At 39.2% G+C, this 144179-nt stretch overlaps 1 protein-coding gene across 3 annotated transcripts; it reads left to right on the top strand.

Annotated features, from left to right (window-relative positions):
* Positions 1-49365: 49365 nt before the first annotated feature.
* CEMIP2 (cell migration inducing hyaluronidase 2) lies at positions 49366-128220 on the top strand. Of its 3 annotated transcripts, XM_075210978.1 has the most exons (25): positions 49366-49803; positions 64712-64816; positions 76849-77202; positions 81879-82019; positions 83846-84407; positions 86005-86174; positions 86857-87045; positions 87553-87722; positions 90234-90443; positions 92169-92374; positions 93445-93514; positions 95242-95370; positions 97641-97729; positions 103764-103895; positions 104779-104814; positions 105992-106147; positions 112867-113044; positions 115966-116181; positions 117541-117749; positions 118047-118220; positions 120124-120343; positions 121691-121792; positions 124927-125075; positions 126329-126435; positions 127639-128220. In XM_075210978.1, the coding sequence occupies exons 3-25, from the start codon at positions 76872-76874 to the stop codon at positions 127833-127835; spliced, it is 4143 nt and encodes a 1380-aa protein (XP_075067079.1). In that variant the 5' UTR covers positions 49366-49803; positions 64712-64816; positions 76849-76871; the 3' UTR covers positions 127836-128220. The 3 variants fall into 3 exon arrangements, with proteins under 3 accessions (XP_075067079.1, XP_075067078.1, XP_075067080.1); XM_075210977.1 differs by lacking the exon at positions 64712-64816; XM_075210979.1 differs by lacking the exons at positions 49366-49803; positions 64712-64816 and adding an exon at positions 73539-73556.
* Positions 128221-144179: the final 15959 nt, after the last annotated feature.

Raw genomic sequence — 144179 nt, 5'->3', positions numbered from 1 at the left:
AAACTCCTACTACCTTAGAAAGTTAAGAGGTCTAAGAGCAGAAAGAAAGTCATTTATGTTATTTATATGCATCCCAGGTTATGCAGTTTATTATAAAACTGTCTAATCTCTTCCGTGATAAATTGGAGATTGAGCATTAGTTTTCCAGTGACAAGTCTAACCCTTTAACCTTAGTTTTCAAATTTTAATCCATTAAAGTATGCAAATTAACACCAAAGAAAATATATTTCTGCCCTAGCCATTGCATAGTTATCCCAACCTTTTTAAAGAGCAAAATATCCAACAGTACTCTCAATCTATGGAAAGCACTGAAATTGTCATATTTCTGAGTTCTTCTGCAACAGACCAGAACATTATTTTTGTGCTATAAGGTCTATACTGTACATCGCCCTTAGCCTCACTGGGCAATGTACAGTATAGATACAAACTTACACAGAAGTGTCCCCACAAGTATTAAATGAAAAACACTCCGATAACTGGGCTTCCAGTAAATCCTTTCTTAAAGTCATGAATCCCTTTCCACAAGTTCACTAATTTCAACTCAGAAAAAAGAATGTTACTCCCTTGTGTCCCTTGTGACTGGCTTGTGTGGTAACTCCTGCAATTATATCTAAATAACATTCAATGCCATGTTTAATTGATTGTCAAACTATCAAATTTCACTTAATTCATTTTTCCATAATGCCACTTCTAAATTTCCACTTTGGCCACTGATCTTGACCATATTATATAATCAACAAAAGAAGTAAGATTAAGCAAAACTTCACATTATTGTCTTTTTATGAGGATTACAATGTACAGTTTAGAAAATGGCTAAAGACCCTCTGGGGTAACAAGAGAACTATAAAAACACATAAACAAATATAATAAATACAGAACATAAATAGAGACTTGTAATGGGCCCCTAATGCACACAGCAGTAGGGTATATGTTATTCAGGAACCTCAATACTCTCATTATAATTGAAACAGCAAATAGTTCCTTAGAACAACTGTAAACAAATATATCCTTATGTTATATAAATAGTGAAACCTCCGCAATGCAATAAAGTAAATGTTAATAGTTAGCTGAATATATGTCCTAGTGTCCAGTTATGGTCAATACATAATATATGGAGCAATCTTATTTAGTTTTGGCTGTAGGTGTAATTTGGTTGTAAAAAGAGTCCCTAAATATGTACCCCAAAACCTTTATTTTTTTCCCTCTTCACCTCCAGCCATTCCCATTGAGGTCTCTTGATGTTCAAAGTGATAAACATAAGCTTCATGTCTTCATGGGGATCTTTACTGGCATAATTCTTGTTTTGTAATCTAAAGATGTAGGCAAAAAAAAACCTCTTAGATATCTAATACCTTCTTGTTATAAGCCACTTGTGACAGGCGTATTTGCGATCATAACATTTGAAAGATCTGAAGGATCAGCAAACATAGAGATGGTATTGTCGAAGTCAGCAAATTGGATAAAGTCATCTCAATTAAAGTCTAGCAAACTTGGTTCTCTTTGTCTGAAAAGATGCGTACGGTACGCATCGACGTACAAGGGCACGCTACGGCGTGAAAGGGCGTACGCATCCACTACACGTGGCAGCAACTGTAATTGGTCTTTTACCATACATTCGCACAAACACGCATACTTATAAAATACTACACATTAATGGTAGTTGCAACACATAGTCAGTTATGTCGAAATATAGTAGTATTTATATGTTATATCAGAGTTACATGCATATTAGTGAAATACACGGAACGGGTTGAAGGAATCACATCGTGAGTGGTATCATAATGAACCTTGTTACATATCCTACTGTTTGGTTCACTCTGCGAGGGAATCGTAGAGTGCATACACAAGTTATGAATGATAGGGAATTATGAACTATTTAAGACTAAGGGATCTTGGCGGGAAAAGCAGAGCATACCCCCTGCAGAGATGACCCCCTCCTTTGGATTCCTTAGCATGAACCAGCCAATGATTGACGACCCCTTGGACATTCCTGAGACCCGGACCAATAGATGCAAGCTATACCATCTTCATTGTATTACTGTATTTGATTGTGTATATAAGCAGCAGCTTGTGATCCAGAGTGCAGACATCTTGTCCCCAGACTTCATAATTGAATGACTGCACTGGATCCAGAGCGCCTGCGATAAGTAATGGCTGTATTTACTATTACTTCGCTTGAGCATATTATACTACTTATTGCGAATAAATCTTTGTGCGTTGGAAACACAAATCGAAGTTCGACAATCGTTATTGGTTAGCGACAATACGCACATAACAGTATGTTCCCTGGTTCCATCACGGACTGCATTCCTGGCCCCTGCAAGGGTCCAGTCCCTCACTGTAGGATAATGCATTTTCAGACTGTTTCTGGGGACATCCATATTTCTGGGGTTTCCCATAATTCTACATATGTTATCAAATTGTAAGTCCATTGGGATACAAGAAGAAGCCGAGGCTTGAAAAACTCCATAATGAAATTGCATACGTTTGACCTCAGAAACATATGGGTCCTCGGGTTCACTCAGCAGGCCCTGTTCTCTGATTTGTAATTTCTCCAGGGCATCTAACCATTGCTTGTGCTCCACCATCCTTAATTGCTTCCACCAAGTTGTTCATTTGGTTTTCCAACCCATTAGTGTGCTGGACGATATTTCTGGGCAGACAACTGGTTCACAGTAGTTTTAATTTCCTATATGATGAGCAAATTAATATTAGAAAGCATATTGTTCATCTCTGCTGCTGAATATGAAGTTTCTCTTTAAAGTCTAGGCCTGACATAAAGAGAAATGAAAACCACAATACAATATTTCTAAACTTTTGAAGTATAGTTTGATATTATATCATATTAAGTTCCCAAGGAAAAAGTCTTTTATCTAGAGTTTAATGAGTATAAATAAGCATTCATCTTCTCTGACATCTATTACGTGATGTGGGGCAGACGGCATCCTGTACATATACACAATTCTTGGTAGTCATAAACAACCATGTGCCATTACAATTCCTGTTGTTGTACTTTGGAAATTATAGGCCAAAAGCCATCCTGGTCACAATCTCAGATTGATAAAGCATTTCCGGACAGAAAATTGTATAAAATCTGCTTTCATACTTCACGATCTGAGACTCTCTGTGTACTGGTAAGGTAAGCACCGATGCTATGCATAATTATTTCATTTTTTTCTATTGACTATGCCTACTTGTTCACATTTTTCACTGGATTATTGCTTCCAGTCCACCAGTACCTGATTAGATGTACAATTTCAATGCACACATGTAAATGTTTCCCTTTAAAAGTACCTTTATTCCTTCAAACTAAACATTGAGCTGTCATCAGTTTTAATTCCTTTTATTTTCCAAACACACACATATTATTATTCAGGATGTACGTGGCTTGAGGTTTTCCATAGTTTGGAGCATACTGCTCTACTAAACACATTAAAGATAACCCATGGCATTCCCTCATTCCACATACTTTTCTTCCTAGTATAGGACTTTGGTGATCATTTCTATGTGTTTTGCATTATGTTGCTATTATATAGCTGCATACTATTTACAATAAATTGGTAATCATACATGCTGCCTGTCAGTGTTCTGTGTACTACTAAACACTATTGAAATATGCTGATGTTCATGTGATATTATAAGAATCATATGTATGCATTGTTAAGTTGACTTTTGTATTGCATTTCAGTAAAGATGTATTATTTTATTATGCTTTATTACCATGTCTACAAAGGAGGTTCAAATCTATTTAATCTGTCTAGCATTCAGTAATACTGTTTTGTGCTTAGTTTAAAAATACGAGTCAGTGAGTCACCTTTTTTGATAGTATCTGGAATGTTTTATTTTAAATAACTGAATACGCAAACACAGCTCCCGGGAAGTGGATACAAAAATCAATTTAATAATCACAACAAAAATATCATATTGTCTTGTTCATGTTCAAACTCGTCAATAGAGCATATATTGTTTAAACATTAGGAAGCAAATAGAAACAAAAATATTTACAAAACAGCATTGTATTTATTATATTCTCTACAGCACTAAGTTAAATATAAATCACATGTACAGTATAGGCTCATTCTGTAACTCATGTTTGGGCAGGTTTGATTAAAGGAAAGCAGGGATATACAACTGCTTTTCCCTCTGACATCACAACATCTATAACAAAATATTAACAAATTATAGATTATAGTATATTTAAGGTAAATTTGGTAGAAACACTTTAACTGTCCTTGTAAAACTAGGTTACATGGGAGCACTAGGAATGAGGTCTCACAACCATTGCATTATATTTGCATTGCCAGTGATGTAACTGGAACAGTTAAACAGTTTTTTTTCAGGATGTTTTGAAATGTAGCAAACTGCTTTTTTATTAAATCTGACCATACTCCCTTATATATTTGCATTTACCACTGTAGTCTTTCCAAATAATGATGATTGTTGTCTATTATCACAGTGTGTTAAAATTCAATTCCCTGCGTTGCTATGAAGGCACTCTGTGGCGATGAATCTTCACTGATTTTTCTTTGCAACCCATATTGTTGCTCAGGAAGATCAGATACCGTAGTATCAAGAAATTAGCGCCGCCAGGCATCGCTTTGATGTCCAGCAGCTCATCATGGGGAATTCCCATTTTGCCAAAATAGTGTTATTGGTGTCAAAATATAAATAACAAAGGTAGTGATTTAGAGTTGGACTGAAGAGCATTTATATATCATAATTTTGCATGCCATGTAAAAATGTTGAAAAGCGCATGTATACAGCTAGCACCAGTATTTTGACCTGGACGTTTCTAACACTTGCAGCTCCTTGCACTTTCAGAGGCAGACCAGGGGCATGTGTGTGTAAGTGTAGTACATTAAGGCAGAGCTGTAACTAGACATTATAGTGCCCTGGCAAAAAAGAACACTGGTGCCCCATAATCCCCCCCCCCCCCCCCCTCAATGCACCATGGTAGATGCTGCCTCTCAGCGGCTAGAGGGGATGTGCCTAGACCTTTACAAGAGCAATGCCTTTCTCCAAACCTGTTCTGCACTCTAATACCTGTTCTTGCAGCTTTGACTACTTGGCGTTGTTGCTGGTGTCTTATGCTCAATTGCTGCATGACTGGTTCCTGGAATGTTGGGTCTCTTTTTGTAAAAGTGATTGTTACAATTTCCTTCTGGAAAGTTGAGCAGTGAATGAACAATCTAGACCTTCCTAGATATTAAATTAGTAGCTTGTCCTGTTTAATAAAAAGGCCTCCTTTCACCCAATCAGCTCCAGAATTTAAGTAATAGCATTTATATTTTTTTATCATAATTATTCGTATTATCTTTTATTTATAAGGTGCCACAAAAGGTCCGCAGCACTGTACATGATTGTCAGGATGAGAGCATAAATCTGATATGATGAAATAGAATATTAAATGTCAGGGCCCAAATAAACTATTGCATTGATACATAGAAGTGAACCTGATTTTCAACTCAGATAAATGTTTGACCAAATGTTTTTAAAAAAGAAACAATTAGCCCAGTAAGAGGTAATTAGGTTGAGGAGACCTGCTTAAGATATGCAGATCATGTTTTGATCATGTATCCCACTTCCTAATTGACTTCCTATCAATAGGTAGTGTAAACACAAAGAACCACTAAATGGAAATGAGAGAGTCATTTGCCTAGCTGAGAATCTTGAAAACAAAAGCCACATTTGAAAGCCTATACAGGTATATATAAAAGTAAAATATCTTCATAGTTCATATGTTAGAAAATCTGGGTGACACTCCATACCAAGGAGCAGAAATCACACCAGGATTGTGAATGACAGGTACTGGCGGTATCCGGGAACAGCTATAATCACATATCTTTGGAAAAGGTATGTCACATTGTCATAATTTCATCTTGTTTGGTATTTAAATGAACGGGAAATTATGACCGGTTTATTGAAGGGGAAGTTATGTCTCTGGGATATATCTGTGAAGAATTTCCCAAATTCCCAAAGGTCAAAACTTTGGGAATATTTGTGAGAAAACTATAGTGACACCCAGGGGACATGATTGCCCCCCCCCTCACCCCCGATTAACACACCCCTGTGAAGAACGTCCCATTTCATTTTGCTTAAAACCCTGTGTTGGGAAGGGGCAAGTTACCAGTTTCTTGGGGATCAATCTAATTAAAGGACTGTCCTTCTTTTTCTGCCTACCTCCCGGCATACAGATTATGATAAGTAAGTTATGCTCTGTACTTTTATCCCATTTGTTTTTATAACTGTTTGCAATTTTTTTTTTTTACATATCCCTCTCCATCAGCCCTCAGAATTAAATTAGTAGCATTCACATTTAATAAACAGACATATTCTACCCCACCAGCCCCAATATTAAATTAATTACATTCCCATTTAATGAAAATACCTATTTCACCCCTCACCAGCACCCAACTTTAAATTAATAGCATTCCCATTTAATAAACAGACATGTTCCTCCTCGCCAAAATCCAAAATTAAGTGAATAACCTCCATTTTAATACAAAGGCCTATTTCCCCCACCAGCCCCATAAAGAAAATTATCGCTTACAACTTTTCCCACATTTAATAAAGATTATTAATAGAGACACTATAGAATTTTTTACTGATTTATTTTTATAATACTTATGTTTTATAGTATCATGCATTTATGTTTTCCTAAGAAAATCTCCCTTTCTTCTAGACCCCAGTTTCTATTCTCTCCAGACCTCCCATTCTCTCCGCAATAATTTAATGACCTAAGTGCTCCTGAGCTTCTCTTCTTCTCTCTGCTTCTTCTTGCTGTGTCTTCTTTCTTTGTCTTCTTTCTGTGTCTTCATGCTCCCTTCTTCTTGTTGCTTTTGTGATGGTTCCTCTTGTCTTCTCTTATTCTGACAGTGTCCTGAAGTCATTTTTGGACTCAGGACGCTGCAATGAGCAGGGAGCCGGCGCCGGATTTATGTGAATGGGCCCCATACATACCTCCCTTCCTCTCCAAACATTGCAGCATGCACCTGTTCTTCATTCTCTGCTAAAGTCAGGACTATCCAGCAGAAATCTGGACAAATGGGAGGTATGTAGTTTTGAGTTTGTAATTACCTTAAGATGTCTAGAACTCAAAATACAGATGTGGAAATGTAAGTGTACAGTTGAATATTTGCAGATGCAAAAGGGCAACTTTTACATTCAACTCTAAATCACCCCCAACATGTATATCCATGAGCTGCTTTTTATGCATTCTATGTAAGGTTTTCCTAGATATACTGAGATTTACCTGCACCTGGACATACTTACAGACATTATGGGTGATTACTTACTTTCAAAGTGATCTCCACTCTGAGATTTAAATAAGGTATTGTTATCAAAGTGAGTTGTTGCTATTTTCATGATTATTACGTCCTGGCCCTAATTACTTGACAGAAGGACCACTAAACCATTTTCACATATGAACTGTGAAAGTAAAGTACGTTATTTGGTGTTACCCCAACCTTTCTCTGCACGTTTATTAAAAAGTAAAGTATTACCCAGTCCATTAGTCAGCTAATGCTTATTTCACTTGATTAGGACACTAGTCTAATGGGAATTGATAACATCAATTAAAAAAAATCAGTCTGTTAGGTTGTTGTGCTTCAGTGAAGGAATCCACCAGTCCACACAGTGCATTTGTGCCTAGAAAATCTGCAAGCCTGTCACTCACATTCTGCTGGCTCAGATAAAGAAACACCTATCTCTGAACATAACCTGCGGCAAAGGGATTAAAGAACAGGATGGAATTATTTATTTAGCATAATCATTAAAGTTATTTCAAGTGTCTTATTCTTCTCAATACTCAATCTTTGATGTGCGTTAATTTAAAATAGAGGCTTTACTTCCTTAAATGTGGTTTATAAGTTGCAGGCTCAGCCTCTATTTGGGAGAAGTTTTGCTTTCTGAATAAGCTGGAATGTCCTGTCCACTGTTTTCAGTTTTACTGAACCTGATAAAAACACAGGAAAAACACCTAAGGCCTGAGTCATTAAAGAGAGCAAAGCATAAAAAAGGAATAACTCTGCACCTGGGCAAAACAATGTTGCATTGGAGGGGGAGGTAAATTTAAAATGTCAGATTTATAATTGGGGTAGGTCCTAGATTAACTTTATATTTCAGTGCAAAAACAAAGCTATCAAATATTTGTGTGCTAGATGAAAAAACAGCCAGTATTTAACTTATGTGCAAAATATTAAACTAATTTGCACCCCTTGCATTGTAACATGGTTTGTCCAGGAGAACTTTTACTACGTTTTTTTGTCTTACTTTCCTTAATGACTCAGGCCCCTAACTGTTTATTGATAGTACAGTGTCTCCCTGCAGAAAACACATATCTGTATACCTTTTACGTATTGAATTATAGATTAAATAGGCTATTAATTTTCGGGAACACCCCACATACCCCCTTTTACCTATACAGCACTTTGATGGCGGTCTCACATTTTATCAGTACTGACCTGATGGTCCATTCATGCTGATTGTCCAGAGAGCACAATGAGGTGCTGCACACACTGTTTGAATAGCTAGGACTACAAGGGCTGACTGCTTTCTCCTCCCTTTGCTGCCAACACAGCTGGACTTCCAGTTCACTATAGGCAATGGTAAGGTTTGTGAATAGAGAGGGACAGGGCTTAGACTGGTAATTGGGCAATTCTGTAATTTTCCAGAAGCACTCATGTGTCTAAGACTATTACTTGGCTGGCCTGGGTCTCTAAACTTGTGTTTAGTTGAGCTCATCAGTCTTAATCACCCTCCCAGGCAGATTTCAATAACAATCACGGACCACAACCACTGCACGCAGCTCCCACCTATGGGATATATGATTCTTGGACCACTAAGAGATATCAAGTAAAAATAACTTTTTTTTTTTAAGCTTTGAGTGAATATATGATTGTGGGTTGATGTGTTTGATATATCAGGACTGCTTTTTAGCTTTACCCCATTCATTCCCAAGTTAGTTAGCCCAAATCACTATCTGCACAGGAAGTTCATGTCTGGGAACATTTGTTATCTATATGACTTAGTTGGTTATTTTAGATTATGAACATTACTACAATTAGCATTTACTTATATAGGTCCAGTATACCCCTCAGAGCTTTACGATTGTGAAAAATACAGCATTAAAACCCAACTGGCTATTAAACAGACAAATATGGCCCTGCTTGTAAGCGTACAGTCTATGACTCAACACCTTCATAGACATATTCCTATTTAGTAATGGAAAAACAGAAAGCTCTTTGGCCCCTGGTGTGGAAAGAACCGAGACAGTTTTTCTTTGTATTGCTTGCCATTGTTGAGCAGTCAGGTAGCATCTGTTCATAGTACTATTAAAAACAGTAAGAACATCAACAACTGCAATTGTTTTCATTGCTGAAATTTATAGGATGCAGTTTTTTTGAGACACAGTTATATATACAAGGCAGAGCAGATATACACTACTTATTTACCAACCACCGAAACACACTCAACAATAGGTTTATGTCAACTTATAAAGGTGAAAATAGGGAATACGATTTGGCACTTTAAACCAGAAGCAAACTATTGATTGTAAATGGTCCATTACTTTCAAAGAGATCATTACTTATTATGGGGCCATGACTGTATAGTGTAAAATAATGATAGCTGAAACCACTCTTTTTGTTAAGTCATTTTTGAACTGACTTTACTAATTGACGATTCTATTGCCGTACCAAGCTTGTTTTTCAAGCCACATAGGTTTAATAAATGTTGTGCAGAAATAAGGAACAAAGGCACTGTTTAAGACAGGGGCTCTTTAATAAAGAGAGGACATTGTCAATTATGTTGGCCCACCAGGAAAGTAAACTCACCTTTATATGTCCTAGCAATTGAGTGTGGATTAGAGAGACCCTAAATACTTCTATCTCAGCCTTGATGTCCTAGGAAGACAAGAGACCTTTGTTTTAAAGAGAAGTCACCTATTTCAAGTGAAATGTAAAAGAATTCAAGTACAAAAAACATAATACTAGCATTTATCTTGTAATCTAAATACTATCCCTCACAATACATTAAGTAAGACGAGGGGCTGGCTGGCAAATTTTATTCCCGGGGGGCAAGACTCGGCTCAGCAGCCTATTTAGGAACATTTTAAAATAAATGCCTCCCTACCCCCCAGCCCAGCCAGCCTAAGCGTAAGACCAAATCCTTGATCTGAACAAATATCTAATCCCTAAACCTTGCCCAAACCATAATCTAAATCCAACAATAAAAGTAGTTCAAGATCTAATATTATCCTTAGACTTAAATATGTACCTCATAAGTAATAACTCCTAAGACAAATTAAGTTGTACTAGAGGAAATGTATGCTTGCAAGAAACCTTTATATATTCTACTATTAGGACAAGTCACAGTTTTTCTTGTGATTTACCCTAGGAATTAGGTACACACTAATGTTTGATCTAGGCACTTTAATGTATTAAAACAACGCTTCCTTAGCCGATTAAAGCTACATCTTTTGCAAGAATTCATGCTATTGTTTTGTGTAATAGCAACTGTTCACAGTTTCCTAGTACCAGAATAACTGGTTTCTGGTTTCTTCAGCACAGCAGGGGTTAATATATTTTGTCAAAACGTGAATTATTGTGTGAATCAATAACTTTCTGGCAATCCTGCCAGTTGGAATATCAATTGTAGCAGACTTCTTGCTTAAAACAGACAACTAAGGAGAGCTGTATATTAGCTGAGGCTATGAGTGCTGCATTGATATTGATCACTCGCTGAAATCCACAGCCAGAACAAAGTAATATAGGATTTCTATATAGGAATACTATTTGGATTCCTGTAGTAAAGGGACTTCACTGTATATAAATATTCTGCAAATTATTATTATTATTATTATTATTATTATTATTATTAGTGAAAGTGTTTCTCTGCTATTGAGGAATTTTCAGCATCTGGTAAACCCATATCAGTTGACATATGAGCTGTACAGGCAACAATATGCATCTCAGCCTCTGCAACTGCAAGGAACAGCCCTGCAGTGCCTAATGCTAAATTCAGCTTTGAGTGTATTGTTGATACTTTCAGTTGATACTTATATTTCTGTATACCACTTTAGCTAGTCTTAAGAGGTAATTACAGGAGTTGGGGAAATAGCTTACCTCAAGGGTCCCATGTAACATAATATGAGTATTAAAAATAATGTTTCTGGTTATGACTTTTTGCATTCTCTGTATGCTGGTAATAAATCCATAACATAATAACCACTCCATTCATTTGGAGCAGTGTGCAGAGCAGGGGTTCCCAAACTTTTGCAGTGCGCGGCCCCCTTAGAGTCTCCAAAAATGTTTCAAGGCACCCCTCCAAAATGATTACTGAGCAGTCCTGTTTTAGAAGTAGTCAAAAAGACATAATAAATATTTAGGTGAGAACAGAAATACTTATTTAGTTGTATACAAAAATAATACATATAAATCCAAGGGAAAATAATTTATTTATGTATATTTTTTTCAATTATATTTCTGTCAAAGAATAATTTACAGCTAACACACTCTCTGCCCCCTGCATCCACACACTCTCTGCCCTCTGCATCCACACACTCTGTGCCCCCTGCATCCACACACTCAGTGCCCCCTGCATCCACACACTCAGTGCCCCCTGCATCCACACACACCGTGCCCCCCTGCATCCACACACACCGTGCCCCCTGCATCCACACACACCGTGCCCCCTGCATCCACACACACCGTGCCCCCCTGCATCCACACACACCGTGCCCCCTGCATCCACACATACCGTGCCCCCTGCATCCACACACACACCGTGCCCCCTGCATCCACACACTCAGTGCCCCTCTGCATCCACACACACCGTGCCCCCTGCATCCACACACTCAGTGTCCCCTGCATCCACACACTCAGTGCCCCCTGCATCCACACACTCAGTGTCCCCTGCATCCACACATACCGTGCCCCCCTGCATCCACACACACCGTGCCCCCTGCATCCACACACACCGTGCCCCCTGCATCCACACACACCGTGCCCCCTGCATCCATACACACCATGCCCCCTGCATCCACACACTCAGTGAGCCCGGCACCCACACACTCATTCACACACTCAGTGCCCCCTACATCCACACACATTGTGCCCCCTCAGCCTCTGCCCGCTCTGCCTCTGCCTGCTCTGCCCCCTCAGCCTCTGCCCACTCTGTCCCCTCAGCCTCTGCCCCTCGCTGTGCCCTCAGCCTCTGCCCCTCACTGTGCCCTCAGCCTCTGCCCGCTCTGTCCCCTCAGCCTCTGCCCCTCGCTGTGCCCTCAGCCTCTGCCCCTCGCTGTGCCCTCAGCTTCTGCCCGCTCTGTCCCCTCAGCCTCTGCCCCTTGCTGTGCCCTCAGCCTCTGCCCGCTCTGTCCCCTCAGCCTCTGCCCGCTCTGTCCCATCAGCCTCTGCCCACTCTGCCTCTGCCCTCTCTGTCCCCTCAGCATCTGCCCCTCGCTGTGCCCCCGCCGTGGACAGGAAGAAAAAAACAACTACTTACCAATCCGGCGTGTTGCCGGGCGTGTTGACGTCACGCCCGGCATTCAGTGAGAAACGAGGAAGGAGGAGGATGCTGGGTCCCGGGCACCGCCGGATTGGTAAGTAGTTGTTTTTCTTTTTTCTTCCTCTTCTTCCTGTCCACGGCACCCCTGTGACAGCGCCGCAGCACCCCTGGGAGCCGCGGCGCACAGTTTGGGAACCTAGGGTGTAGAGCCTTCATTTTATACAAGGGGAACCCATATAGTAAGGAAAGCCATTGTAATTACAGATCAAATGCATCCATGGGGAAATTATACAATAAATTATAGTTTAGGAATATCTAACATAGTAACATACATAGTTGTTGAGTTGAAAAAAGACACCAGTCCATCAAGTTCAACCTATTTTTCATCTCCTGTGATCCCTCTCTTATATTTGAAATTGATCCAGATAAAACAATCTGCTTCAATCGGGAAAAATTCCTCCTGACCCAATATTTCAGTCCTATTTCTCCCTGGATCCACTACTGTCCTTTATTTTAATTAACGGTCGTAACCCTGAATACCCTTTTCCGCTAAAAATTTGTCTAACCCTTTCTTTAACATATCAATTGAATCTGCCTTCACAACCTTCCCTGGCAGTGAATTCCATATCTTGACTGCCCTTACTGTAAAGAACCCCTTCCTTTGCTGGTTGTGAAACTTCCTCTCCTCTAACCTTTGGGGGTGACTGCGTGTCCTATGGGGTAAAAAGTTTTCATGAAAGTTCTCTGTATTGACCCTTAATGTATTTGTACATAGTGATCCTATCCTGTCTTAGAACCTCTTTTCTAAAAGTAAATATGCCTAAACTGGCTAACCTTTTCTCATAACTTAATGACTCCATACCCTCTATCAATTTTGTCGCCCTTCTCTGAGCACTTTCTTGTTCCAAAATGTCTTTTTTATAGAGTGGTGCCCAGAACTGTACTCTGTATGCAAGATGAGGTCATACCATTGATTTATTTAGTGGGCAAATTACACTGTCTTCCCTTGTATCTATGCCCCTTTTTAGGCATGCCAATACTTTAACCTTGAAGCTGTTGCTTGACATTGAGCACTCTTGCTACGTCTACTGTCTACGATCACTCTCAAATCTTTTAACATTTTAGATTACCCTAAATTTAGACTGCTTGCTTCTTTTTGATCCCTAAGTGCACATCCTTACATTTATCTATGTTAAACTTCATCTTCCATGGGGCCGCTCAGTCCTTCAGTTTATTCAAATCCCTCTGTAAAGAAAGTACATCTTGCTCTGATTTTATTATCTTACAAAGTTTGGTGTCATCTTCAAAAATGGAAACTTTGCTCAATTAACGATCACCAAGGTCATGAATAAATATACTAAACAGTAGTGGCCCCAGCACAGAACCTTGAGGTATACCACTTAAAACTTTTGACCAATTAGAAAATGTTCCATTTATCACAACTCTCTGTTCCCTATACTCCAACCAGTTTTTGAGCCAAGTACGAATGTTGTTTCCTAGACCTAGTTCCCTAATTTTGTAAGCTAACCTCATGTGGCACTGTATCAAAGGTCTTTGCAAAACTCAAGTAGACCACATCTACTGCACTACCATGGTCTAAGTTCACACTAAATTCCTTGTAGAAACTAATTAGATTAGTTTGACATGACCTATCCCTCACAAGCTGATCTCCACTAATAATCTTATTCGCACCAAGTAATCCTGAATACTATCACTTAATATGCCTTCCAGTAGTTTCCCCACTATTGATGTCAGGCTTAAAGGTCTATAATTCCCTGGTTGTGATCTCATTCCCTTTTTAAACAACAACACCACTTCTGCTATTCGCTTATCCCTCGGTACTGAGCCAGATGAAATTGAATCTATGAATTTTAAGAATAGCAGTCTAGCTATTTCTGAGTTTAGCTCCATAAGAACCCTTGGGTGTATGCCATCTGGACCTGGAGCTTTGTTTATCTTAATTTTATTCAGTTACCTTTGGACTTCTTCCTTTGTCAGTCAAGTATCAAGTAATGGAACGGTTGCACTTCCATTTTATGTATTATTTCTACCATTTGTTCTTCTCTAGTAAATACTGAAGAAATGAAAGTGTTTAGTACCTCTGTTTTTTCCTTATTATTATTAATCAATCCACTCATCTCACTTCTAAGGGATCCTATATTGTATTATTTATTATTTACTTATATTATTATATTATCCTATAATCCTTTTGCCATTTATATACTTAAAAAAGGGTTTGTTTTACTTTTATTTTGCAACTTGTTTTTCATTTTCTAATTTAGCCAATCTAATTTCCTTTTTGCATGATTACATTCCTTGTAGATATGGAAGGTCTCCTCAGTCCCTTCCAACTTAAACCATTTAAATGCAGGCTTCCTCCATTATCTTTTTAGTTAGCCACATTGGTTTAGACTTAATTCTTTTACATTTGTTTCCCACAGGAATAAACTTATTTGTGTATTTTCCCAACAAGATTTTAAAGACAGCCCACTTTTCTTCTGTATTTTTTCCTTCAAAAATTGCGTCCCAGTCTATGCACTTTATAGACTCCTTTAGGATATTAAAATTTGCCTTTCTAAAGTTTAAAGTCCTAGTTGATCCCTTATACTGTTGCTTCTGGAAACTAATTTCTTATGAGACGATATTATGATCACTGTTTCCCAAGTGCTCCCTGTTACTGTTCTTTAAAAGCCATAGAATAACAGCAGTTCCTACACTTATAATGTGTGGTGGTCGAGTACTGATGGGAATCCTTCCCTTACCTTGTCCTCCAGACACGAGTCAGGTTCTTTTCTGTTCGGATATCCGGTGGTCTGGAGATAAATACTTCAATGAAAGGGACAAGGATTGGTCAAACAACTTGGGTTTATTGAGAATGCGGTAAGAATAGTTTCGGTAAGACACCGCGCCACTGACCCCTTCAGCTCAATAGTAATGACAAAATAATGCGTCTGATCTGCATAGAGCACAATAACATTTAACATATGACATACACCTGGTGAGTATAAGGCAGAATAACGATAACATCTTCAATGCACATTGTCTAATAAGGCACACTGGTAATCACAGTTACTACTTTCACGTTAACAATATCTGACTGGTGATGATGCAAGAACCATCAATAATAACCTATCAAGACTCTTACGGTCACTACCGCGCCCACTAGTGGGCTACTTCTTATTCAGGTGTTTGGGGTACCGTGATATTCCCTATGGGTCAGTCGCCCCACTTTTAGCATCTACTGCTGAGTTAACTTGAATTGCAGCGGTACCACTAACACTGAATATCACACCTTCAATATTAATAAATCAATTCTTAGGTAAATCACATAACATTACTAAAACATTTGGTGCACCAATATTATCCCCGGTAACGTTACCATATTTTCCACTCAGTCCTGGGCTGACCTGTGCACAGGAATTTGGTAGTGTTCCAATGTCCTGAAGAGGTTTCCATCAAGGGTTAAGTATTATAGTAGAAAGCAGGGCTGTTGCTCATTTCAGCCACAAGATGGCGCTGTTCTCTCAACAGTCAATAAATCTCTATCAGCACACACACACAGGATATAGCTGAAACGACCGTCTTAATTGTTCCCTGCAGCCTGTGTAAGGTATGATCTGGGGGAAAAGCTCTCACAATCCTTCATTGTACAAGAATGCAATGTCAGTTTTGGATAGATTCTCTCATCACTCTTCCCTCTGACACTGGGGTGTGTGCAGTACACTGCAAGCTAGGGTTTTACCTTGAGATGTTTCTGGAGTTAGTGGAGACTGTCTTTGGCACCCCGCTGCGTGTCCCCAGCTGTTCTCCGTCCGCTTTGCTGGCAATGTCACAGTTCTGGCAGCAGCTTATCTTCTCTCTGCTCGGCTGCACATCCCCCACCTTGTTCCTTCTACCATGCTGCTCTCTCTCTCCTCCTTCCTGCACATCCTCTTCCTGTTACTCCCCCAGCCAATCAGGGCCTTCATCCTCCTCCTGTCAATCACTCCTGGGCACAAGTTTTCAGGAGCACAATTAACCCCTTGTAGCCCTGCGTTTTAAAAGCATTTATGCACTCCTCTGTGCTGTTCAACAGGGCTTTGGGGTACCACAAATGTGTTAAGTACATTTGTCAGATTTGCCTCTTCCTTCCTATGAACAATAAATAGAAACGTCAGGAAAGATTATTTGTTACAAAAAGTAAAATATTCAAGATAATTGGTGTAATTTAAGTATATGTTATGTATGCAAAATATTTGTTTAAACATACTCTAATAATAGAGGCTGCATAACAGTCATGGTAATGGTACCAGTAGCCTTATAAAGAGCAAAGTTCCATAGCAGTTATGTACAGAAATATTTTAATGCAGGTATAACTTGGGAATGCTTTTAGCCTCAGGTGCGGATAGCAGATCGTTGTTTCATACTCACTTTCTGTTTTTCCTTCTGCAGTTCATTTTATGTTGGCACATGGCCTTTGTATGAGCTTATTGAAAATCTCAGCAGACGTCACTAGCATACAACATTGCCTAGTCAGTCCTGTTCAGTCAGTTTATGGGTGTTCTGACTGGCACGCACAATTACCCTTCTTGGAATAGAATCACCAGCCGCATTCAATAACAATTTAAATAGTAAATGTTTAACTAGTAAGTAGATTAGTAAATGTGTATACATAGCATACATGTATACATTGCAATACATGCTGTTGAGTCAGAGTGAGGCTTTCTTGCTTCCAGTAAGAGCCGTCACCTGTATTTTAGCTTCATTCCTATGGACACTATCACACTAGGGGCTGTGATAATTAATTTCTAATTCAATGGGGTGATTTCATCTAGATCCATTTATAATACAGCACATATTAAAATTCGAAGAAACTAATTACCATGAAATAGTATGGTGATTTGTCATTCTATTTTTTCTGTGATCTATACTGGCTAATTGTTGTATAAGCCTAATAATATTAAAGTGTAAAAAGAGAAAGAAAACTAGATAATGGAACTATCAAAGCCAATGAATGTAAATCATCATCATCACCATTTATTTATATAGCGCCACTAATTCCGCAGCGCTGTACAGAGAACTCATTCACACCAGTCCCTGCCCCATTGGACCTTACAGTCTACATTCCCTACAAGGGAATGAGAAACGGGGAAGGGAAAAGACAGTGGGATTTGAGGCACTCCTATGGTACACTAAAACATAACTTTTATTGGATTGATTAAAATGGAAAGAAATAGAGCGAAATATTACATAAAATAAGTGATAAAGTGGTCCCACCATATCCTCATAAAAATTCTTTGTTCGTATATATAGAATTATATAGATATAATGATGTTTATCAACAAATGCATAACAGCTATAATCAAGAATCTAGTCCTATTTTGTAATTCACCTCGGTAAATACAGAGTATATGCCTGTAATAGAGATTGCAGTAGGAAATGATTAACAATAATATTGAAGTATGTGATCTGTATCTAGTCTGTTATAACAATGTGATAAGGTTGTAACTTATACATAAGGTTGTTTTTGGAGAGTATTATAGTTACCCAAGATAGCAAGAACAGTAATATGGGTGCAGATACAATAGGCAAATATATGCTAATCCCACATAAATGTCCTTATTAAACAGCCGTGAATTTATATAATATTGGATGGTGCTAGTAAATGCAGAAACAGATTAACTGTATACGGCTGTAGCAGTGACACCAAAGGATCATATAGCGATAATGACCCTGAATGGGAGAAGTACTGAACCGTTAGTGAGCACCTGATAAGTTCGCGACCATGAATTCTAGTATAAGAGTCCGTGGTAGTAAAAAAGTGCTAAATAGGTCAAGCTATATATGGCTGCAGCAATTAGACAGGCATAGAAAGAGATTGGAGGAATCGCGGGGTTATGTGATAGTTCCCTTCCTAATAATGACTGGGGAGCGATTCATGTAAAAGGCTGATAGCAAGAGGATTGGTGAGACAGGACGCCGACGCACGTTTCGCTCACTGGCTTTTTCAAGGCAGAATGATTTCAAGAATTGACAGCTTGTCACTCACCGGACTGTGAGTGCCTTTGCGCTGGTGCGTGGTTCCCTAGCCTTCCTGCCGACGCATGTCCTGAGCCGCGGCCGTCCGCCATCTTGATGGACTGCGCATGCGCAGCCTCCAAGAACTTATGACCTTTGCTTTTATTCTAATTGGTGGATCAGGCACCTCTCCCTATTTAAGGCACCTGTGCTCATTACATCGTTGCCTGATCTTGAGTCTCATTCCCTGTGAGTCTCTGAAGGTGTCTCCTGTGTTCTGCTAGTGTCTTCAACTTCCTGCTGATTACCTGTGCTACTCATCGGTGGTTTCCATACCCGCTACTGATTCCTGTATCCTGCTCCTGTCCTCAGCTGGCTTCTGGATTACCTGCCCTGCTCATCAGTGGTTCTCATACCCGCTACAGACTCCTGTATCCTGCTCGTGTCCTCAGCTGGCTTCTGATTACCTGCTCTGCTCACCTGCGGTTCCCATACCCGCTACAGCCGTTCAGTGTCCCTGCTGTGCCTGCATATCCTTGTGGACAAACTCCTCTACTCGTCAGCGGTATGCTTAATTGTTATTGACTATCAACTGTTACTTGGCATATCCGCCTAGGACAAGCTTCTCTACCCTGCAGCGGTATCCATACCCGCTATAGACTATTTGTTGTTACGCTGCATATCTGTTTGGAACAAGCTTCTCTACTCAGTAGTGATATGCATACTTGTGATTGACTATCAGTTATTATCCCGCATATCCACTCTGTGTAAGCCTCTCTACTCAGCAGCGGTATACATACCGTTATAGACTATTAGCTGTAATCGCTGCATATCTGTTTGGAACAAGTTCCTCTGTGCTCTCAGTGTCTTCATACCGTTATTGACTCTTGCATGCCTCCACTCATCCGCACCTGTACGACTTCTCACCATAGCAGTGGTACAACTTGCTGTACGCAGACCACTGACTTCCCCGCTACCTACCTGCACCTGGACAAGTCTTCCTTTCACAGCAGTGGTACAACTTGCTATCCGCAGACCACTGACTCTCCTGTTACCTTCCTTCACCCGCTCACGACCAGCCTGGTCTCCGTGGTTCAAACCTGCCTTTCCACTATAGATGCAAGTCGCTGACTCATCTACCAATATAGCTGCAAGTCGCTGACTCATTTACCAGTATAGCTGCAAGTCACTGACTATCATCAATTCCATTGGCATCCTCTCTCCATCTGCTGTTATATACGTTCCACTATTCACCCTGCTGCCAGAGGACCGCTGTGCAAACTCTGCCTCTCTGGTAAGCATAGTCAATTGGTGAAATCCTGGGCAAGACCCCTAGTGCCCGTGACAGTAAGATCAGGCCATGACAGACCCAGGATCGGAACCAACAGCTAAAAGATGCTGCAGTACCTGGTTACTCGGATTGAACAACAAGAGGTTCGACAGCAACAGTTGTTTCAATGTTGTCAGGCTTTAGCCGCCTGAGGAATCCCTGAGCAAAATGTAGCAGCTACTGTTGATCCTCCAGTACCTCCATCTTCTTCCCCAGTGCCATCCCAGGTGTCTACCACTTCCACGCTACACCTGCCTACTCCTTCTAAGTATGATGGAGACCCCAAAACCTGTAGGGGTTTACTTAACCAATGTTCCATTCATTTCGAACTCCAACCTCATAACTTTTCTACTCATCGTTCCAAAGTGGCCTATCTCATCTCTTTGTTTTCCGGACAGGCTCTCGCATGGGCCTCCCCTCTGTGGGAAAGAAATGACCCCTTATTGGAGGATAGTGCCATGTTTATTTCTACGTTTCGAAGAATTTTTGACGGATCTGGTCGTGTTATCTCTGCAGCTTCCAGTATTCTCCGACTACGCCAAGGATCTTGGTCTGTAGCTCAGTACGTCATACAATTTCGGATTCTTGCCTCTGAGCTTCAGTGGAACACTGAGGCGCTGATAGCCGCCTTCTGGCAGGGGCTTGCCGATAAGATCAAAGACGCACTGACCTCACAAGAGTTACCCTCCTCCTTGGACGATTTGATTTCTCTATGCCATCGTGTAGACATGAGGTTTCGTGAGAGAGATTCCGAAAGAGTAACTTCCTCCAAAGCGCCTGTTCGCTCAGTATCCCAAGTTCGTCATCTTCCACCTCTAGTAAAACCCATGGAGGTAGGTCGCTCCAAATTAACATCTGAAGAGAGAGAGCGACGAGTGAAGAATAGACTCTGTATCTATTGTGCTGACTCTACTCACATGCTGAACTCATGCCCTAGAAGGTCGGGAAATGCCAGGCCCTAACCAGTTCTGGAGAGGTACGGTTAGGGTCCCTGGAGTCCTCTCCATGTTCTACGGATGCTAAAGTCTGTGCTTTTGATGTTACCGTTTCCTTTGCTACCAAATCATTTATGTCTCAAGCACTTCTAGATTCTGGAGCTGCTGGAAATTTTATCTCTAGTTCCCTAGTGAATCAATGGTCCCTACCAGTGATTCCTTTTAAAGCACCTATAGCTGTTACTGCTATCGATGGATCACGTATAATTAATGGACTCATTACTCAAAGTACGTCTCCATTGACTCTTCAAATTGGAGCCTTACACCAAGAGAAAATTTCTTTACTGGTCCTTCCTGTTACCACCAGTCCCATCGTTCTTGGCCTTCCATGGCTTCAACTTCATTCCCCTCAGATTGACTGGAACACTCCTCAAGTCACTTCCTGGGGTCCCGATTGTCGTCATAGATGTCTCTCTCAAGTTGTTCCACTCAAAATACATCAGTCTTCCATTTCACCTTGCCCATCGGGTCTCCCTCCACAGTATGCTTCCTTCGCGGATGTATTCGATAAGGTTCAGTCTGAACGCCTTCCTCCCCATAGGGCGTGGGATTGTCCGATTGACTTACAACCTGGCAAGAACCCTCCTAGGGGTCGTGTGTATCCACTCTCGCTACCAGAAAATCAAGCAACATCTGAGTATATCAAGGAGAACCTCCAGCGAGGATTTATTCGACCTTCCACCTCTCCCGCTGGAGCGGGGTTCTTTTTTGTGAAGAAGAAGGATGGATCATTACGACCCTGTATAGATTATCGTGGACTCAATGCCATTACCATCAAAAATCGGTATCCTATTCCACTAATTACCAAGCTCTTTGATCGCTTTAAGGGAGCCCGGATCTTCACAAAGCTTGATCTTCGAGGCGCTTATAACTTAATCCGGATCAAGTCTGGAGCGAATGGAAGACAGCTTTTAACACCAGGGATGGCCATTATGAATATCTAGTTATGCCATTCGGGTTGTGTAACGCCCCCACTGTCTTCCAGGGTTTCGTGAATGAGATCTTCCGGGACTTGTTGTATGTCTGTGTCGTCTACCTGGATGACATATTAATCTTTTCCCAGGATCTGCCAACTCACCATCAACATGTGGCAGAGGTCCTTTCCAGACTCTGAAGAAACTCTTTATTCTGCAAGTTAGAAAAATGTTCCTTTGAGTTATCCCAGAATCCATCTAATCCATCTTATCTGTGAATTTAATCTGATAAGAACATTCCAGTCATTGACACAAGGGCTCAATCTTACACCTGGATTTATGACCCACTACTTGGACACACTTCACACCACACAGTAAAGTGACTCCAGATCTCTGAATTCATAGGACTTTATGCTTCTATCCGTAAGGAAAACCTCAGTTTTATTACTTTAGCTTAATGATATATTCCCCCCCCTGTAAAAAAAATTCTTGATGTAAAAGGTCTTAAATGCTGTGCCTGTTTCTTAGTCATTCATTTGTAAAGTTGCCTGATGAATGGGCCTCTGTGCTCTGAAAGCTAGCAAATATAATAATATTTTTTATATATATGTGGTGGTCAAGTACTGATGGGAAATCCTTCCCTTACCTTGTCCTCCAGACACGAGTCAGGTTCTTTTCTGTTCGGATATCCGGTGGTCTGGAGATAAATACTTCAATGAAAGGGACAAGGATTGGTCAAACAACTTGGGTTTATTGAGAATGCGGTAAGGATAGTTTTGGTAAGCCACCGCGCCACTGACCCCTTCAGCTCAATGGCAATGACAAAATAATGCATTTGATCAGCATAGAGCACAATAGCATTTAACATATAACATACACCTGGTGAGTATAAGGCACAATAGAGATAACATCTTCAATGCACATTGTCTAATAAGGCACACTGGTAATCACAGTTACTACTTTCAAGTTAACAATATCTGACTAGTGATGATGCAAGAACCATCAATAATAACCCATCAAGACTCTTACGGTCACTACCGCGCCCACTAGAGGGCTCCTTCTTATTCAGGTGTTTGGGGTACCGCGCTATTCCCTCTGGGTTAGCTTGAATCGCAGCGGTATCGCTAACGCTGAATGTCACACCTTCAATATCAATAAATCAACTCTTAGGTAAATCGCATAACAATAACATCATCTAAAACATTTGGTGCACCAATATTATCCCCGGTAACGTTACCATATTTTCCACTCAGTCCTGTGTTGACCTGTGCACAGGAATTTGGTAGTGTTCCAATGTCCTGCAGAGGTTTCCATCAAGGGTTAAGTATTATAGTAGAAAGCAGGGCTGTTGCTCAGTTAAGCCACAAGATAGCGCTGTTCTCTCAACAGTCAATGAATCTCTATCAGCACACACAGGATATAGCTGAAACGACAGTCTTAATTGTTCCCTGCAGCCTGTGTAAGGTATGATCTGGGGGAAAAGCTCCCAAGAAGGGAACAGTAGCCTTCCTTGTACAAGAATGCAATGTCAGTTTTGGATAGATTCTATCATCACTCTTCCCTCTGACACTGGGGTGTGTGCAATACACTGCAGGCTAGGGTTTTACCTTGAGAGGGTTCTGTATTTAGTGGAGACTGTCTTTGGCGACCCGCTGCGTGTCCCCAGCTGTTCTGCGTCCGCTTTGCTGACAATGTCACCAGTTCTGGCAGCAGCTTATCTTCTCTCTGTTCGACTGCACCAAGCCCCCCTTGTTCCTTCTACCATGCTGCTCTCTTTTTCTCCTCCTTCCTGCACATCCTCTTCCTGTTACTCCCCCAGCCAATCAGGGCCTTCATCCTCCTCCTGTCAATCACTCCTGGTTACACGTCTCCAGGAGCACAATTAACCCCTTGTAGCCCTGCATTTTAACAGCGCTTATGCACTCCTCTGTGCTGTTCAACTGGGCTTTGGGGCACCACATATATATTATGCGGTTTCTTTTGAGATTGTATATTCCACATAGCTATTGTATATATTCTGCAGTCTGGTCTTGGTGAGTAAAGAAAATAAACATTACTGTCTATTGAAGTCAGAAATCTCTTCTGTATTTCTGCATTTCTGTGGGCAGCATGGTGGCTTAGTGGCTAGCAAGTGTGCCTCACAGGAATGGGGTCATGAGTTTGATTCCTGACCATGGCCTTATCTGTGTGCAGTTTGTATGTTCTCCACGTGTTTGCGTGGGTTTTCTTTGGGTGCCCTGGTTTCCTCCCACACTCCAAAAATACCTACTAGGAGTTTAATTGGCTGCTATTAAATTGACCTTAGTCTCTCTCAGTCTGTGTGTGTGTATATTAGGGTATTTAGACTGTAGGTTCCCATGGGGTAGGTACTGATGTTAGTGAGCTCTCTGTACAAAATAACCGCTCAATCCAAAGCAAACTTTTTAATACAAAGGCAAAACATTTTCTAGCTGCATCTAGCATGGAGATGCCCAACAGTGTTTGCATGTCACAATACTGTGTGTCACAAGTTGTAATGTATTCTGACTGTAACAGTTTGTACAACATAGGATTATAGATGTATGGGAGACTAATTCTTATTACAATGTATTTATTATGGATGACAGTTGAACATTAACAAAATGCCAATACACAAACTTTAGGTAGTTCACAGGTCTCAGCATTACCCTGCTGAATTTATAGCTGCTGACTTACTATTGGAAATGCTATAAATGTGTTGGACTTCTTTGTCTCTTACTTCCCCCTGCACATCCAGAGATGCAGTTTCTCCTAGAAAACAAAGTCATATATACATTGTTGTGTGGAGTTTTGGGTTGGATAAGAAGGGGCACTTAATGGGTTTCATGGTAGAAATCTAAGGCACTGTAGGAAGCTCTTTTAGGTTTGTTTTGAAATATGCATCTTCAGTCTTTGCTATTGGTGTTAGTTCAAGCGAACAAACATGTCTGTAGCCCACAAGCCACATACTATAAGACATATTGCATGCCTATAAAGTCCATTATAAGTCCAAATTTTGCCTTTGTTTTCCGATCCACACTACACGATTGGAACATTTTTATACTTTTCAATTATGTGTTTGCCACAGAAATCCATTTTAAGACAAAGATGGAATGAAACACATCTTTGTTATTTATTGCACATTTATGAAACGGTTTTCCTTGCAGTTGGAAGTGCTCTGGTGAACTCTCTGTGGAATAACAAAGTACAGAGTGTATGACTTTAGTTCCTAATCAGTAGACCTAGATTTCACCATGACTTAATAAACATGCACAGCTCAATTTCTCTCTAGATTTGTACAGATCTAATTTGTTATGGCATGCAAGTAAATTGGTTATCAAAATACATCATCCCAGAAATGTGAGCAATGTTGCTTATTCAACCATTTTAAACCCCCTTCTGTGCCAGAGGCAATCTGTGCCTTAATATTATCCAAGTAAACAAATGCTCTGTGCTCTTCCATATAGTGTATCACTGATTTACACTGATATAACTATTTCTAAGCATATGGTGATAATTAGTATTGATAGCTTCATTGCAAATTATGTTAACATTATTGATTATATAGATGGCATGTGAGGAAATTAAACATGGTTTTAGACATAAATCACTTTGTTTAGTTACAACCAGTGGTCGGAGGTGGGGGTATATACAGTGGTATGCTATACTGCCACTTCTCCTACTATCTTCATTATAAAAATATTACATTCCATTCACTTCATCATCATCAATTTATAAAGCGCCACTGATACTGCAGCGCCGTACAGAGAGTACATGCACATCAGTCCCTGCCCCATTGGAGCTTACAGTCTAAATTCTCTAACATACACACACACACACACAGACAGAGAGAGACTAGGGTAGGTTTTGATAGCAGCCAATTAACCTACCAATATGTTTTTGGAGTGTGGGAGGAACATGGGAGAACATACAAACTCCACACAGATAAGGCCATGGTTGGGAATTAAACTCATGACCTCAGTGCTGTGAGGCAGAGGTGCTAACCACTTAGCCACTGTGCTGCCCCACTTAAATTCCCATTACAATTTTCTTACAGCCACATCTAAATGATGATGATTTCACAATGTCTTGCTCAAGATGATGGCAAATCAGGGTGTTTTATAAAGAATGTGGGATATCTGTAATAATGCAAAAACTATACAGTAATTGAAATTTTTTCTGTAAGACTAAGTAGTGCATTAATGTGCAGATAACCCCCATGATAAAACACTTAAATTGTAAAATGCTGAAATAAAGGCAGCCCTGGTGTTCCAGTACTATAACTAATATAAGAAAAAAAAGTAAATACTCTAATTAAATTCATTGTATGGTCCAAACATGAAAGCGGACAGTCGTTTTGGGTGAGAATGTTTACTTTGCAGGCATTCAGTTATAGAATGAAAGTCTGCAAAATGTTGCACAAATTGTCTGCTCATATTGACCATGAATATCTGCATATCAATTTGTACACCACTTTATTTGATACAGTTCCTTAGAGATTTTGGTCCATGTTGACATGATAGCATCACACACTTGCTGAAGATTTGTCAGCTGCAAATTCATGCTGCAAATCTCTTGTTCCACCACATCCCAAAGGTGCTCTATTTTAACGAGATCTGTTGACTGTGGAGGCCACTGGAGTACAGTGAACTCATTGCCTCCTTTTTTTCTATCTCTGCCCTGATCCTGTAAGTGGTGCCCACTCTACTGGGCACAGAGCATAGGCTTTATAGGACACAGGAATTCACATTTACCTCTTTGCCCTATGCACCTTTCTCTGCTAAGCTGGTACTTGCTTATACCTATTGCACTTTGTTTATACTTATTGCACTTTGTTTTTACTGCATTGTGCTTTTGTACTACCCTGTACCCTGCACTGTTATCCCATGATCTATGTACGGCACTGCAGACCCTTTGTGGCGCCTCCTAAAAAAAGATAATAATAATAACAATAATAATAAAAATAATAATAATTGTCATGTTCCTGACACCAGATTGAGATAACGTGGGCTTTGTGACATGGCACGTTATCCTTCTGGAAGTATCCATTAGAAGATGGGTAGACAGTGGCCATAAAGGGATGCACATGCTCAGCAACAATACTCAAGTATGCCATGGCATTTAAACAATACTCAATTGGTATTAAGGGGCCTAATGTGTGTCAATAAAACATTCCCCACACCACCACCTGCCTTGACACAAGGCGGGATGGATCCATGGATTCATGATGCTTACACCAAATTCTAACCCTACCAACTGCATGTTGCAGCAGAAATCGAGACTTGTCAGACTGGGGAATGTTTTTACAATCTTCAACAACTAGTGAGCCTGTGCCCAATGTAGCCTCGGTTCCTGTTGTCAGCAAGAGTGGAACCTGGTATGAATTTCTGCTGCTGTAGCCACCTCAAGGTTAGGTGTTCAAATGTGCTGTACTTCATAAAACTGTTGCCCTATTGTTATTTGCGTTACTTTTGCCTTCCTGTCAACTTGAAGGTGTCTGGCCATGCTCTTCTGACCTCTCTCATAAACAAGGCATTTTTGCCCATAGAACTGCTGCTCACTGGATGTTTTCTGTTTTGTGCACTATTCTCTGTAACCTCTAGAGACTAGTGTGCATTTAAAACCCAGGATATAAGCAGTTTCTGACATACTCAAAACACCTGTTTAGCACAAACAATCTTTTCACAGCCAAAGTCACTCAAATCACATTTATTCCCCATTGTGGTGTTTGGTCTGAACAACAACTAAACATTTTGGGCCTGATTGATTAAGGAAAGTTAAGCAAAAAATTGAGTAAGTTTTCTTACTCAAGTTTTCTGGACAAAATCATGTTACAATGCAAGGGGTGCAAATTAGTTTATTATTTTTCACATAAGAAAAATACTGGCTGTTTTTTCATGTAGCACACAAATACTCCATAGCTTATTTGTGCACTGAAATTTAAAGTTGATCTAGGACATGCCCTACCCCAACTATAAATCTGTAATCACATTTTAAATTTACAACCCCTTCCAATGCAACATGGTTTTGCCCTACTTACTTTTGCTTAACTTTCCTTAATGAATCAGGCCCCTTGATCATATCTGCATGTTGTTATGCATTCAGTTGCTGCCACATGATTGGTTGTTAGATATCTGCATTAACAAGCATGTAGATGGAAAAATAGGTAAGTTGTCGTACTGAATTCACCAGCCTTAGTGAAATGTACCTTGCAAGTATACCTTTTTAGCTTAACCATATGAATTCATTCACTAATTGATATTGGGAAAACATAGACTGTGTTTGTCTAAACAAGTTAAATATATTCCCATCTTTTTTCTTATCTATTTGTTATCTCTATTTGAGAGCAAAAAGATTGGTCTAGACATAACTGTATAATACAGTCTGTATATTGTATTTGAAGTCTAGATCTGTATGATCGTATATCACCGGTGATCCGTACTTTAAAAGTAATATATCAGTGAACTGATTATGAGATTAAATAAACATTTAGAGTCTATTATTGTTTTATAACACTCATTGTATCTTGTTTTGTGTATTTAATGTTTTACCATATTATCTCCATTTCACAGATTTAATATTTTGAGTGAATGCGCTGAGTTTTTCTTTTTATTGTTTCCATTAATCAGGATCTGACAAATCCTTCACAGCTGCGATTGTTGCATTTACTTGATACGTTCTGGATACATAGTCTATCAGAGCTGAAATCTGTTGTCGTTGCTTTAGATCTTACGTTATCTCAGTTGTTGTTATTATAAGCAATGAAAAACAGGAGGATGGTGGTAGAAACATACCAAAAAAGATAAGGAAATACTAATACGATGGTGTGTATATGGTAACATAATGGAGTATGCAAGGGTTTACCTTAAGGGGATTTGTAAGGGGATTTGTTGTTTTTTAAAAAAAGGGAAAATGGAAAAGAAGGATATGGTGGTGAATTGGTGGCTATTTGTCCTTGGATGGAAGTCAATCAATATGATCAGAGGATGGCTTGAGGGACTCTGATTTACATTTAAAAATGGTTATTTCTGCTATGTTCTGTTAGGTTACTCTTTTTCAGATCCAGTTCAGTACCAAGTATGCATCTTGGGGAACTTTTGGGTATTTTGGGTGATGCACCAGGAATTAGCAAGATCAGATGGGAAGCAGTTGGGATTGGCAAAAAGTGAGGTGGTAGTCAGATGGCTAAGCATACGTGATATGAGATGGGGTAATGTGGTACCAGTATGTAGAGGCTGTATGTCTGGCATACTAGTTGATGCTGGATGTACTGACTTGGGAATGGTGCCTATGAGAAAGTTCATAAATAAAATGAAGGAGGATCTGTTAAGGTTCTAAGTTTAATTAACTGACACCACAGCAGTATTGTCAGAGATGATGATGGTGGCATGACAGGTCTCCTAAAAGTGGGGACTAGGATTCAAATTAACGGACTGATGGGAAAATTTGTGGCCTGTAATGGTGGCATGGTGGTGAGACACATCAGTTAGAAGTTGGAGATATATTACTTTTTAACAGAGATGGAGTACATTTGACAGAGATTACCTTGTAAATATGGTATTAGGGGATTCAGGAAGGAGTGGATATAGCAGTTGGTGTGAAGCGGGCTGCTCAGATTTGAGGGGTTGGCTCCGCGGGGTCACATATATTCTTGGTCCAGAATGGATAGTGATGTTGGTATGACTGACCTCTCATATCAACAAATAATGGCTTGGGCCAGTTCATGGTGGTGGCTAAAGACAGAGCTCAGATGCCTCTGCACTCTTGGAGTAGTTAGTGGTGAGATGGAATTCAGAGACTTAGGGTTATTTATATGGAGAGTTATATATTTATGGATATAAACATGTGATGCTATATGTATTTTTTAATATATGTCATCAGTAAATGCTGTGCCCGATTTTTACAAATGCAGTGGTTGGTGTGAGTTCATGATGAGTTACAGTTAAAATACAGATCAGTATGTGCTGTAATAATGCGTGTTAATGTTACAAGCCTCTGAGCTAGCTGCGACTATCCAAATCTTACCTGAGCTGCTTCACTTCTGCAATGGCTCATACTTCCATCCCGGCTGTTGCCTAGGCAGCCAGGACACCACTTCCTTATTTCTACGTCCTGGCTGTTGCCTTGGTAGCCAGGACGCTTCTGTATTCTCCCGCCTCAGCCATTTGACAGACAGCCGGGGAACATGATTGAGACTGAAGTCGCATGACTGCAGTGTCCTTCTTTTTTGTCCTCCATTGTTTAAAAGGCAATGAGGGCTTAGCTTCCTTGCCAGTTATCGCTTGATCACCTGTTACCTGACCTTTGGCTTTGTTTCCTACCTTTGACACTTTGACTTTGTACCTGGACTATTCTTGCTGCTGCCTGCCCTGACTTTCCAGCCTGAACTTGGACTCTCCTTGTTTGCTTCTGACCTTCGACCTTTTGGCTTGACTCCGGTTACTCCTCGCATTTACCCCTTGAGTTGCGCTTCAGCCTCCTACTCCTCACTAACATTTCCTTACTGTATCCGAGTACCTGTGAGAATATCCATCTCTACAGGAAAGGTGGCTACTATTAGTGAAAACCTCTGCTCCTGTTCTAAAACCTTATGCAGGGTCCAGGGGAGCCCTAACAATGTAGAATGTTTTATGTCAAATTACATCTGCTCTGTATGGTATAGTTCTTGCTGTGCAAATTGAGCTACACAGTGAATTCTTGTTTCCTCTATGATCTGAGAAAAGAGAAGCCATTGTTAATAAATTAGATCCCTGAAATGATTTTCATTTTCACAGGGATGATTTCATATTGGCCATTAACTCCTTATGTCACTCATTCTGTATTTTAGGAGTGCCATATACACCCTGGTGCCCTAGGCAACTGCCACCCGCATAGTTTACAAACTCTACATACAATCTCTTAAGCAAACACTATTTTCTGTATTTATTGCACTGGAAAGTTTACAAATCAGACTACCCTCTAATGAGAAGCCAATATATGTGCTTATCTAGTGCTATAAATGGTAATAGATCACTTCTACAAATTGTGACAAGATCGCATTGGGAGTGACATCCTCTGGGGTGGACGGTTGCACTTCAGACAGAAAATCACACGAATCCAGTGTTTCAGGTTCAATACCCTCAGCTAGTTTTATTCACCAGCTTGCAAACAGAACAAAAATCCTAGCCATCTGACTACTAACTAATACAGTGGAATACCCTCTCTAGACTGAAGGGCCTAGTGTCCCTCACTTAAACCAAGCAGATGGAACTCACAGCACAATTTGCAGTTTCTCTCAGGAGACATCTAACCTCCTCCCCAGACAATGGGAAACAGAGGGACTGATTCATTAAGGAAAGTGCTCATTCTTTTTTTTACTTAAGTTCTCCTGGACGATATCATGTTACAATGCAAGTTTGTTATTTTGCACATAAGAAAAATACTGGCTTTAATTTCCTAGCTCAACTTTAAATTTCAATGTACAAATAAGCTATCAAGTATTTATGTACTATATGAAAAAAGAGCCAGTATTTTCATAATGTGCAAAATAATAAACTAATTTGCACCCCTTGCATAGCAAAATGGTTTTGTCCAGAAAACGTAAGTAAGAAAACTTACTTAATTTCTTGCTTAACTTTCCTTAATGAATCAGGCCCAGAGTGATCAGAGCTGCAGCCTTTTGCAGGCAGCACACAGTGCAACTCCTAATTAGTATGCTCTGAAACCTGCACTGGGAAGTTTTTCCCACACATCTAAACAATCTCCCTGGTGTTTAAAATACTGATGACAGGAATCTAGGACTTATATACCTGCCATTCACTTTTCTCCCAGTGCTTCTAACACAATATTTTAAACAGTAAATCTCACCTAGTTTTTTTGGGGGGTATCTCCCATCTTTGCTTGACTACACACAATGGGTCTGATTCATTAAGGAAAAGTAAAGCAAAAAAGTAAGTAAAGCAAAAAAAAGTAACTTTGGACCTTGGCAAAATCATGTTGTATTGGAGGGGGGGGGGGTAAATTTAAAATGAGGAGCAGATTTATAATTAGGGTAGAACATGTCCTAGATCAACTTTAAATTTCAGTGTGAAAATAAAGATATCAAGTATTTGTGTGCTACATAAAAAAACAGCCAGTATTTTCCTTATGTGCACAATAATAAACTAATTTGCACTTCTTACATTGCAACATGCTTTTGCCAAGGTTCACTAATTTTGTTTGCTTTACTTTCCTTAATAAATCATGCCCAATAAGTGTTGATCATTAATTAGTCTCAGAACTCTGAAATAAATGAATATATTTATAATCTACAATAGTGGGTATGTTACAGCTAATAATATATCACTAGCATCAGTGATACCAAAACTGAATATCGAACTGATTATATCATTACTCCTTCCACTATGTTTTCATATCACACAGACATTACAATATAATCTACAGATTATCATGCTACTGATGTTGCTCGTCCAATATAAATGAATTAAGTACACATCAAAAAGCTCTGGTATGTAGAAATCGGTGATTTGGTGTGAACCAAAGAAAGAATGTTTTCAATTATGATCAGTTACTGTGTATAACAAAACAGCACCCGTGAATGTTGTCTTTACTCTCCGCTAATGTTAATCTCCAGACTAGCTTGTTAGTTTTACATTAAAGTAACATTTAAAATGCACACTAGACAAAATTCAAGGTAGAAAACGTAATCAGTGGCAGAGTGAATCATTTAAGGCACCGATTTTACTACTACTACTAAAATACAAATAAGTGACAATCGTAAATGGATAATAAAATAAAAACATGTAAACTCTATGGGCCTGATTCATCAAGGCACGTATCTGCTGATTTTGAGCGTATCGTATGCAAAATAACTCTGTGCATGCCCAGAATGGGCAGAAATGTCTGTGAACGCAGCACTGTTCAGTGCGCCTGTGAGCGCAAAATACACTTACTACAGCCTATGATTTCGAGGAGTGAACTAGGTGGCGAAGGGGTGTTTTGCCGTAGTGAATTTACATTAGGGACGTGCCAAACTCAAACGCAAGCAGCCATGTCTGAATCAAGCTCTGAGCGTCTGATAGTTACTTGTTTTTCTGACATATCTCTTGCTCCAGCTAAAGGACCAGTCTAAGTCCTGAGCGGTAGTGATGACAGTCTCGTATGCACGCTATAACATGGGTTTGCAAACAGGGGCAACTGTTAAAATGTATTTTATGCTCAGTAGACATTAACAACATTCTAATAAATTAATTTCATGGGGGGGGGGAACAAACTTTTTTTTTGTTTTTTTCTACTGTTTTAACATTAATGCCTTTATTATTATCAAGAAGCTATAATACAAGATTTTTTATTTATATTCCTGGGCGTTGTTTTGCGAATTTATCATCCGCATAAGTATTTAATGTATCCTGCTGCATCCAGTGTAGCAGAGCACAACAGACCTGCCACCGATTTCAAAAGCACACTTTTCTTGAGATCCGTGCCCTGCTGAATACAGGCGGAGGTAAAGCCTAAATACGTGCGTATAATACTGAACGTGGGTTGCACTCAGAATACATGCCTTGATGAATCAGACCCTGTGTCTGTATACTATATCTACATATATATTTGCTCTGTAAAAATAATATCTTTGGATTGGTCAAACACAGGGACAGGGCCAGCGATGGTTAAATCAGCTTAGTTGCTGAAATTTCAGGGTTTATTTTCAACCTGTGACAAATACCATGACATAACTATCCTAAATTTCACTTCCTTGTAATGGAGTGCGCAGGTAAGACTTTAATTTTTCAAAAAGTTGAAGTGGAATGTCAAGGTAAAACTGAACAATGTATCACCCTATATGTAAAAAATGCAAATGTCAGTATTGGTGTATAGTGGTATTTTCAATAAATATAGTCATTGTTCTACTTTATTGTACGTAATCCAGAAATTAACTCTTTATTTCCAATAGGCTTCTATCGAGATTTTAGTTTTGTACTAACAATTATAATGTAAGAGTACACTGTAAAGGAACATATTTAATTACATTTCTCTTTCTCTTGTGAAAAGTACGCTGACAATGTCTGGTGAATCAGCTGTCCACCTCTCATTTGCATACAACACCTGTGCTAATGAGGTTGATGGAGCCACATCAAATTGTGAATACATGGCTATCATATTATCATAAAGGTAATTTGAGATATACTATTGAATAAAAATGTCTAATTTATTTTGCTATGTCAACTCTAAAAGAATAACACAATGAAAAAACTCAAACAGGAAGTCAATTGCTGCTGATAGCAGAGTGAAAACAATCTTGTCCGTACTCATGATGTATTATGGTGTAAGCAGTGGTGGAAGTGGAAATTTAGAAGTGGTGGAATGGAATATGTAATGGGCATGTAAGTGAATGGAATTTGGTAGTGTTACAATGAAGGCAGTAGGAGAAGTGATGTTATGGCATCCCACCATATACACCCCCACATCCACCACTGGGTGTAAGTCTGAAAGACGTGATCTCATAAGCTGCACCAGCCTAGAAAGTGGGCATGATATGATATATAAATGTATTTATGCAGTATGAGCTTTGTAATACCAGGCAGACACGGAGGTCACTGCTAAACTGGAAAAGCAGATTAAATGTGTGCTGTTGTCTCCTGGAACTGCAGAAATATAAAAAGCTACAGGAATTGGCTACCAATAAACTTGATGCCATCACTTGTATGCTGTCTGGTGTAATATATCTTAGTGTATTCTTGTCTAGCATTGAATTGCTTGTTGGGTCAGTTGTACACTCTACTCTTCCAAAAGCTATAAACTTACCAACATATATCCTATACAAATAATGTAAAGATGAACAGAGCTTCCATTCTTATATGTACCTTGTTAAAGATTAAAGTTAGGATAAAGTGCAAAAAGTAGAATTACAATTACAAAACCCACCCCATTGAAGTTACTTTTATTCTGTCCCAGCTTGATGAGAGGGGAGGGGTATTTCCTTTTACAAGAACAGAAATTAAATGTATTCCTGTATCAGTGTACTTTATGCTTGTATATGAGTTATATGGCCAATGTATTATCTAGAACATTCCACATCATTACTGCTGCAGCTGTATACATCCCTATGTACATCCCTGAGAATGACAATGGGAACCTATAATGCAAGTTGATTTAGTTTTAGATATTTTTTTTTATACATAAATTACAAATGTAAAGTAGATAAAATGGTTATCCAAGCAACAATTATCACACAATATCAATGTTACTTCATGCACTTTGATAAATGTATGAACATTTATACAATCAACAAAGCAAATAATAAATGTAATTTAAAAATAAGCGGAGTTGGAAGGAAATCAATTATTGTATTATAAATGTATGAGGTCAAGAAACATGTGAAAATATAAATGTATTAAACATCTAACTTTATATTACCATATCAGGTAAATAATCTACCTAAAAAGATGTAGTGCTGACTTGTTGCTTAATTTTGACTGAAATGGATGCCTAATACGGCCTTAGACTGTCATGGCGTCACCCAGTCTATTTTCATTTTCAGTCATAAGGATCTATCCCATAATAGTTGTTTTGATAAACGTTATCCACCAATGGTACATCGAGGATCAAAACTCAGAATGAGGAGATCAATCATGTATTACTATTATACATAATTATGACACAATATCCTGCTGTTCCTCCTCTTTCCCCTTCTACTTGGTGTGACGTCTATTTTATAATATAATGCTGAGTTTGAGGATCCAAACTCAAGACTTCTGCTTCAATTCTCACTGAAAGGCTCAACTACATTGAATGCAGACAGATCGAGCAATATCCTTTTTGCTGGCAAAAATAAAGGAACAATTTGATTTCATCACAACATTGGAAGATTTGATTTAACCTTATTATAAACAATAAGGCAAACAGTAAATAATCAAACAGAAGACAACTAATGCACAAGAATATTTGCTTAACTTACTCATCTGTAAAACAGAGACAGCATAAATAAAGCCTTAGGTTGATTTAAAATATTCTAATGTAATCAATCCTTTTAACCTATACTCATGGCTAAGATTTTCCATACCTTTCACTGCTTTTACTTCCTAAAATATGTACTCTTTCAAGCTCCCTAATGCCTTTTCTATGGAATAGTGCCCAAACCTCTACACTACATATAGACCTGAACAAGGATTTATGGAGAGGTAAATGTATGCACTCATTTCATGAAACAAATCTATTACTGTACCTGGGAATAGAGTTATTCACATTTAAATCATATATTCCCATTTTAGTTGTAACTTCTAATTGCATGCAGCGCATTTTGGTACATGAGATCATTGATGTGTAGGTACAATATAGGAATACTTTCTCTTTCCCTAAGCGCACTCATAAGGCAGGCTTGAGTGACATGTTTACACTATATGTTTTTACAGGCTCCATAAACCCATACAATTTAACTAAAAAAGGCAAAAACACTTTCACCACTTTGACAACACCTCTGGTACCTCATCTCTTCTATGTTATGACCCAGACAACTTAAAGGCACTGTTTGAGTTGGGCTATGTGACGAAACGAGTGTAATAACACTGTAACCATCCTGTTCCTCGTTTCTCACATAATGTGGATTATAGCAAGTACTTTTTATAGCCCTTGCTTTTGTTCTCCAGCTCAACAGACTACAACTGCAGTGTCTAATTACTTGTGGATAAGAGGACATTGTAGCTCATTGTAAATATGTATATTGTTTATTGTATATTGCTGATGTGGCAATGAGGTTGTTATTCATTGTCCTTAAAGTGAAGCCAGGTGTTATGGGTAGGAATCAGGTAGCAAGATACTGGAGGGGAAAAACTAATTAGTGTCAATTGTTCTCACAAGACTAGTTCAGACAGGCCACCCAGCAGGGTAGGTTCTGTGGAAGGACAGCTCATCATCACTCCCCTCTCCAACCCATCCTAGTCCAGCACTGACCAATGTTTAACAAGTAGAGGCCCAGGGGTTTGCCCAGAGAGGGGAAAGCTCTGTGGAAATTAGACCGTAGATATAAGGAGACACTCAAGTGGGGAGGGGTGTTCATTCTGTGATTTGATTGCTGGAAGGTGCAAGATCTGGTTTTGAGTTGTTGTCCTCTACCAGAGTCAACATATGCAGCTGAGAGAGATCCATGGGTCATCAAGTCTGGACAGCCAGGTGACTGTAAGTTAGTGGGGTAAGATGATGTGGTAAACCTGCCTGCCATTTATTTACTGTGTGTACATAATAATCTAGTGATTGTTTTTATTACAATAAATGTATTGCTTTACGTTCTAACTGCATTTTCCTGAGTGACTATACGAATCCTAAAAGAGACTGGGTAGACTTCCTTGGCATAGGAAGGCACCCGTGGGTGGCCAGCCAGCGTGAAGTGGGTAGCATTAGGTCAGATAAACTTGGTATCTTCACAGGCTATTTCTAAACTATTTCATTTTACCTGCTCAGAACACTTTTAGACATTAACAAAGTTCTCAACTTAATGGAAAATATTAAATACATTAAATAAATGAAGGGATTTATTTTACATATTATGTCTAAATAAGTGTTTCCTACTTTCTGGATATATCTTATAATGAATAAAATAGCAATATAGGTCTATTATAGCGCAGACTAAACTAATAACAATATTTAAGCTTTAGTTAACATGAGGGATAGGTCCTTCCCTCCCAGTTATTTGTCTATTTTCACCACTAGTTATGATGGGAAGCACAAAACAAAGACAATTGATATTAGTCTCTCTAGTCTGATTTTTGAATTAAAACATTTATATTTCCCATAGGATTTCTTTAAAAGTGTTATAAAGAATTCTATGTATTATTTTCATTGTTTACTTATATAGTGTTATGCATATTATGCAGCGGGTGCAGAGAATATGTAATCATTCCTATCAGTCCCTGCTCCATTTGAGCTTTCATTCTAAATTCCCTGCCACACACACTAGGGTCCATTTTGTCAGAAGGCAAGGAAATTGGGACAACAAGAGGAAACCCATGAAAACATGGGGAGAACAAACAAACCTCAGACCGATAGTGCCATATATAGATGTTCAGTTGTTGTTCAGATCAAACACCAGAATGGGGAAGAAATATGATCTAAGTGGATATAGTTGTTGGTGCCAGATGGGGTGTTTTGAGTCTATTTTTACTCACAAGAGTCGCTACAGCAAGCCTAGCCAACCTGTGGCTCTCCAGGTGTTGTGAAACTACAAGACCCAGGATGCTTTGCCAGTAGGTAGCCAGCTGATAGCTGGAAGGGCATGCTGGGATTTGTAGTTTCACAAGTTCTGGAGAGCAACAGGTTGGCCTGACCTGCTCTAGAGTTTATAGAGAATAGTTCTCAAAACTAGAAAACATCCAGCGATCGGCAGTTCTGTGGGCACTATGCCTTGTTAATGAGAGGTCAGAGGATAATGGCCAGATTAGAGTTTTGTTGGGTATGTCTGAAAATACTGTCAGTTATTCACTATGATTTGTATTTGAAAAAAATCTGAGACGAGTACATTTAAAGAATCACTTCATTGTTACTAAAAGGATGAATAATTTGAATTGGTCTAGATATAGGTAGCCGGTGTAGGAATTTGCTGACTGATGTGGAAGGAAAATTAGTTTTGCCTCATCTTTCTGATGACTTGAAGTGGGGACAGATGAGCGAGCGGCAGTAAGATAGACAGAAAGGGGGGAATTCAATTGGCCATTTATACAGTAAAAATATCAGCTCATTTTTGAGGGATATTTCTATGGAAAAAAATCCGCACAAGGGGCCTGATTCATTAAGGATCTTAACTTAAGAAACTTCTTATTTCAGTCTCCTGGACAAAACCATATTACAATGCAAGGGGTGCAAATTAGTATTCTGTTTTGCACATAAATACTGACTGTTTTCTCATGTAGCACACAAATACTTGATAGCTTATTTGTACACTGAAATTTAAAGTTGATATTTGTGTGCTACATGAAAAAACAGTCAGTATTTAACTTATGTGCAAAACAGAATACTAATTTGCACCCCTTGCATTGTAACATTGTTTTGTCCAGGAGACTGAAGTTTCTCAAGTTAAGATCCTTAATGAATCAGGCCCAAGGTGTCTCATGCCGTTCCGGAGACACCTTGTCTGGATTTTTTTTTAAAATAAATCTATCCTAAAGACCAAGAGAGTGAAGGGAGTGCAGGATAAAAGGGGGATTAAATGTGTTAAAAGCAGCAGAAAAGTCCATGAGGATGAGTGTGCAGAAGGGTCCTTTACATGTTGCTGTTATTAAATTGTTGATCACTACAGTGAGGAAAGTTTTGGAATGTTGGAGGCGGAAGCCCAAGTGACATGCTGGGGACGGAAGCCCATTTACAGACAGGGCCCTCTTAAAAACATCTTGGGCCCCCGGGCACAGTAGTGCACCGGGGCCCCTATATATATAAAAAAAAAATGATTATATATATGGGCCCTGCAGCCCAGGGGGGCCCGTCGGAGGCAGCAAAAAAAAAAAAAAAACCTGAAAAAAAAAGAAGAAAATTCTTACCTTGCGGTCAGCTGGCGATCCGGCTCCCTCCATGGTCTCCTCCTCCGTCGCGCTTCGCAATGGATGTCGGGCGGGCGTGATGACGTCAGGCCCGACATGCACTGCGAGCGCCGAACGGAGGAGGAGACCATGGAGGGAGCCGGATTGTCAGCTGACCGCAAGGTAAGTATTTTCTTCTTTTTTTTTTTCAGGTTTTTTTTTTTTTTGCTGCCTCCAACGGGCCCACCTGCCCATTGTCATTGTGCCCAATGGGAAAGACGGCCCTGTTTGCAGATAGTGAAGAAGGAAGTGAGAGCAGAGAAAGAAGGTCAGGCAGTTGTATAGAAGCCACTCAAGCAGTTTTGTGGCAAAGAGGAAGAGAGAAATAGATTGTTAGCTGGAGAGAGAATCTGTCTAGAAGTAGAGTAAAACAGATAATATACAGTAAATGGTTATTGTATATTTAGTACACAATACAGATGCAATTAGATCCATGTTTATTGATAGTAGCTATGTTTCCTATATCCTGTGGAAATATTCCATGGACTATTGCATATACATGTATTTTTTATACTTACATTGTTACATGTATTGCTAGATAAGTAACTGAAAAAGGCAGAATAATTCTGGGTTACTTGTAAAAGCTAAAGAAATAAACTCATCCAAATAATTTAATGTCATATCACCATCTAGTGGATGACTATGGAATTCCTGTACAGTTTCACCAGCTTTAAAAATCTAGATACACTGACAATTGGGTGAGGTTTTATTTTATTTCTCCCCCTAAAAATCCCACCAATGTCCATATGTTGACAGGATTAAAAAAAGTGACGAAAATCATAAACGAAAGGTGATTTGCAAATTGTGCCTGTCCACACTACAGAGATGATATTAAAAATGCTATATTACACAAGTTCATGTACATTCAATATTATTCATAATTTATATATGGATTAGAGGCAAGCTGTTATCAGAATATTATAATTGTATTTTGTAACTTAAATGTGTCACCATGTCATATATATCTGGATAGTAAATGTGCCAGGCAGGGGCTGAACTGAAGCAAAGTTTTGATAGGGGTCTTGCAATGCAGCTGTAGCCCCCCCTGGTGCTCCTGCTCTGAAAAGAGCAGATAGGGTACCTCTTCCTAGCACGTGCAGCTGATGCATGTGTCTACACACTTCTCGGAAGAGGACTCTGCTCTGCTCTTTTCAGAGCAGAGCCTTAGATTTTGGGAGCTGATGTGGGGACCCTGTGAGTGTTGCGCGCAAGGAACTAAAATTTATTTAAAGGAAATAGCGCAGGCCGCTTATTTATATAAATTGTCAATGCACTTATTTTTTATATTGTGTATATTTTGAGATTGGAAATCGTTATTTCTGATACCACGGTTGAAAAATTGTTGTTTTCTGTTTAGCCTCTCTAGAGGAAATACATTATGTTTGATGTATATATCTGATACAATGAACCTTTGTTTACCAAGCCTTTGGTGTATTGTGATGTGCGGAAGTGGCTTGTTTTGGGTTTTTTAATTGTTCTGTGGGAATGTGTATTCGGCGACTGAAGTATTCATGCCAGTCAGACCTTTTGACTTCCTAGTGGGCCTCCTGCCTCTGAAATAAGATCCAGGAAATCACAGCAAGGTTTTTAAGAATTTCATAGCTAAGTATAAATATTAGTGGCTTTGCAATGCATGTAAATCCATGTTTTGGTAAACGGTGTTACATCCTGATTCTAAAAATAGCCTGTGTCCAAATCTGTATAAAATGCACTGACTTGTACACTGAAATGTATCATTCTGATTATCCATCTGACCTGACCACTGATACCTTAAATCAGTGGAACAGTCCTTGTCAGGACACTTGAGCAATAAACATTACTCTGCTTCAAGACCCTGCTTGACAACTTCTTCAATATTGCTGTAATTCTGTGACCTGCCGATTAGACCCTAAAATCTAATCCGTTCTCCGGCTGATTCTGAGGTTGGACCCAGCTCTCTAGTACCACCGCTCTGCCGCTACCCTGCAGCTCTGGTCAGTGTGATAGGCCAGGGAGGATCCATCCACGGCAACCCGGATCCATAGTAAGTTACCAGCCCAAGTGTACCAGCACAGGAGTACACTAGCAGTGACAGTTACCCAGAAGGAACGTGGTTCTGAGTGCCATAAAGGAGCTCAGTGGTGGCAGCATTGTAAGCCCCTCCTACTGCGACAAGAGGGCACCTTTGGGATAACGAAAGGGAATGGTGGCAAAGTAAGCCCAACCGGTTCCCAGCAACAACAGACAGGGTGGCATAGGCGGTCCATCCTGTCACAGCCCTATAACAGCTGCACTCGCTTCAACCACAATAGTTCCGCTACTGCTTCCAGGTATATTTTTTGTATTATATACATAATATATAATAAAATGGCACAATGGTCAGCAATGCTGTCTGACAATGCTGGAGTCATTTGTTTGATTCCAACCAGCTCCTTGTCTGTGTGGAGTTTCTATGCTCTCCTTGTGTTTACGTGGGTTCCTCTGGGTACTCTTCCTACAGTCCAAAAACATACTTGTAGGTTAACTGGCTTCTGACAAAATGACCCTTGTGTGAGTGTGGTAGGGCATTGGGATGGCAAGCTCCAATCGAGTAGGGACTGATGTGAATTACTACTTATTTTCTGTAAAGGGCTGCATAATATGATTACTATTATATACATAAATGATAACACATGTAACTATTGACTCCATATAATTTGAAACTGTCCATAATTTCAAGGGACAACTTGCAGGGCCATGCTAACAGTATTATGGGCCCTCGGGCAAAGCAGTTGTCACTCACCGGACTGTGAGTGCTACTTCTCGTGTGTTTAGGAACCGTGGCCGTCCGCCATCCTGAGGGTCTGCGCATGTGCAGCCCTTTCAAGCCTTCAGTATCTGTTGCTTTTCATTAATTGGCTGATCAGGCAACACTCCCTATTTAAAGCACCTGTGGTCAATACCTCGTTGCCTGATCTTGGAGTCTCATTCCCATGAGCCTCTGAAGGTGTTCCTGTGTTTCCTCGTGTATTCAGCTCCTGCTGATTCCTGTTATTTCTATTGTGGTTTCCAGACCACTTCAACTCTCCTGTGTTCATCGTGTCTGCACCAGCTGATTCCTATCCGCTGCCTCCGTGCTTCTACAGAGTTCTTTCTCACTTCAACTCTCCTGTGTTCATCGTGTCTGCACCAGCTGATTCCTATCCGCTGCCTCCGTTGCTTCTACAGAGTCCTGCTCACCTCAACTCCCCGGTGTTCATCGTGTCTGCAGCCAGCTGATTCCTATCCGCTGCCTCCGTGCTTCTACAGAGTTCTTTCTCACTTCAACTCTCCTGTGTTCATCGTGTCTGCACCAGCTGATTCCTATCCGCTGCCTCCGTTGCTTCTACAGAGTCCTGCTCACCTCAACTCTCCTGTGTTCATCGTGTCTGCACCAGCTGATTCCTATCCGCTGCCTCCATTGCTTCTACAGAGTTCCAGCTCATCTCAACTCTCCTGTGTTCATCGGGTCAGCGCTCCGCTGCTACCATCTCTGCTACTGGAGTTCAGACCACCTCAACTCTCCCGTGTTCTTTATGTTCCAGTTCCATTTACTACTGCTTCCAGAGTATTGCCTCGTTCATGCTGGTTTACTTGCCGTGCGCTGCACCAACTTCATTACCGCTTCCACCTTCCAGTGATCTCTCCTCCTGCCGGCCTTCAGCCATTCAGGTATCCCTGCACATCTCTCTGACAGCCTGCTCTCCTGAACCGCGGTATGCATACTTCTCATTGACTTTGCTTATGTATTGCATATCTAGCTGGACTGAGTTGTGTTCTCCTCCGGAGTCCTCTATCCACTGAGACTATTGCTACCATTGACTTTGTCTCCTATTTGCCTGGATTGTTATTGTGACTTTGTATACTTTAGCAGTGCTGCTCTGTTATCATTGTATTGTGATATCATAGTGGGATTAAGTCCTGTGTGCCCGTGTATACTTTGCATAGCATTCATCTCCTCGTGCTCTCCTCACATATATATTGCAGTGGTACAACTTGCTATATGCAGACCACTGATTCCTGTTCCCTGTGACACCAGTTTCCAGTATCCTCTCACATAGCAGTGGTACAACCTGCTATCCGCAGACCACTGATTCCAGTTCCCTGTGACACCAGTTGCATATATCCTCTCACATAAGCAGTGGTACAACTTGCTATCCGCAGACCACTGACTTCCCTGTTATCTATCTTCACCTGGATTCCATTCCTTCACCTAGACAGCGGTACAACTTGCTATACGCAGACCGCTGACTCCCATCACCTCCTCGCTACCTCTGGACATTCCTCCTCACTATAGCAGTGGTACAACTTGCTATACGCAGACCGCTGACTCTCACCACCTCCTCGCTACCTCTGGACATTCCTCCTCACTATAGCAGTGGTACAACTTGCTATACGCAGACCACTGACTACCTTCACGTTTCCTTGTCCATTTAGTTCCTCGTGTACAGTTATATACTCATTACCAGTGCTGCTAGTCATAGACTTTCCCCGAGCATTCTCTCACCATCTGCTGTTTCTTCTGTTCCTTCTGTTCCGTTGTCACCCTGCTACCAGAGTACCTATTACCATCTATATTACTCTGGTAAGCCATCATCTGGTGATTTCCTGGGCAAATACTCCTAGTGCCCGTGACAGCAGTGCACTGGGGCCCCTACCCACACAACTAAAATTAGTGTTTATATATTAAAAAACTTGCTGTATAACTCTTACTTCGCTGCTGTATTCAGAGGAGGAATGTTCAAAGGGTCACATATAGTCTCTTCACAGTACTTCACAATCACTGTGGAAAGAACTGGTGAAGTGGGGATGAAAACGTCATAAATGGCGCATGCCATCAAACCTAACTAAAAGCCCCTTGCATGCCTATCAAATCTCTCCATATGCCCCTTACATCCACATAAGCTGCTCTAGCTCCCCTTCAACTGTCTCCTCTAATTCACACACCGTGCTCATCATCATGCTGCTTTTGTTCCCCTTCAACTGTCTCCTCTAATTCACACCGTGCTCACCATCATGCTGCTTTTGTTCCCCTTCAACTGTCTCCTCTAATTCACACCGTGCTCACCATCATGCTGCTTTTGTTCCCGTTCAACTGTCTCCTCTAATTCACACCGTGCTCACCATCATGCTGCTTTTGCTCCCCTTATTCTGTCTCCCCTGTTTCACACTCCCCCTTCACTTCATTTCTGTTGCTTTCTTTCTTCTGAATTCTTCTCTTCTGTCTTTACTCATCACAGCTTCTCTCTCTGTGCACATTTAGTGCGAGCGCAGGAGAGAGCCAGATCTCCGCTGCTCCGCTGCTAAGGAGATCAAAAATAATTTCTTCTTGCTTTAACTCCCTGCCTATAGGGCCCCCGGGCAGTTGCCCAGAATTCCCATGAGGCAGTATGACCCTGATATCTTGTCATTTTGAGTATTTGTTCATGAAAATGTTTATCTCTAGTGATGTCCCTACTTTTTAAATATTGTCAATTTCATGCCCCTCTTTACATATGTCCTGGGTGTCGTTCTCAGTATCTGTTCTCTTATTGTATTCTATATAAATAAACATTTGTTTAATGGGAACAGTTATCCTGGGTGTTCTCAGGAACATTAACATTTATGTCTCGCTCCCATTGTTTCACCACATCCTTTTACTACGTATCTAATTTATAGGAAACTTTCTAGGAAAATCAGCATTCCAATTAAAATATGGAAAATTGTCATATAGGATTTCTATGATAATATACTCTGTGAATTTGTTGAGGAAACTGGTTGTTGGCCAATAGTTCTAACTACAAATGTTACTGAAGTTATGAGTTATTTATGTGTATGGATTTAAAATACAATGGTCTGCTTTATTTAACATTTGGTTTGTGTTCCTTAAGTAATTCTTATTACTTACTGCAGGGGCAGAACATGGCAATGCTGGGCCCCATAGCAACATTTGGGGGGAAAGGCCCGGCCATCCTGGTCTGCCCCTCTATAGGCTCCTGCTCTGCTCTTCGGAGCTAAAGTGGGAGCCAGTGCTTGCACAGTGAAACCTGAACAGGACTTGGGCCATATGCCTTTTTTTATTTTGCTCTGTGTATTTCATTATGTGTAAAAACAATGTTTCAACGACAGAAATTGCTACCCTTCTATTACACGCTTAAACTTGTCTCCACTCATACATCATACCTCATCTGCTGTGCCAACGCTAATTGTGCAATGATAATGTTTGTATTGTGTAAGTATATTAATGGTTTATTATTTATTCTAAGGGATCTTTTCACTAAGCTGCGATGAGACAAAAATCTGGAGAAAACGGCTGTTGTCTCCAGAGAATGGCCATCGCTGCTCTTATTTATCAAAGGGTTAAAGCCTTAACCACTGCAGTACCCAGATTAAAGATTTTCACCACCAGCCTTAAAAAACTAACGCCATCTCAAAATGGTGTTAGCTCACCATTTTAGAAGGTCCTATGTCTCCATCTCCACAGGAGAAGCTTCTCTGCGTCCAGCGCCAGGGTCCCATCGCAATTCTCTTGCTTATCCGTGCATGCGCAGTAGCCACTTGGGTTAGATCCTCCATTCAGCAACAGCTTTAGGTTGACTGTGAGGATAGTTTTAGTTAGTTTAGGAGGGGGGAGGTTTCCAGGGCTCACCAATAAGCCCTGGCTTCATAACTACCAGCGGCGGAACATTTTAAATCACTGTTGTCTGCAGCGATACAAAATAATTCTCACTGCCGCCCACTAACCTCCAATGATAAATAGATGTGTTTTTACATTTTCAGACTTTTCTGTTTTAATGTGCTGCCTGATAAATATGGAAATTCTTTATGTGAAAAAAATATATTATTGCTTATATCATAAGTTCTGATAAAGTAAATAAAAAATAAAGGCAGTATTTTGGCATATTTGAATACTCAATTATTATTTATATGTTGATGTTAACAGATTGAAGTAATTAAACGCTGAATGGGGCATGTGTACAAGTGTGGCACCCTGTAAGTCAGTACTTGGTAACACCTCCTTTGGCAGAAATCACTGCTTTCAAATGTTTATTTTACCCAGCTAAGATTCTTTCTATTCTAGCTTTAGGGATTTTTCCTACTCTTCCTTCTGAAATCCTCTAGCTCAGAAGTGTTCCAAGGTCTCCTTCCATGCACTGCATACTTCAGCTTTCCACACAGATTCTCAATAATATTAAAGTCTGTAGGGAATAATAAGGGACTGTCAAGGTCATCACAAAATGATTTTTTCATTCTTGGTAGGTAGCATTTGACGCTGGCAGTTCTGTCTGTTGGGAATGGGCAACGTTGGTTAAAAACGAAGACTGGGCTGAAATAAATGAAAAGGCAGGATAAATCTATATATGATGCTCTGAAAACAAATACAATTTTGTTTTAAAAACAGCAGACATGATTTTAAGACAGGGCGAGGGGGGGGGGGAGGGTGAAGTCAATATCTTTAAAAGCATAATATGAAATAACAAAAGTATTGATTAGCAATGTAATGTAACTCACAGCAAAGGGATGAGGGCAGCAATCTCCTGATATTGCATGAAATGATTGATGAGCTCCATGTGACATCTACATACACTGTGACTAATTGCCCTACTCTCCTAATTCCTATAATAGTGACTGTTTATCTCATAGTACTCAGAGCTCCAGTGAGTCACCAGCTCTTATTTGCTAGACATCTGTAATGCTGATGCTGTATCTACATTTATACAGTGGAATACACCAATTACCCATACTGTGATGCAAGGATCATTATGTCAGTTATGGTACATTGCTTAGACAAAGAAAATTGTCAGCAATGCATATAAATATTACAGAGCGCAGATAAACAAAAATGGCCGAGAACTACATTAGTTTTAGGAATATGTTTTCTGTGACAGAATTACAGTTTTAGATTTAAATCTGCATTACCCCCTAAAATGGGGAACAGTTTTGTTAATCAATGTAAAATGGCTGCAGAAGTGCTGTGTGAGAGGAACAACCAATCAAAAGCTGTAATGTACGTTCTTCCACTCCCCTCCTCTACAGACTCAGGTTTCGGCTGGGGCTTTTAGACTGACAATGGACCCCCAGGAAAGCAGTACATGGAGCTGCGGGGAGAGAAAGCAGCTAGTTAGCTCTAGTAGTAATGGAACTTTAAAATAAATAGAATTATATTATGACAATTTCCTGAGGTCATGTAATTATTATTGTCACCTTTCTGATTTTCATCCAGTCAGATTTGGGATTCGGTCACTGTTTCGGGTTTCAGGAAAGTGAAGATTGGAAAAAAATAAATAAAAATATTAATGACAAAATAGAAATACATTCATGACCCAAAACACACATACACACAACTGATCCTGTCACTGCCCAAAGTGTCACTGCTGTGGATGCCCAGTTCCTCCTTGTAACTAGGAAGCCATCTTTAGATGCATGCACACAGGCATTTATTCCAAGTTGCCCCTTGTGCCTGCTGTGTTTGAGCTGCAGCTTAAATTGAACTTTAATTAGTATATGGCCTATGGTGATCACAAGTGCCATCCACATGGACACTCTCGGCAATGTAGGATGAATGTTCGCTGGCGCATTGCCAGAAAATATACTCCAAACTCTGTCTATGCTCCATCAAGCATTTACTTTGTGTCACCATGTGAAAGCCCCTTGTGATCACCATAGAGATTTGTTTTAAAATTTCCACTGCTCAGAGTGGCAGCACAGGCTGAATGCCTCTATGATTGCAACATTCAAGTGATTAGCTATACAAGACATCAAAATGATTTTACAACTGATATTGTGTACTTCCAGGCTTTTTCCAATTTTTGTACAAGCTAGGGCTGTGGGGAATGAGGACTAGTAGACCCCCATATTTTGTTTCCATGAAGTAATGTTATATTTATTGTAATATTGTTTCCTTTTTTTCATACTCATAACGAATACTGTTCAGGATATTTTATAGTATAGGGTTACCACTCCAACACTAAACTGTATCAAGCAAATGAAAACAAATGCCTAATTTGTTGCTATGTGTTAAAGAAAGTTTGCAGCTATGTGCAATATTAGATAATAATCTGATGATGTCAGTATTTGGGATAATAAATATTTATAATGTTTTTATGCACTGGAGTCAGAAGTGTGATTGGAGTACAAATGGATATATCATATATTGTTATTTATGGTGATTTATTTGATCATTTTGTATGGTGTTCCAGCTAAATCTCAGAAAAAAATAAGACAATAAATTAAATTAAGTTATTGACTTGAATAGTGTTATGTATCCTAAAATGTCTCTTTATGCATGATTTGTTAAAACAAATAATAAAACAAAGCTGATAGCATGATTTACTGTACATTGGAAGCATGCATTTTAAAAGCCAAGCAATTTGGAAAATATATATAGCACTTCTGCCTCACAGCACTGGGGTCATGAGTTCGATTCCCGACCATGGCCTTATCTGTGTGGAGTTTGTATGTTCTCCCTGTGTTTGCGTGGGTTTCCTCTGGGTGCTCCGGTTTCCTCCCACACTCCAAAAACATACTGGTAGGTTAATTGGCTGCTATCAAAATTGACCCTAGTCTCTCCCTCTATGTCTGTCTGTCTGTATCTGTGTGTGAGTGTGTGTCTATATTAGGGAATTTAGACTGTAAGCTCCAATGGGGCAGGGACTGATGTGAATGAGTTCTCTGTACAGCGCTGCGGAATTAGTGGTGCTATATAAATAAATGATGATGATGATATATATATCTGAACATACAGGACTTTTATTTAGGGTTTGGTGTGATAAAAGGTGATTAATGCACTGTACATAACACAATTTCATTGTGGAAATTTATTTTTTGGAGCTAGCTGGAAGCATTTCAATGAAATCTTGGCTTCAGAAAGTACTTCCTGAGCATTAGTCAAATATTCCTATGTGTCATATACACAGGATTATTTACTTTGATTCTGTCCTGCATCATTATCACAGAGATCACATCACTTGGGGTTAGAGGTCTACAGAGCAAGCTCAGGCAATGTGCCCAGGATTCCAGCAGGAGGCGCACTAGAGGTAGAGCTAGTGATGATCAGTGCAGACTCCTCCCTTTGTACTCAGACATATATATGTTAAGTGCTTGCTATGTCTTTACTCTAATGCAGAGTCCCGGATTTAGAACTGCAGCACCCCAGCAGACCTCTGTATCTCCCTCTACTATTTGTTCCTCTTAGCCTCACTTCCTCCTGCCGGGACTCATACTTTGTAACTGACCTAGTGGTCGCAAGGGGGTGGATCATGCAAAGAAGAAATCAAAGTCAAATATAAACAATACAAACTCAGTTAATAAGTCATAAGAGAAAGGGAAATAGACAGAGCCTGCCAGCACCTCCTTTGTTGTGCTTTAACCAAGCTCCGGGTTGGGGTGGAGAATTGAGAGGAGACGTCATTTCTGGGAGGAAAACTTCTTACACCTATTAAGCAACCGGTGCCTTGTGCGGAGACCGAGAGAGAAGTGGCCTGTTACTGTGCCATGGAAAGGAGATCGGCACCCGGTTCCCTGCACGTGTAACCTACTACTTCACCCCGGTAAGTACACTGCATGGGTGCCCTGGCTCAGGCTATCCCGTAGACTAGACGGCTGGTGGGGTCTTGTAGTAGAGGCAGTCCTTAGTGGATGCTGATCCACAGCCCCACTATAAAGGAGCAGTGATCTATTCTGTTTGGTGCTAAACTAAAGGGGTGACCGCAACTCTGCCTCAATAGTCTGCTGTCAAGATTGACTTCCGCTGTGGCTTCTCCTAGTCATCTGATACATTGTACTCTGTTCATTGTGTATACATGGATGTTGTATGCTAGTCCTGGCATGTGAGTTAATAGTATGTACAGTAGCTGGTCTTGTGATGCGTGTGGTAGAGGTAGCAGCTGGGAGTCGGCTCTTTGTGCTCCTTTGTATTTAACCATTTGCTGTCATGTCAGATTCAGGAATGAACCGTGTGGTCTGTAGCTGAGTATCATGGCAGTGACTGGTCCTGTCACTCACTCATTACCTGTTCCAATGGCTCAGTTAAATAGCATGTGACTGGTCATGGCCTGTGTACTTTGCTTTTCATTTGTCATATGCGCCCTGTCACAAGCCTTTATATGCAGCTAGGTTCAGAGATGTCTGTTATTAGTTATATAAAACACAATCTATTTCACTGATCATATATACTTTTATTATGGTGGTTACAGTATATTATCTGATTACTATTCACACATCTATAATTTACCTATTGATCTCTGAATCTCTGTATTCTATGCACAGTACAGTATGTATATACCACACATTTATCAACTGTATCTCTTTCTGTTCTCAATTCTTGGCAGTACAGGCTCTGGTTAACTTACCACAAGCATTACAGCGATGGCACTCTGCAATAGGAGCTTTATCCAAAATTATTTGCAGATGTGTGTGTTTGTCCATGATTAATAAAAAGTTGGGCAAATCCTAAAAGCAAATATTACTGTTACTGGAAGAAAAAAAGTATTCGCTGAAATAATATGTAGGGATTTAGATTATTTTTTTTTTAATTATGTGTAAAACTCATTAAAACAGGTGTACAGTTTATCTCTTTATCTAGTTAAAATAATCTAACATTTATGTCCCCTCTCACCCATGAAGTGCGGCCAGATCCATCCCATACTTTTCATATTCAATTACTTTATACTTTTATTGAATTACCTCTTTGAAACCTAGGTTGCTGATATATATACAATACACTTTTATGCTTTTAATGTTCTTTAATAAAAGTATACATCTTTTTAGGAATTGAATTTGGTATTCTACTTATTGGTAAGATTTAGGCCAGTGGTTTGTGTCTTTGCTTTGCTTGTCTTGGTGGTGCATGCAAGTATTTTGGTTAGGGGGATTAGTTTAGGCAGAGGAGACTCAATTAAAAATAAAATGAAGAATAACTAAATCATGTTTTGATCTTATTATACATTTGGGAGAGAGTGCATTCTGGGAACTGGTCGTTTTCATATTCTATGGTAGTCTTTTGCATTATATGGGTATGTGCACATTATCCATTTAATATCCACTCCTAGTGCATTGCCTTAAGGTCACTGGAATGTATATGCAGAGATAGTGCTTGTCAAAATAGTATTCGACAGATCCCTATGACATATGTAGTTATAATACGTAGGCCAGTTTTACCAATTGTTGGGGAAACTGTGGATGGGCAGTCCTATTGCATTCTTCTGTCTGGCGTTTGTTATCGATGACAAAATTTGTTACAATATTCATGACAATATTAACACATTGCCTCTTAGTGCAATGTAAATTGAGTTAAAATGCATTTATTATAGTGTAAATCTCAATCTGTGAAGATCATATTTCATATAGTCTTGTATATTATTAATTTATACATTCTGTGAAGCGTACCTGCATCTAAATAAATAGAGCTATTGTCCAGTAAAGAATAGTATTGTCATGGTCTAATGTACTCCTATCAGCTTGTAGCACCATTGAGGTGCAAACCACTAAGTGCTAGGTCAGTGTCGGCTAACCTGTGACACTCCAGGTGTTTGTGAAACTACAAGTCCCAGCATGCTTTGCCAATATATAGCAGCCTATTGCTGGAAGGGTATGCTGGGACTTGTAGTTTAACAACACCTGGAGCGCCACAGGTTAGCCAACACTGTGCTAGGTCCTAAATTATGTATTTGTGTGCATTCATTTTGCTTACACCTCGCTGTTAAAAATAATGGAAAATACATTTGTGATTTTTAAAACAGCATGATCTCGGAAGCAGGAATCATTACAATTTCTACTCATTGTACTACTTTAGGAAATGAAGTAGTAATTTATGAGTTATGGAGTCACTCTCTGTAAGTAACAGGCATCATGCTTAAAAGCACTAAAACATCCATTAACATATATCTTGCTCAGCAGATTGTGTACAGTCCCTGTAGATTTACAGAACCTGCAGTGAATTTTGTTTGCCACAAATGCATTGTTTCTATGCTTTTACTTTAATTGAATAAAATATGGGCATAGTGGCGTGATTCATCTTCGGACGTACGTCTCATTATGTGCTGCATTTTACATGAAATTGCTCTGCCCATGCTTAGAAACTGACTTTATGCCAGTGAACACAGGTGCATGCAAGTCAGACACAAAACTCAAACTACACTTCCTATGATTTGATGGGTACAGTGGGGGAGGAAAGGAGCAGATGGATGTAGGCATTGTTCAGTAAGGGTGTGGTGAGGTCGAGCACATGAACTCCTGCTCAATTCAAGATCTGGACATCTCTGAAGGACGTGATTTTTAGCCGTATCACTTGCACCAGCTGCAGAGCAGGTGTAATGCTGACTGATAGTGATGACGGCTGCTTGTGTTTGCAAGTAAGACTAACTGTAAAAATGCATTTTATGTACACTAGGCATTAAGAGCATCCTGATATATGTGGTTCATGTACAAATAATAAAAATGTATTTTTATTTGAGGTGTTAATGTATTTAATATTTTTTCCCATGCGTTGTGATTGGACGTTATATTGCACATATGCATTGTGCGTATCCCTAAAAAAAAAGTCACCTTGGTTATATAAAATAAAATTTTAAAATTAAACCGATATGGCAGAATACACTCAGATTCCTGCTAATCATTAAAAAAACATTTATTTAACATAAAATCAATAAAATAAATTATGTATATAACTATATCATTATTATCTACAAACCTATTTACCATTCATATCACATATAAAATATGTGCACAAATGTATATGATGATGGGGTTGTCCAAGATGGAAAGTACAACAATTACAGATTATTACATCTAATGTAAAAAATCACATTCTATATATATATATATATATATATATATATATATATATATATATATATATATATATATATATATATTTTTTTTATTTTTTTATCATCAAGTCCTATCTGGACATTGTTAGTAATTCAAACAGTACCTGGAGGGGTCGATTGGCCAGCTCGTCCCCCTCTCTAACTAAATCACTCATTATGTGATGTACTCTGATATCCACATATCTGTAAGTTCAAATATGCAGGCTGAAGTGTCCAAACTGTAGTTATACCTCCATACAACAAGCCAATAGTTGGGAATAGAATAACATACAGTACTTGCCAGGACCGATCAGTCACCTGTGTGTTGCTGCACTTTAGGACGCTGATGGTTTATGAAGATCTCCTCAGCACACACTGTGCACAGCTAACGTCAGATCTGAGCATCCCTCTATGTAAAAAGGTAGCCGGATATAATAGATGCCTCTCACACCAGATCTCCCATTTAGCTTGTCCTTTCCAAATGCAGTAATCAATCAGGTAGGTAAAGGCTGTGTAGTCCCTTCTCTGTATGTGAGTATATCACTCCACGAATATGTCCACATCAATCAAGGGTTAAATATAAAAGACCACCTAAGTCTGCATTAACCCACATTCATCTATCAATAGTACCCACATTACTGACGCGTTTTGTCACACCTCTGTGACTTTATCAAAGATGTGCGTATCCGTATTCAGATGAAAAAGTTTCTTGAGATCCTTTTGTTCTTGAATCCGGATGTAGGTGTGTGCAGTATCCGTCCAATTTTAAAATGTTCGCCAGGGGTTTTATGAACCACAGATATTAAGTTATTAATTACAAATTGTGTCCGTGATATATAATGAATGACTTGCACCCAAACGTAGAATGTTGCTAACAACAATGTGTGCTGCCTCTGCAGTTCTGTTAGTGGGGGTAGGGATGCTAATGGGGAAATGTTACATGTGGGTGGGATTCTCCTTTAGATCTATGCCAACTCCTTGTTTCCAGTTGTGTAATAATGAAATTAAATTCTGCATTGTCAACAGAGGTCAGTGGTATAAATGTCTGTTACAGATTATGGTTCTGATAAGAGAGATATTTATTTTGAACTCTATCTGTGACCTGGCATATGGACAGACTCACATTCATTCTCAGAAATATGAGAGCAGGAAGATGCTATTAATTTAATATCTAGAGTAAATACTACAGTTCTGGCAAGCTAGGAAAGGTAAGGACGTCTATTTCACCATTATACATTGCTTTATATTGATTGCATTGGTGAAAGGGTTGGTCCTGGTGTGTTAATAGGCTGGATTTTCAAGTGATGGTTTTATAGTTTCCAGGAATTTCAAACCAGACCTGTAATTCCTCAGAAGTAGATGCAGACTGGTTTTATGGGGAAGTTCCAAGCAATGGGATGTTTTGCACCTATGTGTGTGAGAGGTGGATATATAGGCACATCTGTCCAAATAGAAATGTATTGATGGTGTGCATTTGTACACATTTATAAATGTCCTTTAAAGACTCGGGGCCTGATTCATTAAGGATCTTAACTGAAGAAACTTCTTATTTAAGTCTCCTGGACAAAACCAGGTTACAATGCAAAGGGTGCAAATTAGTATTCTGTTTTGCACATAAGTTAAATACTGACTGTTTTTTCATGTAGCACACAAATATCAACTTTAAATTTCAGTGTACAAATAAGCTATCAAGTATTTGTGTGTTACATGGAAAAACAGTCAGTATTTAACTTATGTGCAAAACAGAATACTAATTTGCACCCCTTGCATTGTAACCTGGTTTTGTCCAGGAGACTGAAATAAGAAGTTTCTTCAGTTAAGATCCTTAATGAATCAGGCCCTAGAGTACGATTCACCCCTTCCCTGGCTACATCTTACTAGGCCGAATGATCTCCTTTTTTTTTTTTATTAAAAATGACCCTGACTTCTATTATGGAATCAAACCTTTTAGAGCAGTACATACCAAACTAGCACTGCATTCTTCGTATGGGTTTTATTACTTATTTAGTTGTGTATCAACTTTGTGACATGACTGAGCAGATAATGAAACACGAGTTCCTTTTCTACTCCACATTATTTTAAAGCACAAAATACCAGTGTGTTTGAATGTAGTAATCTCTGGTTTAAAAGTTTACCCTGTAAGAAACGCATATAATAAAGTTTAATGCCATTTGCTATATTTGCAGTCCAGTGTGCATATTTTGCTTTTAAAGCCTGCATAACTGCTATGAGCAATTTCCTGTGGAAATGAAGGATGTGCAGTGTAAAGTGATAGCTGTAAAACTCATTTTTAGTAGCAAGTGTATCTTGGCAGCGAATTGAGAAATAATACTGAAGTCACATCTGATATTTTGCTGCAAATCCAACTTACAACTAGTAGACGGTTACACTGCACATATGGGAGTGTTGGCCCCGGGTAGTATCCAGCATTTTAAAGTATACATCATTTATTGCACAATTTCCTGTTCTTATTTTGTTCATTGTAATCTCTACAGGTACTTTTACTTTTCTGGGCAAATAAATACAAGTACTATTGTGTTAATAGAAAGGACCTAACCTGAGTCATATGGACACAGTTAATTTGGAGATTATATATATATATATATATATATATATATATATATATATATATATATATATATATATAAAGTTAACCCGTGCATGATACTCATGCATTCTAGTCAAATCAAGCTACTTAAGGTCTTAAAAAGGTTCTTGTCATGCATTTGGACCTAGCCCAGGCCTCCTCAGGGGAAGAGCGTTAGTTCCCGACCCAAACGGCCTTTTTAATGTGTGTTCATGAGGTAAAATTACCTCATGAAAATGAGTTTGACCCCTCAACTCGTAAATTTAGCCTTTACTACCCCTCCCACGGGGGGAAGGGGGGATGATGGAAGTTAACTGACTTGACTATTCTAATTTTTTTGTCAAATAATGTCAGTATACCAAATTTCAGGTCAATTGGATGAGCCCTTTCTGAGAAAATAGTTTTTTCCACACACACACACACACACACACACACACACACACACACTAACGCACGCCTCTACACATGTGTGTTCATGAGGTAAAATTGCCTCACGAAAATGAGTTTGAGCCCTACCAAATTTCAGCCCTTTTTGAATTTTTTTTCCCACACACACTAAGAATTTAGTAGGTCAGTGTATAACTCTGCCCAGCAGGTGGCGCTGCAACGTGGGTTTTTTTTTCCACACACAGACACCACTAAGCATTTATATATTAGATATATAATATATATACACACACACACACACACACACACACACACACACACACACACATATATATATATATATATATATATATATATATATATATATATATTTTATTGCTTTTGACACTTCTTTATTATATAATACAGAGAAGTGCTGATTACGTAATAAATATATAAATCAAAATTTAGACTTAAGAGGATGTAAGGAGATTATGGGGCAGAGATAAAATTTGGCTCTCTAGTGCTGGGCAAGCCTGCAGTTGACTTTTTATTATTCGCGGATTGTCAGTGCACTTTTAACATGCATTTTAGACTTTAAGTGAATTTTAAAGTGTTTTTCATGCACTTTTGATGCATTGTAATACTGTGTCTTGTACCAGTAATATGTGTTAACTTATGAAAAGTGGGTCTAAACTTTTAAAGGCAACATTAACATTTTGGGGTGCAAGGGTGGGAATGTACCACTAAAACATTTATCCTATTTTATTTATTTTATGCCTTTTTCAGGCATTAGATAGTAACTGGAAAGGACATTGACAGCAGACCGGTGTGATCGAGCCTTTAAATGATTTGCTACTTTAACAGTAGAGTACTGGTGTATGGATAACATTGTATCCAAAACACTGAGCAACACAGTATCTCTATCGCAGACACTGGCAATAAAATTAATCTGTCCATATAATGTACAGGCTATGCTGGATGCACAGAAACAAATTAGAGAGCACAGCAATGTATTTACTGGATGATGCAGTAGGATATGTAGAAACCAATAAGTTACAGCAGTCTTAGGAGGGGAATTCAATTAACCAAGAAGTGTATCCGGAACGTCTGTGAGACACGTTGCGGCAGAGATTTCCTACAAATCTCCGCTCTTTTTTCCTCGCGCCCCACAGAGGGGTGAGGGAAAAGTGAGCCGAGATTTCTACCGAAATTGCCGGCAATGTACACGGTGCGATATCCGCACGACACATCGCCAACAACTGGATTCCCCCCTAAATGTGGAGAGCATCTTTCAGTATGTACAAAATAAATTCAAATGTAAAACTGACACAGATTAAACAGTATGTATTAGTATGTGATGCAGATCAACTGTTTGCATTTGTTGATTGTATAAGTAAAAAGAAGCCACAGTTCTCTGTTATGCAGAAAAATAAACTTTGTTTATTTAGTGTTACAATTGAGGCATCAATTTCAATAAGGTTTTATACAGCTTATTTTTCTTTTCTTTTTTCTGAAAATTCTGCATGAATTTGGCATTGATCATTTTAAATAGGCAAGTAGCTGGTTGAGCAAATGTTCTCTTAGTAACAATGCAAATGTGACAGTGTTTTGTAACTAGTATCTCCTAATGTTGAGTATCTGGTGTGTGTATGTGTTTTGAGATGTGTTGAAACCACGACTTCTGATTGCAATCAGGGCAGGAAACCTGCTCTACCCGCTGAGCACTGGCGTTTCTCTGTGAGAGTTTGATGTCCCTAAAGTACTCAACAGGTTATTACATTGAAAGATTATATGTAGAAACTACTCCTGCTGTACTGACGGGACCAATGTAATAATCATATGGAGAGACATGTATAATCATAATGGTGATGAATTATTACTTGTTGCTTGGAAGGCCAATGCTGATGTATATTGCAACCATAGTGCATAGTCCTTTCCTCATGCTAGCTCTTTCCACAACTCTTATGTACTGCTTAATTGATGTGATATATGTTAATATAATTACTTGTATAGGCTATATAAGAAGAGTGGTAAACGCTATTAAAAGGATTGGTAAACTTGAAAACTAAAGCTTTCAGATATGAACCATAAGATAAAATTGTTCAGTATTAGCCTAATATGTCACCGCGTCTCTGATGAAAAGCAAAGTAGCACCTCCTCCTCCCTACACTCGGACACCTTAAGCTCCTCCCACATAGATAGGACCTGGTGCTGATGGGATATTTATAAAGGCCATAAAGCTGATGCTGCGGGTATATGATTTAGGAAAACTGTGTCCCCTATGTATAAATCACACAGTCTTCAAGCTGTTGCTTAAACTTTGTCTGCTTAGATAGCAAAGCACCTCCCTCCTACATGACAACCTGCTGCAGAGGATTTAGAGAGCAGAGTTGAGGATTATAGCGCTGTATATAGTCTACATGTCCAAAAGTTTGTGGACACCTTTTCTAAGTGTGTGTTGACCACTTCAGCTGCACCCATCGGTGCATAAAATAAAGTATACCACCATGTAATCTCGATAGTCACATTAGAAGTAGAATGGGTCATACCGAAGATCTTGGTGACTTTCAACATGGAATTTTCACCTTTGCAATAAGTTTTTCAAATTTCTGCCCACTATATCTTCCCCAGGCCACTGAAAGCACTGTCATTGTGTAGTGGATATGTCTAGGAGAAACAACAGCTCAGCCACAAAGTAGAAGGCCACCCAAGTTCATAATACAGGACTGCTGAGTGCTGAAGCGCTTAAGGCGATAAAATTGTTCTCAGTTGCAACACTCATTGCATAGTTCAAAACTGCCTCAGGATGCAACATCAACACAATAACTGTTCGTCGGGAGCTTCATGGATTGGGTTTCTATGGCTGAGCAGCAGCACACAAGCCGCAGATTACCACACGCAATGTCAAACCTCAACTAGAATAGTTTGGCCTGCCCCCTTAGTTCCAGTGAAGGGAAGTCAATGCTATAGCATACAATGATCTTTTTAAAGAATTGTGTGCTTACAGCTTTGTGGCATCAGTTTGCTTAACTTCTGTTTTCATGATTACAATTCCCCAGTACACAAAGAGAGGTAATCAAAATTGGTTTCCCTAGTTTGGCTCACACCACACTCCCAAAAATCACCTCCTCACCTCCCCACTGATTACCTCTTCCACTACTGTCTTCAAAACTTCTCCCATGCAGCTACTAACCTTTGTAATGCACAAACACGACCAATGGTCCTAGGGTTAGTAAATGGTGAAATAGACTTCCTTACCTTTCCTAGCTTTCCAGAACTGTGATATTTACTCTAGATATTAATAGGATCTACCTGCTCTCATATTTCTAGGAATAAATAAGAGTCCATTCATATGTGTCCCTCAGACGTCACAAGTCCTAAAAGCTGACCTCTTCATTTATGCCTACCAGCAATCCTCCTAACTCTGCCACCTTCACAACCCCAATTTCTGCCCTCATTCAGCTTATTCCTCTTTGTATCCACCCCACTCCTGTAAGCTTTCAAAAGCAGGGCCCTCTCTTTAGTGTTTTCTTTACATAAATTCTGTAAATTTGAATGTTTATAGTTATGTCATTTTTATTTTTGTATCTGTGTAATTTTGTTGTTTATTTACGGAGCTGCAGGCCCCTTGTATTGCTTTTATAAATAAAAATAATAATCAGAAGTTGACTGGCCTGCACAGAGCCCTGACTATAGCCCCAATGAACACATTTAGGATGAATTAGAATGCTGACTGCAAGGCAGGATTCACCCAACATCAGTTCCTGACCTCATTAATGCTCTTGTGGCTGAATGAATATGAATCCCCACAGTCCTGTTCTAAAATTTATTGGAATGCCAAAACGGGGACAAACTCCATATTAATGCCCATGATTTTGGAATGAGATGTTCAACGAGAACATATGGATGTGATGGTTGGTTGTCAACATACTTTTTTTATGTAGTGTATAATGTATATAGCTCAGCACCATAATCCACAGACTTTGACATACATTAAAGTGGCTTTACTTGCTCTTTAAGGTACAGGTGTTGATATACCTGGAAGGTATCTTTTGCAGACCTGGAGGAGTAGTTTAATGTTCCAAGTACATTTTTGTTGGAGTAGAGATGACGTGACATAATGGGGTAATAATCTGTATTTAGCTCTGTGTAGAGTACAGAACCTGATTATTTTATGGGAGAAAGGGTAGTGCAAAAACAGCATGTCCTCCCTCACAGAGGCTATCAGCCCATGCTAAAAAATCATGGGACTCTTCCTGAATCCCCTGGGCCCTGGGCAATTAACAATATTTTATAGGAACTTATCTCAGTAAATTATTCTCAGTAAATATTTGTTGTCATTTTGTAGAATAAAAGATTAATACATTTTGAGCAAATTCTGTACAGAAAACAATTTGATACTCCTTTAACCAGGTAGGCATTTACACCTAATAATTGTTTTAGAAGTCTGGCAAGCAGCTGACTTTGGCAGGTTGAATAGAATTGACTCCTGTTCAGCTTTTGGGAGTTCACTCCTGTGTAGAGCCCATGTGTTTTTTAAACAACTTTTTTTTAAGGCACTATGTGGGTGACTCATCCAGGTGTTTGAACAATTTATTAAGAGCCTACTGAGAAAACAGACCTTGCAGGAATCCCATTTACATTGATATTACCAGGACTGTTGTGGCTAAGCAATAATATGTATGTCTGTCTTCTGTTATAAACTACTGGACATTCATGCACACCACAGTTTGTGTTACTGGAGAAAACTGTAGGCAAATGGAGCACTCCTCTATGTGTGGAATTCCATTGTGCTTGATGCTCTGTAGCACCTTCAGGTGATTTACCGATCTCTGATTTTCCCGTACACTTTTATGGGGACCGTTCCGGAGGCACTTTGTGGCACATTGCAGAGAATTCCCCCTCTCAAAAGCTATATAGTGTAAACCGATAAATGTATCTATTCACATATACTTTAATGTTAGAGTTGAAACATACGTTAAGTGAGGAAACGCTACTAATTAAATACTGTCACATTGATATATTATACACTGCTTAAATAACTTGTAAAGCATAGCTGTGTTCAAGAAAAGGAAACCAATATTGTCACAGAGAAAGTTTTCTGAAAGATATCATAGCTTTAATCCTTTCACCACAGCAATAGGTATTCTTTAAAATATGGCAAACAGCATACAATCTAAGTGCAGACACTCCCCCATGATATTAGCCACTTTGCACATTTTGTTTTATCGCAATAGACAGTGATTTATACCTATTGATAAGATGAGTTTCTTTTCCTTAGAACTGGTTACAGTTCTGGAGGGGCATATGTTTAATGCATACTTGCCAACTTTTCCTTGTTGGCTTAGGGGAGATCCCCGGGGAGGTGGGCGTGTGGGGGCAGGGCTTGATGAATTGCATCATTTTGGTCCCACGGGCCACGATGACGCAATATTTACATAATTAAGCCCCCCCCCCCTTGCCACTTATCTATTGCGGGGGCAAGAAATGCGGCAGTCTCCTGGACATTCCGGGAGAGTAGGCAACTATGCTTAAAGAAAAGCAGCTAATGAATCGATAGAGACTAAAGTGTCTTTTACATTTGTCTCCATTACTGAAGTCATGTTGTCTTACCTCTCAGTGTTTGATTAAATCTTGGTCTCCACGAAAATGGCGAACTCCATAGTCATCAATACATGGACAAAGGACCCAATTTCTGAACTGTGTCATCCTGCCACAGATGGCGAAGCCAACCATGTCTTGTACTGGCTCAGCATCAGGGAGAATGCCAGCCTCTTCAGGGAGTGCGGGAGATCACCCCTATTTCGGGGAGACTTCCTGACATTCAGGGAGAGTTGGGAAGTGTGGTTTAATGTATGTATATATGTGGTAAGAAGGGCTGCTGCTTTAAACAGAGATCATGAGCACATTGCCAAATGTCTACTTGTAATAGTAATGATCAAGGGTTTATGGTACAAATTAGCTTGTAAAGTACAGTTTCATTAAAATACATGTAAGTTATGGTTAAGGAACAGATGCAATACAGGGGATATTTATGTATACGGATTTCTTGCTCGTTGATGCTTCACAGGATTGTTTTCCACCTACAGCTGCCAATATGTTATTTCCCTTTGATTTCTATGGAAAATGTGTAACCTCTTCCTCACTAAGAAGGATCTATGTTTGCAGAGCACGAGCAGCACCGACATGCATGAAATATTGTTTTCATCAGTAGCCAGATTGCCTAAAAATGTTTTTAACATTTGATGTCATACAGCAAATGACAATGATAATGTCCACGTGTGGGCTCCAGTAACCCATGACCTGTAGGTTATATCTGTTTATAATGCCAGTGTCCATCTAAAATGGTTCTAAAAGTGTAGAGCATCAGAACAGCTGAATAAAAGGTTTATCCGTGCATTAGCATTGCCCTGGCCAAAGTTACTAATGATCTACTTTTAGCCAAATCCTAGGGTCACTTCTCCCTGCTCATCCTTCTTGACCTCTCTGCGGCCTTCGACACCGTGGACCACCCCCTCCTGCTACAAACACTTCTCTCTCTTGGCCTCTCTGGATCTGTCCTTGCCTGGTTCACCTCATACCTCGCTAACCGCTCCTTCTCAGTATCCACGTCTGGCTCCTCCACCCCCTTCCCTCTCCCTGTTGGTGTCCCTCAGGGCTCTGTTCTTGGCCCTCTACTTTTTTTGCTCTACACCTCCTCCCTTGGGGCTCTCATCTCCTCCTTCGGTCTTCAGTATCACCTTTACGCTGATGACATCCAACTCTACATCTCCTCGCCTGATCTCTCCTCCACTCTCCTCTCTCGTGTATCTGACTGCCTCTCTGCCATTTCCTCCTGGATGTCATCGCGCTTTCTCAAAATTAACATCTCCAAAACTGAACTGATTGTCTTTCCTCCCCCTAGACTCCCCTCCCACCACATCCTCTCTATCACTGTTAACAATACCACCATCTCCTCTGTCAACCAACTCCCCTGGCTGGGCGTTACCCTCAACTCCTCTCTCTCCTTTGCCCCCCACATCCAATCCCTTGCCCAAGCCAGTCACTACCAGCTACGCAACATTGCCCGCATCCGGCCCTTCCTCTCCCAGGATGCCACCAAAACTATCATCCACGCACTCATCTCCCGCATTGATTATTGCAACCTCCTTCTTACCGGCCTCCCCCATTCCCATCTCGCCCCCCTCTGCTGTATACTCAATGCGGCTGCAAGACTTATATTCCTTTCTCGCCGCTTCTCATCTGCCTCCCCTCTCTGCCATGCCATACACTGGCTCCCCATTCCTTACAGAATCCTTTTCAAACTCCTGACCGTCACTTACAAGGCTCTCTCCCAGTCTACTGCTCCCTATATCTCTAACCTCCTCTCCATTCACACCCCTGCCCGCTCCCTGCGCTCGGCCAATGACCGTCGCCTCTCCTCCACTCTTATCACCACTTCCCACTCCAGAATCCAAGACTTCTCCCGTGCTGCCCCCCTTCACTGGAACGACCTCCCTCGCTCCATCCGTCTTTCTCCCAATCTGTCCTCCTTCAAGAGGGCACTCAAAACTTACCTGTTCCTAAAGGCTTACCAAGCTTCCACCTGTTCTTCCCCTCTCTCCTTCCAGCCCCCCTGTTCTCTTCCCACTTACTTCAACTTGCTCCCTTTGTGCCTGAGTTCTGTCCACCCTCCCTTAGGATGTAAGCTCATTTGAGCAGGGCCCTCTTCCCTTTGTTCTCCATACCTGCTCTTCTGCTCCGTCTTTACTGCATTAGCCTGCCTGGAGTCTCTGAAGTTTTGGTATTTTTTGTTAACCGTTTGTAATGTTTCACCTTGTTTAGTCTACTGTTTGTGCTGTGTACGGCGCTGCGGAACTCTTGTGGCGCCTAATAAATAAAGGATAATAATAATAATAATTAGCAAGGACACTGCAATACTGTACTGTTATACGTTTCTATATACAACCTATATTCTCTCTCTGTAATAAATCCAGCTAATCATAAAATTTACTTTGTTCAACAATAATGGACATTTGATGTTTTTCTGAGAAGTCTGTCAGTATGAATCCTTCAAATTCCTTATACAAATGTCTTCACATACAGTGATATGTAGTATCCCTATTGACAAATGTTTATTTTGTATTTGATTTTTCACATTACTAGCTTTCATGTCCTAAATGTTTTGTAAGACATGGAAGATGCACTAACTGGAACATATTTGCACACAATTCCTTTCTATGTTGCTCACTTTGTTACATCAATTGCATATGTTTCAACTGTTTAAGATAGTTTTGGGAATAGGTTTGGTTCTTGCACAAACTGGATGATGCTCATGGAAAGAAGCTGTTTGAATTGCGAACCTTATAACAAGTTGTTTGGATATGCTTTGTGGCCACCCATTATTTGTCAGAGCAGACCTATTGTGCATTTTATAAAAATTAAACGTTGTGCGTGTCTGTGATCAGATAATACTGTAGTTAAATGTCTAGTCCTGAGTACTTCATGAACAGGAGTTTGATCAGGAAGTGATATTTGCCAGTGTTCACAGTTCATGGCTGCATTAGCGTTCACATGGCTTATCCGTGTGCACAATGCATTCGACCACAAAGTCCCTGATAGCCCCTGCATCAGACATGAATTGCATGTAGTACATTTTTTTTTAAACTTAATTTGTTATCTTTCTGACACACATCCCCTTGTCTCCCACTTCAGGTGAGGCCTTCCCTCTCGGATTATTCCACAGTTAGGAAATTGCTGCCGCCCACTGACAGGTGGCAGAGAGAATTGGACAGGAGTTTGAAACTCATGTTTGGTTGAGTATGTATTGAATGTGGACAGAAGAAGCAGATTATTTATTCAAGAGCTAATCGCACACCATTCTTTCTAGAGGCTCTGTAAGCCATAGTAAGGAGAGATGCTGAGGCTCAGTTTTGCAAAAAACGATTCCCCCCCCCCCCTTCTCCCGAATAGCACCAATCTGAGTACCAAGCTGAGCCGGTTCTGTAATTTCCCGCTTTCTCGGATCTGAATCGAGGCAAAACTACATCATTGCACCGTCAGGTCTTGCAGGTTTTGGATTCCATAAGTATCTCCCTCCCCAGCAGATCCAGCAACATTGCTCACACAGAAACAGGGGTAGCAGTGTTCTTGTCACTCTCCAGTGCCATTGCTCATACAGAAAGAGGAGGGGTAGCAGTGTTCTTGTCACTTAACAAAAATGAACTGGAAATGGCTGGAAATTAATGTTATTGAAGTTAATAATAATGTAGGCAGAAAAAAAGAGCCAAATTATGTGCTTTTTAGTAATTGAAAAAAAAACTAACCAAGAAAAAAAAAAAAACAGATTCAAAACCAAAGCACGTGAGGGAGGTTTTGCCAAAATTCCAAACTCTTGAGTCAGTGAACATCCATAATAGTAAACCATACTGGCCTACTCTCGCGGTGTACTCTCAGAAGAGTAGGCATCCTTACAGATCCCAGCGTAGGTGGGGTTTAATAACGCAATTTGTGACATCAAGCCCCTTCCCCGCTATTAGATGCTGTGAGTATCTGCGTTTTGCCCCCTCATGCACTTGTCACCTGAGCGAACCTGGAGGGGAGGTTATAAAAATTGACCAGTGTCCTGTAAGCTCTCCTCTCTCCCAGCTGTGAGTGCTCCATTCCAGTAAACAGTGAGCCCCCACAAAGGGTATCATGAACATCTGTAGAAACTAATTGATGAGTTGCACAATAATTAAAGAAAATTGAGGCAAATAATTTTTTTTCAAATGACCTAAATGGCAAAAATAATTTTTGTTTACATTTTCTTGCCGTGTCTCATACTGGTGGTTATGTTGCCAATGTGGAGCACGTATTTGGTTGCTAGTTCAGCGTTCTGTCTGCTGTTGTCCCTTTCCATACATTTGAACTGATGACACAGCAGTCAGGTAAAATGAGTATTTAATATATGTCTGGTCGTACATCCATGAGCAGGTAACACTAAACCTTTCACTGTGCTTGTGATAAAAATACTTGTAAATTACAATCACCCCATCGGTTACTTGAACTGAACAATCATAGAAATAACATGCAACCCCCCCCCGCACTGCCTTTCATTTATTTTGGAAGCAATAATGGTCATGCTGTCCCTTCCCCCAACTGTGCCTAAGAGAGCTTACATCCCTGTATTAGTCATGAATTTTCCTGAAAAGTGTATATTGATTCCCCATATTGTTTTCTACACACGTTATCCATTCACACAGCACATTTATTGCACAGTAATATATTTATATATTTCTTCATTGTGTGCATTTTTTATTTAAGGGAAACATCTCTTTGATATTGGCCCTTAAATAATACGTAAATGGTTCATTCTTAAACGGAAAATTAAAGCTAGCTGCAGCAATTCCATAAGTAGATACACTTCAAAGCATCGCCAAATGAATGTAATACATGTGTGTAGCAGGTCGAGGTGTTTAGTGTAGACCCCCACAGAGTGGTCACTGGGATCACAGGATCGTAGTTGGACACAAAAACATATTTCATGGCAGGATGCAGATGAACCACCTCTGTCCATTCCAGACACACCTATGTTAACAATGAAGGGGCGATGCCTGGTCAAATCAGTGTTTGTGCAGTCTGTCTTCCATTGAGATTAAAAACACTTTTATTTTGCATCCATGTAGATTGTGCTCGTTAAAATGATATTGTTTTTTGATAGTTGAAAGTTGCATACTATATTTGTATGTTTTTATATTTAGATATGATACAAATACTTTATATTATTATTTATTGTAGATTTGTAAGGCACGACAGTGCTCTGCAGCGCAGTGCGGTAGGGAAAATGGAACATACAGAGAAGAAAAATAAATGCAGACATGAAAACAAAGGGTATGAAGGACCCTGCTCATTAGAGAGCTTACATTCTAAGTGAAAAAGAGCACAGCTGAAACAAGAGGAGCACATGTGGCTCAGACTGGAAATTAGGATAGTTGTGAGAGTGCATTAGTGTGAATAGTATCATCGGGGATAAGGTAAGCCCTGAAAAAGAGATTGGTTTTCAGAGTATGTTTAAAGATTTGTAGGCTTTGGGAAAGGCTGAATGGGGATGGTAGCGAATTCTATAAGTGGAGAGCAGCACGGGAGAAGTCTTGTAGGTGGGAGTGAGAGGTGGTTACCAGAGATGACACAAGGTGCAGGTCAGCGGTAGAGCTAAGACGGCAACAGGAACAGTATTTTGATATAAAATTTGAGATGTATGAAGGGATGGTGTTGCTGAGGGCTTTTTAGTTAAGGGTCAGTAATTTAAATTGGATCCTGGAGGTCAGCGGGAGCAAGTGTAGGGATTTGCAAATTGGTGCAGCAGTTGTGGAGCGGTGAGAGAGGAAGATCAGTCTTGCAACAGCATTTATGTTGGATTGAAGTGTGGATATATGGGTGTCGAGAATGCCAGATAGCAGGAGGTTGCATTAGTCAAGACGGGAGATGATGAAAGAATGGATAAGAGTTTTCGTAGCATGTTTAGTAAGAAAAGGGCGTATTGTTGCAATGCTTTTAAGGTTGAGTCGACAGTACTGGGAGAGAGTCACAGTTGTGGAAAGCACCACTTTCAGCAAATCTATATGTTCTTTACCTTAAATGTATGCATTGAGCATAACCGCTCATTAGAGTTAAATTCTTCTGAATGTTCGTGCAGAGCTCTCGATTTAAAAACACATAAATATGTAACCCAATGTAGAGTATCTCATTGTTTAGAGTTGGTTCCAGTCTATTAGAATGAGCACCTCGACATGGTGGGGGGCTAGTCATATATTTGCAAATGTGTGTAACTGAGCCTTTTGAATCATATGTTCAAATAGAATAGCAGCTCTTTTACTGGATCACTGCGGTGAGTTGCAGGATTTTTTTTGTGTGTATCCCCCCATGTTCTGCAATGACACAAAATATGTCATGATACGCAGTGTTCTGTTCATGTGATTGGTGTCATCAAGTCCCGGCCATCTCCGTAAACACTGAGTGGGCAGGAACACAGTGATGAAGTTAGCATAATACGTCTAGCCCCACCCACTTGATTCAAATTGTATCAAGTTACACCCATCTCTTCATTTTGAGAGTGGCCAAAATTGAGAGATAGAAGGTAGCGCAAGTATGATTATTATTATTATTATTATTATTATTATTATTATTATTATTATTATCATTTATTTGTTAGGCGCCACAAGATTTTCGCAGCGCCGTACACAAAGCAAACAGTAGACTATACAGGGTATAACAGTACAGAACAATAAACAAAAATACCAATGCTTCAGAAACTCCAGTTAGGTCAATGCAGTAGAGGCGGAGAAGAAGAACAGGTGTGGAGACAAGAGGGAAGAAGGCCCTGCTCATTCGAGCTTACATCCTAAGGGTGGGTGAACTAAACAGACACAATTGGAGGAAGTTGAAGTGTGGGGAGAGGGACCGGGAGGAGAGAGGGTAGAACGTTTGTAGGAGATGCGGGGTTAGGTAGAAGGTTGGTAGGCTTTAAGGAACAGGTGAGTTTTGAGTGCTCGTTTGAAGGAGCACAGATTAGGAGAGAGACGGACAGAGCGAGGGAGGTCATTCCGGTGAAGGGGGGCTGCTCAGGAGAAGTCTTGGATTCTGGAATGGGAAGAGGTGATTAGAGTGGAGGAGAGGCGGCGGTCATTAGCTGAGCGTAGGGAGCGGGCAGGAGTGTGAATGGAGATGAGGTTAGAGATGTAAGGGGCCGTAGACTGAGAGAGCCTTGTACGTGGTGGTAAGGAGTTTGAAAAGGATTCTGTAGGGGAAAGGGAGCCAGTGTAAGGCAAGGCAGAGAGGGGAGGCAGAGGAGGAGCGGCGTGAAAGGAAGATGAGTCTTGCAGCCGCATTGAGTATAGAGTGGAGGGGTGCGAGGTGGGAGTGGGGGAGGCCAGTAAGGAGGATGTTGCAGTAATCAAGGCGGGAGATGATGAGTGCTTGTATGATAGTTTTGGTGGCTTCCTGAGAGAGCAAGGGACAGATGCAGGCAATGTTGCGGAGTTGGAAGCGACAGGCTTGGGCGAGGGATTGAATATGGGGGGCAAAAGAGAGAGAGGAGTCAAGAGTGACCCCAAGGCAGCGGAGTTGGCCGACAGAGGAGAGGGTGGAGTTGTTAACAAAGATAGAGAGGTCATGGTGGGAAGGGAGTCAAGGCGGGGGAAAGACAATGAGCTCAGTTTTAGAGATGTTAATTTTGAGAAAGCGCGAGGACATCCAGGAGGTGATGGCTGAGAGGTAGTCAGATACACGAGAGAGGAGGGAGGAGGAAAGATCAGGAGAAGATATGTAGAGTTGAATGTCATCAGCATAGAGGTGATACTGAAGACCGAAAGAGGAGATGAGAGCGACAAGGGAGGAAGTGTAGAGCGAAAATAGTAGAGGGCCCAGAACAGAGCCTTGAGGGACTCCAATAGGGAGAGGGGAGGGGGTGGAGGAAGAACCAGACGTGGATACAGAGAAAGAGCGGTTAGCAAGGTATGAGGTGAACCAGGCATGGACAGAACCGGAAAGGCAGAGAGAGAGAAGAGTTTGCAGCAGGATGGGGTGGTCTACGGTGGCAAAGGCTGCGGAGAGATAAACATTAAGGTTCATTATTCCTCTGTGCTTTTATCAGCAGTACCACTAAGTGTAAATTATCATCAATAAGGTCAATATATCAACTGCGCTACCAGCGGCAAATGCTGAGCCAAATCTTAAAGGGTGTGGAAGGTCTATTTGTCATATTTGACATTTCTCCAGACAATATGACACAATGTTGTTGCCTTTTTATTAAATGTTTGGGCATAATGTGTGTTTCTAAATTATATACAATCAGGGAGTGGGTTTGGTAGAGCGAATGATGACTAAAATATTGAAGGATAAGACCGCAGGAGGTAATTGCTAATGTTGGACATACTCCATCTGAAGTGTACTGTCCATCGCAGGGTGGTGGACCTCTTATTTTAATGTGTTTAGTTCTGCACAACCATTACATCTTTATTTCAAGCCTCCAGATGCTCTAGAACTGTTTGCAAGATTATTAAAAACATTACAGTGCATTAACTGGGTGATTAAAACACATTTTATGACTAATGTTCAGTCTATTAAAAAAAATAAGGGCATCCAAGATCTATATTTTAGGCGTCTCTGAACCTGCATCTGGTAGAAGAATTGTTTGCATCCTCCAGGGTCGGGTGTACCATATTGCCAATGTCAATAGCGTTTTCTGGTACTTGTCATATTGAGTACAAAATATTGTTTCTCTATTCTCATTTCTACAGAAATAAATTTAGTAAATTATGTTATGCGCCACTGAACCTGTAGATGCAAAGAGGCAAGGGTTACAATATAGGCCAGAGTCCTATCTGGCATTCCCTGCCATTACCTTTTTTTTTTTTTTTGACCACTGGTCCGGAAGTTCTACACCAGAAGCAGATTAAATAAAAGGGACCTAAATGATAACGGCTTATCTATAAATTTTAGTACATGTAAGTGTCAACTGTGCCCTGCCCTGCACATCCCAAACCCAATCCTGGATTCAGTGCATCCATACAAATAATTGAAAAGAGCATGGTCAAGGTATGGTCTGACAAGAAAACCATGATTTTGGAGGCTTTATGGCTAAAAAAGAAGCACATTTTAGAGCTGTTGCTTTTGTGAAAACAGCAAGTTTTACTCAGCAAATGGGTATGGTGAATGAAACTATTAATAAATATATTGCGTCTAGTTCCTACTACTAATACGTTTTTGGTGCCCTGTGTTTACTATTAAAAAATAGATTGTACACTGTTTTCTAAATAAAAAAATAATTTTGCTGCCGTATTTTAAGTAATAAATAATTTCCCCCTTTTATTGATTTTTCGGTGGTTGTCCTTTGATGCTTAACATCAAACTAAACATTAGTAAATCTACTTGTTTATCCTCTAAGTGACAGGTCTTCTGTAATACAGATGCTGGCAGCTACCCAATTTTTTTTTTAGCCTACTTTTCTTAATTATGTAGAAAGTATGAGATGTTGACCAGTTTAAACAGGAGAACATGTTGATTAATTAAATAAAAATTGTGTAACTAAAACTGTTTTTGGGACATGAAGTTGCTGTAAATAAATATCTCTGCTGTGTTTGGGTTGTGAACTGTTTCAACATTTTTCTACCGCAGCTGGAATGACCAGGAAATAGAATTCTGCATATTGAGCAGAAACGAGGAACAAAATGAACCAACAATGAACGATAAGAAGTGTTTTCTAATGGAAAATATGTTTTTTTTCTAATATTTACATGATGACTTTACATTTTGGAGCAGCTGGTGCAAGGAATAAAAGAGTTGGGGCTAGATTTACTAAGCTGCGGGTTTGAAAAAGTGGGGATGTTACCTATAGCAACCAATCAGATTGTAGCTTTCATATATTTAGTTCTTTCTACAAAATGACAGCTAGAATCTGATTGGTCTATAGGCAACATCCCCACTTTTTCAAACCCGCAGCTTATTAAATCTAGCCCTTTGGTCTTTTTGTGTACACTGGTGCACACTGGTCCAGTTTTGTCAGAAGCCAATTAGTCTATCAGTATGTTTATGGACGTTTGATGGAAGCCAGAGGAAATCCACACAAATACAGGGAGAATACACAAACTCCACAACAATAGAGCCCTGGATGGAGTCGAACTCATGACCTGAGTTCTGAGGAAGTATTGCTAACAACTGAGCTATGCAGACAGGCCTATTTAAGTGTATGTGTGAAAATCTGATGCTAATCTATAGAGGGAGATTTGCTAAGTATATTTTTATATAATGAATTGTGATTTAAAAATAGCACATTAATCCATTATTCAGTAAAGGCAATAAGGGCACCACACGCTCCAGGACAAGGTATCACTTGAAAGACAGGTTTATGAAGCGGAGATACGGGGTCTGATTCATGCTTGGACGCAAGGCGTTTTAAACTACTTGAGCAAAGTTTCGGCCCTTTTCAAATTGAAGCTGATCACAAGATGCATTTTGATTTGATTCTGAGTGTAAGTACTCTGCCTCCATGGTTCCTGCCTTATGTAGACACACTGAACAGTCTTCAGTATTAGCCCAAGCGTATGTGCAATATTAGGTCACATCAGAACGCATACAAAAATATTGTATTCTAAAATAAATGAATAATTTAATCAGTATAAATATGGATTTTCAATAAACCTGTTTCTAATTTTTTTTTTCTGATCAATACGGATATCAAGATTATTTCAATGCATACCGTGCATACATTGTATTTTTATAGTCCATCTTTCTTGCATACACATGTTCTGTGCTGGCTGATGACACGCACACGTATACTTTTTAAAACAAAGGCTATGTCGTGACAGTCATCGCTATCAGTCGGCACTTAGACCTGCCCTGTAGCTGGTGCAAATGATGCGACTGAAACCAAGTGTACTTACGAGAACCCCAGGACTTGAATAAGTATTATTTGCATTTGGACGCGAATTGCTTTCTTTGGTGGAAGCTCTGTGCATGCTCAAAAACGCACCTATTTAAGGCAAGATGCGATACGCAGAAATAGTTGTGCCCACAGTACATAAGCGAACGACTCTCATGCCTACCACAACACATTGCTTGCTTTGATATGCTTTATTAACAATCAAAATGTTATTTATATTTTGGGCAGCAAAGTCTTAGCATGCCAACAGCAATGCAGTAAATCGGCCACATAATTTATGAAAAATGTCTCGTGGGTCATCTGTCATCACATCCCTGCTGTTAGTTGTTGGCTCTCTAATCAAAACCTATAGTGGTAATCACCTCCACGTGTACGTTGAGCTCTTTCAGGCCTAATTCTGAGATCTGTGATTTCCTAAACTGGACCAGGACAGATTGTGTTCTTAAAGGGACACTACTACAAAACCCTTATGTGCTTAATTGTGCAGAGCGCAGGGAAGTGTGTTAACTAGACGTGGGTTTCATCTGATGCCTCTGCACAGGCTATGAACGGTTAGGAAGTTAGCTGTCATTTCTTCATCTGCTCTCTGCCATGTTTTTGGACCTTTCTGGACCTGGCAATGCCAACATGCACTGCCCCCAATGATGTCACACGCATCACTCACCACTAGGCTAAGGCCACAAGGATTCTCACACCTAAGTGAGATTGATAGGAGAGCTTTGGGAGGGGAAAATGGGATTCTGGGGACCATGGAACAGAACTAAATAGTAAGCTATACAAGCGGATTTACTAGCCGCATCACATAAACTAGGTAAAGTCCTATGAGTATTTTTGTACATTCACTTCTGAATGTTTAAATTAAACAAAAAAAAATAAATTGTTCCTTCTGAAAACCGCCATCTAGAACAAGAGGAAAGGGATCCAGTTGAATTTATAAGAGTTTTTGTCTATCTAGTATCTTGCCTGCTCACCCTGAACAATACTTAATTTGACTGCGTCACTCAAGCCCCCCCGCCCTCCCCAAACTTCCTGCAGGAAGCACTTCATATATCAAAACATAATCCAGAAAGGAAACCTAGGCATTGTGATTCGTGCATGCTGATTTCTCTTTCACCAACTAATATTTATGGCTCTGTAAAGGTAATATATGAAGTGAGAGAGCAAATGCTGTTTTGTGATGCCAAACACTAATTTTGTGCAATTGTATGGATAAGTGCATGGCTTTGTGTCAAAATAGTGCAGCTTGTGGAGGTGCAAAAATCTGCTTTGATATTAGGAGTGGATGGATCAGCTGAGTATTGTTAAATTTGTGCTAAGAGCAGGAATGTGCCTTGTTTCTACATGTAAATAGATCTTGTATTGTGGGTCGAGATATTACTAAATAGGAATCAAGTTGTAGAATGTGCTTTTCCAAACTAGCAGCTGGCAGCATAGTTTTTTTTTTTTTTTGGTTTTTTTTTTACTATGCAGAACAATTTGATTGTTGAACATGGTTAACGATAGAGGAGATTGGTCATTGGACTATACTTTCAATGGGACATTTAGTGCACAAATCAGCTGCAATTTATATGGGGTAGCACATTTATAAACTCAAATCTACCAGTGTTGGGGGGGGGAAGTACAAATGTGAAACATAAAATTACAAATGTCCTAATGGACATATTGTTTGGACATTTAGTTAAGGAGAGATCCAACGAGCAGTATTTTAGCAGTTGTAATTAATCGGGTGAGTCAGAAAGTCATTTTAGACAGGACATTTTAGTCCCATTTATAATTGCACTGGTATGCACAGTCCTATCTAGGATCCCAGTCCCTCAAATGGTCATGCAAAGCTTATGCAGGGAGGCGATTTCTCAAAAATGTAAAACTGATGGTCTATGTATGCACAAGTCTGTCAGTGAGCCACATTTATTCAAGTATAATGTGATGCATGTCTGCATATTTTCCAGTTAGTAAATTATCATTTATGACTTAATATTGCGTTTTTCTGTTACATTACAGTCACTGATACAGCCTTGTATTGAGGCTCTAAGCTTTCTTTGCTCAATAGCTATTGTACTAGTACTACTTGAATGTTTTGCCTTGACTTGTTGGACCTTTAAGTTTTATTTACTGTGTCTATTTCCCTACTGTACACTGCTGCAGAATATTGTGGTAAATCATAAACTATAATATTGTGCATTTTTAAGTAAATTGATGTTTATTGTAATCTGTATATAGACCTATACAAAATACAATATGCAAAAGGCACTATTAATTTTGTAGTAATGTCACTACATAAAATAAATCATGCTTTATTAATGCCACTATGGCTCATTTACCAACACTGCATTTAGATGCTAAATATGCAGTAAAACATACCAACCAATCGGACACTTAGGGGTAAATTTATCAAGCTGCAAGTTTTCCAGTGGGTTTGAAAAGTGGAGATGTTGCTTATAACAGCCAATCAGATTCTGGTTATTATTTATTTAGTACATTCTACAAAATGACTAGAATCTGATTGGTTACTACAAGCAACATCTCCACTTTTCAAACCAGCCAGAAACTTTGCTTGATACATTTACCCCCAGGTGTCCTTTGCTGCCATGCACTAGATCAGGGGTCAGGGAACTTTTTTACCTTTTACCCCCAAATATATTTAGATACGCCGACGTTACCCCCGATTTGAAAGGAAGGAAATCATATATTAATTATTGGAATTCCAAATTTTAATGAATCTATTCAAAATTTCTTTCAAAGCTTCAACTTCAAAACTTCAGGTTTTGGAGATATGATGTTGCTTCATTTTTTATACAAGAGCATCAATATTGGGGCATTTTGATGTCAGAGCAATTTGGATACAGTCTTCAGCGTCTAATCGATTTCTCTGCTTTGTTTTTATGTTCGTTAGAGTGGAAAAGCCTTGTTCGCAAAGGTGGGTTGTTGGAAAAGGCAGCAACTTTTTGACTACCCTTGCAGCTGTTGACATCTAAAAATATGACAGATCTGCTTTGTTTTCAAATGCAATACGTGTTTCATTATTGCATTGAAGCTCAAGAAGTGCCTCTGCTAACCCTTGGGGCTCTTCTGGTACAACAGCAATTTCACATTTAAAGGGGTCTACAATCCAACTGACAGCATGTGAATCGGCAGCATTACCCCCCAGGAATTAAATTTTTACCCCATTTGGGGTAATTTACCCCTGTTCCCTGACCACTGCAATAGATGGATAAAAGCTAGATGTTTGGTTGCTGTAGTTCACTGTAGATTTTGCACCTAAATGCAATGTTGGTAAGGTAGCCATAATGTATTGCTAAGATTGCAGATTATGGGGGGTATTCAATTGTTCGGCTTGACGGCCGAAAAACTCACGCTCTAAAACTATTACCATTAATACGGTAATTTACTCGCTGAATTTCAGCTCGCAGCTCTCTGAGCTGCGAGCTGAAATTCAGCGAGTAAATTACCGTATGAACGGTTTTTAAGTGCAATTTTACCGTATTAACGGTAATAGTTTTAGAGCGCAAGTTTTTCGGCCGTCAAGCCGAACAATTGAATACCCCCCTATGAATGCTTCATATATGTGTATATTTATAAATTAAAAGATGCAATCTACTTTAATGTGTTACATTTTAGATCAATGTTGACATTTTGTATTTGAACTTTACTACAGTGTAGATTCATAGTATAATCAGTGTAGATTTATTTTTAGCATTCTTCACATATCATTTTCTGTTTATCTCCTGGTCATGTGAGCCATCTTCCTCTTCTGTGTTTCCCTAGAAGGGAGGAAATGCTGGAGATAACCTTTTAGTGGTGTTTCCTCTTAATTGGTAAATAGGAATCTGCAGTTCCTTCCCACTCCACGCCAGGGAGAAGAGATTGAGTATGATTTTCCCAGGTTAGCTTATATGGATGCTTCTTTAGTATGCAGTGTGGTACTGTGTGAACACAGACACACAAGCACCCAATCATACGTGTGATGTTTGAGCTGCTGAATAAAACAAATGACCTTCACTAGAAATCAGCGTTATGCTTTTCTGCTTGTACATGCTGCTGCTTGTTTGTTAGAGCAAATGTGATTTTGTTCTTCATACCTGTCCCACGAAGAATGATTTTTGCCCTCTAATCAGCACCTTGTTTTTCACAAATGTTGCCATAGGAATGGTATTTCTAGGGCAATGCTGTGATGCAAAGCTTCAGGCTCTGCCTAGGCTTGTTTCTTGTAGACTGCCACTTAAATCAAAACATTCTAAGTCCATCATCATTATGTCTGTGACTGCCAGATGCACTATAGGGAATTGTGCAGCTCAGATTGTTGGAACAGTGTATTGGAAGAAATTTTGAATGTGAAATATTTGCACCAGTATTAAAGAAGAACCGTTAGTGTTGGCTTATATTGTATGTCAGTCCTCCTAGGATAACCATTTTCTGCTCATTTTTTTTTCAGGGATATTTTACCGTCACGTAATCATGCAGTCAAGTGACTACAGAGGTGCATCACGGCTGTTCCTCCAACCTCAGAACGGCAGCAAGCTGCGCTCACCTGGCTATGTGCCTGGTAGAATTGTTCCTTTACGCCCACCTCCCCCTCCAAAGAGTCAAGCATCGGCCAAATTCAGTTCTGCAGGACAAGAAGCAAATGCAACATTTGGGTTTCCAGGAGATGCACAAAACAATGCGACACATCTCGGTCACAGGAGAAGGCACAAAAACACACTAATATGCTTTGCAGTTTCCAGCTTGTCATTTTTTATCATCCTTGCAATTGTTCTAGGAATATCCTCTAAGTATTCTCCAGACGGTAAGTTAAATGAACTAATATTCAGATAATGTGATGGAGACTTTTGAAAGCTGTCTATAAGTTAAAGTACAAGCGACATGTACAGTATCCGTTTGTCATGATATCTTAAGAAGAGTATAGGATTGAGCTGGCTGCATAAACTTTTTATTATGTCTGAATGAATAATTGAATTTCTGTACTTTTTCTTTCTCTACAAGGCATTTGCAATACAGGCACAATGTATGATAGTTGTAGAATTGGTAAAATTTAACTGCACAATGACAATACTCAATTGAAGAGAATATTTGTTTTTATTATGGCAAAATAACCTCTGAATACTTGGCATGCAGAATAAAAATAATATACTTTCATAGATTTCTTCCCCAGGTCCCAGTGTAATAGCACAGCAATGTCCCCCTTCCATATTCTGTGGTTGCTAAACTCTATTGTCAGCCATATATTGCCCATTCTGCCAGCGCTCCTGCTCCTTAGCATTTCAGGGTTGCTCAATGCTATTTGCATATCTCTGAATGATCCACGAATATCCAGGCAGCAGGTACCACCACCATAATGCAGTGGCACAGTATGCATGTCACCCCTGCTTCCAAATCAGTGGCCAGTATGCAGATCCTTCAGATCATGTACGGAGGCCAGAAGAATGATGTGTGGCTTGGTGGCTGTACACTTTAGTGGTTGGGTTGCTCTTGGGGAAGTCTCTGGGTTCAGAAGGTTTCTGTGGACAGTCTGATGTCTGGGGATGTCTGATAACTTTTAATCTAAGTGCTCCATAAGTCTGGCTGAATATGCTAATTTGAAACTTGGTAGTGATACAGGTACTACACAGGTAAAGGTGCTAAATATGTGCTGTATTTTTGGATAAAACGAATGTAGGTAGATTCGTGCGACTTTTAGTTGTATAGCTCGGAGGGCCAGGGCCGCTTCAAAATGTCTTGGCGCCAAGTATATATATATATATTTTTTTTGGACCGAAGTGGTCTGACTCCAAAATTAATACAATCAAAATTGTATCCTTTTTTTGGTAAGAAAATAATTTGCTGTTAAAATATATCACGATTTTTGCTTTCACATACTCTCATGTCATCTTACATAAAGGGACCATTCAGGTAGGGCAATTGTATAGTTACACAAAAAAATGTAAATGCATGTTGTTGTTTTTTTATGGCAACTAGTATGTTAACACGTCCTCCAAAGTCCAGTGTATCTGCAGCTCATTTGAAATCATTAGCCTGTTATTCTTGTCTGATCAGCCCTTATCTGTCCCTCTGGTGAAACCTCTGAGATTCAATTACATAAAGTGAGTCACAGATGTCCGTTTGACACACTATTAAATTACACAGATGTAAAGGATATAATAATGCTTGTCAACTTAAAATGTACATGGCAAAACAAACTAGCACATACAATTCTCTTTTTTTTTTTTTTTTTTTTTTTTTTTCTTGTTCTTATATAGTTTTATGTTTAATTATAGATAATGCGCTTTGTAAATATATATTCTGGTTAAAAATATGTTGTGCTTGTTGCATGTTGGCTCACCACATGAAACCATTAATTGAAAATTGCAAGTGTTTTTTATTAGAGGATCTGTAAGCCAAGTATTTAGTGCCCTAAACATTGTGGGAGAAAATGCAGTCTACCTATTCCCTCTTTGCACGGTACATATTTGTGCACACTGAATGACCTGACACAGCTTCAGAGGCTGGTCACATGATATGTTATGCTCACTGAAGGGTCACTTTCATCATATAGTTACTCATGACTGCTCACAAGGTAGGGACTCTGTGATGTAGGGAGAAACCTGCTCCTGGGTGAGCATAATGTAATCAGTGTGACTTCTGTACATACACCACCTGTGTAGTCTGTGTGTGGGGTTTTTCTTTGTTTGTGCTTACCTTTGAAAAAATAAATAAATAGAGATTATTATATTAAACATAGAAATTGCACTGTATCTAACTTTCCTGTCTGTTAATGAAAGTGCATTAAAACTCAGAGATGTATACCTACCCTTTAGAATGTCACAATGCAGCAGTATAAAAAGATGAAAAATAAAATGAATTAGCAGATTGTTAGCCATATCTTCATGTGTGACTTAAACATCCTGATTGGTAACCTCTTTAAGAAGGTTTTTTCAGAGCCGTAACTTAAAATTTTAGTGCCTGGGGCGAGAAGAAATATTGTCGTCCCCCCTAGCCCTAAATTTGAACCAAATGAAGCTAAAATATACATAAGCTGCGCCCCCCTTCAGCGTTGCACCCTGGGAGGTTGCCTCTCTTGCACAGCCCTAGTTACGGCACTGAACTGTTTGGAATGTAAATACATAGTGGCAACATCTAAGTATAATTAAAGTCACTCCAGAGGCATGTGATTCATTTACGAAGGCCCTCTTATTCAGCCATAAAATCAGCATGGTTTGGTTCTATATAGTTGTTTGACTGGCCACTACTAATTAAGAATATATGATTAAAATGACTAGTCTGCCCCTTGTAGAACCTGCAACAAAAATTTGATTTCCCTGCGATGAGAATTTTTGAATACTTGCAAAAGAAGAGGGTATGGTGGCGATTCAATGTAGTGCAAGTTGCCTTGCATGTAATTTATGTATGTCAAATGCCATGAGAGTTATTCAATTACAGAACCCACAATGCTCATTTCGACTGAAAATTGGGCTTCGTTTTGCTAATCTTTGCTTGCACCTCACTGCATTAGATGCTGATAAATGATGTGCGAGGCAACTTGTGCTGATTTTCAATTACTCCCTGTGTTACCGCCTTTCCAAAGTCAGATACCATCAGTCTTCTGACCCCGTTTGAGTCCCTCTGCTTCTGCAAACCACTTCTCAAAGGGTATAATATCAGTCCTCTATAGTCTTTTGGCGACCACAAAGCTAGCTGCTTTCTCTAAACACAAGCTCAATCGGGAGGCAGATGTGGGCAGGTCTCTAGAGGAAGCCTCATGGTCCACAATTAGAGAATACCAATTCTTAACATGACTGCTATGGGCACATATGACTCGCAGCTTAATGTTTAGTCTACAGGAATTTTAACTTTGGATCACCAATGTTTTTCGATATCGGCTTCAGTCCATCTTTCCCCCCACACATCATCTTCTTCCAGTTCTTTAAATATCTTATGTACAGACATAACACATTAACACATATTTATTTGACCAGATGATCTGATAGTGTGTCCGGCAATTAGTTTTGAGTTGTCATGCTAGCTATTTCATGTCTTTTTTATGACCTGTTTGTTAGCCTATGTTGGGTGAGGAACCTTTTTTCTGCCAAGGGCCATTTTGATATTTATAACATCATTCATTATCCACTCAAAAATAATCAACTTCATCCTGCTTTTCCTCTCCTTTATCTGTCTCCCCTCTTTCATACTGCGCCCTTCATCCTGCTTTTCCTTTCCTTTATCTGTCTCCCCTCTTTCATACTGCGCCCTTCATCCTGCTTTTTCTCCCCTTCACTTACCTTTCTATTGTCTTCTTTCTTCTCTTGTCTTATCTTCTGTCTTAATTGATGTTGTTGACCTTATACGGCCGGCCAGACATTCCCCACCCCTTACCTATATGTTCCAAGTGTCTTCATCTTGTATGGCAATGACTGTACTGTTACATTTGAAAATAAATAGAAATTACTTTAATTATGTTATTTATTTTTTTTTGTTAACTAAAATTAGAAAGGTAGATGATTTAACTCAAGGGTAGAAAAGTGAAATCACCAGCCCTCTGTGCTCCTGTAATTATACATTAACACTGTTTTTTAAATAATTTATAACTAACTATACCATGCTTGATGCACTACAAGTAGTCAGCAGCTCTTCAATTGAGTCTTTTAGTGCCACTTTGTGGATTGTACCAGTATGCAGCCTATCAGTTCTGTAGGAACCAGTAACCTCACTATAGCACTGCCTGGTTAATATTCATAAGGCTTCTACAAGGTCCTGGTTCCTAGTGAATTGACAGGCTACATTTTCACATTTTCATGCATATTGATCTAATCCACAGTATTACTGTATTACTTCCTCCATTGTTTGTAGGTTATGGGTCCACTTTAAAACGACATATATTTTATCCACTGTGGCCCAGCAGGGGGAGCCATATGGTCCTGTTTGGTATACAAGCTCCTGTGTCACATTAGTCTCAATAGTAGAACGATCCACACAGAAAAGTGTAGTCCATTGTTACACTATTGAAATGTTACCTTAATGCACAATAAGCTGAAAATTAAAGCATTTAACATAAAGGAAAAAAAAACATATTATAAAAAACATTAAGGAGTATATTTACTTAACTGCGGGTTTTAAAAAGTGGAGATTTTGCCTATAGCAACCAATCAGATTCTAGTTAACATTTATTTAGTATATTCTACAAAATGTTATCTTTTTATTCTAGATTTATTCTAGATGTTCTGTTTTGTGTAGGTGTATAATTTTTTCCAAAAACGTGTTAAGTTCTTCTGAAGTTCTGTAATTTAAAAATACAAGTTTTTTTGGTTAGAAGACTTACTGACTAAGGTTCTTTTGTAGCCGGGAAATACTTTTTCAAAATGTAGTTTCTTTTTTTGTGCATGTGTTAACTAGATTTCTAAGTAATATAAGATACTTGGTATAAAGCTCACAGTGAGAAAAATAAACATTGTATTAATGTGATCTCTTTTTCCATCTGATTTACTACAGAAAACTGCCCAGATCAGAACTATTTCCTCAGTAACTGGAATCCTGGGAATGATGCAGCAAAGAGAATCATCATAAAGAAAGGAGATCTTTTTCGGTTGCAGTCAGACGCAACCGTGCACTCTATAATCATACAGGATGGAGGTGTGTGCATTTGGGGGCAAATCTCTGACCTGTGGCATTCTTTTTATCTGATCACACACGTACCCAAGAAAACTGTATCCGATGCGTTCTCATTACACGTAACTGAATTTGCAAGGATGTATATACATATGTCTGTTATTTAAGCTCTATATTAATGGTTTGAGGGAATATGCCCTTTTGTACCTTTGTCCCTTTTTATTTGTGCTGGCTCTTGTGCTGTTGTAGACTGGTACTATGGAGCAAGTAAACCAGCCTAGCATATTTAACACTGTATACCCCGAGAGCTAGTGTTGGGGAAGGTAGAAATGCCTCGGTAACTAATTTAATAAATGCTTTATTGCCCCAAAATTGAATGCAAACCAGCATTCCCACATTTGTAAAATGGATGTTAACGCAATTCATCTGGTAGAATTTAACTTGTTTGTACAGAAAATGTTCCCAGAAAATAGGGAAAATTGGGAAAGTGAATAGCTCCGTCTATTTACCTGTCAAGGAATTGGGGAAGCATCTCTATTGTCCTACATGTTTAGTAAATCCGGGTTTGTGGACAATACTGTGTATATTTGTATGAGCTTTGTGTATTTATTACAGTGGGTAACTGGTCTAGGTTAAGCAGTGGCTGTGTATACTGAATGCATAATGTGTTGTGTATGTTAATGGTTATATTATGTACACGTAAGTGTTTCAATGCAATTTTCATGCTGCCATATATTTGGTGAGTAGCACATTTCTGTTGGTTTGTTGTATTCTTGCTCATGGAAATGTAAAAAAAAAAAAATTGAAACCGTTTAAGAAGTAAGAACTGCAATGAGAGAGGTTGTAATTGTTCCTTTTTAAAGACAGCAATGTTTTGGGTTAAGGTCTGTATGTTACTGTAACCTGTAAGCTGTGGTATACACACAACCTCAGGGAACATTCAGTGTAATTGCAGTATGCATCAATAGTGCATCCATCTAGATAAGTAATTTTCAAGAAGCAGACTTCTAAGTCATCACTGTAAGAAATTAGCCCCTATGAATTTGTATGCTAAGTTTGCTCTACCAATATGCTATTGTTATACTCAACCAAATTTATGCCCATTTGGTTTTCATGAAGATACATTCTGCCCTTAAGATGGTCACACACAGGTCAGCATTGAGCCAAGTGTCCAGATCACATAAGGAGTTTGCTTGTGCCTGTTAGATTGGAAGAATATGTACACACTGATAGCGGCCATCTTCCAAGCACATTGAGGCCAAATGTGTAACGATACCATGCAGATTACCTGTGCTATGTCAGTGTGTATCCAGCCTCGGCAAAATCAACTGTATTTACCATTAGCCATAATGATGATAGACAATACATTTTCAAGTGGCTGCTTGCATTTGTATTCTCAGAGCAGCAGTAGATTGTAGTGGATTGCATAAAAACAAGGAAGAAATAAAAGTAGTATAACAAATTTAATAAATTAGAGATTTAGGGCTAGATTTACTAAACTGTGAGGGTTTGAAAAAGTGGAGATGTTGCCTATAGCAACCAATCAGATTCTAGCTGTCATTTTGTAGAATGTACTAAATAAATAACTTGAATCGGGTTGCTATAGGCAGCTTCTCCACTTTTTCAAACTCACGGTTTAGTAAATATACTCCTTAGTGTTTATAGTTTGTAAAAAATAAATATATTTTATATATGTATTTGTAAATGAAATGTAGCCAACAAGAAGAACTCTAAGTTGCCGTATTTTGGCGTTTGTGTAGCTGCACAACTTTTTAACTTTTTCCACCATATGTTGTTTTTTTTAATCATATCTGGCAAAAGTAAGTTATAGGTATTTTTTTGTTCTGCAGGTAAACTGGTCTTTGAAGACAATGCAAATGGTTCCAAAAATATTACACTGAGGACTCGTTTTATCCTGATAAAGGATGGTGGAGCGCTTCATATTGGAGCAGAGAAATGCCGTTACAAATCCAAAGCAAATATTATCCTTTATGGCAAATCAGATGAAGGAGATAGTGTACCATTATTTGGGAGGAAGTTCATTGGGGTGTCATCTGGCGGAACACTTGAATTGCACGGATCTCAAAAATTATCTTGGAGCCTGTTGACAAAATCCCTTCCTTCCTCAGGCCTTGCGGTTGGGTCTTACAGTTTTGAACGTGTTTACCACAGAGGTCTGAACGTAAGAGTTGTGGATGAAGAAACCGCTCAAGTTTTAGTAGCTGAAAAGTTTGACACTTTTCAATCTGAAGATGAAAGTAAGAGGCTGCAGGATTTCCTTAACAGCCTGGCGCCTGGTTCTATCGTTGCTATGGCAACTGGCGACTCTGCAGATAAAAATCTACTTTATGAAACGCGGTTAACTATCCAACGTCTTCTCGGTAGTGATCGAATCAAAGGCCTGGAATATAGGTATTACTCATATTATCTATATAATTGAATCTATCATCATTTATATTCAGTAGTGACTTGAATTTCGCAACTGTTTCACGAAGGAATCCCATAGGCAATACTTTAATGACTTCTCTTAGAACAAATCTACAGTAAAGCTACCCTTCAGGATTCAGTAGTCGGCAAAATCTCTCATTTGCTTGCAGAAGTGGTCAGGTTACGTTTTTCAAGCCGAAAGGCCGTTTTTTGTCTTTGATTGAACGTGAGGCATTTTAATATGAAGAAGAACTTGTGTCAAATAATAAGAAAAACATAGTTTTATAGGCTGTTATCCAGCGTCAAGGGGATCTGCAGTAAGAATATATTAACTGTTAGCCGAATGGGTGTACTTATTTTCCTCTCTTCCTCAGTATGTAAATGACCCCTCTGCTGCCTACTGAGAGTTATGTATGGCTGCTTTTTACAAGCAATACTATAATACTACTGGCTGCTCCTACATGTCAGTTTTGTTTTGACTATATTGTATGATAATTATACTGTCCTTGTGTTAATGTAATGATGAGTGGTCATGTTCTAAGAGTATGTAAACCAGGAGTTTCCAGCATTTTTTAGCACATGGCTTGGATGTGGATCTTAGTCCTCATCGTTTATTTGAAAGGCAACACAAAACTCTGCAGTCTCTAACAAAGTTACATAAATTACAAAACGCACATAAAAACAGAACAAGTACATACAAGGTTGACGTAGGAGGTGCAGAGGCGTGACAAAGGGTAAAGAGGGCCCTGGTCATGAGAACATACAACCGCTCAAGTACGTCTTCACAAACGTTTTGTATTTCACAGATCTCATTGGAACTGCCACCTGTACCATTGTGTATAGCAATAACTAGCATACCTCTCCTTGGGTATCCCCAACAGTCCATGTTGTTCAGATCTTGCGTCTACTGCTCATGAGATCTGTATTTACTACTAATTGTTTCACCTATTATTCTTTGAGGGCTGGGAAACGTACTGTGGGGGATGCCTGAGGTTTAATAACATCTGGGGGTAAATGTATCAAGCTGAGAGTTTTCCGGCAGGTTTGAAAAGTGGAGATGTTGCCTATAACAACCAATCAGATTCTAGCTATCATTTTGTAGAATGTACTAAATAAATTATAGCTAGAATCTGATTGGTTTTTCAAACCCGCCGGAAAACTCTCAGCTTGATACATTTACCCCCTGGTGTATAATGTGCCTTCCATTATGATATCTGAACACTATTCTTACATGTTCATATAACCCTATCACCGGCTTAATCCAAAATTAGACACGCTAGCCAACACCAGGAAGATGGTTACAGAGATAGAAAGTATACTGCAATGCCCCTAATTTCAAGAAACTGATAGAATTGTTGTACCTAGATATGTACGTCCATTACATCCACAGAACCAATTTTTATTTTAATTTAATGCAGTTCCCAAATTGTGTGCTGTATTACCATATCCAATAGTGATATACTGTAGGGAGATGTGTATATATATCTTTATACAAATTGACAAGTGTAAAAGATTTTCACCAATTTACATTAACTTCTACCTGTTTGTGTACTTGACTTTTTTTTTTTTTTTTTTTGTACAGGCAGGCCTGGGCTCTTGTCAGTGTTATTGGTGGGGGTAACACGTCATGCGCCGAAAGCAGTAGAGTCTATGAAAATCACAGCACTGGAGGGAAGGCAGAAGCCACGAAAATCTTCTCCACGTTGGATGGACAGAGATTTGCTGTGGTTGCTTATAGCGAATGGAAAGATGGCAAGTATTCTAGATCTGCCAGCTTTGTAGGCTTGTAAACATCTGAAAGAAATTATGAGCCTCAAACCTTACGGGGATTTCACCATTATGACCTGCTTACCTAATATACACTTTCAGGTCATGGTCTTGTTTTGCTGCAAAAGTTTGCAGATGGTTGTTTAAATTTATGGAAAACTATATACTTATTTTATGATTAAACCACAGAGACGTGGTCACTATGTTCATAAACTCCTATTTGTTCCAGATTGCATTTTTTTTAATTTTTACAACATGAATGCAGTGTTCAAGTTACTAATGTAATAATGTGTTCCTTAATGTAACATATACAGTAAGGCAATAGGCTATACTTCATTTTGTCTGGAGGCCCAGATTGCACATAAATAATCCAATGTTTGACCTTCTTTCCTTGACCCCACTGTTTCCTTTTCTTACTGATACTGCATCCGTAGCCTCCTGTTGTAACCCCTTCAGCTGTCATGGATTGTATTATATGGTAGAACAACTCTCCAAATGTAAATAAGGATCTATGGTTATGTTTTATAAAATCTTACATTGCACTACCATGCCTCTTTATTAGGGACTTTTATTATCCTTATAATAATCGTATCCAATGTGTCATTTACGACAGTATTTTCAAGATGGTATTTCCTTTTCACTTATGTATTCTATTTATTTCATTTAGGTAAATCCTTTTCTGGCTTCAGGGTGGAGGCCGTTGATGGTGTTGTTTTGGATCTTATGGACGATGTTCGCAGCTGGCAGGCTGGAGACCAAATGGTTGTCTCAAGCACTGACTATTCCATGTATCAGGCTGAAGAGTTTACTCTGCTCCCTTGTCCAGAATGTAATAAATTTCAGGTTAAAGTAAAAGGTAAAACATCTTTATTAATGCACATTCATTATTGTTGGTGAGTCATCAAAATTATTCCATCTGTAGGTCTATAGTGTGTGTGTGGGTTATATACCACCACTTCTACATTTTCACTTCAATCAGTGTGTATGTTTACATATTTTCAAGCTGTTTATACACATTTATTTACAAAACTTTTGTTTGTGTTGCTAGGGAGCAGCTTTCACTTTGGTGTAGTTATCTGTACAATATTTTTTTTTTTTTTTAAAGGATTTAAAAATATTTGGAATCACTTTTAACTCAAAATTATTTTAGCCAGCAAAATTTACTGCTAGAGGAGGTTATCACCAGTAGTGATACTTTGATGTATCAGGTGAAAATGATGATAAAAAGCCTGATCATTCTATGATAGATCAGCCCCTTAATTATAATCCTGTTTAATTAATTAAAAGGGATGATTGATAGCAACACTATCATTATCAGTGTTATGAGACTGTGATTCTTGAATAATCTTTTGTCTGGCATTAGAAACACCCATGTATTTCCATATGGGAGAAATCGCAGATGGTTTGGACATGCGCGCAGAGGTGGGAGACCTTACAAGGAACATCCTAATCCAAGGAGAAATGGAGAAAACATGTTATGGGGACAACCAGTGCCAGTTCTTCAACTATGATACATTTGGGGGACATATTAAGGTTTGACAAGTTTCTTTATCATAATTGTGTCTCTTGTTTGGAAACGGGTCTATTTGTTTGATAAAATTGCACAGTGATATTGATTTTTGAGACATTAGATACATATTACTGTGCATACCATTTGCTTGACACTGTTTTCTGTGAGTAATTTGTATGTAATACTTCTATTTTGTTTTTCTGGTTTATTAATCCCATCTGTCAAATGGATGTTTATAAAAGTACATAATAGAATCCACACATCTCTCATTGGATCATTATAGACATTTATTATAAATGGAGGCCATGCACTCCTATGTGTGTCTCCATGCGTGGACTCCTGCTGTCAGTGACCACTTTAGGGTCTGGTGAAAGAATCAAGCCCTGCTCTGTTAGGTTCTTGGCTCACGATTGCTGTACACAGTGTTTTAAACATTGAAAAAGGGAAATCATGTGATGTGTCACTACAGATTTCTTTATTAAATTGATAATAAAAGTGCCTATGTTGTAATAAACTGCTAGAAAAAAAACCCCTATTCCACTCTCCCCATAAAAGTGCTTGAATAGTGTAAGATACACACACACACACACACACACACACACACACACACACACACACACACACACACACACACACACACACACACACACACACACACACACACACACTGTATATATGTGTGTGTGTGTATATATATATATATATATATATATAATTGTTGTTGTTTCCATGAAAGGGATGTATTTGGTCTGAAACTATATTTAGTTAGGTGGTATTTGGCTATGGGTCCCAAGGTTTCCCATCAGAACATTGGCAAGAGCATCTCACTGCCCCTGTCAGCTTTCCTTTTTCCCATAGTGCATCCTGGTGCCATCTCTTCATCAGGTAAACACACGCATCTGGCTCTCCACATAATATAAAAGTAAATGTCATTCATCAGGACTGGCCACCTTCTTCCACTGCTCTATGGTTCAGTGCTGGCGCTCATGTGCCCATTGTAAGTTTTCAGTGATGGATGAGTTTTGGGGGCCCATGAACCTGTCGTCCGTTGTGCTTCTTTGGTCCACCTTTGCTAACCACTGCATACCAGGAAACCCCCCAAGACTTGCTATTTTGGAGATGCTCCGACCAAGTCATCTAGCCTTCACAATATGGCCCTTGTCAAAATTGCTCAGATCCTTACGCTTGCCCATTTTTCCTGCTTCCAACACATCAACATAAATAACTGACTGCTCCCTTGCTCCCTATAAAATCCCACCCCTTGACAGGTGTCATTGTAACAAGAAAATCATTTTTATTCATTTCAGTAGTCAGTGGTTTAAATGCTGTGATTGGTGTATATGCTCCTTATCTATCTCAATCTATTCAATCTATTCTAATCTAATCAAACCATGAAGGGGGTTCATCTCAGAAAGCAGTCAAGGATAATATGTTGTATGTACTCAGGAGTTACTAAATTGCTAAAGAGCGGTTACGCAAAACTGCCACTTTTCATGCTGTATGATGTAAAATTTAACCACAAAGTCTCAAGCAATAATTGTGATTTGGAAACATAGCAAACCAACTCTGAACAGTAAAAAACTAAAGATATGAGTGTGACAGATATCTCGTCTGTCATGGTAAAAGGTAATTATAATATTGTAATTTAGGGGGGGTTTGAGGTACTCATTTTTTTTTTTAAAACATAACAGGCACAGCCCTTATCCATCCTGTGCAGTTTGGGTGGGGTCTCCTTGGTAGCGGCATACAGCAACAGGATACGCATGCCTAGCTGTTTTAACAATAGTGGTGGAGACAGCAAGTACATGTCTCCTTACCATAGCAGAAAACACTCAAGATCTTCAGCATCGGCCTTGATCCTTTAGAAAAAAAAAAAGTCTAGGGGGATAGATTTATTAAGCTGCAGTTCGTTGATTCTCGGCGACCTTAAAAAAAAAAAAACAAAAGCAAAAAACTAAAACCCTATTGAATAAATGGACTGCTTCCAAGGGGCGTGTCGATGAATGAGATGAACACGGCTAGTAAACAGTCAATCCGAAGCGATTTCTCATAACACATTTGTATGTGAGTGTGTACGTTTTTTTTAATGTACACAATAATACACTCTAGTACATTAAATAATCCCTGAAAGAAATATATTATTAATAGTTTTACGATTCTTTAGGAAAGAAAATCAAGTGATCACTAGAAGGTGTCTGCAGTGTTTATTGACTTGTAACTTGTATTTAACATTTAATTTTATTGCTGTTTTTCCTATTATGTATTTGCAATTCCTGCCTCTGGAAAATTGCTCACAGTGTTCTATTCTGTATTGTGTTAGGTAAAAATGAGCGCGATGCGGGATCTCTCAAACTGAAAGCAAAGGCCATAAATGCTTCTTTGTAAATATAATTGAAGTTGTAATGAAAAATGCTATAAATAGTAGTTCACATTTTTTCAGCTCATAATGATCTTTTCTTGGCAGTAGAAACTGCTTTTGGTGTATTCTTTTACTTCTGTTTGATGTACTAAATAATATATGCTTTGTTTGGTAGATATTACGGAATTTCACCTCTGTTCATCTGTCCAATGTTGAAATGAAACATATGGGGCAACAGATAATGGGAAGTTACCCTGTCCACTTTCACCTCTGTGGGGATGTTGATAAAGTGGGTGGCTACAGCCCGGACACCTATGTGGAAGGCTTAGCAATTCATCACAGCTTTTCTCGATGTGTCACTATCCATGCAACAAATGGCTTGTTGGTATGTATATTGTATGTCCTCCTTTCTCTGTACTGTGGGAAGACTTGTTATAATATTGGATCTCTGCTTTGGAGAGCCTGATTTGCAGAGCGCGGCTCAGTGAAGTGTAATGTCGGCCTGTCCTTCCCTCACGAGCCAACCTCTCCTGGGCAAGTAATGCTGTTCCTTCACCCTGCCGACATAATAACATTTGCAAGTCCAGGCACTAGTAAATGCCAAGCAGGGCTGCATCATCATCGCCATCTCTTTATTTATATAGCACCACTAATTCCGCACAGCTGTACAGAGAACTCCTTCACATCAGTCCCTGCCCCATTGGAGCTTACAATCTAAATCCCCTAACATGTACACACACACAGACCGAGAGAGACTAAGGGAAATTTAATAGCAGCCAATTAACCTACCAGTAGTTTTTGGAGTGTGGGAGGAAACCAGAGCACCTGGAGGAAACCCACACAAACACAGGGAGAGCATACAAACTCCACACAGATAAGGCCATGGTTGGGAATCGATCTCATGACCCCAGTGCTGTGAGGCAGAAGTGCTAACCACTGAGCCACCGTGCTGTCCTATGGCTTTCAGTGTAGTAATGTTGTCAATGTTCTGCTAAGCTGTGGAAAGCATTGCGTGTTGGCTCCTTCTTGGAGTCCCAATGACATCTAGATCACATAGGAAGCTCCACCAGGACTGGGAACCCACTCACCTCAAATATATTTTTAAAACCACTTAACAGTGGCATTATCTTTTTAAAATATGTCGCTAAAGAGGACAATGTTTTGAAATATATTTAAAAACATTTTTAGAGATTAATATATTTGATATTGGTTGTGCTGCTTTTTTTTAATGAATTTCTAAGAAGATATTGCTATGCCAGCCTGCTGTGCATTACATTAGGACAGTTGCTGTACGAAACAGGAAGTGGTATAGAGGAGTAAGAAAAATATCAAGTGTAAAGGGAAGAGACAAAATAGATGGGGAAGTGTATGAAGAGATTAGCGGTGTACGCGTTTGTCAACTATATATTTGCATATGTTACAGTCAGGGGTGATAAACCATAAAAGAAAATGTATAAGCCCTGTACAACTTATTTGTATTATACCAAAATGTTTAACAAAATGAAAGCTGTTGAAAGTAATGTAAGGGCTGCATAATCTTACCATCCCCAAACCACTGATGTGTATACATAGGAGCATCAAGCAGAATATCATTAATTTAGTGATCTGTAATAAAAATATTTGAATTAGGATTCATACACTTTAGTGAGATCACTATGAAAATTGTTTTGAGTTTTGCCGTCAAGTAATCAGCTAATGCTGGTTGCCAATGAGGCAGTAATACCAGTGCCGGAAATTGGTATGTCCGAAATTAAAACCAATCTATTTATGGCCATTATGACATACGGTTGCAATATTCAAAGTGCGATAAATACTGTTCCTTTTGCCAAAGCAGCTTCTCAGACATCTGTTTCACATTAGATTTATTTTCAGTATGTATATATAATATAATATAATTTTTAGTCTGATGTCACAGCATGTTCTGTTGTTGTTAACTTTCTGAGGTGTAACATATATTGGTGTATTCATTTTCATGATGGATTTGGCTGCATGGCTGTCATTATAGTTTGTTTTTAGTAACTGAAGTTTCAGTGAGCCACTAGCGTTGTTTAAACTCTATTAAATAATTATCTCAAACCGCACTATGGACATTTTTTTCTAATTTATCCAGATAAAGGACACAATTGGCTATGACACACTGGGGCATTGTTTCTTCTTGGAAGATGGCATAGAACAAAGGAACACTCTGTTTCACAACCTGGGACTTGTTACTAAGCCAGGCACTTTATTACCCACAGACCGAAATAACAGCATGTGTATGACCATGCGGGATAAAGTGTATGGAAATTATGTCCCTAATCCAGCCACTGACTGCATGTAAGTATTTGGCAGCACAACAATAGAATATTTTGTGGACGTGTATAAGTTTAGGACATGAGTAGGCATTATCTGAAAGTGAAAACAGAATGATTGAATTCTGTACTAAAGATCTATCAGATTAATAGATGGTAATGCATGTTAACGTATAAATGGGTATTTTGCTATTGTAAATTAGAATGGTTTGTTGAGATCAAAACTCTTTTTTTGTTTTTTCATGTTTTACTTGGGATGACCCTGTAGTCATCCCAAGTAATGTGTTACTCCAACTGAACTTCTCCATTGCTCTACAACAGTGATAGTCAACTTCGGAGGGCGCATTATGCATCCTCTAACCTTCAAAAGGCCCACACATTATACTATGTATAAATTAAAGCAATATATTTATCCAAAGCAATGCACATCTGTAATAACATATCAACAGGCATTATAAACAAGTCTTAAAAGCTATAAGGTGCACATCTGATAATACAGCAGGAAGGAGCTTGGGGGCCACAGGTGGAGGGCTGAATGCGGACCTATGGCCTTTTGTTGCCCATCACTACTACAGAAGAACAAGTCCAAAACAGGAAGAAGGTGATGGCCACAGGTGAAGGCCTGGTGGGTCACATAAGGCACTTGGGCTGCTTGTTACCCATCACGGCTAAGGGTGGTATTCTATAAAAGTTGAGGTCTCTAAAAAAAAATACATATACATGTACATACATGTATCTGCTTCCATTCTCTGTGCTTCTTCCCCCTCCCAAATTAACCTCTTGCTTGGCAAGAGCATACAATTCCATAAAAGGAAGTCAAGGTAATATCATAATGTGCAGAAGGCTTCAGTTGGTAAATAGCCTGTACATATACAACTTTTTTGTTTAAAGTGTTAACCAATTTTGATTTGTTGTATAAAGAAGCTGCAAATATTGTAGGTTATGTGATTCTACATAACCACAATATACTGTTGGTCTATACATAACATATATAAAACTGGGGTTAAGTCTGATAATAGACATGGCTGATTTATTTTAGAAATAATTTGCGTATAACATTTTTATTAAAATATTTGAATGTTTCATGCATTTTAGGGCTGCATCAACCTTCTGGATTGCGAATCCCAACAATAATCTGATAAGTAATGCAGCAGCTGGCTCTCAGGTAAGTGGCACGTAGATCGTGTATTTGTGTTGTTTTTTTAATTTGCTTAAAGTAGCAATACATTTAGTACATCTGGTTATGTTTCATAGCTTATAGCGCCTTAGAATTTTTCCCCATAAGAAAAAAAAAAATCGGTGATGCTTGAAATTCATGTGAAGTTTGACATATGAATTCTGTTTCCTTTTAGAGACAAAACACAAGTGTTTTAAGCAGCTTCATACCATGCCCTTTACATCACATCTCTTTGTGCTAAACTGTTCATCAACAGAAAAGTATTTAGCAAAAAATAGCTTCCTCTCTGATGTCTTATTGCACTTTCTCCTGAATACAACTTGTTAGAGCTTTTATCTTGCTCTGGACAGCAAATGCTTTCAATGCTTGGTAATAAGCATAAAGAGGTCATTGTAGAGTCTAATCAGTGTTATGTCTTTTTTTTTTTTTTTTTTTTAATCTAGAAGTAACATAAAATACAAAGTTTAGGAACGTCATTGTGCTGTCTGATATTTGAGGAATGCAATACAGAGCCTCTATAGAGTACATACCACAGATCTCGTGCTTATTTTTATTACCATGTCAATTGACATTTGAACGCTGCTGCTTAATTAGTCTTTCAGATTTAATGATGATCAATAATTATTAGATCTAAATTTTGGCTTAAAAAAGTAAGTTTATTATTATTTCCACTGTTAACTTGTATATTCTAAAATTTGTTTCAGTAAAATATAAATAAAAATAAGGATGAAGTATTGGATTCATTTTAACGAATGAGTTCCGTTCGAGCGAAGACTTTATTTTTTTTCCTCGTCCATCTATAAAAATTCTTCTCCGCTGTTTCACTGATTTATTGAACTAGGACTTACACGTGCCCAGGTCTATATTTTCACTGAAAATGTTAAAATTGGACACCTAAATGGACATAATTATTGGGATTAAGAAGTGTTTTACTTTATTTTGTGTCCAAAAAGAAGCATTAGATGGTAATTAGTGACAGAAACTGCAATTTGTTCAGTTTCAAACTTCTTTTAAATATTGTACTGGCATAGTGAATTTTAATTAAGATTCCACATACAGTATGTTACATTTTTGAGCTAAAATCATTAAACAAGAATAAACGTCATAAAAATATTCTTTTAAATGCTGTATTGTGGATCCTTCTGTTACATATGTTATTTGTGGAACGCTTTAAGTCACAGACCTCCTCTTCGTTAACAACAACAACAGTGATAACGTACAAACACAACTGATGATGATAATAATGGTAACTGTAATTCAAACTGTTTTTTAAATAAATTGCAAAGTTCAATTATATTTATTGTTGCCCAAAAAAGTAAAGTAGCTTAATCTTTGTTGTCTGTTGTCTGCATAAAAAGTTGGTCGAAATTTCTGTAGTGTGTACCCAGATTTAAAAATACACTTGCTGTGCTTATTTAAAAGGCGTGTGCTTGCTCAGAATGTTACATACGTGTTTATCACTCCAGCCTAAACAAATTTTAAAAACATTTTGGAAAAAAAATGTTTGCAGCACAAAAAGAGATGCGTCAGAGAGACCTTTTAAACTGTAAACATCCATTTTTGAACACCTCATTTGAAAATGCTCACAATAAAGCCATTTGAAAGGCTTTTATGACCAATTCTAGCAAGATCCCATTCTTGTCAATGCTTTACCATTCCTTGTCAATGGTCTACCTAGATCATTATTTAATATTACTTATTTTCTTTATTGAAAGGATGCAGGCATCTGGTATTTGTTCCACAAATCCTCAACTGGTGAGTCCAGTGGGCTCTATCCAGATACCAAAGCAGAGCTCACACCTCTCGGCATATTCTACAACAACAGAGTCCATTCCAATTTTAAGGTAACATAACCTCTATAATGTTCATCTTTTCCATCTTGACCAAAAATAAACTCATCAATTGACCAATCAGTAATTGATTGTCATGCAAAAGACATTGCTCTAGTTTTTTTCTTTTGTCCTGACCTTGTAGCTTAAATAGGAACCAAATGGATAAGACCATGGGGTAAATGTATCAAACTGCGAGTTTGCCAGCGTGTTGAAATCGCGGCAAATCGCATTGCGCATGCGCTACGCTACTTGCGTAAGCTGTATTTACTGTATTACAGCTTACGCAAGTAGCGTAGCGCAAGTGCAATGCGCTACGTTAATTGCGTAAGCGCTAAATACAGTAATATGTGATTTCCCCACTAGCGTGGGAAAATACCATATTACATTACTTAGCTCTTACGCAAATAGCGTAAGAGCATTGCGGAACGGACCTCCTACTATGTAGGAGGTGTTTGCGGCGGCTCCTGGCTTTTTTCATTTTTAACTTCAATCGAGACTAAAGAATCGGGAAATTACAAATATGTGTCCCTTCTGGGTGAAGTGTTCCAGTTGGCACAGATTCCTTTATGGAGGTACAAATGGTTGGGACTGGGGCAAGCCGGCAAGATGGATGTACAAATAATAAGGGACATTGGATCAAGAAAGAAGACATCATCGGTAAGTATTTGTTTTTTTTTATTTTTATTAAATAGTTGTGGTTAAAAAGAGGGTGGTTAGTGTCTTTATTGTGGGTTTTTTATTTTTAATAAATATGTGTGGTTTGTATGAGGGTGTTGTTGTTTTGTTAACATTTTTCAAGCCAGGAATGTCAGGGCATGTTGGCACTTGTGGTTCTCCAAGTGCCAACATGCCCTGGCTGCCGTGGGTATGCTGGTGCTTGTAGTTATACAAGCACCAGCATGGCCACACTGTTTTTGGAAACCTGGCTGGCTGGGACTTGTAGTTCCACAAACAAAATTGGTGTCAGTTTATTTTTTTAAACCATTTAGTGCCGTATTACCCTACTACCCACAGCCCAGAGGTAGTAGGAAGAGCCCTAGTGCTATCAGCACTGGGCTGGTTCTTTCTAGGGGGGGGCCCGCTCGTTTTTTTTCGGCGGACCCCACTCCCTAGGGAATCCAGCCCAGCGCTGAACAGTCTAGGGTTGGTTAGTCATTATGGCAGGGGGACCCCTGCCGCGCGTCCCCCTGCTATAGTGCAGGCAACCCTGGCTGGTTTGCCTAGTGCTGGTAAAGTGAAAATCGGGGGGACCCCACGCAAAATTTTTCCCCGATTTTCACGGGACCAGCACTAGTCAGGCAGCACTAGGGTTAAGCATAAATAGTGGGGGGACCTCACACTTTTTTTTTTTTTAAACTTTTATCTGATCTTTAACTTTTTAACACTGCCAGGGCAGTGTAACAGTGATGTGTTGATACAACACGCTGCTATCAAGCAGTGTTTAGAAGCAAACTCTCCTGAGTTTGCTAACTCGCAGCTTCATACATTGTAGACTTGTATAGCTGCAGTGGCAAACAGTGGTGAGTTTGATCTATGGCGATTTTGCAAGTAGCGATTTTGACAGAAGCAGAACTCTGGCAATTTTGTATGAAAACTCAGCTTCATACATCGGCTAGTTTCAACTCTCCTGAGAAAATCGCTGGAGTTGCAAACTCGCAGCTTGATACATTTACCCCCATGTCTTTGTAAACATTTTAAATTTTGAGATTCTAATTTGCTTATAATATAAATAATTCTGAAATACCATTTTATACAAGCAAATAAGGTTAGGATACAGTATTGGGTACTTGTTAATTATATGGGTGCTACTTTTAGGGGGACTGTCAAGGAAAGCTACCGTGCATGTATTTGCCAGTATTTTGGACTGGTTGGTGGAAGATGTTCCTGTAGCCGATCGCAGTCCGCCTATTCTCTTTCAGTTAAGAAAGCAGAGATTGAGATGGGAGGGTAGCTGTTGGGCCCAGTACTGCAGACACTCTAAGCCAACATTTTGCAAAGGCACTGTAAAAGGACTAGCATCCCAAAGCGAGTTTAAGGGTCCGGGAAAAATTAATCATTAATGGATGTCTTCCATGTAGTCTGTTTTGTTAACTGAATCTTCCCTAAAATCACAGGTGGATGGAGTAAGCTGACACTCATATAACCTCCTCCAACCTATGTGTAATTTTTTTTTTTTTTTTTTATGTTAAATCACGTTTATTTTACTTCATTGAGTTACGGAAAAAAATGTATGGGAAATGTAACATTTTATTATTGTTTAAATACATTTCTTGTCTTTTTAGACTGGTTTGTTTATCGACAAAGGTGTGAAGACCACAAACGCAAGTGCTGAAGACCCAAGAGAATATCTCTGTTTGGACAATAATGCCAGGTGACCATAGAGTTTATTTTTTTTCTAAGTCAACCAAACAATATACAGAGTTTCAGTCCTTTTTAAGGATACATTTCAGTGGCACCATATAAAATTCATATAAATGGCTGTTCCACACTTAGAAGGCCAAAATATTTGGTAACTGGCACCAGCATGATCTGTGTTTTTTTTTTAAAGCTGCAGTATTGAACCTGGCTATTTTAGAAAATATTAAAGTATTCTTCTCGATACCCAATCTCTTGCCATACATATGGGCATGGAAATCTGTATATGGAATAATGGACCTCAAAAATCACAGGACAAAACCTGGTGATTTGGTTACCAGAGTTTACTGCAAATGTCTGTTCTTGTGAGACACAGATAATTTTCCCACAGTGCCAGTGGTTATAGCAGGTCAGTGACATCAGTTAGCCTATGCCTAATTTAATATCCCTGTGAGAGTTAGAATTTGAAATGTATGGGTATATTTCAGAGGTTTTAACTAAGGGAATAGTGAGTTAAATTGTTCACATAATTCCCAGTGTTTTTTCCTGTCCCTCTGGATGAATGGGATATCTTACCAGGTTGTTGGATGAATTTTTTTTCCTCCACATGCCTCATTTGTTTCTTGAGCCAGGTGGGTTGCATTGAGGAGGCTAGAGGAAAAAAAGCATCATTACTTTAGGGGGACTCTGTAGATGCATCACACCATTGTCTTTAGAGTGTGCATCTGATGTCTGATTGGGAACTCTGTGTGAAAGTTGGGCCTGTAAACTCAAGATCTTTGGTCCACCTGGGATTGGTGCAGCAGCAGTTCAAGTCCTATTTTGAAATCCCAGGCAATGATTGGCTTGTCACCGGCCAAAGGAGGTTTGCTACTAAGAGCAGGTACTGACAGCTATTAAGACTACTATGTGAATTGAGGAAGCCCTCTCCATACAGGACTAGATGCTCAGTGGCCTGGAAGAGAAAAATAAAATGATATTACTAGTCCATAGGATCATAAAAACTATGGCAGAAGGCTATGAAACACATACCATTTTTGATTTGGAGCAAGCTAAATATAAACATATATCCCAAAGTGGATGTTCCTTTTCCATAAAGGATCTTTCTCCCATTTAAACAATCCTCGAACACTCAAGTTCCCTTGCATAAGAAGTGATCGTTAAGAAGATTTAAGAGTCCATTGATGTCCCTTTTCAAACCAAGTTCTCTGAGGTTATTTTTGAAATAAGTGGAAAGACGTTTCAAAGCCAATACTACATTGGATCAAAGTTTGGCCTTTTTGGATGTATTAGATGAGACAGGAAATTGTTTGTGACTCTTCAGTTTTGTCTGTAAAGATTGTGGCCCTTAAGGCGGTTTTATGTAATACTGCTTGCAGGGCTGTTTGTCGGAAAACATGAAAGGGAGGTGTCTTATCCAAATCTAAGCTCTATGGCATTGTGTTTAAAGGTGAAACTTCAGTTTGGATCAGAACTCTATACAATTCTTGATAAAGACTAGTTTTAAAAGAATTCCTTTCCAAGGGAAAAGTAACACTTTAGAAATTAAAGGATATTTCACGGCTTATAAAAGAGATCAGTAGTTTCGAAGAATACTCTAGAGGCAATGGGAAATGTGTGGACATTTTTTAATAGAGGCAGCAGAGGATTTCTCTGTAAACCCATTTACCCAGCTTTCACATCCCAATTGCACCAGGAGCAGGATAGGGGGCAAAATGAAAACCTTTCTTTCTATAGAACTGCAAAATACATTGAACAAATGAATAAGAAGTTTCAGGGGGTCATTGTCCGAAGTTTCAACAAAAAAACTTGTTAGGACATTTGGTGTTAGATTATACCCCAAAACATCCAAAGTATCACAGGTTCACGTGCCCTTATTTTTCAATTTAAAGCAAGCCTTTTGTGTTTTTTTTCTGCTACAAGGATCTTTAACATAATGATGGCCAAATTTATGGTTGAGAAGAAAGTATATTCTGTTACCTGGATGAAACGCCACCTTAATTACATAAGAGTGAGTCATGCTTGTAGCCACTTATTGGTTCAAAAGGCTATGTAATCTATTTGATGTTGAAAAAGGACCTTGGCTATTACCAGAAATTACTAATTTAATTATTTAGGACCTAATCCTTCATCTTGAAGTCAGGATGCCGAAGCTAGCAGCATGGATTCTGAATAGCCGGTCCTAAAATCAAAAGGACAAGGTAACATCCACCCTGGTCCAGAGTCGAAAGCCATTAACTAGAATAATTAAATATAAATTTTGGACGTTTTTTCAGGACATGGTATGTTGCTAATGCAATTCCTATATTTGTTGTACAATTTACAAACAAGATAGGAGATAGGGCTTGTGATCAACATCCTGATGGTCCAAATTATAGATCTGGGTACCTTTTTATAACCTCGGGATAGCAGATGACACTCTGATCAGGCAGAAAAGAAGCATTCAGTTTCTCCTTGAATTATTGGCTGCGTATAATAGACTTATCGGAATCCTCCTTGAGCCTTTGTAATACTGTTCAATAAAATAGCTCACAATAAAGTTGGCCACCATGTTACCCATTGCCCACATCATTTAACAAGATTTTTAGTTCAGTTTAAAAATCAAATGAAACGATACGATGAGCTTTGGAATAATGATCGCTCATTGTTGCAGTGTACACACTAATGCGATATCCGGCCAAACAGTGGTTTATCGGGTGATTGGTGCGATAATTGTCTGCAAACCCTGTAGTGTGTTCCTAGCCTTATTTGTAAACTATGGGTGCCATTGCTCATGTGATTCTCCTGGCTTTGTCGTCAGTATCTGTTTTAAATCGCACTTCTTGTACAGAATTTTGTTGGTACTATTCGCAGGGAGAAACTGTGCCATGGGCCTCTTCAGAATAATCCTCATATATATATATATATATAGTGCCACAGAATATGCAGCACCGCACATCCCACAAAACCTCTTCCAGCACTCTTCTAATTACTCGCTCCTTATTCCATTGCACTTTTATCAAGTATTTAAAAGCAGTTTTTGATTAATACTTGCTTTTAGATTAATGCTGTTTACTTGACCTTTTTCAACAAATAGAGGTCAACCCATGGGAAACAACTGGTCAGGGATCCTATGTCAGTCACTTGGTAGTTTTCCTTGCTGTGGATGAAAATGGGAGATATATACTTATTTGAAAATCAACAAAGACGTCATTTAGTCTATGCTTAATATCAAATACAGTAAATACAAAATCAAACAGTGTAGTGAGCGATTGTCCACCTGATACACTTCATAAGTGAGTACCCTTAATCTCAGTAATACGTTAAAGCAACACATTTAATCAGAAAATGGCCTGCTGATATATTATTACAGATCGGTGTTTCTTTCTAAGTAAGTGTTGCAAGCTATAAAACACAAATCTGACAGTAAAGCAGGAAGGAGCCGGGGGCCACAGATGTAGGTATGGAGGGCCTCATGCAGCCCTGGGGCCACCTGTTGACCTTCACTGATGTAGATTGTATTGATCAATCTAAATGACTTAAATCTAATTATTTCATAACTAATCCTAAATACACTATAAATTAAATAAACTGATTGCCAAGTGGTGATATTGTATTGGCTTCTTTTGATGTTATGCATCAAGTACATTGCTGCTCGGAATATAGGTGATCACTTGATAATTGACACACCTTCAGTATGCAGTTGATTGGTTTGCAGTATTGATTTTCTGCCTGTTTGGGCTTTATGAACATTCATATATGTTGCATGTTTAGGAGAGTGCTAAAGCATGTATACAGCTATTTTGAGGCTGTCTGTAATAATGCCACTTTAATCATTTGTAGAGACTACATTGCAATTCTTTCTAGGTGCTCAAAAGTCACCATAAAGAATTAGCGAGCTCTTCTATTTCATTTACATTCCCTTTTTAGTCTGCTTCTGATCAACGTGTGCAGATGCATGAAGTCACCTTTCAGCAAATGGGAGTAGAATATTGAGTTTCAGTGAGCCAACTGAGTTCAAAAACAATATATTTAAAAATTCTGAGTCTCTGTGAATAAGTAAAAAAAAATAAAACTGCTAAAAGTATCCATTTATTCAAATGAGTGTAGTTTTAAAACATTTGCATTAATTTCTGTATCATTAACTTTTTTATTATTTTCACTTCAAAGTAATATCTGGTTCTCAGTCCTCAGGGTAGTGGAACGTGTATTATGAAAACATTTTTCTCTTCTTATGGGAGTTTGTTTCATGCATTCAGTAGCCTTTTGGCAAATTATTACTTCCTGAAGTCTGAAAACAGTTCTCTTTATATTTTTTAATTACTCCCGTTCTGACTCTAGAGGAATTTCTTACTGCATTTAAATATGGTATTTTATTAGCCTGGTGCAGAGCCGTAACTAGATATTTAAGAATCCTCGGCAAGAGTCTATTCCCACCACAGATCCTGGTGGGAATAGATTCTGCCAGGAAGGCATAACCCTCCTATGATGGGGGCGCGCCTAGCTCTCTACAAGCTCAAGACCATTCTCCAACCCTGTACTGCTGTCTTCTACTTGTTCTTGTAGTTTAACTACTTAGTCCTGCTTAGTTGGTTCCTGGAAGGCTGGGATCCTGTTTGGAAAAGGGATAGCTATTATTCACCTCCGGGAAAGCTGAGCAGTGCGTGAACAATCTAGGCCTCCCTTCCCTAAACCAGCCGGACATTAAATCAGTAGGTTTTTTTTATTAATAGAAAGGCCTCCTTCTATCCAATCAGCACCAGAATTTAATTAATAGTATTCACATATAATACGTATGCCTGCCCCCCCCCCCATACAGCCAAATAGTGTTTACATTTTATAAGTAACACTCCTTCCTCCCAACCTGCCTCAACATTAAATTAATAGCTTTCCCATTTAATAAACAGAGATACCTTTAATAAAAAAATGCCTATTTCCCTCATCTGCCCCCAAATCAAATTAATACAAATGTCCCCCACGTTTAATTTAGACTATAATTGCTAATAAAAATTCCACTACCTTTTTTCAGCCCCCCTGTGTTCTTTCAAGATGCCCATCCCTCCCTGTTCTCAGCAGCACCCTCCCTCCCCACGTTCTCAGCAGCCACCCCCTCCCCACATTCTCGGCAGTCACCCCCTCCCCACATTCTCAGCAGTCACCCCCTCCCCACATTCTCAGCAGTCACCCCCTCCCCACATTCTCAGCAGCCACCCCTCCCCACATTCTCAGTAGCCATCCCCTCCCCCCATCTCTGTCTGTTTCGCTGTTTCTCGTTTGTCACTGGAGAGTAGCCAAGCGGAGCCAAAAAGAAGACAGTGTTGTGATATCACAACGCTGCCGGGAGCCAGTCAGATCAGGAATGCAGTAGAGCAAATAGCGGGCAGGCGTTGTTATGGCCCAGTCCTGGTGTTAGTGGTGTTCTCCAGCCAATTGGAAATGACTGGTGACATATTTGCTTAGGGGGAGAAACATATAAGCATACTTCTCCTTCAAAAGGCGAAGGTCATATTAAATAAAACACATTTAACTACATTTCATTATTTGGGGCAGGCACTTCTCTTCTATTCTAAACTGTTTTGAAGTTTCTTTCCACCCACTATGCATTTGTGTTGCAAAGCACTGCTTACATTGTGTGTTGCCATATACATAGACCTATAAATACATAAAGGTGGTTATTTCCTGTTTTGATATCCACACATTTTTTTATCTCAAAACTTAAACTTCAGATTCACCTTCTACAGAGTTATTTCTCAATGTTTCATTATACCCTATTGTTATCTAGAGGATGTCTTACTGACTGTACTTGACTTACCTTGGTTGCTTGCTTCCCACTGCTTGGTACCGTCAAGGTCAACATGAAAGCTTGAAGCTTTAAGTTGATTGGGACTTTGCAACAAAGAGAGGAAGATAATCATGTACACATAGGGTATAAAGAGTTGCTGGAAATAAATACGTTTTGTGAAGGTGGAAATTTGCTTGAAAGCACAACAGAAATTTGGTGCCATGTGCATTATTCAAACAATAATTATTGCATGTTACTATAACTCTTCTTTCACTGTCCTTCTATATAGATTCCGACCTCATCTTGATGCCGATCCAATGAAGCCCAGGGTGGCTGCAGTAATTGATAGCCTTGTTGCCTTTAAAAATAATGACCATGGTGCTTGGGTGAGAGGAGGAGACATTATTATACATAATTCTGGGTAAGTAGGTCTATATTTAAAGCAAGAATGCTATACATTGTCTAAAGTACAATGCAGTTTTGAAGCTGTTGGATTGTAAGCTAATGGTTAGATTGCAAGCTCTTACGAGCAGGACCTTCTCTCTTCCTGTTTGGTCTTCTCCCACCTTGTCCACCTGTGCGTCCTTGTATGTCTCTAACGTGTTCTGTACAACATGTGATTTTTCTGTACCTTGCCTATTATGTCTTATGTACAGTATTATGCTCAACTAGCCATTATTCTTGCATTTTTGCTTCTTTAATGTCCTGTATTTTGCCTGCTGTTTTTCTGTCTTTGTAATATGCTCTACTTCCCCACTGTATGGCTCTGAAGATTTTTGTGGCGCCTTATAAATAAATAATAATAATAATAGCTGTAAAAGATTTGGCTTTGGCTGTAGCTGTATAAGCAATTATGATTGGAGCTGAACTGATTCTCAGTAATCTTTTAGATATAGGTGATTGCAGCTCATTAATACAGTGCTGTCTGTACTAAAGCTGCAGATTGCAGTACATGGTTCACTAACGGATTATTCTAATCAAAGTTTGCGTGGGTTTCCTCCGGGTGCTCCGGTTTCCTCCCACACTTCAAAAAGATACTAGTAAATTAATTGGCTGCTATTAAATTGACCCTAGTCTCTCTCTCTCTGAGTGTGTGTGTTAGGGAGTTTAGTCTGTAAGCTCCACTGGGGCAGGGACTGATGTGAGTGAGCTCTCTGTACAGCGCTGTGGAATTAGTGGTGCTATATAAATAGATGATGATGATGATATTCATAACCAAATTGTGAAAATTGCTGACCCATTTTGATTAATGATGTGTAATATAATTGCGGTCCTCTCATCACATTATTTTTATTTCTTGGCAGGTTTTCCGATAATGGAATCGCACTCACATTTGCCAGGTTAGAGAATGTGTTTTAACTTACTTATTTTTCACATTGCATACATATAGTTGACAAATAGTAACTGAAAGACAATTGGAAGTGACAGAATTTCTTGTATAAGAGAACTACTACTAATAATCACAACTTTATGTAGAACTTCCATGCCGAAATAGAATTTGAGGTGTTTGTTGTTGTATGTACATTACTTATGACTATGACCTCTATAGTCTAACGAGTCTAATGAGCACTCCCAAAATGAGGGCAATATTACATTGAAAATGCACACTGATGTCAAATCCCTGTTGGCACTGATGTGACAAGCAAAGACCATTTGAAAAGAAGAGTCTACCTTCTTGTATACTATACAAGCTATCCCTGTTTCAGTTGTCTATACTCAATTACTTCCTGTATCTTTAGCAGAGTTATACTTTTATGCGTTAAAGAATAAACACAGACAAATAGTTTTGGGGTTTTTTTAAATACTTATTTTTATGTTCTGCATAAACCCTGTGTGGTATTTTAGGGATCTGAGATAATGAGTTTAAGGAATGGCAGCCTTGGTCTTAAGCCCCCATATTTCACAGTTACATTTCCAAGAGAATTTTTTGCAACTAGGAGCCCTAGGCTTGTTTACAACCCATGGAATCTTGGCAGTAATTTTGTGATTAGCCTGTTCTTCCTTCATCACCTCCTACAGTGGCATAACCAATGACTGCTGCATAGTGTTGTTCCTTTGTCATAATTTATTGCAGAGCTGAGCACATTGCTTGATGCCTTTACAGAAAAGTGCAAACAATTGGTAAACATTTCCACTGGTGTAAATGTTTTCTTTATTATACTTTTCATTTAATTTTGAAAATAATAAAATAATGAATACATATTTTATAAAAACTGCCAAAATATGATAACTTGTTTATTTGTAAGCATTTGATATAAATTAAATATATGGGAAATATATGTATATTAAAATCAAACTAAAACCAGTTATGTTGGAATCTGTCTATTTTTAAAGGAAGCCTTAAAATACTGCATTACTTGTGAAACCTTTTGTATCAATTTATTTCCACTTGAAATCTTACCACTAATGATTCGTTTTAGTGGTCTGGTGTTATGTAGTGTTTTGTTAGTATGTAAAGAAAGCAGGGTATAAGTCAAACTTTTCAGGCAAAAATAATAACTTTCCCATTTTCCGCAGTGACGGCAGTTTTCCTAAAGATGAAGGTTCCAGTCAGGAAGTCTCTGAATCTCTGTTTGTTGGCGAAAGTAGAAATTATGGATTTCAAGGAGGCCAAAACAAATACTGGGGGACTGGAGGAGTTTATACTATAAATCGCACACTTCCAAGAAACAGGTAGGTTCAGAAACATGAAACACATGCATCGATCAGCCACAACATTAAAACCACGGACAAGTGAAGTGGATAACATTGATTATCCCATTACAATGGCACGTGTCAAGGGGTGGGATATATTAGGCAGCGTCGTGTACAGTTACTTCTTGAAGTTGATGTGTTGGAAGCAGAAATAATTTGCAAGCCTAAGGATGTGAGGGACTTTGACAAGAGTCATATTGTGATGGCTAGACAACTGGGTCAGAGCATCTCCAAAACTGCTGGTATTGTGGGGTGTCCTTGGTATACAGTGGTTATTACCTACCAAAACTGGTCCAAGGAAGGAAAATCGGTAACAGGGTCATGGGCGCCTGTGACAAAACGAGTATGATATGTGAATTATAGCAAATACTTTGTATAGCCCTTCTTTTGTTTCCCCAGCTCATCAGACTACAACTGCATTGTCCAATTACATGTGGTTAAGGGGACATTGTAATTCAATTTAAATATGTATATTTTGTATTATATATTGATGACTTGAAGTAATGTTATTCATTGTCCTTAAACTGAAGCCAGGAGGGTTATGGGTAAAGATCAGGTGGTGTCTAGGATACAGGTGAGAGGGCTTGAGCTGCATTCATTCTCCCCCCTCCTTCCTCTACAGGAAGCATGGAACAGCTGGGGACCCTGTGACATCACAAAGTAGTGTAAGGGGTTAATTTTAGGAGGGGCTCACTGCTACCTTATCCTTGGAAGTAGGGGAAGCCAATTAAGCATCAATTGTTCTCCTTAGGACTAGTCCAGACGTTCTGTCTGCATCCCAGCAGGGGGCTTCTGTGAAAGGACATCTCATCTCCACTGCCCTGTCCAAACCCCCTAGTCCTGCACTGGCCAATGGGGAAGTAGAATAGATGCAGGGGTTTGTCCAGGGAGGGGAAAGACTGTGGAAATTAGACCTGTGATATATAAGGAACAACTCCAGGGGGGAGGGATGTTCATGCTTGGATTTCATTCAGGAAGGTGCAAGATGGAGTTTTGAATTGTCGTTTTCTAACTCAAGTCTATATATGCAGCTGAGAGGGATCCATGGGTCATGAAGTCTGGACAGCAGGTGACTATATCTCCTTAAGTTATTGGGGTAAGGGACAGATGATGTGGTAAATCAGCCTGGCATTTATTTACTGTGTGTACATAATATTGTAGTGTGATTTGTATGACAATAAATATACTGTTGTATGTTTATAACTGCATTTTGCCTGAGTGACCATACGAATCCTAGAAGGTACTGGGTAGCACTGGGCCAGATAAACCCGGTATCTTCACATTTTTGGTGGCAAGCAGTGGGGTCACTCAGTCCCAGGTCCTATCTGGGTAGAGCTGCAGGGGAACTGTATCGTGATACATTCCAGGGCTCTGCAAAGCAGTTAGCACTAGAAACCAGTTACCACATTATCCTGAACTTACTCCTAAAGGCTTTAAGGTAGAAAGTGTCACGAAAAGCGTTGTGGGCTTTAGGCGAGGGAAGATGCCGTCTAAGTGCCGATTTGATAAGGGGAAGCGCACCCCGCCAGAGGAGAGCGGAAGATGGAACCGTGTCTCAAAGAGAGGAAATCACAGTGAGGTGATCCCTGGAAGTAAAATGGGTGTGAGCTCTAGGAACAAGAGAGCAGATCACAGCCCAGTGTTGAAAAAGTTCCCAAAGGAAGGGATGAAGCAGTCCAGTACAACCAGGAGAAAGGTGTACTGGGATGAAGGACTGTGGGAGTGTCTGCAGGATGGGGATATGGATGTGTTGCACCACCCCACCACAATGCAGCACATTTTGGATTATTGGGATGAGGAGTGCCCAAAGATTATTATGTGGGAAGGAGCCAGTCTACAGGAGAAATTGGAGAACCTGTTGGATGTGTTCCTAATGTTGAAAGAGGAGGCAAGTGCCTGTAATTTTCAGGATGAACCAGCATGGGATGATTTTACACATGAAGTTATTTGTACTATGCAGAATCTGGCCAAGGGAGAATCCAGATACAACAATAATCAGCAGTACAAACAAGACGTAAATGGACTATTACAGCACAGGGACATGCCTGATGAATCCCCTGCAAATGTATTAATAGAATCTGTCCCATTAGCAGATTCTACAGATCCACTAGAGACAATGAGTATGGAGGAGCTGATAGTGGAATGCCAGATCCGGGGTGTACCTTACCTGTACAGCACACACATGGATATCCTGAAACGTTTGTTAAAAGATCAGGAGAATCCCGTCAATGCCTTTAGTGTTTATAGAAAATGGATGCTCACTTTAGGTCCCCACATACCTCTCTGGGAACAAATGCAATGTCTGCAACAGAGTTTTGAAGAAGCAGAGGATGAGGTATGGCGGCAAGGATTTACGGACACTGAAATGTGGCAGGATCAGTGTTATCGAGTGAATACTGAAAAATGCCAATTGGAATATCTTTTATCACACTCTAAAAAGATGGCTGCTCAGTCTGTTAATCAGGGGGAGGTCCATCCCAGTGGATTAAATACAGTTGCCCAAGCTACTATCTTGGGGGAGACTGGAGAAGAACTGCTTGGTGAGGATGTTGTACCTCTGACTACTCAGAAAGGATTAGGAGAAATTCTCCCATTTGGTGACTTGGATGGAAAAGAGCTACCAAGTAAGTACCATGTAGTAGCATCTTCTGATAATTTGCCAGTGTTATTGGAACCTGAGACTGTGTCTGAGTTAGAACAGAATTACAGAAAAGACCAGTTATCCATCCCTGTTGTGCCTGAAAAGAATTTGTTTAATGAAGTAACGCAGGATACCGCATGTGTGCTCTCCGGGGCAAGTGATGTACAGCTTTACCCAATTGTGACAGAAGAGAATCATAAACTTGCGCAACATATGATCTCAGCAGAAATCATGTTTACAGACTGTAGGACAGAATTAATGGGAGAGGATAAAGGAATTGTCATGTCAGAGGCCACTACCATGGGGCCCTGGGAAAATTACACTTATGCCTTCCCCTATGCAGAATTGGCAGATGAGGAGATGTTGACTGAGTGGGTGTCTGAGAGGGCACCAGTACAGCAAGATTCACCAGCCCCACCAGCTTTGATGCATCGCACTCCGGCTCCAAATCTGGGAATCCAGGACCCAATACCAGAGGCCTGCACTGGACCATCCACTTTGCTTTGCTGCCAGGAGGACAAGTCTGTGTCCAATGAGGATTCACACTACCCCGATGCGCCAGAGGCGAGGGAAGTAGTGCAACAGTTGGATGTGGTAGCAGGGGAGGGGAGATGCACACAAACATACTTACAGGGGCACCCACATGTGGTTTGGGAGGGGGACAGAGGATTCCCCATAAGCAAAGAATTAATGGAGCCCCCACGCTTGCCTGCCACTGGGCAGTTGTCCCTTGAGTGTTTGGGGGAGGGGGGATTGGATCTTTGCCAGAAACAAACGGACAAGGAGCCAGAAAGTTTGCCTGCCACTTGGCAGTTTTCACTTGAATATGTGGGGGAGGGGAGCATGGTCTCCAGAAACAGAGGACAGGCCAAGGGACTATTTGCAGTTGGTCAATTAAGGGTGGATAAGGCACACAAGGGATGTTGGACTACAACTCTCCTACCATGGATGTGTGCACAGGAGTGGCCCAGTTTTATTGTTGTCTCATCTTATGACACAGGGCAGCATAAACCCCCACTCCAGCTGAGTGGGAAGATATGCCTGCAGCCATGGGACCCTGGTGGGAGATTGAGGAACTGTGTACTGCTGTCTACCTTGCCATCAGACCCAGGAGAAACCACAGCAGGCCAGAAACTTTGGACTTGGAAGAAATGATTACTTGGGGCTAGGGAGCCACTGGGAAACAAGGGCTAAAAAAGTAGGGGAGGAATGTGACAAAACGAGTATGATATGTGAATTATAGCAAATACTTTGTATAGCCCTTCTTTTGTTTCCCCAGCTCATCAGACTACAACTGCATTGTCCAATTACATGTGGTTAAGGGGACATTGTAATTCAATTTAAATATGTATATTTTGTATTATATATTGATGACTTGAAGTAATGTTATTCATTGTCCTTAAACTGAAGCCAGGAGGGTTATGGGTAAAGATCAGGTGGTGTCTAGGATACAGGTGAGAGGGCTTGAGCTGCATTCATTCTCCCCCCTCCTTCCTCTACAGGAAGCATGGAACAGCTGGGGACCCTGTGACATCACAAAGTAGTGTAAGGGGTTAATTTTAGGAGGGGCTCACTGCTACCTTATCCTTGGAAGTAGGGGAAGCCAATTAAGCATCAATTGTTCTCCTTAGGACTAGTCCAGACGTTCTGTCTGCATCCCAGCAGGGGGCTTCTGTGAAAGGACATCTCATCTCCACTGCCCTGTCCAAACCCCCTAGTCCTGCACTGGCCAATGGGGAAGTAGAATAGATGCAGGGGTTTGTCCAGGGAGGGGAAAGACTGTGGAAATTAGACCTGTGATATATAAGGAACAACTCCAGGGGGGAGGGATGTTCATGCTTGGATTTCATTCAGGAAGGTGCAAGATGGAGTTTTGAATTGTCGTTTTCTAACTCAAGTCTATATATGCAGCTGAGAGGGATCCATGGGTCATGAAGTCTGGACAGCAGGTGACTATATCTCCTTAAGTTATTGGGGTAAGGGACAGATGATGTGGTAAATCAGCCTGGCATTTATTTACTGTGTGTACATAATATTGTAGTGTGATTTGTATGACAATAAATATACTGTTGTATGTTTATAACTGCATTTTGCCTGAGTGACCATACGAATCCTAGAAGGTACTGGGTAGCACTGGGCCAGATAAACCCGGTATCTTCACAGCGCCCAAGACTCATTGATGCACGTGGGGAGCGAAGGTTAGCCCATCTGGTCCAATCCCACAGAAGAGCTACTGTAGCACAAATTGCTGATAAAGTTAAGGCTGGCTATAATAGAAAGGTGGCAGAATACACAGTGTATCGCAGCTTGATGTGTAGCGGCAGATCGGTCAAAGTGCCCATGCCGACCCCTGCCCACCATGGAAAGCGCTTACAATAGACCTGTGCGGGCCAGAACGGGACCATGGAGCAATAGAAGAAGGTGGCCTGGTCTGATGTTTCATGTTTTCTTTTACATTATGTGGACAGCTGGGTTTACCTGGGCAAGAGATAGCACCAGGATGCACTATGGGAAGAAGGCAAGCCGGTGGAGGCAGAGTGATGCTCTGGACAGTGTTCTGTTGGGAAACCTTGGGACCTGGCATTCATGTGGATGTTACTTTCACACATACCACCTACCTAAACCTTGTTGCAGGTTAGGAAACCATGGCAATGGTATTCCCTGATGGCAGTGGTCTCTTTCAGCAGGATAATGTGTCCTGCCACACTGCAAAAATTGTCCAGTAATGGCTTCAGGAACATGACAAAGAGTTTAAGATGTTGACTTGGCCTCCATATTCCCCAGATCTTAATCCAATCGAACATCTGTGGGATGTGCTGTAAAAACAAGCAACTTACAGAACCTAAAGGATCTGCTGCTAATGTCTTGGTGTTGGATACCACAGGACACCTTAGTAGATCTTATGAAATCCGTGCCTTAATGGGTCAGAGTTGTTTTTCCGGCATAAAGAGGATGTACACAGTTTTAGGGAGGTAGTTTTAATGTTGTGTCTGATAGGTGTATATACCATGTTTGAGTAATCTCAATGCAGATTTGCTGAATTTGTTTTTCATCACAGCATGTTATTTTTTTATAGGCCTACAACTAAATGTGAAATTGGTCATTACATATGATGTGCTTATAATTTGTTATTTTGTATAAAACCATAAATATCGGTACTGAATGTTAACTTTAGTTTAATTCTGTAAGATTATAGGTATTAAAATTGAATTTGTTAAATCAGTGATCCAATGTGCAGCCCTTTAACCATAAAAAGGGGGCATATATTTTGGAGAGATTGGGTATCACTTAACATAAGTCTCCTCTTTACCTATCTTGCCCAGTCTGATACATACAAAATTAAAGACTAATTACATTTTGAACTGCCAGTGGAAACTTAAGAAAATAAAAAGAAGAATCAATGGGACAAAATAAAATGATCGGCTACCCACTGCCCCTGTTGATTTATGCTGCCCTAGGCCTGGGCTCATGCTTGTTCTGAAGCACTATTTGGGAATTGCTGTAATATCTTTATCTATACTTTCATATTTTATTCTGAAACTGCAATCTGAATCAAAACAAATACAGAAAGTTCCTTGGAAATGATATATGAGCCTGTTTCACGGTATTTTTTTTTTTCTAGCATTTCGTTACATTTTTCGCAATATGACAAAATATTGTGAGTTACTGTATTATTATATTTTTGGAAATAAATTGAAAATCTATTTTACAGAAGTACATTATTAAAAATGAATACACAGTAAATAGTTGGAATCGTACTTGATAATTTATGACTTAAATACTCCCATGTTTTTATTTATTTTCTAGGATTTTGTGAATAAATGAGATAATTGCTAATGCTTTAACACTGTGGCTGCGTTGAAAAGCTTTTTTATGAGAAGCTGTCTTGTGCTTGTCTAAGGGCAAAGGATGAATTATTACAGGTCCAACGGTATTGGGCTAAATGAACTAACTTAAATTATGTTTGTGAAAGAGTGACTTTTTTTGTTTGTTTTGCGTTTCATTATTCATCTAAGTGTAAATATATTTATTTTTTATTGTTGTTTCTGTGTCTCAGGACTTTTCCAATCAGAGGTTTTCAGATATACGATGGGCCAGTTCGTCTTACAAGAAGCACTTTTAAAAACTTTGTGCCGACACCTGACCGGTTCACAAGTGCTATTGGCTTCCTAATGAAAAACCCCTGGCAACTTACCCCAAGAAACAGTGTTTCATCTCTTAAATTTGGAGCTAATGTAAGTAATGGCAATTTTGCATACATGTTTGGTTTTTTTTATTTATCCTATTGTCATTAGTCCTATTCTATACAACAGATTCTCTCCTACTTGCATCGAAGTGTTATTTCTATATCTCTCTTTTCTAGCTGTCATCAGTATCAGTCGGCACTTACACTTGCCCTGTAGCTGGTGCAAATAATATGACTAAAAAAAACCCTTACTTTGCAGAAACTCAGGACTTGACAACTGCGTTAGAACACCCTAGATATGCCATTACTATACATTGTCTATGTTCGTCCTCCCCTTCCCACCCTTGTTCCGCCCTTGAAGTTGTAGGTAGTCAAAGTGTCATTTGCATTCGGACATGAATTACATGCAATTGCGTTCATTGGAGTATGGTCCGTTTCTGAGCATGTGAAGAGCTGTCTCACGCCAGATACGACACACACAGGGACTTGCGTCCAAACATGAGTTAAGCCCTCTGTGTTTTATACAATGTATACTTTATGACCAAGAACCTCATCTGTGCCTTCTGTACAGCCTGAGGTGATATTCTCACATTGCTTCATAAGAAGAGTGACCCAGATCCTCTGTCATCAGTTTGTGGGAGAATATCTGGAGTTAAACAATCCACTTCAAAGTATGTGAATAGGAGTTTATAGTTTAAGAACAAAATTTACAACGTCATCGATGGGTTTTCTGAGACTGTATGTCTGTAATTTTGTCAATATAATAAGATGGGAAATATTTCAGCTTATCTTCTTTTCCAGATGTATCTAAACAAACAAAAAAAACACAATTGACCAATGAAAGCTGGTGCATAATGAAATTACAATCTCAACACATTAATCCACACATTTATTTAAAAAAATAAATATATATATATATATATATATATATATATATATATATATATATATAATGTCTTTTAAAAAGGCCATTCTGCTTCTTGCAGAGGTAATCAGTAAGGAGATACATGTGTGTAGAGTGTAGTATCTGCTTTCATGCTTCTTGAATAGCTATGAATGCACTATTGTTTGTTGATTGCATCTATGCACATTCCTAGTAACACAAGCTATAAAACAAAACCTGGTTCATAAAGATGTTCAAACCATGTAAGGAGGAATATCACATCGTCTCATTACCTGCCTCTAATCTCCATACTTGTCACCATTAACCCCTTGACTGTTAAATGTATCCAAAATGTAGTGATGTTCCTTTAAGAACCCAGGGTTCATCAGCATAAAGAGAGCTTTTCGATTAAGTCAAGCAGTAGATGGTTTTTCAGTTTGGTAATTCTTTCCAGAAGTTAAAGCACTGAAGCTGCAAATGTTTAAAATCTAGAGGGGATAGAAGTCAGATTCTCTTCTTGCTCAAGTTGTTAATGTCTGAATGAGGAATCCTTGGTGGGGTTTCTGAATACATTCAGCTGCTTTAGAACTGTAAGATTGTGTGTGATCTTGAGCTCTAACATTGTTAGAAACAAGATTTATATTATACTATTTTTAGTGTATGTTCAAGATCTCCGTTATATATTTGTTTGTTCATCTAAGTAGCTAGACAGTTGCCTCTGCTTGGATACTGGTAAAGGGCCTTTTTATACAATGCATGTAAAAAGACCAAATCCTCTGTATGAGTTATACATGTTATCGCAGAGTAGCATCAGTTCTGCAGCTACCTGGTGCAGTAGTAATGACCCGTTTTCCTCTGCCATTTCTGATTGGCTGCTTGCTGTCATCAAAGGCAAGTTTATGCCTATAACGAGGCCACCGGAGTGGCCGTCAAATGCAATAGAAGTCTCCTCCACTCTTTTAATAGACCTGATAATGATAACCTTGTCAATATTTGTTATTCAGTGTTCACAAATGTTTGCCTATAGGAATGAGTGAAAATGGTGACCTTTCAGATGCAGCCTCACGGAGCCACAATTCAATAGGAAAATGCCCTCGGTGTGAAATCCCCAAACCAATTTGTTCAAAGAATATCTACAATATCAAACAGCCTTACAATAAAAAAAAAAAAAATCACTTATAAAATGTTTGATTGTGCTTATAACATGTGGATGTATTTGTTGAGTTAGTTTTGCATTATATGTTTTGAATAAGTGAAGTTGAATGATCCCTGAAAGTCCCTCTTTTTGGTATTCATTGTTCTCAAGCTCTGATCAGGGCAAAGTGGAGTGTTGTAGTGTAGGGGTGACTGCAAGTGGGGTGGGAAAATCAGACTGTACCCGTTATTCTGCATCATACCATTGTAAGAATTCTTTTTAAGTTTTCTTTTTTAAAGACCTATTTTTTTGTTTCATATTATTTAATAATACATTTATTGAAATAATATGCATGGGTGATTTGTAAGAGACTCTTTGTGGTTGACGCCTTAAAGTAAGGGCAGACGGCCATGTTATGGCTTTATATATAAAAATGGTGAGGTGACTGTTAGATTGGAAGCTGCTCATTCCTTATTTCACATCCTCCAAGTGTATTAAATCAGTTTCAACTGTCGCTAATTTCACTGTGTTTGAAAATGTAACAATGGTCTGTTTTGCTGGCATTTTACCAAATGCTTTCACAATATAGTGGTGTAAAAAAAAAAAACCCACTACAGGACAAATGGAGCACTCTGCTTGATTTTATCATGTAGAAAAGGGTTGTACTACAGACAACGGGTCTCTTGATTACAGTTTCACTTCCTTTGTATATTTAAGTATCCATCTGGGCAAGCTTTTCACATATTAAACTCTATGGAGGTCGATAACATGTGTCTTCACTTAAAGTAAAAACTATATTAATGTTAGAAATAATGTTTTGTTTTGAGTAAGCAGAAATGATTTTGCTACAAAAAAATGTTTGTAATGTTATTCAAGACTCTCAATATTACTGAGAATTTGTGCTTTATTTTGCTGGCCAGAGGAAAACGTAATTTATTTATTTCCCCCATAGGTTTCGTTGAGAGCTTTCTTTGGTCAACCTGGACCATGGTTTGAAACAGCTGATCTGGATGGAGATAAAAATTGTATTTTCCACGATGTAGATGGATCAGTAACCAGTTATAATGACACCTATGTGGCACGAATGGATAATTACCTGATCAGACATCCCAAGTGTATCAATGTTACAGATTGGAATGGGGTCATTTGTAGCGGAACATATGCGCAGGTCAGAAGAGTCTCTGCTTTTCTTTATTTTTTTTTCTTTTTCAGTGAGTTTGTGGGACTTAGAAGTTGGTTTTGTGATGACTTCTTACGTAAAGAAACTCTAACATGAAACATTGTGTTTTGGTTTTTTTTGGTCTGTTCTTTGAAATCCAAATAAGTTTTTGGAGATGTTTCCATCAAGCAGTTAGGTCTCTAAATGTATTATTTCTAGCTTCATTCACTCAGTTGCCAGAATTAGACATTGCACAACTTTATTAGGTAGTAAATGATAATTAGCTATTGTTTGTCATGCAATGACTAAAACAACTATCTTGGAAAAATTTGGAAGTACAACAAGAAACTGCTTATCTGGACAAGCCATAAGGGAGTAACTCTACAAAGAGAACAGTTGCCTATCAAGAGAATTAGGCTAGTGACACATTGCCACCAGGCTGGAACCCTACACTTACATACAGAATATATAAATGGCAGTCTAAAAAGACCGTAATCCTGGCACCTAGGCACTGATATGAGGCTGAGCACTGTATTTATAGAAGGTACTCATAGTTATCTTACAGGAACTTTCCCCTACTGTTGCAGCAGATGCCATGTGTAAGCACAAGGGTTCTGGGCTATAAAGTACATACAAAGTTTTTGTGTGCCTCTATCTTTTAAAATGGAACCATTGTAATTTTGGGCAACATTTTGTCCTCCCTAAATTAATATCAACTTTATGTTCTGTGGGACTGATTCATTAAGGAATGGAAAGCAAAAAAATTGAGTTTGAACCTTGGCAAAACCATGTTGCGTTGGAGTGGGAGGTCAATTTAAAATGTGATGGCAGATTTATAATTGAGGTAGGGCATGTCCTAGATCAACTTTAAATTTCAGTGTACAAATAAGTTATTAAGTATTTGTGTGATAGATGAAAAAGCAGACAGTATATATCTTATGTGCAAAATAATAAACAAATTTGCACCCGTTGCATTGTAACATTGCTTTGTCCAGGAGAAAACTCAATTTTTTTTTGCCTTAATTTCCTTAATGAATCAGGCCTTGTATGTTTAAAAATCTTATATACATTTTTTTTAGGATCGAGACCCTTGTTAGATAAGCCTATCGCATGTCATTTGTACAAATTAAATTTTTCATCTTGTAAATGTTTATCATCATGTGCCCAATGTCATTGGTCTAGATATTTACCGCCCACGCAAAATGACCTTGGTTACCTTGGATATTTAAATGTTCATCATTCTATTAAACTAATTGCATGCTGTTTAAACTGTTGTATTTTATTAATGTGCATGTTTGTATATCTTTTATTGTATTCTGAGTTGTTTTGTCTTTCCATTTTAATATTTTCTTTTTCTTCCCCCACAAGGTCTACATTCAAGCACGAAATCCACAGAATCTCACCATGACCATTGCAAGAGATGAATACCCTTTAAACCCCATGTCTCTCCGGGGAATCAACCAAAAAGCACCTTACCAGCAATATCAGCCAGTGGTGATGTTGCAGAAAGGATACACCATACACTGGAATGCACAGGCACCACAAACCATTCACCTTTACCTTATTAACTTTGATAAGTAAGCTGATTGATTATGCATTGTCCCCTATGTCTTATATACAGTATATGTTAGCCTGTCAATCTAGTAAAATCTTCTGTAATGGAAAGACAACTAGTATAAGGGATTTTTTAAGACTTTAAGACCTATGTTGCATGAATTGCAAATATTTTCTATTATAGATGCAATGATCTGTAATTACCATTTGTTTAATAGTGATCTTATATAGGGACATAGTGTTATCTTTGGTTAATCCATAAAGAATTTATTGTCTCTCTTTGTTGAATTTTAAGAGGTGTCCATTTGTTTTTGTTACAGGGATGACTGGATCAGAGTTGGTCTTTGTTACCCACCAGACACCAGCTTTCAGGTGATGTCACAGATTGTTAAAAGCCAAACGTTTCCCGTCGATGAATACCAGCCGGTGTCCTCTATAGAGGAACTGCAGAAGAGGAGATCAGAGAGGAAGTTTTTCTTTGATAACGGCACAGGGTAATAATAGGATCTTAGATGTAGGATACAACTTGTCAACACACATCATCATACTCATCATCACCATTTATTTATATAGCGCCACTACTTCCGCAGCACTGTACAGAGAACTCATTCACATCAGTCCCTGACCCATTGGAGCTTACAGTCTAAATTTCCTAACGCACAAACACAGACAGACATAGAGACTCGAGACTAGGGTCAATTTGATAGCAGCCAATTAACCTACTAGTATGTTTTTGGAGTGTGGGAGGAAACCGGAGCACCCGGAGGAAACCCACGCAAACATGGGGAGAACATACAAACTCCTCACAGATAACACATCAAACCATTTTTTAAGTTTGTCATTCATTGACTTTCCGGAAAAATCTTCGATCTTTTAAAGGCTTGCAGTGATTGTCTGATTGGGGAAGCACAGTGGCCTAGTGGTTAGCACTTCTGCCTCACATCACTGGGGTCATGAGTTTGATTCCTGACTATGGCCTTATCTGTGAGGAGTTTGTATGTTCTCCTGTGTTTGCGTTGGTTTCCTCCGGGTGCTCCGGTTTCCCCCCACACTCTAAAAACATACTGGTAGGTTAATTGGCTGCTATCAAAATTGACCCTAGTCTCTCCCTCTCTGTCTGTGTCTCTGTGTCTGTGTGTGTGTGTGTGTGTGTGTGTGTGTGTGTGTGTGTGTGTGTGTCTATATTAGGGTATTTAGACTGTAAGCTCCAATGGGGCAGGGACTGATGTGAATGAGTTCTCTGTACAGCGCTGCGGAATTAGTGGCGCTATATACATAAATGATGATGAGAATTGTCTGTATAGTTGGCTCTTGATGGTATCCTTTTATAAGGTGAAGTTACGTCAACTAGCAGATGTCACAGGGGTCATATAAACGGGACCTGAGAATCACAAGAAACTTGCCCCTGGCCAGTAGTCCTATAATCATCCATTTGACTTGACATCCTCAATCCCCGGCATGCAAACTCCGTGCTAGGGACCCTGGAATAGGGGTGAAAGAGTTTAGTTACTTCTGAACCATGTGGGTCCCAGACAAGTATGCCCCACATCTCCGCCATAGGACTTTGGGAGTTTTAATAGGTGGGGAATGACATTTATTACAAATATAAAAATGTTTGTTTTTAAATTACTGCTGTTTTTTTCACAAGGGTATTTTTTTATCTTATCAACATTGAAAATCGAAGACAGTCTATGTTAAATATATGGGGCATTAAATAACACCGTGAAGAACCAGCCAAAATATTAAAGGCACCTTTGCTTAATTTTTTTGTAGTTGTGTGATAAAAATATTAGGAACACCTTCCTAGAAGCTAGGTGATGTAACAACATAAGGATTCAGCATTCATCTCCTAACCGTATGCAAGCTAAACTCTGCAAGCAGAGAACTTATCTCTTCCTTTAGGTTTTTATTAAACCCTAACAACTCAATTGCTTTAGAGGGTCAGAGGGGTTGTTGGAGGCACATCCTTATTCCAATACAAACCAAATCAACCCTGAAATATAAGAGCGCATGAAAATGAGTCACAAATTTTAGGTCTGTTTAATAGCTTTTACGTTTTCTTTGTGTACAGGCTATGTCTAGTATATGCATTATTCTGAAATAAAAAAAAATGGTTGAGTATTTGATTTGAATAATCTGACAACGGCTTTTGAAGTAAGTGTCTCACTGATGAGGATAGCACTTTCAGGCCTAATAGTCTGGTAAATTTGTAGGATTTCTTGGCATTGATCATATAATCAATTTTGCTTCTTGCTAGTTAATTATTTGTCCATGTATTTATTAATTACCTTGATAGTAAGTCTGAAAAGTCCCCCACAAACAAGACAACTGAGACATAATATGAATGATTACAATTCTAAATACATATCTGCTTTCTTTTTTTCATACTCTTTTTAGATTACTTTTTCTTTTCCTCCAAGCAAATCACAACCGTGACGGTCACAGCTATTGCTCTTCTCTGGGATGTGAAAGAGTGATGATTAATGCTACGTTTCGATCCAAAGCAACAAGCAACTGTATGGCCAAGGCATACCCAAAATATACCAAAGCACCAACAGCAACAAAACCAATGCCTATTAAGTCCACTGCAACTTGCACCAACTGTGGGGCATCTCAGGTACTGATAATGTTGGCACTTCTGTACAAACTTTATTGATTAACATAAGAAGGACTGTATATATGATACATGCTAACACATCCTAGGGACTACAGAGCAGTCTTTGGTTGCTCTGCTGTAGAAGAATAGACACAATTATCCATGTTTAGATGGATGAACAGAGTCACTTGTGAAAGAGGAGCACCCCACAATTAAATTTCATAAACAGAGGATCTCTGTAAAACTTGAGCAATAACAAGTCTTAAAACTCATTAAAACTTGCTGCTATAACCTATGAATTTACAAGTTTGACCTCCAGATGTTTTCTTAGAAATACATGTCTTGTAAAGATTGAATAGGAAATTTTAAGTTTGCATGGTGGAAAGGCATAAAAAATGGAAAAACAAAAGGCAAACACCCACATATGCCAAATTCATTTAAGACCCTAAAATATCTCACAGGCTGCAACATACTGTCTGTATGTAAAGCAGCAATTGTGTTGCTTAGGAGGACAATCCTTCTTTATATTATTTTTTTAATTAGCTGGTGCCTGTGAGATTAGTTTACTAATCACTTAGGTTATAAATATTCTCTGTATAGACCTCTGATTCATGTATTCATAACCCCCCCTCCCCCATACATAGACAAACATGGAGACAGTTCTGTGTTTCTGCCACTGCTCAGTGCTTTGTGGCCCATTGGATTTACCTCCTGACCTAAGTTAACTGCAGTCTCTTTAGCATTGCAGTGATTTTTTTCAGCCCAAAAACTTTGATTTCAGCAAACTTAGTACTTCAAAATCTGTCTCTAGTGAGCTCAAAGTGATTAGTAGTGATGTCGCACAAGCGCTACTGGTGGTATTTGCCTTGAGATTTTTGTCCAATATTAGATCCTTTTGTAAGCTAAGAGGTGTGTGAGGTAGCTTTGGGCTAGATTTACTAAGCTGCGGGTTTGAAAAAGTGGGGATGTTGCCTATAGCAACCAATCAGATTCTAGCTTTCATTTATTTAGTACCTTCTACAAAATGATAGCCAGAATCTGATTGGTTGCTATAGGCAACATCCCCACTTTTTCAAACCCGCAGCTTAGTAAATCTAGCCCTTTGTCTTTTCTTTATGGAGCAAGGGAGAAAAAAATATGAATTTAAAATGTACTTTTTTCAAAGCTAAAGTGGAGAATCAGGGTGAAACTTAAACCATTTCACCTTTTGTGCTTAATAACCTAAAATTTGGAGGTTTATTGGTCCATTAATTTAGAAGGGTTGTCCTAAGCTACAAATGAGTGAAATTGCACAATTTTCTATTTTCTGTATATATTCCGTTTGGAAATGGTATAAACAATATTGCTAATTCTATATTTTGGCGTTAGGTGGTCTATACGAGTGATCCTCATAATATCTACCTCCATGTGGAAATTCAATCTCTTAGCAAAGAAGAAATCCAACAAGGGGCTGTTGAATCTTTTATTTCAGTAAGTACATGAGCTCAATAGATGACCACTGTTGATAGGTTAAATGTTACGATTAAGTCAAGAATTGTTTTCAGAAAGTTTCTTTCACTGGATGTTTGTTTTAAAATTAAAATCTAATTTAATCTTTGAATAGAAGACATCAACTACCATTATAGGGGGTTACCTTTCCAGCCCTCTTATATATAGCCTGAAGCCAGGGGTTCTGGTCTGAATTCCTCCCGTCCTTTTAAATAATTTTTTTTTTTTTTCAACTGGTCTCAAACTAAAAAAAATTGAGTTTTAACCTCTGTGATTGCAAGGATTTGTAATAGGGTATCAGAATAGAAGCAAAATATGCATTCTATTCTATGCTTGCAAATATCACCTGTACCTGAGACCACTAACAATGCATGTTTTCCATGTCTGATAGCTGGAGCACAGGTATATTAATTACTAGCTGGCATATCTTGTACACTGGCATAGATCCTATTATCAGCTGTTCTAGCAATTTATTATATACCGTTTTATTCTGCTGTCAGTGATCTTATATTATTTACAAGTGACAAGGGATAGTAGGTAAAATACCAATATCTTTCTGTAATAAATCATTAGAGCTGGTGATCTCTGCATGTTCTTACCAAGCTTCACTCTCTATGCCTGCAAGCATTTTAGATAGATATATTGCTGTATTAGCAGGCATGGAGAACAAAGCAATCTGTTTTCAATTTACAGAGGTGGGTAAGAGGTTAATGTGATCAGCACCTCTAGCGATTTATTACAAAACGGTATTTTATGCTTTATCTGCAGTCATTGATCACTTGTAAGCAATACAAGACCATTGATTGCAGTAAAAAAAAAAAAACAACTATATTGTTTGCAATTCAATAGAAAAAGCACAATAATGATCTGACTGCTAAATTACTGGTTTATATTTATTTCATGGCACAGTGAGTTCCACCTGCCCAGAGTTGTGACGTGGAGCATAGTACACACTTCCTGGTACCTGTGTCTGTAATTGTCCAGTTAGAAACTCTTCTCTGGGAAACTGAGATTTTGGTCATGTAGCTTCATTTTCATCAGAGTTCTTCCATTTTATCTTCCACACAATGTGGCATGCAACCCTTATCTATAGTTCCAGAGTTTTGCTCCAGTGTTTCTCCTCCTTACTCTTATCGCTGCTGCTAATTTGGCATCACTAAGATGGACTGCTTCCTTAACTGTGACACTTTACTGTAGTCCATGTAAACAGTCTTATGCATGCTGACCTTTTCCACCTTCTGTTAATATTGTGAGGGACTGCTTAGTGCTGACAGTTGCACTCCATTAATTATGCTTTGTAAGCTTGCCTTGGGGTGAGTGCCAATCTAAGCCAATGTGTTATGTTGAATATACAGTGCTGGGTGCATTTTCACTATAAAATGTTGAAAGCTAATGGTGTACCTTTTAAAGAGCACAAACCACTAATTCCTTAACACATGGAATAAACATACAATGAATATAAAAAGTGTACACACCCTCAATAACATTGTGTCAGACCTTTTTCCACCTTTAATGGGACCTTATCAACAACACAATTCAAGTGAAAACAAATAGACTTATTTAAAAAGATTTGCTGTACTACTAAAAGCAAGAGGTGCTTCCACAATGTATTAGTTTAGGGGTGTGCACACTTTTGCACCCGGGGTATTGTAGGGTTTTTTCATGACTTCTCAAAAATGGTCTTTTGTGGGGTTTTTTGTTTTTGTTTTGTTTTTTTGTTGGTTGCAAGGTCACATTAAAGGTGTAAACAAGTCTGACATGATTTATCTTAACAGGCTTATATCACAAACACCTGCAATGTCAATAAGATTGTGTATACTTTCTATATCCACTATAGGATTACAGTTCAAGTTGTGTTAAATTTTGCTAGATTACAAACGATTGTATGAAAATAATAATGTAATATGAAGTGCACAGGCAGTAGTCTTGTAAACATGTGTTTATCACACAGTATTTGTTTGTTTTTTGAAAAATATACTTTACCTTTAAGTAATCTTATACTTATAAAGAAGAACAATGGCTCAGAGAAGGGAAAGCTAGAACAACCAAAAATAGAAAAAGGCTCTTTTTAAAATGTCAACAAAAAAGTTCCTAAAAGTTCTCATTTTCTTTCCTTAAATTCTGCTTAAACTTGGCTGTGTACAAGGTTATAGTTTGTTAACAATATAACCTATATTTTTGGAACAGTACGTAAATAAAATATCACCATGTTATCAATTGTACATGTAATCTTAATAAATAAGGCTTTAAAAAGTAGGTAATTCCTGCAGGAAAAATATGCAATCCCTATATTTTTCATTTAGACATTTTTTACATTCTGTAGCATAATAATAATAAAAAAAAAATGTTCCACTGAAAACTAAAAATTCAAACTCCTACCCAATCCCAAATGTTTACTTGGGGTCCTGCATTTGTGGGGTTTGGCAGATTCCCAGCTGCCACTCTGCTGTCTCTTGTTCGCTTGCACTGGCAGTAGTAACACACTGCCTTTCTTTAAAAGGAAAAACAGTTGGATCAGCAGAAGCCGGGAGAGTGGAGCAGATATCGCGGGATTCTCATTGCTCCTGACGCCCAATTTTTTTTTATTTTTGTTTTGCCTACATGTAGGCACCATGCTCCCAGGGAAAGCGTGAGAGAGCCAACATTGTTCTAATGAAAATAGAATTTAATGTAAGCAAGAGCTAGCAAGATAATACATGTTAAACTGGTCTATTCAAGAAAAACTGCACTACACATTAATTTAATGACCACACAATTGAGAATAAACAAAACATAGAAAAGGCAGATAGTCTAGTTTTGCTTTCAGTAGAACATTTTACTTTCAGTAGAGTAAGTAAAATGTTTGCGAACCTGCTATTTGTTGACTTAAACTTTTTGGCTGTCATTCTGTCTAGTAATTTGTCTATTTTAGGCTCCACTTCCACTGGGGAAATTTAAATTAATTTAAGTGCTGAGTTTTCTTATCCTTCTCGACCTGAAAGATTAAACTGATGTTGTTATTAGAAATGTCATCATAGGTTTGGATCTTCAAGATGTAAAGGAAAATGGCTTATATGGTACTGAAAAATACCTGTTACCATTGGCAATCGTTTATACTGCCTTTTATGTATTTTTAGGTTAATGGCACCAAGTATTCATTCCAAGAAGTTGGTTTATTCGTTGTTGTCATTGACTCTTGCACTGGAACAGTAAAAGAAGCCTTGTTCTTTCCACAAGATGGTATTCAGCGACTGGAAAAATATTTAGAAAATAAAATTCCGCAAAGGTATTTTTTTTTTCTTGGAAAATTACGATAACTTCTAGAGGGTAAATATTAACACGGCAAAATAAAAGTAAAAAAGCGCTGCACAGTTGATGGTGAAATAAATATGCAAATAAATTGTGCAAAGCTCGGTATATAGAACTCCCTCTTGTATTGATCATTATAGTAAGAAGTAGGGACCTGATTCATTAAGGATCTTAACTTGAGAAAATTCTTATTTCAGTCTCCTGGACAAAACCATGTTACAATGCAAGGGGTGCAAATTAGTATTCTGTTTTGCACATAAGTTAAATACTGACTGTTTTTTCATGTAGCACATAAATATCAACTTTAAATTTCAGTGTACAAATTAGCTATCGGGTATTTGTGTGCTACATGAAAAAACAGTCAGTATTTAACTTATGTGCAAAAGAGAATACTAATTTGCATCCCTTGCATTGTAACATGGTTTTGTCCAGGAGACTGAAATAAGAAGTTTCTCAAGTTAAGATCCTTAATGAATCAGGCCCTAGGTTTGTTCTGCTAGGTTAATAGCTGGTTTTAATATTTGTCATGAAAGTGTCATGTACAAGATGCCATAACACAACAGAACATCCCAAACTCACAAATTGGTATGAGCACTACATACTCTCCATATAATATATGTCAAAAAATATCTGGGTATACAGGGGTGCTTTAGTGGCAAAAAGGAAAACATAAAGCATTAGCCTAGAAATGAACAATGTTTTCCAATTTAAACAGAATGTTGAACAGTCCTCAGACTGAATTTCCATCTCTCTGTTTAAAGTCGCGCTTAAACTTTCCTTTCCTGAAGGGATAGTTTTTCTAAAAATATTTTTTTAATTTTTATTAAAGGACTGACATGACTAAATGTCACAATGTTACCAAGTGCATATAACTATAGATATAACATTTTAACAGTAAACCCTTAAAGTGGTTTGACCAGCTGACCCTCCCCCATCCCATATATTCAAATAAATCATAAATGCGCTGATGGTAGCCCATGTGATATCCTGGCCCAACAAAGTAAACACATGCACATATGACTGACTTGGACTCTTTTATTGAAGCACAGTTATATGTTTTGTTGCGAGATGTTTTTGATGTTACAGTTTCATTATCAGTCCAAGAACCCTAATGTGGAAATAGTTATACAATATGATAATTACTTGATATAAAATTGTTATGGGTTATCTGATAAAGTAATTATATTTAATAAATATGCAACATTCTTGTTGTCTTGTTTCATCTACTAGATCAATAGTCGTCATAGCGTCACGGGGATACATTGTGGATTATGGTAACATTGCACAGCCATTACATACTCTTGGAACTGCCAAACCAGCATCTTTTAAAAACAAAGGTAAATTTTGCTTGAAATCTCCTCTATAAACTTGTCTAAAGATGTTTCGACAATATTACAGCCCATCACCAGCTCCAATAAAAGTGCACTGTTTTCTCCCCTCCTTTCTGCATAATACTTGGGGCTTGAGTATGAGAGGGTGGAGACAGATTTTTTTTTTTTAGCGCTCTAGCAGAAGGGGTGTTGAAATTGGATCCTTTGGTGGATGCCCCTTTTTCAAACACAGGTGCCCTTGAGTCTCTAGGTGCCGGTGTGGGGGAGATATTTTATATATCACACCCTTCCCCTATCCTGGGCTCTTTAATGTTTACTATAGTGTAGTGTTTTATTGCATGTGATCACCAGACAATAACTACTAATGGGTCATATCATTTGAAAGAGGGTACTCTGCATTTCTAGGTGCCAGGATGAGAAATATATGGCACTTTTACTTTTAGGTCACAGCATACAGCTTTAAAAAGTGAACACTGTATGTTTCTATGTGGAGTGCACTGAATTTCTGTATTAAAGAGGGGAAATACTGTGACATTATGATGTCACTAGGACATCCTCTCAATGATGGGCAGGCTAGGTAAGGGAAGAGGATGCGTAATTAAGGCTTCCTCTGCCAGACTGCACTAATAGACTCAGGCATGTTGGGCCAAAGTTACTCTTAGATCTAGTCTACTATATATCTATAACTTTCTGGCAATCTGGGAAAGCAACTGTAGTCTTTTTAGTGAATCCTTAAGGCCCCTTCTGGTTAAAATAAAGACATCTAAAAGTAAAACCAAAATCATCATCTCTTTCTCTCCTATAGAACTATGCCAAACATAATATAATGTTATACATATTTTATATAATTCTCTAGTCTGTGAAATATAGATAAAGTTTGGCGTAAATTAATGGGTTTAGGCCTATTTGTTTGACATGAACGCAATCTTGGACACAATTTTGAAAGTGCCTTGTTTTTCTCTGTATATTACAATTAAAATTGTTTTATAATTACATATTATATATTCCAGTATTTAGAATTTTTTAGAACGTTTCATTGATGGTCATAAATTTTTTTTTTTTTCATAAAATTCTCTTTTGAGGAGCAAAATGAAAACCTAATAGCAAATATATGAAGATAGGTCTGGTCCTTGCGACAAGATGCCTCTGGTCATTAAGCGGTTAAGCTGATTTAATAATGTACTTTTATGTGTATAATCTGCTTTTCAGGAAGCATTGCCTTTATAGGATTCAGTGGAAAGTTTAAACCATCTTGGTCTAGACTATTCACGACTCCGGCTGGGCAGGCCTTGGGACTACTGGAGAGATATATCCCTCTACAGCAGGAAGCATATGAATGCCGAAGAACAAGCACAAATAAAAGAAAGGATGTGGATCTCTTGAAGAAAGCTTTAAAGACACATTAGATTAATATATGCCTTAAGGGGCAGGTCAAACATAAAATGTGAACTAACTTATTTAATTTATGGCAATTACACTGTTATCCAGCGTAAATCATTTTACTGTATTATTACAGCGGTGGGCCTAAAATCTAAGCCCCAATGCCAATGCACCTTCTAGTTGTATATAATCATGAATTATTTTTTGATTGTTTTGTAAAGATAGGTTTTGCAAATGTTCTGATTTGTTTTGATGGTTTTGTATGTGGTGTAAACTGTATTTTTATACTTTTATATTACTGATATTTTATGGTGTTTATTTTATGGATATGACTGGAAGTGTTTAAGTGTGTTTCTTTGCACCGTGGTTTACTTGAAAGATATTTTATCATTAAAATCTTTCTACAAATTACTTATGGTGTTAATCCCTGAAGCTATTTTGCAGACTGAACTAATATACAGTATAATGTAGCCTACAAAGTGCTAGGAACCAGTACCTGAAAATGAATATGTCAGGCATATGACTATAAGGCAGGCAGTGTCTCTATGATGCCCACAGAACTGTGCATGTAGGTGGAACACTCGTACATTTTTATTTTTTTTTCTCCTACAAATACTTCTTGTTTGTGTCACAGTTATGTTAATATGAAAGTGACGTTGGGGCTGTCATTATTACAAGTACAGGTTAAAATTTGCATTTTGAGGCTTTATTACATTAGTTTGCATATTGTCATAAAAGGCACCTAGATTGAGCATAAGGAATCAAATTAAAAATAGCGTCTAATCTGATTACCACCAACTTTCAGGCAGTGGCATAATGAGACCAGTGGGCCCATTGGCAAATTTGGGTCCGGCCTTCCTCGTTGTACTTTTACTATACTGCAGAAGCAGAGCTGGGGAGAAGGTACATCTGCCATGAAATGAAACGTTGATCAGGTAGCTATTAGCTAGGAGAGGACATCTCTTATTTTGCACTGAACTGCAAGAAAACCGACATCTGTCAGCCAAAATAGCAGCAGCTGGTATAAATTCCATTTCCTGATAAACTCATCTCTTACTCTTTTTCCTACTCCAACTAATGACACTTTTAGCAAGCAGGCTCCATTCCATTAAGGAGGTGACAGCTGTAGTTCCGTCAATGTTCTGAAAAATTCCAGTAGCACAGAGGGTCTTGAGGCTAAATCTACCACACTTACAAAAAGTTAACATCTCCACCCCTTCCGGTATACTAGAATATTCATTCCTACAAAATTCGTGCCTCACAATTTTTTTTTTTTTTGCAACTTGAGCTTTATTACAGATGGTCTACATTCTGTATATGCCACAGTTGCCAGGTCCATTCACCATCTTGTCCAAGAATTTGCTCTTCCTGCAATTAGCAATATGCTTGTCTGCCTGTAAAAGCAGCTACATTGGAATAAAATATATAGGTATAAACAACTGCTTTAGCATGGTACAATTGATTTTTCTGCGCTTGGAAATTTAATCCATAGTATAATCCTATCCATAACAAAAGAAATGAGGATTGGGGTTTAATTTCAACAAAGATAAAATGTATAATATTCTAATCAACTGCAGTAGAAGTTCAGTTTATACACTGCATTACAACATGACAGATTAAGGGGTAAAGGTATTAAAATTCCCTTTTTTTTCAAATCGCCATTTTTCTGTGATTTTGAACGCCATATTTAAAATGGCAATTTTAATTCACAGTAGAAGTCAAAAAGCTATTACAAATCATGTATTGGTGTCTAAACATTTAATGGGAATTGGAGTCCAGTCATCACTCAAACTAATTTCATACCTATGGACATATGTATTATTATTATTATTATCCTTTATTTGTTAGGCGCCACAAGAGTTCCGCAGCGCCGTACAATGCACAGACAATAGACAGTACAGGATAAAATATTACTGAGCAGTAAACAAAAATACCAAAACTTCGGAAGCTCCAAGCAGGCTAATGCAGAAAAGACAGAGCAGAAGAGTACGTAAGGACACAGGAGGGAAGAGGGCCCTGCTCGAATGAGCTTACATCCTAAGGGAGGGTGAACAAGACTCAGGTACAAAGGGGGCCAGATGATGTAAAGGAGGGAGGGGAGAGCGGGTTAGGAGGAAGGATGGTAGGCTTTGAGGAACAGGTGGGTTTTTAGTGCCCGTTTGAAGGAGCTTAGAGTGGGAGAGAGACGGATGGAGCGAGGGAGGTCATTCCGGTGAAGGGGGGCTGCTCGGGAGAAGTCTTGGATTCTGGAGTGGGAAGAAGTGATAAGAGTGGAGGAGAGACGACGGTCATTGGCCGAGCGCAGGGAGCGGGCAGGAGTGTGAATGGAGAGGAGGTTAGAGATGTAGGGGGCAGTAGACTGGGAGAGAGCCTTGTATGTGGTGGTGAGGAGTTTCAACATGATTCTATAGGGGATGGGGTGCCAGTGTAGGGCAAGGCAGAGAGAGGAAGCAGAGGAGGAGTGGCGAGAGATGAAGAGGAGTCTGGCAGCCGCATTCAGAATAGAGCGGAGGGGGGCGAGGTGGGAGAGGGGGAGGCCGGTGAGAAGGAGGTTGCAGTAGTCAAGGTGTGAGATAATGAGAGCGTTAATGATGGTTTTGGTTGCACCCTGAGAGAGGAGAGGTCGGATGCGGGCAATGTTGCGAAGTTGAAAGCGACAGGCTTGGGCAAGGGATTGAATGTGGGGGGTAAAGGAGAGAGAGGAGTCGAAGGAAACGCCCAGGCAGCGAAATTGGGTGACAGATGTAGTAAAAAAAAACTTTTAAGAAGTGTAGTGTTTTGGTTTTTTTTTCACATTCAACTGCAGATTTACATTGCTAGCAGCTCTCTTAAATGCTTTTTGTAGTCCTGTTTATGGCTAATGAACTTCAATCTTCTGGCTTTCACATGCCCTTTATGAGTACAGCATCCAGGGTGCACCTAGTGCTTTAGTAAATATTTTGTACCATCTGCTCATAGGTACACAGTAGAAATTTTGCATCAAGCATTTAGAGCCTCACAGCAGGTTGAATATTGTCTAATCCCAACATAATTTGACACTTTATTTCTGTTTCTTTTTTTTATGGACATTCTATGTCGGGGATGGCCAACCAATCAAGAGCCAAAAAATATTTATAGGTACCGCAAAGAGCCAACTTTACCTTTTTATGTGTGTGTGCATATACATATACCCAGTTTAAACATGCAAATACATACCTTACACACATACATTGAAAATATAACATCATTTACAATATCTTGCTAAGCGAAAAAGAAAAAAACCCATCACGTTGTCAAATTGTTCAGAATAATGATCAAATCAACACAGCTCTTACCTCACTGCTGTGTCCAGCAGAGGAAGGTTCAAAGGGCTACTTATAATTTCCTCACAGTAGCTCACACTGATTCTGTATCAACAATTCCTCAGACCTCTTAACATGCCCCTATGACCTCTTTACATGCCATTGGATCTCCCCATATGCCCCTTATATGCCATCAAGTGTACCCACATGCCCCAGAAATGCTTGTCAGATCTCTCCACATGCCATCATACCTCCCCATATGCCATTTACATGCTTATAAGCATCACCACATGCTCTCCACATGCTAATCAGACCTTCCCACCTGGCACCAGATTTCACCACATGCCTCTTACATGCCATTGGACCTCCACACATACCCATCAGCCTCCTCACATGCCACCAAATCTACCCAAATTCCCCATACATGCCATCAGACCTCACCACATGCTCCATACATCCCAATCAAACCTCCCCACATGTCAACAGATATCCACACATTCCAAAAGATCTCCCCAAATGCCATCACATCTCCTTACCTGCCCATTAAAAATGTATATAAAATACAGATCATGAAATATAAAAGCATCAGGTCCTACACTTCATTTAATATAATGAATAATAGTTAATACTCACAGGTCTTGAATCTCAGGTTGAATCAATGTGTGTGCTGATTTATGGCTTTTCAAGTGTGTTAAATATACATTAATTTCAAAAATCCACAGTGGCGCCCAATAAATAATACATTTTAGCAGGTATAGATAGAGCCAGACTAATGAATCTTCTCCTCTTTAGGATTACAATAAGTATTTGTAGAGGTGAGTCTATAGAATAATATTCCACACTCGTGCCCGTTGTAGTCGAGGTATATTAACTGAAAATGGGCACAATTTTGAAAACAAAATATTTACTTGACTTTGCACTGCACACCACTCCATGTTTATTGTGTTTAAACACCTGAGTATTTAGGAGACCCTCTGGTTGTTGATGCCACAGCCGGAGCAAAAGAGGAGGTGATAGCGAGTGGGGTACCATTCAACAGAATATCCCAAGTAAGTCACTGCTCAACACAATATAACACAATTCCTGCTACATACTTTTTAAAAACACAGTTTGCAAACATGTAAAGCACAAGTTACAATGCGATAAGGAGCAGTTCATATTAAGAGAGAATGAGAGTAGTAGCATATTATTCAAAAAGCCAATATAATAAAAAAACAAACCTGGCCCTTCATAGGCCCTGCTCTTCTCCCCTGAAGTGGTGAGACTCTTCTTCTAAAACAAGATAAGGTGACGCCCACCTCAGAAACCATTCAAGAATTTGTCTCTCTCAACTCTTATATATCTCTCTGATATATCTCCATTGCTTCTCACAGAGGCCTTATTAGGCCACCATACGTGGTGTGCTCATCAGTATTTCTTTGGCTAGGAAAAAAGCTGAAATTTATGGATCGCAGAATTGAAGACACAATTTTTGTCCTTTACTGCATTACATCAATATTTCCCGAAATGAAAAACACACCTTAAACTTATTGCACTCCGAGGTCAATTACACCAAATTCTATCTACAAAAAAAAGATGCTAAAACCCTGCAATGGCTCCAACAGAAATTTTATGAGATGGGAGACCGGGCAGATAAACCTTTAGCGCAGAAATTAAGGGATAGCCATCACTTCCATTAAAACCGCTTTTGGCGACCTCACATACGACCCCACACAAATAACTGTTGTTTTCAAAGATTTATATTTCCCTGTATAATCCCACACCCCAAATCACTAACTCCACTGTATTGCAGTCTAAAATGAAGAACTTTTTTTTTAACAAAAAGTTTTTATTGAGTTTTTCAAAGATAACAAAAACAAGTGTACAGACAATCGCAGTTAACGTGACCGATAAAAACATCCGGTATCAACATCAAACCAAAAAGACATAACGGGAAATCACAGCCTAAAGGGAAAGGAGTGGAGGAGGGGGGAATAGGAGATGTCACCAGAGGGTGCTGTGGCAGAAAAAATCGGGGGAACATACAGGAGATCCTACAATTAATGAGTCAAAGTTGAACAGAGAGGAGCTCTATTGAGAATTAGGAGATGAAACTACAACTGAGCGGGTGGCATAAGAGACCAGGTGAACCCCCATCAGGGGGCAGGAGGCTGAAGTAGAATATGTGAAACCAATGGTTTCCATCATGTAACTATGTTGAATTTCTACCATGACTTTGGAGAGAGGCGCCGGGGCGGGGGGGGGACCCACCACATATCGGTGATGAACTGGAAAGTCAGACGGATATAGTTGGAGTAAAGCCAAAGTTGGATGTGGTGCAATGACTAATGAAGTTACTTACCAAATTAGATCAAACACCTCCTCCCATAACGACTTAATTTTGGGACAGGTCCAGAAAATGTGAAAGAGGGTTCCGACTTCCACACACTCCCTCCAACAGAATTGAAATACCGTGGGCAAAATTCTATGCAGTTTAACTGGAGTGTAATACAATCTGTGGATCATTTTTATGAGCATCTCTGAGTGATTAATACATTTAGAGATTTTATATATATTTTTAAAAATAACGTTCCAAGTCTTCCTCCATCAGGGAATGACCAAGATCAAGTTCCCATTGCACTTGTACAGGCATTTTACTTTGTTCAGGTGCGATTAGGAAGCACTGGTACCAAGCTGATATACCAAGCTCCTGACTCACTCACTGATATACGTGAGTGAGTCAGGAGCTTCACTAGTGGCGGCGGGGGACGTAGTTAGGACAAAGCGGAGCTCTGCACTTCAATCCAATGGCGTACCCGGAGGTATTTGTAGAAATCAGTGATCAGAATCCGGAAATGCTCCTGAAGAGAGGAGAACGGCACCAGGACCCCTTGCTCATAAAGGTCTGATAGCCTACTAACTCCCCTGGAAATCCAAAGGTCCAGGCGCAGATCTGGTTTTAAAGATGCCACAGCAAAGAGGGAAAGTAAGGGAGGCGGAAGAGAGAAGTCCTGAACCACCTTTACCAACTTATCCCAACTAGCTAAAGAATCTGTTACACTAAACAGTAGAGATGAGCGGGTCCGGAATTAGTAAATCAGAACCCCCCGAACAGTGCCGATCCGAGCCCGGATCCGAGCACTGTTCGGGGGTTCCCGCCGATCACGAACCTCAGAACGAGGCAAAACCTTGTCATCACGCCATCGGATCTCGCGAGATCCGACGGCACCCACTCCTGAGATCCGTGCAGCACCCACTGTTCTGGACTATCCTTAAACTCTCATATCTTTCTCATGGGAACACACAGGAAATCAAGCTTCCTTACATCACAACAGAATCTGTGGAAGAGTATGCAGAAGGGAATACCCCGGAATTTGAGAATGTGTTTGTGCTAACAGATTTCCAGCATGCTTCCTTTCGATATCTGTATAAAGCTGACTGCAGAATACTTGGCCCATCAGTCATCCTGTATTATGCACAGAAAGGAGAGGTACAATGGTTCTAAATTACTTAACTAAAATGTGTATTCTCTTCAATGTCTTGTTATGACAAACATTTAACCATATGTTATAATTTTTTTAATGAAAGGAGACTTCAAGGGATTCTAACTTATTTTTTGTTTTCTTTGTTTGTGGTACAAGAAATAAGTGTAAAATCACTGTCTGATTTAAATAAATAAATAAAATTCTCTGATCTGAGATCTTTTCATCTCCAGCAAAGTTGGTGACTGATGCCCATTTGATAAATGGAGACTATAGATAAATTATTAAAACAAAATATTATTTCCATATAAACTTTTAAAAACTTTGCGTTATCTAATGCAAATGTTTAATCTAGGCTCGACTTCCGTTTCAGAAACTGCTCCAGAAGTTAGCTGTTTGGACCTCAAGTTTATTGTGGCTTGTTATGTGGAAGCTTTTCTAATGGGATCAGACAACATTGTTTTGTTTTTATTTTTCTAGGCCTTGCCATTCACATCCCGCCCTCTGTATTGTGCAAGCATGTTAAATCTAGAGATGAGCGGGTCCGGAATTAGTAAATCAGAACCCCCCGAACAGTGCCGATCCGAGCCCGGATCCGAGCACTGTTCGGGGGTTCCCGCCGATCACGAACCTCAGAACGAGGCAAAACCTCGTCATCACGCCGTCGGATCCGAGATCCGACGGCACCCACTCCTGAGATCCGTGCAGCACCCACTCCTGACCAGATGGAGTTTTAGCTCTGCCCAGGTAAACTTTAATACACATTACTAAAGAGTGCAGCTATGCAATAACTGTAGTTGTATTATGATTTATTAGTTTTTCACATGGGGATTGTTTAACAGAATATATTTTGTTAAATATTTTTGTTTTCTATGTTTACATTTTTTTATTTTTTGCAACAAGGGGAACTGAAAAGTGGCATTAGAAAACCAGCCTTCTCACCGAAGATTAATATGTAGTGGCAGAATTACCCTCTTAAATACATCACCTGTAGAGCAAATACTTTAGAGTTAATGATACAGTATATGTTTTATCAAATACCTGAAGCACCAACATTTCCAAAAACGTACAAAGATATCTGAAATGCCTCAAATAAATGATATTTCATATCTATAACACTCTTTTATACCTTAACCAAAGAACCTTTTCCATTTTCTATTTTTTTTTACTTTGTATGATAAACACCACAAACTAAAGCTGTTATGATACTTATATCTTAAAATGACATTCTAGCAGTTTTTAAAGTGGTCATTACATGGTTTCATGGTAAGCATTCACTTTTTTAAGTCTGGATCTTGTCTGTATAATTCCCTGTATAACAGCCTTAAGTAAGCACCAATACATGAAAATGGACGTGACCTCAGGTTTATTTGTGTCAGTGAATTGTGTAAGGGCATCCTTAAGTGCCTTTTTGCTTTCCAAAAGAGTGAGGAGGTTATTAGGGAGGTGCTACATTCTACGGGGTAATGTCTGGTTGGTAAAGGACCGTCCACAATAATGTGACATGGTAATCGAGATGATGGAGATAGATTTAGATTGCTGTAGAGTCCATTTGTTCGTGAATATGACTTGTGGACAGGTGAATGATAAGTGAATACTTTTGCTCCGGGGGTGGGCACCCGCCAACTGTCATAAAGGTCGCTATTTTCTATATTGAAAGGAAGAACACGCATCATCAGGGTGTAGTGATGCGTGTGTAGGTGGGGGGGGGGGGGTTGTGAATTGAGCATAGTTTATGAATATTCTTCCTCCTACACAAAGCAAACAAGGGTTCCAGTTATTCAGGATGATTTTTCTTGCTCACTACATTAAACTTGTGTCACTTAGCTTAGTCATCCAGCTACCTCGGTGCAACCTTTTGGACTAAAAACAATATTGTGAGGTGTGAGGTGTTCAGAATAGACTGGAAATTAGTGGAAATTAATGTTATTGAGGTTAATAATAGTGTAGGAGTGGGAAAAAAAAATAAAAATGGATTTTAGCACTTTTTATGCTTTTTTTAAAAAAATCAGAACCCAAAACCCGAAATCAGAACCAAAACCTTTCGTGGGGTGTTTTGGCAAAACAAATCAGAACCCAAAACCTCAAGCTAATCAGAACCCAAAACCCAAAACACCCTTACTAAACAGCATGGACACTGTTGTTGGTCTAGTGGTCCCCTCCAACCAGAGCAAGACTTGGAAGTGGAGATACAGTGTGGGCTTCAATAGAAACCCGTGGTTTGCGAGGATGGGGAGCCATCCAATCCCTAAGCCGATCAAGCCTTGCGGCTTGTTGATAAAGTTCCAAGTCAGGGGCAGCAAGGCCACCTCCTACCTTGGGACGAAAATCTCAGGGTGCTTGTGTAAAAGTTATTAATTATTTAAAGAGGAACCAAAGCGGGTATGGACCTGAACAAGTACAATATTTTTGGTAAAAGCATCATTTTGAGCGCAGCTATCCTACCAAGCCATGAGACCTCAAGCTCCATCCATGAGGTTGTTAATGTTGTAAAATGGTTTAGAAGTGGGATATAATCAGAATATATAAGGTCCTTTGGGTGGGAGGGGATAGGAATTCCTAGGTATTTAAGTGATGAGCACCAATGAAAGTAGCTTGAAGGTAAAGAAGACTATCTTGCGGGATTCCCAGATCTTATGATGCATATCACCAATCCTAGTACCAGTAATAGCGGGCGTTGTCCAGATCTGTTCCTCTAAAGGCTCCATCTCCAGTGCAAAAAATAACCGGAAAGTGCGGGCAGCCCTGTCTGGTTACATTAGTAATATCAAAAGGGGTCAATAGGAACCCATTAGGCAACGGCCGGACGCCGAGTGTATTAAGCGGTGCGTCCCGGCAAGTGCTGCAGCCGGGCGCATACGCTAGGTTTATAGACTGTAGGCTAATTAATTACTGTGGATTCTTTTATTAGTCTAAAGCCTGGTAATCATTACAGGGCTAAGCCCTGATTTTCCAATGTCAGTATATAAGGCAGGGAGGGCTTAGCCTCCTTGTCGGTTATAGTGTCCTAGTTTAGTACTTGTGCTGACCTGCTCTGATATTTTGCTGGATTTCTGTTGTGACCTTTTTGCCTGTTTACTGGACCTTGCCTTATGGCCTCTGACCCAGGGCCGGATTAAGGGAATGGAGGCCCCTGGGCAAAGGGCGCCTCCATTCCCCCGTGAGGCCCCCAATGTGAGCCACCCGCCGCCCCCCGTACTTCGTGAGGGCCCCCCCAAGTGCTAACCTGTCACTGTAGTCCTCCGTCCCCGGCGCGCTGTAAGCTCCTTACTGAGGAGATCTCGCGAGAGTTCATTTGCAAGATCTCAGTAAGCAGCATTGATAGGGCTGGGGGCGCCCCTGCCCCCGGACCAATCAATAATGCTGCTGAGGACTTTGAAGGGCCCCCTGAAAGCCTGAGGCCCCTGGGCTATAGCCCAGTTAGACCTCGGGTTAAACCGGCCCTGCCCTGACCTTTTGGCCTGTACCTTGGATTCTGCTGATCTGCTCGTGACCCTGAACCTTTGGCGTGTTTTCTGACTATTATACTCTGCAAGTGACCCCTGACCTTGGCTTTCATCGGACCATCCATTACCATCTGTACTGTCTCCAGGCCTGTGCTCCGGTTAGTATAACGAACCTACTCTACATTGGAGTTAAGTCCTTGGGGCATCCCGAGTACCTGTGAGCACGTCTAGCTCTATGGGAAAGGCGGCTCCTATAGGCGAAGACCTCCGCCAGTCCGTTCTGCAGGTTCGTTATCTGACCACTAGCAGCCTAACACTTACCCAACTCTTCTCGATGTTTACTGACCTACAGATGAGACATCTTACATCTATCAATATCTCTAACGCCACCATTTCTATGACACCGTTCGACAATCTTGTCTTGATGGCCATTTATTCTCCCCATTGGTATCTTTCTGCACTCCGAGTTCCTCATCTAAAGGGCATTTCCACCTTTTACCGCCTCACATTAACACTTGAATGACCCCCTAAAGACCTGCATGAACTCAAATGGGAGTTGGACAAGTTTGTGTCAAAGTTAGTGAAAACACTAAGAATTTTTATATCATTGGTATCTGGTGCCACATATTTCCAAACATTTTCCCTCTGTGTTGACATCTCTGTGGTAACATTGGTACTCTGTCTCACATTTGGTGACATTGCCTAAAATTAATACCTCTCTGGAAGGCTATTCACTGTTTGCCAACATCCCATGTCACCATTCCTGACTATCCTATTCTTGTTTACCCCTCCATATATAGAAGCTCATTACGCATATTTTTAGTGTCACAAAATGCAAAATTGTTCTTTCTCGGAGGAAGCCAGAACCACCTTCAATAACGTCCTCAATTTTTATGATGGCAATTTGCATATATTACAGAATGTCATGAATAGTGAACAGATAAATTGCAATTAATTTCAAAGTCTCTCTTTGCCATGACAATGAACTTTATCGCAAAAACAACATTTCCACTGCATTTCAGCCCTGCCACAAAAGGACCAGCTGTCTTCAGGTCAGTGATTCTCTCATTAGCACAGGTGAGAGTGTTGACGAGGAAAAGGCCGGAGATCACTCTGTCATGCTGATTGAGTTAGAATAACAGACTGGAAGCTTTAAAAGAACAGTGGTGCTTGAAATCCTTGTTCTTCTTCTGTTATTCATGGTTATCTGCAAGCAAACACATGTAGTCATCATTGCTTTGCACAAAAAGGGCTTCACAGGCAAGGATATTTCTGTTAGTAAGATTGCACCTAAATCAACCATTTATCAGATCATCAAGAACTTCAAGGAAAGAGGTTCAATAGTTGTAAAGAAGGCTTCAAGGCACCCAAAAACATCCAACAAGTGCCAGGACCATCTCTTAAAGTTGATTCAGCTGCAGGATCGAGGCACCACCAGTGCAGAGCTTGCTCAGGAATGGCAGCAGGCAGGTGTGAGTTCATCTGATTGCACAGTGAGACTAAGACTTTTGGAGGATGGCTTAGTTTCAAGAACGCCAGCAAAAAAGCCAGGAAAAACATCAGGGACAGACTGATACTCTGCAGAAGGTACAGGGATTGAACTGCTGAAGACTGGGGTAAAGTCTTTCTCTCTAATGAATCCTCTTTCAGATTGTTTGGAGCATTTGGAAAAACACTTGTTCAGAGAAGGAAATGTGAGTGCTACCATTTGTCCAGTGTCATGCCAGCAGTAAAGCATCCTGAGACCATTCATGTGTGGGGTTGCCTCTCAGCCAAGGGAGTGGGCTCATTCACAATTTTGCCTAAGAACACAGCTATGAATAAGGAATGGTACCAAAACTTCCTCCAAGAGCAACTTCTTTCAACTATCCAAGAACAGTTTGGTGACGAGCAATGCTTTTTCCAGCATGATGGAGCACCTTGCCATAAGGCAAAAGTGATACCTAAGTGGCACGGGGATCAAAACATTGAAATTTTGGGTCCATGGCTAGGAAATTCCCCAGACCTTAATCCCATCGAGAACTTGTGGTCAATCCTCAAAAGGCGAGTGGACAAACAAAAACCCCCAAATTCTGGCAAACTCCAAGCATTGATTAAGGAAGAATGGGCAGCCATTAGTCAGTATGTGGCCCAGAAGTTGATTGACAGCATGTCAGGGTGAATTGCAGAGGTCTTCAAAAAGAAGGGTCAACACTGCAATTATTGAATCTTTGCATAAACTAAATGTAATTATTAATAAAAGCCTTTGCCACTTATGAGATGCTTGTAATTTTACTTCAGTATACCATAGCAACATCTGACAAAAAGGTCTAAAAACACTGAAGCAGCAAACTTTGTGTAAACCAATACTTGTGTCATTCTTAAAACTTACTATTGGCCATGACTGTACATCCCAAATTTGCCAGTATGTTGTTATTAGAAACCATTTCAATTGAAACATTGTTCAATAACTTGTATACTCAGATATAATACCAACTTATTTCTTATAAGATATATGACCAGAATTGTGCAGTTTTTATGATCTAATGATAGGTCACTCTTTAAAATCGCTGTATTTCTAGGAAACATAATTATTAAATATTTCCTTTTGCAGATTACTAAGAATATTCAGCATATATCCATTATTATATAGCTACTATAATCATCTTTTTTTTTTAAAAAAAATAATTAGGTTAGGCTTTTAACAATAGCATACAGAGGAAAAACAATATTATGATATACATCCATAATAAAAAATAGAAGAGAACGGGAGGGTCAGGGAGGAGGAAAAGGGAGGGGAAAAGAAATGCTTTACGAGGTCACATGTACAAAATTAGGAAAGCAGGTAGCAAAGCATAGCAAAGGATACCTAGGCTGTAAAGAATGAAATCCACACTATGCCACTGTTACAGTAATACCACCTATACAGTGACAGAGAACAGTAGGAAGGTAAAGGAAATAGGAGGAAGGGATGAAAGAAGGTAGAGGAGAGGAGAGATAGGATTGTTAGTAAAAGCGAGAGGAGAAGGGCGGAAAGGGAAGGAAAGGTCCAGACAAGAACCAGTGACCCAACCAGCATCGGAGCAGCTACCATAATCCATTCTATCATGTTGCTATGTTTCTCAGAGACATGGTTTCATGTTATCTTTATAAATTAACAATAATTATCAAATATCTTGGGTATTGCTAAACTTCTTAACATTCTATATGAATGAATCATTACAGATAACAAAAAATGTGTCTTAATACAGAAACCTCTATTATCCCGTTACAGTATGAGGAATGTTTCATGCTGTAAAGACTTATTTGTTGCGGCACATTTTTAGTCTTGAGACAAATTAGGAAAACCAATGTTTCAGTTAACCCAAGCTAACCTTATTCTAATACCATTTTGATTGGAGATACTGGAACTGGGCGCAAATTATTGCTCAAAAATTTAATTTTTAGCGTGATTAAAAAAATATCAAACTAAATTTGAAAAAGATGAACAGGTCTGACCATGTGTGAGCTGCTACAAGCATGTTCCACTCTATTTGCACATGTGCATACCTGCTTGTACATATCAGAGCTTATTTAAATAGAGTTTAAATATAATATTTAAAAATGATTATTTTATCGCAAAACGGGGCGGGCGTGGGAGTTCGAAACTTGGTCTATGGATGATTGTTCTGCAAATATATTTGTGGCCTTCAAATTGTTGAAATTCAATCAAGTTTCAAATACTGTTGAGTATCAATATTTCTGAATGATCACAATAAGGGCTTTTTTGTTTTGTTATTTGCATAAGCCTTGTTTTTTTACCTTTCTTAATTGAAAACGGCAATTCTGTATCTCATATACAAACTGGCACTCAAATATCTGCAATCTAATCCCAATTGACATTTGTGTTCTATTGCATTCACATAACAACATCCAACCAATGAACTATATGGATAAGGTCCCACTCACATGTGAACAGGAAGCAGGAATGTTAAAATCACTTCCATAGTACCACACAGTGGGCCTGATTCAAGTCGAGATGCAAACTGGGTGTAAATTACATGTTTAAAAAGAGTATGCAACTTCTTCGTAGTTCTGCCCATATTCAAATCAAAGCATTCCTTAAGATATGTTATAATTTGAATAGGGTTGGAATAAATACTACGTACATTCCATAAGCATAGAACCACATACTGTACTGGTTGAAGTATTTTTTATACAAAACAAAAAGACAGTTGGTGTCAGCGATCCTTAGTATTGCATGTCCTGTTGCTCAGCTTTCTCCCCTGCCGCCTTTGCCAAACTACAGGGCATGTGTGACACCCCTAGATGCGGGTGTTGAGAGGATCGTACCTCTTCCCTGGATGCTTTTCTTTTGGTCATGGCACAGCAATGGGTCAGAGAATCCCTGAGTCCCCAATACAAGTAGGACACCAAATGAATGAGGTGACGTCAGATTTATTATGCAAGAACAATAGGCCACTAAAAGATTTCTGGTCAAAGAATGATTAGCAATACATACAATCTGAATATGGTGTTCACAGGCCTGAGCTAATAGAGGTGTCAGTTACTGTACTTTATAGTGCATTTAACTTGGCCATTGCTATAGGCAGCACTATTGGGCCTTTCTTTCAGAATTCCAAAGGCAATAGTTTGTCAATACTTCTATAATGTAAACAATTTGGTTACAACTATGCCTCACAGTACTCTACCTTCTGATAACCGTCACTCGGCCAGAAACTCAACAGCGTTCTGCGCTGCAGCCATAATACTATAACCCTGGAATATATCAGATCACATAAAATGTCTAAGAATACAGTAATAAAGTTCTAGCCTTACTACCATAAAGAAGATTAATTTCAAACAATACACCACAAGCAAATTATATCACAGTTAAACAAAATCCATCTACAGTACAGCTAATTAACAAATTTCTTCACTGGCCAGCCTATATGTAAATGTAAACATTAAAATTGGAGAGACAGGAGGTCCTTGCAATAATGAGGCCTAGTTTTGGCTAAGTGCCCCTGTGAACGATATTAATGGCAGTCTGTATCTTCGTACAATTATCAAAAACAGCGGCTTACTGTCTCAGGTATCACACAATGCAGTGTATTGCCAGGGCATTTAACACTGTGCTTTAATATGTGCTTGCAAAACTATTTTCACTGAAGCCAGGAACCCTCTATTAGAAATTAGCCACAAAGATGCACATTTTACTTTTTTTTATTTCTGTAACCTTAGTTGATCCTGGTACTGAGGGTCCTTGCAAATTATTATTAAGTAAATGGTTATGTGTTTTGTTATTGTTATTGCACAATATTGGCCTAAGAATGCATCACATTCAGCTATAAGACTTATGTTAGAAGTGGAACATTGGCCTCTACCCGTCTAAATCCCAGTCTTTGAGGTCAAAGTGGAGTGGTATGCAATACCATAAGTCAAAATAAAAATACAATATAAACTATTAGGCGCTCAACTCACTGGGATACTAAACTATGTAAAATGTATTTATTTATTATTTTTATATTTATATTAAATGTGTTTAATTGTTTGTCACTCCCCAATAGGGAGGATTTGCCACCTCCCCTGATAAAGAGACAACATTTAAATAAACAATCAGGGCCACCAAAATTAATTATAAATATCAATATGACAGAATTAAACTCAGAAACACCTGGGTTGCACAAGATAGTATAAATGTATTTTATTAAACAATGTTTTATATATAGTCCTACACACAGAAACATCCTATTATAATCAGTAAATACATGAAACTATTCTCTGAGGCCAAATAAAAATAAATAAATAAAACATTGTATAAATATTCTAAAGAGACAATATATCCTTTTGATGCAAATTTTATCTTGAAAAATCCGAAAACTTGGGTGTCTATCAGCCCCATACGCAGAAACCTGAGATAGACTGTGTGTTTTGATACCTTTCTATCATAGCCAGCATTAACTTTTTCACCAATTTGTGCTACAGTAGCACTTCTGTGGGATTGGACCAGACAGGCTAGCCTTTTCTCCTTATATGCATCAATATAATTTGACTTAGAAACATAGAATTTGACTGCAGATAAGAACCACTTGGTCCATCTAGTCTGCCCAATTTTTAACCTAGTTTTGTATCTATAGTGACCTCAAACACTCTTTGATCCTTTAATCTTTGTAAGGATATCCTTATGTACAGTGAAGTCCATAAATATTGGGACATCGACA

Source organism: Mixophyes fleayi, chromosome 1, assembly GCF_038048845.1.
Source record: "Mixophyes fleayi isolate aMixFle1 chromosome 1, aMixFle1.hap1, whole genome shotgun sequence".
NCBI lineage: Eukaryota > Metazoa > Chordata > Amphibia > Anura > Limnodynastidae > Mixophyes > Mixophyes fleayi.
This window is presented reverse-complemented; position numbering and strand designations above follow the sequence as displayed.

Coding starts and splice junctions, on each gene's coding strand:
- CEMIP2 (XM_075210977.1), top strand. CDS start 76,872: ATGCAGTCAAGTGACTACAGAGGTGCATCACGGCTGTTCCTCCAACCT. Junction 97,730..103,763: donor TGTTTGGACAATAATGCCAG/GTGACCATAGAG, acceptor CCTTCTATATAG/ATTCCGACCTCATCTTGATG. Junction 113,045..115,965: donor CTCTTAAATTTGGAGCTAAT/GTAAGTAATGGC, acceptor TTTCCCCCATAG/GTTTCGTTGAGAGCTTTCTT.